The following is a 104,983-nucleotide window of genomic DNA, read 5'->3' on the forward strand; positions in this document are numbered from 1 at the left end:
TGATAAATGGTGAGATTAGAAAGGAGAATACTATCCAATTGTGTTGCTTACCTCACACACAAAGGGAAATAGAGTCAAGACACATGCATTTTCATACAACTTGGTTTCACATTTCCACTTCTCCATATGTTTAGATGTACGCAATATTATCGATTAACATCTTTTTTATGTGAAATTATTAACAATCGTTATCAAAGCTGTTAGCATCATACAAGTTTGAAAACTTTAAAAACACAATAATAACATATGACAACAATGGAAATAGGGTTATGGGAATCAAAATCTGAACGATCCATATCAATATCAGTCAATATTGATACCGATATCAAATTAGTGATACAATATTAAAAAACAAAAAAACAAAAAAATGATTAAAATAACATCAATATCGGTTTTTGTAAAAATAAAAAAATATTTGATAAAATTGAAAACTGATACTAAATATTATTTTCTATATCGATTTCAAAACTGACCAATACCCGATCTGATATCATGAACTAAGGCACCGTTTGATAACGTTTCTGCTGTTTATGTGGCTAGAAACAGTAGAAATGGATTTTCATGTTTCCAGAAACAAAAACGGATATTTTGGTATTTATTTTTAGAAATGAATAAAATAAAACAACTTTATCAAATACTTTTTAGGTTGTTTCTCCGTTTTTAGGAATAGAAAAACCCAGAAATAATAGAAATAAGACATTGTCAAACGGTGCCTAAATCCACGAAGGAAAAGGAACCAAGACTCAAGTGAGTCGTCCAGTGATCCCTCAAGCTAACCTAGGCCCATCTACTTCTGACTTTTCTTTGAAAATGGACCAAACCAATAAGCCACAAGGACAACGGATAGTTGTTGGATCTAGATCTCTCACCTACCAATAATTCAAATGGCAGAAGAAATGTACATAGGTGGTGAGAAATATCACAGGTTGCTTGGCAAACATTATCACATAAACATCCTTAAATATTTTATTTTCTCATCAAAAATAAATAAATAAATAAAAATAATAATCACAAAACTTGGCATCCATATGAACAATAGGATTACACATCATCAATGGTACCATACCAGTGTTTATCCTTAAAATGTCTAGGTAAAACATGAGCTAGAGCTACTAGTGCCCTATCCATGGACTGGGCTCCTTTGTGGTGCAATAGAGGTGCATGACAACATATATTCAACTGTTTGAAGCAGTTCAATGTGTGCGTCCGTGTGTTGGGATTCATGTTCAGGTGTTCTATGTCGTCGGATGTCTACTGCCACCCCTATTGCGCCATAGAAGAGCTGAATCCCTTGTTTGCTTTCCTTATATGTGCATCTTTAAAAGAGTTATATATATTAACACCAATAATTAATTTAAAAAGAAAAAAGAAAAAGGATTCATGGCCATCCTTACTTAGATCCTTAGGTAAACCATCCTAAACTTCTTGTGCAGTCAGTCTTACTTCTGCCTAGGTTTACCCTTGCACTTCATGTAATCCTTGTAATATTCCTCAGACCTCCCTACAAATTCATGAAGCTAAAAGGAACTTAGAAACAAAGAATAAAACTGAAGCCCAGCCAACTTTCCCAGTCCTTTGATCATAAGTGTCATCACAAATTATAATCAAACGATCCACAGGCGATGGTCATTGGTAAAACCTAAACATAGACACATCGAATAAAGACTCAGGTATTATTAAACAATAGAGAAGGAGAACAAGTATTGGTGTAGGAAAGAATGTTAAGAATTTAGAAATATAAAACACTATCTGTAGAGTCTTGATTCGATTGGGATTGAGTTGGTGAAATACACACAAATTTCTGATATACCATAAAAAAATAAAATAAAATAAAAAAAGAAAGTAATGGTGGAAATTGAGAAAAAATTACGAATTTGATACTTGTAAAAGCAAGGAGAATCAACTAAGTCATTACAATTATTTTTTTATGAGTTCCGTGGGCCCATACTGACCCCACAACCGCATAGACCGGGTAATACCGGGTCATTGAAAGCAGTGAAGAGTACTAAACACCTCGTGTGAGTGGCCCAAGGTATGCCTAGTGGGAGTCGAACTTCTACTCCCTTGGGTTAAATCATTACACAATTGAAGCCAAGATTAGTTGCGTAGATGCTCAACCCCTCTTTAACCCTAGATATATCCTTTTTTTTTTAATCAGTTTTTATTACGATTTTACCCTTGGACCATACATGTGCGTATATGTACCGAGATAGGAAAGGTCAGGATTAGAGCTTGGTGAAGGCCAATACCATTCCGATTCAACAGATACTGACCAATTCAATCGGAGTTTTAAAACTATGCTCACAATTAAGCTAGCATAACATGTTAATCAGTTAATCCCTTCTTCTTTCATATCTATCCCTTTTCCTTATCCTTAATACAAATACCCTTATGTAAAATCTTCCACAAAATTTAAAACAACTTAAATTTCAGATGAATAGATATAGCTCGAACATGTTTCCATAACTTACTCGTTTAAACAGAAACAATCAAATTATCATTGGTTTTCAAAATATACTGATATTTTTGTAGAAACAGTCAAAGGGTGGTTAGAAATTATCATTTCAGTGTAGAGAAGAAAAAGGAAAGGGACATAGAGATGGATTTTTCTATAGGTGGTGGGATTATGATAAATTACTAATACCGACAGTCCAAACGCGTGGGGTTATGAAAGTGATGAAGAAAATTCTGCGCTTTTCTCTCTCCCCCCAAAGTCTAAATTGTTAATTAAAAGATAAAATGGTAAAAGGTTTCCATCACAGGTATTGAAGCTTCTCCACCGGTGAAGTACTTATATGATTGTTTAAAAAAAAATAATAATAACAATAATAATAAAAAAAACCTATGTGATTGTATTTTGGATTATTAATTTATCATTACACTCCTATTACTCACCTATTGATGAAGTTGAAACTACATCTCCCTAATATAATCCTTCGTCCCATCCCCAGTCTAGTCCTTTCCCCATATCCTGAATGCCAATTGATAGATTTCTAAGGGGGCGTTTGGTTGGATAAATCAAATGGTGTATGTATCGGATATGAATGTCAATCTTTTAATAGACATTCTTCTGAATTATGTTTCTTTCTAAAAAATCGTTTGGTTGCCTTGAGACTAGTACATGTTTCTCGCAGGTTGAGATATTGGCTTCCGTAGAGAACTTCTTTTCGCTTTCTCTTTTTATACTAGGTGGTAAAAAGGTTGCTCAAATCTGAGTTTAAGTGTTGAGGTAAACTCAGATTTGGAACACATCCTTTGTAATATGGTCATTCATGGGAAGTAGGGTGCTCACTTATGAGGGTCATCCTAATGGAATCAAACAACTCCAAAAATTAAGAATTATCATTCTAAAGAATGTTATCCCAAAGATTTACCTAACCAAACACCCCCTAAAGCTTCCCTCATCTGGTCATGACTCCTCCTTCTCCCTTCAAGCTATAATGGCCTCTCTTACGCTTCCTTTTGGGGGGGGGGGATTGTTGAGGTAAACTCAGATTTGGAACACATCCTCTTACAGGGGCGCCCACGAACAAAGACACAATCCAATCTGATTTACACCCAATAGATTTTTTTTTTTTTTTTTTTTTTTTTTTCTTGTTAATGGGAGTGGGCAGTAGACTATCTACCTGCTCAATGGGACTTTAACCACATTTACAAGTGGGGGAAGTTGGGGCGAGACTGTAGGGGAGAGGAAGGGGTGCAATCATAACCACCTTGGCACAAGAGAGGCTATGAATTCAAACCCAGGACATCCTCAAACCCTATACTCTACTGGTGTCAGGCACCAACAAATAGAGCAAGCAATTGTCCGTCAAGGATAGGATTGAGATCATCAATCATGGCCAACTTCACCGACTATCTACCTGCTCAATGGGACTTTAACCACATTGAAAGAAGAGCATACCTCAAATTATAAGTGGAAATGGGATTTTTTTTTTTTTTTTTTTGGGGTGAGTGTGGCCCCTGTGCCAGATACATTGGGGGAGGGTCAAATGACCGTCTCACCCCCAATGAAATGAAAAATAAAACCTCTATTAATGCTTTTTCATGAGTTTTCATTAACCCTAGTGCATGCATAGGACCTGTATTCCCCCAATAATTATCTGGATTTTTTTTTTGTTTGAAAACCCGGATTAAGTATTCTAAGGTCCAAACATATGGTGGCTGAAACCCTGATAGTGAGGAATTATTTCCTTAAGAAATACGAAATACCAAGGGGCCCACATTAACCCACTTTGAAAAGGCCTCCCTTCATGTTCCATGACCCTAGTTATTAAACTCTCCGAATTAAATGCGAATAATTCAGTCAACATAATTTTATCGAATTTTACGAATAATTCGGTTCGAATCCGAATCAAATAAAACATTCTTGAATTTTATAGATTTTTTTAAAATTCACGAATAATTAGGCCGAACCGAATTTTATGCGAATTACACCCAAATTTTATCCCATGTAAAAAAAAAATTTATCTTGAATAAGTCAATAAGCCTTTAGGAAATAATGTGATTATTATGCATTTATTATCCTAATGTTACTTTTCTTCTTTATTTTAATAAAAACCGAAAAAGCTTATCTCTCCTGAAGTAATCTCTTACACTTCTACCAATAATAATAATAATAATAATAATAATAATAATAATAACAATAAAATCTTTCACCCCATTTTGGTTTGACTAAGTCTTACCGTCATTACGAGCTTTAGTCTTTAAGGTGAACATGCATGGTGGGTGATGTGAGTTTAACTAAATTTGTGCTCAGTCCCCCCTCTCAGTCTCTCTTTCTCTGATTCAATTATTTGAGTAATAGGAAATGAGCTTAGAAGAAAAAAAGACTAAATATAATATTTTATCTTTAACATTTAAAATTTTAATTTTTATATCATTTGTACGTTACATGCATATGATAATTGATAGATAATATGAAACAAGTATTGTAAATATTAAAAGAAAAATAAAATCTGAATTTTTTGTCCCTTTTTTTAGTCTTTAAGGTGAACATGCATGGTGAGTGATGTGAGTTTAACTAAATTTGAATTTTATTATCTATGTTTTTTTTACCGATATTTTGACCAAAATTATTGAATTGATGAAACGAATTAATCCAAATAATTCTCGAATCCGAATTTAGTAACTATGTCCATGACAAAGGGCAACGGTAGTTGCAACTTGCAACTGCCCAACCGACAATTGCATCGTTTTCTCCTTCTTGTAAGTTGAAAATTAGAAAGAGCTATTGCCTCTCCGCTTAGCTTTGCATAGCCTTAACGATGCTCTCAACCTCACCTGGTTGGCAGTTTGCACTTGGCTGGCAATCTCCATCTTTTGACTTTTGAGTCACGCCATGGGTGACATGAGATGGTTTTAAGTTTTGAAAACTGTTTTGAACCATGAAATGAGCCTTGCAGTAAATTTTATTTTTTTTCATTACCATAATAGGGTAAATAGGACCCATGAGGGGCGACAATGAGACCATTGAACTGTTCTTGTTACTAATTAGTAACATACTATTCTATCAAGAAAGGTGGCAGTTTGCACTTGGCTGGCAATCTCCATCTTTCCTATACTTATGCTAAAGTCTAATGACCTAGTTACTTGCCACTAAGATTGAAACTTATCGCCCACATTTTATAATAAATGAAAATTTCATTTTGATATTCCTTATATATTCTGTCTCGATTTTTTTTGGTAGTACTTATACTCTATCTGGTTGTAACTTATAAGTAAAAGGAAGTGATATCTTCTTAAGAAGAAAAAAAGTGAAATCAATTTTGAAAAAAAAAAAAGTTTTTTTTGATCATGATTAACTAATTTTTAAAATTTTCATCGTATTTTATAATTATATTTTCGTATGTAAAATTCTTTTTTTTTTTTCAAATCAAAGGAATTTGATTGAAAAATAAAATAAAATTCAATAAATAAATTTGTAATATTTTGGAGTTAGATACACCATCATGTAAGGTGATGATTACAATATTTATTTATTTATTTTAGGGTTGATGTCTTGTATCTTGTATCTTGTGGGCTACCTCTAAAGGGCTATTAAGAGTTTGTAGTGCTTGAGGCTCAGAGAAGTCGGCTTATCTACGTGTTTGTTTTTGTTTCTTTGGCCACAATGAGTTAGGGGGTCTATGCAGGTGTTTAGGGGTGATAAACCCCCGAGGAAAAAAATTTAGGATTTAGATGGGGGTAATTCAAAAATTTGTATCTCATTGTTTTCCTATAAATTGTTAGGATAAGGATTATTAGTGTTATTGGAAATTCTTTGTAAACATGGAGAGGCATAAGAAAGAGAGCTTGTAACCCTTTCTCTATTTCTAGCGAAATTTATCCTATCTCTCTATGTACGGAGGAACTTTGTAGAACCATGTATATGCTTGTGTTCTATGATTGTTTCTTTTTTCTATTCATTTGTGTTTTTTGCATCGTGAATAGGGTTTTAATTCTACACCTCTCAACCAGACACTCCTTGTCATAGCACCCATCCTCCGAAAAAAAAAAGAGAAGACACTCCTTATGTTTGTGTTTTAAGGTTTCAAAACATCAAGTTCTCAGAACCCATTAGCTTCCAGGAGCTTAAAACTTTTCTTTTGTCCTTATGTTTGCTCTTCTGAGTTTCTTGGCAAGTGACAAGTGTGACATTTTTGTTTAGTACCACATTGAAAACTTGTTAAAGTTTCTTGGGTTTTATGTATAGGAATTGGTTTTTATGGGACAAAGGTTCCTTGGAGACAAGAGACTTCTCATGTGTGGAGCATGTCTGGGTGTTTTTTCAATTATGCGTGAGCTGAGCGAGGCCGAGACCCAAGTACCGGTATGGGTGTGAACTCCCTGTAATCACACTTGAGAGTGCAACATTTGTGATTAGAGGGTGATCTTATCTTGGAAGTGTCAGAGTGGGATAACCCGGTGTGCACAAATAGGGTCTCTTAAATATCTAAAGAAAATTATCTAATATGACTTCACTATGTGTACCTGACTTGCTAAATTAACAAGAAGAACTGCATCGGTTTATTGAATTTCTATATAAAAAATAACTATTACATATGTGTGTCGGATTACTTTACATCAACAAGAAGGATTGTTCAAGGTTAATATTTACATAAGAATTGTACATCTTTATAGATATTTATCGTTAGAAAAAAAAATTAGATCTTTACAGATAAGTCTAGCACTGCCCCTTTTAAACATCATTTTACCATAAAAGCATCATCATATACGTAAATTTTCCAAAATAGACTACAACTATCACTTAAACATTTTATCAAATATCTTTTCTACAATGATTTACAATAATGAAAATTTGACCAAAGTGATATCATATTGCCTCCAGAGATGCAATGACATCAATCTCCACTTGATGCGGACCACAACCACGTTGTCTCGGTGTTCCAATGGTTCAAACCCAGTTGACAATTGAGTTTCTTTAAGCAACTCACAAGAACCAAATTCTAGGTTCTTCTTGTTCTTGTTCTCTTTCTCCTCTCTTCTCTTCTCAACCACCTGACACTATTCAACTCATTGGCTTTACCTCAGTGTGAACTTCAATGATGCTCTTGGGAAAGCTAGGTCTTTCTTGAATCTTCTACACAAACCCTTGAATAATCTTGCATGGTTTAACAATCCGGTTAAAACCAAAATATACTTTGACAGATTGAACTTTCCTCATTGCGGGGCCCATAACTTCTTATATATAATTTCAATTGAGCTGATTTTTATTTCATTTGAGAAAAGACCAAAAAATATATTCTTGAAAAGTGGTCAAAACTTGCCTCAAATTCAAATGAATCATATCCATCACGAGAAATTCAGTTTATCCATTCGGTTAGTTCTATTTCAGCGTGATCATATAAAAATGGCCATATATTCTTCTTCTGAACTCTGATTCACCCGATTCAAATTGGCAATCTACAAACTTTCAAAATAACCAAATTTCCCTTGAACCTTCTTCTGATTGTATCTTCTTTGTTTTGGCGTTGAATTGAGGTGAATCCAAGTGTGTTGAAAAGAATTATTTATGCTTGCAAAGAACCATGCAGAAGTCAACTTCCAAAAAAATTATATTTAATACTGAAAGTGCCCCTAAGTGGAATTAAGCTAAAATTATTAGTTTTGGGCATGGAAATCTGCACCATCTACCATTGTTGAACCAAATCACTCAAACACCATCGCACAATACTGCCATTTCATTAGAGAGACTATAAGCTGCCATGTCGTCACATATAGAAATTATTAAAATACCCTTTTTCATGTCACTTATCAATGAAAGCACCAAAAACCCCTTCACATTAATATACTTAAGAACATAGTAGTCTCATGTGAAATAATAAAAATAACCCTATAGGTGTACTGACAGTTCTTGATATTGTATAATGACCAAACTGCCCCTATTGTCACTGTGGAGTCTTGTGCACTTTTTCGAGCATTGTAGGACGACAAACACACATCACCATCATGACTCTGGAAGCTGTCCCTATAGACTAATACTTTGCCATCTCTCATACTTTGATGCTCTACCATCTCTGGTACTCTCAGTTGATATTCTATCATCTATGATATTCTGAGCCACTATCACATCACTTTGCCAACTGTACTGTTTTGTTGACTTAGATTGTACTGTGTTGACAACAATGACAACACCACATACACTGTGTGTACAACACAATCATGTTTGTTTATCCACCCTCATATTTTTTTAGCCATTCATACTTCTCCATGAATCCTATTATATCCCTAGTTTTTCCAATTTGTATTTTTCGACTTTGGCAAATTCTATTTAAGGTACAACTTAACATATGGTGGGGAACCTTACGTTCTACTTGGCCAAAGGATTCATACTTATATGGTCAACACATGGCAAATATTTGGGTCATCATTAGAAGTTTAATCAAGAGATTTCTATCAATAGATGTTCATAATCTCTCCCCCCCCCCTCCCCTTGTGTGCAAAGTCCCAAAATAGCCCTTGAATGTCCATAGAGTCCCATCGAAAGCAATATAAGTGGTGTAAGTGGTGGATCTCTCTTCACCAGGGATGAAGAAAAACTCGATCCTAACAATTATTTACAAGGGTACCTACTATTTTGTTCTCTACCGAAATAATTTTTTTCTTTTTGTTTGAATTTATATATCTATATGTGTGTGTACAAACTAAGATACAAACCCCTTTTTTTTGGGGTGGGGTGGGTGGGGGGGGTTAAAAACCAAGATACAAAGCTTACCCATATAAAGAATGGTAATGTGCATATGCTCAAGCGAGTCATATGCCACTCATACCTAATGGATCATCTTTCCATAATTAATAGGTGTTTAACAACTATCCAACATATAGATACCTTTTTTACAATATTTCTTAGAGTCCTAATTTTGTTTATATTTATATGATAGTATTAGTTTCTTCATGGGAGGTCTCTAGCTTGAGATGCACCAGGGTTCCTCCTCATAAAAGAAGTTCATAATTTTTAGGTCATGTTTACTTGTTACAACAAGCATTAAAGTTTGGGACAATCATTTCCAAGCTTCAACCACACGTTACTAAAATGCCAAAGAAACATGACAATCATCAAAGTAAGCCCCATATATCAATGGCTACATAATACCTTGTCATTGGTCTAAGTAAGCAAACACACACACACACACACACACACACACACACACACATCAATACCTTTTATTTTGTGCAATTTCATATCCTTTACTTTAAGTTTATGGTTTCGTTCTTTTTTTGTTTATCTTTTCTGCATATTTAGGACTGAGTAAGGTATTGCACCCATCTCAGTGTTAGTCTCCTTGCTGGATCGAAGTAAGGTATTGCACCTATCTCGTTCTGATTGCTATACAGAACCAGGAGATCCCAATTTCCCTGGATTTTAGCATATCTCGATCCTGTAATCTGGTATCAAAGCCACGGTGGTGGTGGATTCAGTTTATTTCTTTGCAGATTTCTTTTCTTTTGAGTAATCATTTTATTTCTTAAGTTTTTCGACGCGGTATATGTCTTTGGACTCTTGGGAGGAGTGGCAAAGGAGTGTAAGACCACGATTGTGCCCAAGTTATGTTGGAAATACCATCCTAAAACTTAGATCTAGGTGGTTATCCCAAGACTAAGACTTCTTAAATTATGAATCGTTTACCCCGCTCCATGTCGATGAAATCGGTAGGTGAGGCGAGCACAAGTTCTAACGTGCTCGATTATGATGAACAAACAACAAGAATTAACCGAAGACTTCAAAGCTGGGATATGCCCAAAATTTCAAGAAATGATCTCTATGATCGAGACTGGTTCGGACTCGAAATAGTCAAGACCGTAGAACAAACTATTAATTTTACCCCTCAAACACAAGAAATTCAACTTTTTGATCCAATCACTTTACAAGAATTATACAAAGACCGCAAATATAATTATGTCCATATTGGATTAGTCCAAGTAGCCATCAAACCCCTTCACCGAGAAGGACTCAACACTTCCATGTTGTTAGCTCTTCGGGACCAAAGATTCTTTAAGTTCAATGATTCCCTTTTGGGAGCCATTGAAACTAGCCTTTGTTATGGACCTGTCCATTTCAATGTCTACCCAAATATGTCCATAGCCCTTGAAGACCCAAATATCTTACATTCCCTCAAATTAAATCTCAAAACCCACAGTTACAAATTGATGCATGGAACCATTCCCATTTCCATCATCCATCGAATAAAATACAAAGCTATGAAATCTGTCCAACCCCGTGCCAAATGAACATCTTCAAAAGGCCAAACCCTTTACCTTGAAACTGATTGTATTCAGGGTCAAATTGTTTACCCAAAACTTTGCCATTGGGAAGATATTTCTTTCCCTGAGGAATGGCAACTGCAAACTACTGCAATTCCCCCCCAAGTTTCTAACACCAGTATCCGTTCTATCTCCCAAGATTCAGACGGATTGGTTTCCATTCGGTTTAACCGACAAGCTCCCCCTCCTGTTTACCAAAGTTCAAGAAGGTCATGCTCTGAGGCATCAACTTCTTCTGATCTAAACCAATGAGTTTCTCAAACTAGGACTACTCCACCTATCCTTGTGGGAGTACAAACCAACCAAAATGTTGCCCAGGGAACTTATGAAACAACTTTCCCTGAATCTACCTCATCTGAGGTACCTGATCGACAATCCCCGACTCACTCTGAGGTTGCTGCTCCACCTCCGCGTGATTCTAGAAACCCAGGAGTACGTATGATTCAAACAACTACATATTATCAAATAGACAAACCCCTACTCCGAGCAGATTTTGAATCCCCAAAGAACAAAGAAAAACGAGAATGGTTCTTAAGAACTTTCAACTTTGAACAACAAGCCCAAATTAGAACAAATTGGTATAATTTTATGACAAATCTTAAAACAAAATTTTTCTTCTTTATATATTTTGATATTTATGCCCAGGATAATAATATTTATTATCCCTGGCATAATCAAGTATGTACTCAAACTACTTCACATAAATCTTGGACCCTTTATAATGGTCCAACTACAACTGCTATCCATCCTCCGGTGGAAAATATCAAACACAACTACAAAGATAATGAAATAATTGCTTCTCCGTTCAAAATTGCTGAACAAGAAGATCCAAACAGAAGACAAATTGAACAATTAAACTTTGCAAATTTAAGTCTTCAAACCATAGGTAATCAACTATCTAGAGTTGAGAACCTTGTCCAACCAAAACCGATAGCCTCATCATCCATGACTCCGGCTCCGGTTCCAACTTCCGTTTCTTTATTCAAACAATATAATATTCCTCAAAAACAACAACTCGCTCTTAACAAATCCTTTGTCTTAGATCAAATTAACCAACGTCTTACTATTCTTAATGTTGCTGAAGCACATTTAAGTGATCCACAAACACCTGTCCAAAATCAACCCTCAAATGAACCTTCGGCTAAATCAAACAATAGAGGTGTTCGCACCATCATAAGATGTTCTTCAGACACTTCCTCAAGTTCTGAAGACGAAGACTTCCCAAAAATTAATCAAATTGGTGAAAGTTCAAACCAACATCCGGTCTTCCCTGACCTTCAGATTGAAGCTAGAGGAATTGCTCCTCAGGCTTCCTACCAGAGTGGAATCATCTATAAATGGAACATAGATGGTTTGTCTGAACATAATCTCATAAACAAACTCCAAGAAATGACCATGGTTAGCAACGCACATCGTATTAAAAATACACCTGATAGTGCTGTGGCTACCTTGCTTGTTTCTGGCTTCACAGGCCAATTTAAAAGGTTGGTGGGATTATGTCCTGACTGATGTCCAAAAAATAGAAATATTAATGGCTGTTCAAATCACACCTGAAGGAGTTCCCCTCCTTGATGGTGAAGGTATTCCTATTGAGGATGCTGTTAATACTCTTATTTTCAGTATTGCAAATTACTTTTTAGGAAACCCTTCTCGTCTCAAAGACAGAACAGCTGAACAATTATCAAACCTTAGATGTAAAAAATTACATGATTTCAAATGGTACAAAGACACTTTCTTAAGCAAAGTCTTAACCAGACCTGATGCAAACCTTCCCTGTTGGAAAGAAAAATTCCTTACAGGATTGCTAACTTTGTTTTCTGAAAAAATCAAACAACGCCTTAGGAAAGAAAATGATGGGATCATTCCCTATGATCAAATGTCCTATGGCCAAATTATTAGTCTAATCCATGAAGAGGGCCTCGCCCTTTGCACAGATATTAGATTAAAGAAACAGATCCATAAAGAAAACAAATTTTACAAACGAGAATTAGGAGGATTCTGCGAACAGTTCGGGTTTCCACCTCTCAGACCTCCATCAAAGACACTAAACACAAGTCTTCCGCAAATACTATAAAAATTTCTAAAAATAAAAAAAATATGTGTCACACAGACCATTTACAACCCCTGAGTTTTACCATAAAACTCCTCCAAAGCCAAAGTATAACAAATACAGAAAACCTTTCAAGGCACCTAAAAATCTCAAGGATCTAAAACCTGACAAAACTTCTTAAGGATGTTTTCAATGTGGCAAGCCTGGCCATATCGTCAAATTTTGTAGAGTCTCAAATACAATTAATTCTTTACAAATTTCCGAGCAAGATAAAATTCAAATCCTTGCACTTTTCTAAGAAACTTCTTCATCCTCTTCTGAAGATGAAAATTATAAACTTAATCAAATTCAAGCCTCTGAACATAATTCTTCCAGCTCTTCCAATAATGAGAATTTTCAAGCTTGTAATTGTGATTCTTGTATTATTGGTCTTAGCTGTGAAGACTGTGTTCCCAAATCTGTCCGGATGCTCCGCGCATCACCAAACTCAAATATTTTTGATTATATAGATAGCTTAGCAGACCCAGAACAAAAGAAGACCTACCTTGAGCACCTTAGAAACAATGTTTCTACTCAAAATTCTCCTCAACCTTACAATCTCTACCAAATTATGCAAAAATTCGATTAAATATCAAAACCTATTATTCCTGACCATTCCAGCCGAATCAAATCTCTTGAAACTACCACAACATCTTTGCAGTATGAGATAAAACAAATCAAACAACAAATAACCCTCTTAAATCGACAACAAAACCAACAAGCTTCAACTTCTGAACCATTAATAAATCCATTTGCAAATCAAGAACTTCCTGAACAAAACCCCACAATCCCTGATTTTGTGGCTACCATAACTTGTTAGAATTGGTATGTTCGCATAACCTTAGTTGTTAATGCCTCATTCAAATTCTCTGCCATAGCCTTAGTTGACTCTGATGCAAATGCCAACTGTATCAACGAAGGTGCTATTCCAACCCAGTTCTATGAAAGAACTACCCAGCATCTTAATACGGCTAATGGATCTGGGTTGAATGTCCAATATAAGCTTTCAAATACACATGTCTGTAACCAAGGCCTTTGCCTTCCCCAAACTTTCATCCTTGCAAAGGACCTTGACCAAACCATAATCCTTGGTCAACCATTCTTAGAAAAAATCAAACCATTCAAAATAACCCAAGATGGGATTTCCACAAAATTCCAAGGACAAAAGATTGTCTTCCCATTCTTACAAGCTTAAAATTCTGATAACCAAAGTGTTAATAAAATTAAGCAATTAAATTTTCTCAAAACAGAACTTCTCCATGAAAGGATCTCTGATCACCTTAAAAATCCCAAAACCATTCATCAAATTAATCAAATTAAAACAAAATTTGAATCCAATCTTTGTTCTGATGTTCCTGATGCTTTTTGGCACCGTAAGCAGCACATGGTCTCCCTACCTTATGCTACTGGGTTCTCAGATCTTCAAATCCCCACCAAAGCACGTCCAGCCCAAATGAACCAATCTCTCCTTGAAACTTGCAAAGAAGAAATTAATGACCTACTAGCTAAAAACCTCATTCGGCCTAATACTTCTCTTTGGAGTTGTATTGCTTTCTATGTCAACAAAGCTGCTGAAATAGAACGAGATACTCCCCGATTAGTCGTTAAGTACAAACCCCTAAATGATGACCTCCAATGGGTCAGATATCCAATCCCAAATCAAAAAGATCTTTTACAAAGAATTTACCAGGCAAAAATCTTTTCCAAATTTGATATGAAATCTGATTTTTGGCAAATCCAGATCCAAGAAAAGGATCGCTATAAAACTGCCTTCACAACCCCCTTCGGCCTATATGAGTGGAACGTTATGCCATTCGGCCTCAAAAATGCCCCCAGTGAATTTCAGAAAATTATGAATGACATCTTCAATTCTTATGGACAATTTACCATTGTTTATATTGATGATGTCCTGGTTTTCTCAAATTCTATTGAACAACACTTCAAACACTTAAGAATATTTTATCAGATTATAAAATCAAATGGTCTTGTTTTATCCAAAAGAAAGATGGAACTCTTCCTCACCAAAGTCAGGTTCCTTGGTCACTTGATCAAGAAGGGTACTCTTACCCCTATTGATCGTGCCATTACTTTTGGTGAGAAATTTTCTGACCAAATCCTTGATAAAACCCAATTACAAAGATTCTTAGAAAGCCTAAATTACGTTCGTGATTTTCTTCCCCAAACCAGTAAGATTGTCGAACCTTTATACCTTCGGCTTAAAAAGAAACCAACTCCCTGGTCTCAGGCCCAAACTACGGCCTTCCAAACAATAAAAAAAACTTGTTAAAGAAATCCCCTATTTATTTATTCCTAACCCTGAGGCGTTCAAAATAGTCGAAACCGACGCCTCTAATATTGGATATGGAGGAATTTTTAAACAAAGACTTCCTGACAATAACAAAGAACAATTAGTTCAATTTACCTCTGATATCTGGAATTCTGCTCAGAAGAATTATAGTACCATCAAAAAAGAAATCTTATCAATTGTTCTTTGCATACAAAAATTTCAAAATACATTATTAAATAAACCATTTTTAGTTCGTGTTGATTGTAGCGCAGCTAAATATGTTTTACAAAATGATATTTCAAACCTTGCATCAAAACAAATTTTTGCCCGTTGGCAAGCTTTATTATCAATTTTTGAATTTCAAATAGAATATATTAAAGGAGAATCTAATTCTGTCCCTGACTTTCTTACCCGTGAATTCCTACAGGGCCAGACTCTTCAAATCAACCTCATCAGGATGGCTCCCCCTAAGGAGTCCACCTCCTCAAAATACATTATTAAATAAACCAAATCCAACTATGGTGCCTCGGCAGCCTCTGCACCATCTCACCAAATAGTCACCCGTAGCCAAACCCAGATGGCTACTACAAAAACACCCTATTCCCATGCTGTGGTAGCCATCCCAGCCGCGGGACCCATCCAAACCACAAATAAGGCTAGTTCTAGCCTCCAAACTACACAAGCCAAACATCTCCAAACTGCCCAAGGTTCCAAACTCAAAAGTCAATATCATGAAAAACCATGCAAAGAAGATCTCTTCACTATTGAAGAATCCCTATTCAAATATGCTGACTCACCCATCATGTTGGCCCAACAAATTTTCTACAAAGGGTGGCATCACTTTTCCAATGCTTCTGCAAAAAATCAAGAGTTCTACGAATATATCCTCGTAGAAACTGACTCTGTCAGATTCAAACTTAACTATGACAAAAATGATCCAACTTTGGTTACACATACAACTGTAACCATATGCAAAGTCCTTTCTCTTCAAGACTGGGGCAGTCATCCCCTTAATCAAAGAAATTTTTCAAATACCTTTTCTCCACAAAATTTCACATACCTTGATTACCAAGATGCTTGGTATAAGGCTTTCTGTTTCCAAAACAGGATCAACCGTCACTCTTGATTTTTCTGTTTTGAGTACAGATTCAACAACCAAACACCCCTCTGGTTTCTCAAATGGTGGGATCAATATGGTCCTATGGTAGAAATCCTACCACCTCAAATCCAAGAATCTTTTCAAATATTCTGCCAAAATACAACACCCCAACCTCACCAACCTGATCTTCTCCGGTTCTTTCTCCACTGCCATTTAGCATGGATATTGTTCTGGGAATATCAAATTTATGATTACCAGGTAAATGACTGGATTGCTTCAATCCTCTACCGGTCTTTCAATGTCAAATGGTGGGACAAACTGTGACGTCTCCAAATGTGAACGGACGTCGTTAATCAAAAGCCTCACAGGTCTTCAACCTGTTCCAACAATCCAAACCACCTCAAAGTCAAGCATCAAAAGTGAGAAGGAAGCACTTCGTGGTCATCTAGCCGAACTCGGATCCGACTCAGATAATGAAGACAATGAAGGCTCCAGTGATGGTGCCTATAGGCTCAAATCCATCAAAGGATCTATTCCTGCCCATGAACTCTGCTATGGGCAAGATCCATATGAGGATGAGCCTGACTTTGAGCCTTCCAGCTCCAAGGCATCCTCTTCCAACAAATTCAAAGAAGTTACCTCCCGTCGATCCCGTCGGGTTGCAAAATCAAAGTTTTCATCGACCAAACCCTAAGTTTGGTCCATAACGTTTGCTAGGACGGTCATAAACTAGTCGACAGGTGTAGTCGTAAAATCACACCTAGTCAAATAACCTCGGACGACCTATTAAGGAAAGGAGGTACTGTTACTATCCCAGGTTAAAGGATAGTCCGGCCAATATCCGGCTCAAACAAATAGGATACAAACCTCTTGATCGAGCCAATACGGAGAACAGTGTCCTTGACACGTGGAATGCCGTGGTAAGATCATTGAAGATTCCAAATCTACTGTCAACAACAACTTATCAAAGATTTCAAATCATTTGTTGACAGCAACTCCAACTTTCGGTGCCAACAGTTCCACAATTGTCGGCAGCAACTGTTCACTCCAGATACAAATTCAAGTGCACAATTCCAAATAGTGACAAATGAAATGACAATTAGTACCTAATTTGGTACAGTACCAAATGAAACCCAAATGTAATTCAAACTCACATGTAATTCAAATAAGCCTCCTTGTATTATAAAAGGAGCATCTCCCCTTCTCCCAAACCACTTGAAAATTGGACAACTCCTCAAATTTGTAAACTTAGAACTTAGAGAGAGAAGCTTCGAAGCAAGCTGTGCCCTCACAAGTTCTTCCAAGATCTCTCCGAGCACCTCACCGATCTTCAACACCAGCTCCGATCATCTCAAGTTTGATCGTTCTCCAAAGGTTAGCTACCCACAGCTTAAAGCCAACCCAACCTTCTTCTTCTCAAATCCTCCAACCCAAGCCTACCCAAACCAATCTCCAAATATTGTAAACATTATTTTCAAATATATTTATGTTTGATTGCATTATTAGTTTTCTTTTTGCACTTGCATCAGCATGTAGCAGCTTCTGATTCTATCCTTGGAACAAAGCCTACAGTCGTGCCTCTTGATTCCAAGAAATAGATCCAATTAAGCAGCTTTTATTTTGTGCAATTTCATATCCTTTACTTTAAGTTTATGGTTTCGTTCTTTCTTTGTTTACCTTTTCTGCATATTTAGGACTGAGTAAGGTATTGCACCCATCTCAATGTTAGTCTCCTTGCTGGATCGGAGTAAGGTATTGCACCTATCTCGTTCTGATAGCTATACAGAACCAGGAGATCCCAATTTCCCTGGATTTTAGCATATCTTGATCCTGTAATCTCTATATATATATATATATATATGTATGGAGTTGTTGGATGTTGCTTAGTGTTGCTATAACTTAACAACCAAAAATCCCTACATCGAACTTCAGCCTTTTCAACTTGGCCACAAAATTATTGCCTCTGGCGCCCCGCACTATATATATATATATATATATATGCAAATCACTTCAATCACTGAGCATGAGCTGCTAAGCAAAGGGATTAGCGAATAAGCTACATCTTGCATATTTAACTCAAAAGAGGTAACATGTGTTTGTCCTTTGAACCATTTTGTATCACTTTCATAGTAATTGAAAAGTGTGCTGAAGGATATTGAGGCCCTGATTCTATGGGGGTGTTTCTCTTACCTTGCAAGGAGAGTGTGTTGATCTCAGCAAGATCTATGAGTGAAGGTGTTTGTCCTTTGAAGAAATTGTGATAGTGAAATTCTAAACCGACAAGCGCTTTAAAAAATGGATGTTGGACAATATTGAGATTGTGTCGAACCAATTGAAATATAAGTTTGGACCTTCTCCTTTTTCTATTCCCTTCAATCTTTTTACTTTGTATTGATTGCTAATATTTAATTGAAGTTTTTCGGTTTAAACGGTTTTAAACAGTTTTCTTATTTTTTCTGATTTTTTATACAAACAACTTCTTTATCTTTAAATTTTTTAGTGAATGGATGTAAATTGTAGCATTGAATTGAATTGTTTATCTATGAGTGAAGGTGTTTTTTTTTAGTAGTTATTTATATAAACTTAGTTTTTTTTATTGAAATGTATGTAAACTTAACATTGAATGATTTAAATAGTTTACAACGGTCTAAACTTTAAAACCAAAGTCGAATCACAGTTTCAATTTTAAAACCGAAACCGAACAATTTAACAAACAGTTTCACGGTTTCGGTGTAAATGGTTCGATTCAATTTCAAAACCGGTTGGGCTAAATGTGTTGAGCTTGTAAACAAGTTGGGCCAGTAGGGCAGTTATCGGGCTTACCTCTTGCATTGTGTACTACCTGTTCATAAATGGGTAAAGCCTGAGCTTGGCATGTTTAATAATTGGTGCATCTTTAAATGGTTGGGCCCAGTCGATCGAATCGATGTGGGCATGAGATTGACACCCCTAGATATCACAGTTCTAAATACAATTATATCTAGCAATGACAAATTTAGTATTGGGCTAAATGTGAAATCTTATTTGCATCAGCATTTTGAATTGAAAGATTTAAGTGCTCTCATATACTTTTTTGGGATAAAAGTTCTTTCAAGTAGGAAGGGAATTAGACTCTCAAAGAAAGCATGTCTTGAATCTTTTATTTAAGAATTGTATGTTCATAACCAAGCATGGGAATACGCCGATTGACTCGCACTAGAAATTTTTGGTAGATGACAGTGTGGAACTTGTAGATAAGCATCAGTATATGAGACTTGTGGCTAAAATCATTCATCTCACGATTACCCAAGTTGACTTATCTTTCGTTTTTAGCATCATAAGTCAATTTATAGAACTACCTAAAAGGGTTCACTGGAAGGTTGGGGCTGTCGAATTTTGAGGTACTTAAGGTGCTCTAGGGAAGGGTCTTAATTAGACTTCATAATTTGAATCTTTTATTTGGACACTCTGATATTGATTGGGTTGATGTTGCAGGTGATAGAAGATATACCATAGGTTATTTTATATATATATTGATAGAATGGAATATATATTCAAAAAAAAAAAAAAAAAAATAGCATGACTAGCTAAGGCCAAAGCCGTAACAAAGAAAACCAAGAGGGTGGGAGATGAAACAACCATAAAAGAAGATACAATAAAAACCAAGTAGGACAAATATAATCAAACAAAAGGAGGCGGCACCTAATAAAGAGGGGGAACAACAATGAAAAAAGTATGCTGCCGATTTTCCTGGAGTTAACAGTTCAATCAATGAGGAGGTTGAGATGAGAGGGGTATAAGGGACTCTTTCTAAAGGGAGGGAGAAAGGGAAATACAGATCTGGTATATCGGCAGTATACCCAACTTTTTCTTATACTTTTACTTAGGGAAAACATCATCTGTGGAGAGGATCTGTCGGAGATCGACTGAGAGGCTTTAAGCTGCTGACACATGGCAGTAGGTGATCCAACGGCGAGCAATGCTTTGTGGATTTGGGTCTCATGTCGAAGGGATTTCGGGTCAAAACCGAATGCTCCATAGTCGACAAACCAGTCGTCCTCTTCATCACAACAGATAATCGGATCAAGAGCTTTTTTTCTTCGAGGTTTTTTTGGCTTCATGATGAACAGCAGAGAGAAACGGTGATTCTGAATTGAAAAAACCTGTCTTTGTTCTTCTGGTTTCTGTAGAATTAACAGAGAAAAACCGTTTTTGCTGGTTTCTTAAGAATTATTCATTATTTTCACCTTTTGGGATCTAGATGAGGGAAAATGCTTCATTCCTTACTTGATTTGAGCAACAGAAGTTATAGACTTTGTACTCGAATATAGAGAAGAGCTCCGAAATTTGGGTTTTTTCCTGCAATTCATGATGAACAGCAGAGAGAAACGGTGATTCTCGGTGTTTAAAAGCATGGGTGTTTCAGAAATCAGAGGGGTTGCTTTTGTTTTCTTCCTTGTATCATCAATCTTGTTGGGGTTTTCATTGGCAGACCCCAGGACGAGTATCGCTGGTGTCTGCTGTAACACGACTTATGCCGAATCTGAAGAGAGAGAGAAGGAAGAAAGAGAGAAGAAGAGAGAAGAAGGGAAGATCGTAGTGGTGCCTGGATCTGAAGAGAGAGGAGGAATAAAAAGAGGGAGATTGCTGCGGAGAGGGTTTCGCAGAACAGAGACGAAGGAGAGGAGAGGGTTTGAAAGGGAACATTCGGCTTTGACCCGACATCCTTTCAACATAAGACCCAAATCCACAAAACATTACTGGCCGTGGATCGCCTACTGCCACATGTCAGCAGCCTAAGCCCTTTATGTGGGTCTCCGCGACAGATCGTCTCCACAGACGATGTTTTCCCATTTGTTTGTGGTAACCTCATTATGTGCAGAAGTAGAAAAGCAAATTACTGTAGCAGTATCTAATGTTGAGGTTGAGTATAGGACTATGGTTCGTATTGTGACTAAGTTAATGTGGTTGAGATTATTTCTTCAGGAGCCTGGGTTTCTGGTTACAAAACATTACTGGCCGTGGATCGCCTACTGCCACATGTCAGCAGCCTAAGCCCTTTATGTGGTGGTGGATAATGAGAATACACGAGGAAGCATCAATATGAACATCATTATATTACTAGAAATCTGAATTTTCAGAAGAGAACCAAGCATATGGAGGTCAACTGTTACTTTGTGGGGGATGCAGTAATGAGGAAACAAACTTCTACTATTGGTTTCCTTAGCAAATCAGCTCAGTGATCTGTTTACTAAACCGTTGTTTTGTCCAATTGTTCTTGCACGTTGTTTCACGATGGTCATGAAAGGAGTGTTAAGATTTTAGTTATGTATTATCTGGTGATATTTAGGCTATGTTTGGTAGCTATGAAAAAGAAAAAAACTTATGTAATGAGATCTTACAGTTTTTTTTTTGCCCTTTTTGCTAAACATAATGGGATCTAACAAACTAGCATCTTGTTGATCCTCTGATCCCTCTTTTTACATCTGAACCGTACAACCCATCATTCATTTTCATCAATTGCTGCTACACCTTCTCTATCCCTTTCTATGACCCGCACCATTGCGAACAACTTGTGCCACTTCCTCTTCCCTCTGTCCCCATTGTACCTTCCTTCCCCCTCCTCACTCTCTTCCTGCATATCCACTTCGCCCCTCCACTTATGCATACCCAATCCTAGCCCAGAACTATAGCTAAATAACAAGTTTTTGCCCTTTTTAAAATATTTCACCCCTCCCCCCAAATAGACTACGACTGCTAGGATTGTGAGAGGAGATTTCGGTTGCAGTAGGCTAAGCTGAATGGCGATCCCAAAGAGGTTGAGTTGAATGCGATCCTGAAGAGGCTGAGATGAATGGCGATCCTAACAATAGACTACGATTGTTACGAGTATGAGAGGAGATTTCGGTTGTAGAGACTCGGAAAGCTTTGAGAGGAGCTCGGATGCAATTCTTGTCACTCAATGGTGCTGTAGAGGTTGAGCTGAAGAAGGAGAGCAAGGTCTGAGAGAGATTCAGTTGGAACAAGCGTAAGATAAGAGAGTACAAAAGGATTTTGTACTTTTGATCGATTGAAGGGATGGGTGTATTTCATGAATTATCAACAAAAAAAAAAAAGAACAATCACTTAACAGCAATAGTTAACCCGTAGTCACGGTTGATAAAATCTTTTTGATTTTGGGGAAGGAGTGGAAATATTTTAAATGGACGTGGGGGAATTTTATATTTAGCTATAGTTTTAGGGGAGAGGTGATAATTCCTCCTTTTTTTTTTCTGAAAATTTACTAATTACCCACATTTGGTTTTTCGGTACCAACTATTCAGTTTACTGTTTTGGTTTACAAAACTACCCCAAAATAGTAATTTTACACTCTACCGATTATGTATTTTTGTACATTTTACCCCCAACCACCTTCCACGGTTTCCACCTCCTCCTCCTCCTCCTCTGATCACCCTTCTCTCCACCACCCCAACCCGACCGTCCTCCAATCCCCTTTCCTCCCTCGCCCCCGCCTCCTGTTTTGTCAGAAATTGGCGTTGTCTATCGCTAGCAAAACTAGCGGCTGTCCTATCTCTCTTCCCTCGCTTTTGTGAGGGAGTAGCCTTCGATCATAAACTTGTGGAACATTAGGGGGCGTTTGGTTCGAATTATCCATCGGATCAGATCCCATGGATTATGGATTCTGGATCTAACTCATATGAATGAGTTTCTTTGGAATCATTTCAACTCGGTAAAAAAACTGTTTGGTTACCTGATTCTACTGGCCAGATTCTAAGTGGAAAACTGTTTTGTCGGAAATTGGCGTTGTCTATCGCTAGCAAAACTGTTTGGTTACCCTGATTCTGGGCATTGATTCTGAGTGTAAAACGTTTGGTTCGAATTTATCTCAGATCCCATGTTCTGTTGAAAAAAAAAATTCCCACAAACAAAACCTAAAAATACAATTTGGATCTAACACATATGAATTTTTTTTCCTTTTCTTTTTCATTAACTCGTTAAAAAAAAAAAAGTGTAACCCTAAACCTTTAAGTCTAATACTGTAGTGCAGTAATTTATTTTTTTTATTTTTCATTTTTATTTTTATTTTTTTTTTGTAAATTGAAGAGGCCAAAAAGAAGAACATTACAAGACATGATTGTATTGTAGTTCATGTAATCGAAATAGGTATCGTGTACCATATAATTCAGATCTGAAAATTGCCCAAACCAGCGGATGATTTGGTTTATGGAGATAGATATGCTTCAAAGTGTTTATAAACAACAGTCTCCAAGTCTAAGAAGCCAGTAATATAGGTCCTTAGGACCAAATGAGAGAAGAAGCACGTAAATACTCGAATATAGTACTGAGTCCATCCAGGTACTAGTAAATGCTAATTAAGTCTTTCTATGAAAAAAAAAAAATAGATAATGAACTCAATATCATTACAATGGCTTCAGACTTTTCTTTCTAAAAAGTTCCAAAAAAGTTCATCATACATTTTTGTTTAAATCAAGCTTCTTGACTACGTCAAGAACATCTCTCAACATCCTCATATGACCCTCAGATTCTTTTATTGCACGTAAATCGAATATAGTCTGATGAAGGGGAAGGAGATGATGAAGTTGATGTTTTTGAGCATATGGACCTAGGTGGAGTCTGGTAAGTATCACAACTTGGGCTTGAACTTGATATCCATTCAAACATTCCACAACCTTTGTTTTCAACCTATAAAGCAAATATAATCATTTTATAAGAATACAAGAAAATAAACATTCAAATCTTAAACATCTGAAAAAAGTTTACAAAATTAAATTAAACAAAAAATTTAAAAAATTCATACCCCAGTTGATTGTGGACAGCACCAAAAATATCGACCATAATTTGCACTTGTTTTCGCAGTTCTGACCTTACACTGACTGTTCCCACAGTCACACATCTTAAGATGGTCAACCCATATGAAGAAGTGACAATTCATTGAACATTTAAAAAATTTCCTTCCAACATGTGACCCTGACTTAGAAGTGAAAACTGAGCAACCTTTCCCACAGTAATCACACTTTGCAATATCACAAGCGGATATATTCGATGTCATCTGTAAGTTTACAAACATTTTCAATAGTCTATATGCATAGAAAATACTATTAAGTACACCCCCCATCTGAGTGTGATGGACAAAAAATAGGAGACTTCAATGCCACATAAACCAAATAAATTGGCTTCCTATGTGCTCCCTATTTATACCATACCAAATAAACCAAAATATAAATGGACAAATAAGAATGATATTGTCCATATTTAAACCTTGAAATCATTCAGATAGAAACATATAAAGTACCATTGTCTTAACCTGTCTTAATACTACATTTAATCCATTGTCACAGACTTAACATAAACCAAAAAGTTACTTAAACCAAACAGATACATTTTCTTGCTCAATAAAACCATTGTCGGATATCCATCCAAACACTTACTTTTATCACCTCAATTCTTCTCAATCTCTGGCAAGTACATCTCAAGCAGATTTCGCCTATCTTCTACTTTTGTTCCCAAGAAGATAATGGCAGAATTCTGCTTGGCCTTGAAATATTCCTTGGCCTTAAACTTTTGTTGAAAATTGAGGTCTGGAATGGCATCAACATCATCTATAATGGCTCTCCCAAATTCAGACTGAGATTCACTCATTACCATCTTCTCGATTGAGTTAGCAATCTGTTTCAATGGACTTACCACCTTTTCAGCTACACCCTTCTTCCTCTTTTCTCTGCCACTATTGACGGGCCCACGAGGTCTTCCTCGCGAACGGCTGGTACTACCAATGGGAGTGGAAGGAACACTTTCTTCTTCTTCAATATGTTTATAGTCAACACCATCACTGTTCCCTATTCCCTCAACATGAGTACCTGTCACGTCCATCATAACTTCAGTGGCAGCTTCAGAGGGGACTGTTGAATCATTCCCAGTTGCCATCTCTTTCCTTAGCAAAGCTCCAACTTCAAGGTGAATTGGGAGCAAACTATGTTCCTTCCAATACTTTTGTTCTTTTTTCTAGCAATATAAAGGACAATGTCAATGTGCTTATGTTGTAAGTAAGAAAAAAAAAACACACAATTATATAGAAAGAACAATTTAAAGAATCCCATTATACCCTATAATCATTCCAGAAGTGTTGAGGAGCATCAAATCTCATATCAGATGCATTCCAACCCAATCCACTTTGCTTCTGTAGGTCACTCAATGCTCTAAGCCTTTGCTTCCAAATCCGGAAGTGGTTTCTCACTTGTTCATAGTCGTAACTAGTAAATAATTTCTCCTTCAGTTGGTTGGCAATTTCAATGAACTGCTCATTTTTCAGTCCATTATCTCCACCCTTACCACTCTTGTACTGCTTCAATACACACTCCAACATATAATGAGAAACGGCGCTAGGCCATGAAGCGATGTCCCGTGACCTACTATTAGAATCTCCTGTTGGTTCCATCACATCAAAACTAACAAAATACACCATATACAATGTGAGTATATTTCATTAATACCAAGCAATCATTAACACTTACTACTTGGGAAATTCATAAACCTAATAGTTGCTTAATAAAGATAATAGTCCACATACATGCATCCCACAGCACAAATTTGACACCAAGCAAGAAGCCCAATTACTAATTGAGAGATCCATAAACCTTGTACTGCAATTTAGTTAATAGTCCAGCAACATGCATCCCACAACACCAAAATTTAAACCAAGTAATAATAACAATTACTAATTGGGAAATCCATAAACCTTATATTGCAATTTATATAATAGTCCACATACATGCATCCCACAACAAAAAAAATTTAAATCAAGCAATAATAACAATTACTAAATACTGGAATCCATATACCTAATATTGCAATTTAGATAATAGTCCACATACTACAATAAAATCTGCTTCCAAGTATGTTTATACAGTCATCCCAAACCATGCAAAAAAAAAAATTTAAATTTGTCCACATCAAAATTTACATTCCAAATTGCAATATTATCAATAACAAATATTCTAGTTCTTCAATACTCAATCTGAGTTGGACAAATCGGCTGCAACCCAATCAGCCCACATATGGTCAGCAATTTGTTCTCGAAATAGATCCCAATCACCATTCTCCAGCACATGATCCTCGCCATCAGAACTATCATCTTCAACATCATCGTTTACTTGGTGAGAGGTGGATTGGGTACTAGTACTAGCTTCTTCAACCTCTTCATCCTCTTCATCAAGCCATCGTTCTTCTTCTTCAACATTATTCTATGTAAGAATGTGGTTATGCAACAACACACATGCCAACACAATTCTGGCTTGTGTTTTGAAAGGATATTCTGGCTGGTTTTTCAGGATCTTGAATCTTGACTTCAGGAGGTCAAATAGATCCAATCACATTTCTTAATTGTGAATGTCTCAGGTTAAACAATTCCTTTTTATCAGTTGGTGACTGATCAATATTTCTCCACTCCTTCAGATGATATCGAACGTTTCGATATGGACGTAAGAACCCCTGTTGGTTAGCATACCCAGCATCAACGAGATAATATTTACCTCGTGGCAGCACCAATTTTCCGTCGCCGTCTCTATGTAATGCATTGTCTAAGATTCGAGCATCTGATGCTGATCCTTCCCAACCAGAAAGAATGTAAGTATATTTCATGTCAAAGTCACAGTCAGCAAGAATATTCTGGGAAATATCACCCTTCCTATCACGGAACCTCGGATGGTCGCTTAAATGCACCCACGCAGGGATATGAGACCCATCGATATGGCTCCGATGCAATTCCTTTTTATAGTTGGTGTAAAATTTCTCCACTCCTTCATTATTTGTTATCCGATGATGCACTGCGACACGAGGTTTCAATAGTACCTCGTGGTACAATTTAATGATTGCTCCCAATACAATGTTAAAGTACCTACTGACAGTCTCACCAGAATGTCCAAACTTGTGTGCAATGACGCGATTTTTAACATTGTGTCCTACTGTATGTAGAAACATAACTAGTTGTTCATTCACTTGCACAGATCTGCTATCCCTCAGTAGACCCTTCTCCCTAATCAAATGACTTAAACTAAAAAAAGCCCTCTTGCTTAACCTTATTTGTTCTCGACATGTTTTATCAGTGTGACCGATAATTCTCTCTGTTTCAGTAATACCACGTAGGGGTTCACAACGGTATGGCTCTTTCTTCAGATATTTTTATACCTACTGACAGATCTGCTAGAATGTCAAACTTGTGTGCAATGACGCGATTTTTAACATTGTGTCCTACTGTATGCCTTCATCAAACTCCATTGTAAAAGTAAATCTACATTCAAATTGAAAAAATAATAAATTGGTGCTATACAAATTTGGAAATGGTACTCATATTGTCTTCTACTCACCTATCTTGGAATCACTATACAAATTTGGAAATAAAGTGTTTCAAATGCAATATATGTTCGATGTATAACAACAGCAGTTGCAAAGATTCACACATGACAGAGGATAGGGGACTCTTCATAAATCGTAACAGACATATATACTGATCGACTGCTATAACAACAGCAGTCGCTGCAAAGAAAAAACAAATTGTTACTGAGTACCCACGGGAAGATTGTGAGATTCAACCTTTTTTTGGTGCTATACAAATTTGGAAATGGTATTCATCTTGTCTTCTACTCACCATATCAAAATTCATATTCAATTTAGAAATAAACAAATAGAATCATAGTAATAGGAGCAGAAATTTTAATGGGATTCATATTACTTATAAGAAATTGACTGAACTCATTTCTAAGTTTTTTTTTCAAACCAGTTCTGATATCTTAAATAATTTTATGTGTTGATTTTTTTTCATATCAGTTTTGATATCCTAAATAGTTTTCTGGGTTGATTTTCTACTTTTAACATTCCATTATGAGTTAATCTCCTGTCCAGTTTGGGGTTCCAGAATTTCTCACTTGATCATGAGGTAATAGCTGTTTCCAGCTTATTTAAATGGTTATTTATTTCATATTACTTATAAGAAATTGACTTTATTTTACACCTCATTTCTAAGTTAGTAAAGTTGGAATCTGCAGGTCCTATAAGTATGATAATTAGAATTTTTCTCCTCTCTATCTGGTTCCTGACACCCACCATATGTTTGTGGAAAACTTGAATGGAAAATAAGTTTCATTCACTTCTTGTTTGTTCATTTAAGCATTACATAATTAAGACTGACATTGACACAAATTAATAAATAAATTGCTGAAGAAATATTGATTCTTTCTTAAAGACGTGTTTTAGAATCTTTCTCTGCAGGTATAGATCTTGGTGATCTAACCCTGATGCCATTTGCCAGCATTGTTTTTCAAAGCAATTTGTAGTTTCTATTCATGCTTTATTAGTTCAAAAAGTTTGGAATATGCCTTAAGTCAGTGACATTAATGGTGATGGTAATCAATTCTGCATCTGGGAGAGAGGGAATGATAAGATAGTCATTACTTCTTGTTTGTTAGCATTTAAGCATTAATAATTAAGGCTGACATTGACACAAATTAATAAATAAATTGCTGAAGAAAGATCTTGGTGATCTAACCCTGATGCCATTTGCCAGCATTTCCATATTCTTCTTAAGAATTTTTTTAATCATCAGTGAGATGAGTTGATGAATTATTAACGAGAGATTAAGGAGATACTAAATGGAATTTCCTTAAGTCATGCTTGATTAGTTCAAAAAGTTTGGAATCAATTCTGCATCTGGGAGAGAGGGAATGATAAGATAGTCATTACTTCTTGAATTACCAGAATGTAAAGGCACATAGCTTTATATTCATATATCCCATAAACTCTATACATTTCCCCAAAAATCAAATATTTTTTTCATCGTTACAGTCTCATGCACTGATTTGGGAACACAATGCGACACAAGTGTCTGCAATTCTGGAAAGTTTTGTATAACAAAATACTCTGGTCAGCATTTCCATATTCTTCTTTTTCCCCTCTCTTTAAGTTGCTTATTTTGGAAAAATATCTGCATTCCACTGACAATAGCTGGTAATTTTGCAGATATGTGTCTGGATACAAAAATCGGTTTCAGGACTTGTTTTACTCATGTCTCTACTCCTTAAAAATCAAACCATTTCTATGTTTCCAATTACAATCACGCTGGGCATGCTGTCTCCCATAACCTAATGTCACCAAACAAGCCCTGCTGGAACTAACACTGAACATAACAAAGAAAGAGGAAGAACAAAAAAAGTAGTAACATAGAGGAAAAAAAGCATCCACTGGCACAGTATGGAAAACCATTACACAAAGGGGTATTTCCTCTCCTTTATGAGACTCTGAATCGATGGTTCCATTGAACCCCCCTTTTAAATAAATATATGATCCTTCAAATATGCTTCTCCAGAGACAGAAATGAAGAGCAGGAAACATATCACATAATCATATACTGTTTCACCATAGAAGAAGAAGAAGAAGAAGAAGAAGAAAACACTGAAACCGAATTTCCATTACAGTAAGAAACATATCACATAATCATATACTGTTTCACCATAGAAGAAGAAGAAGAAGAAGAAGAAGAAGAAGAAAACACTGAAACCGAATTTCCATTACAGTAAGAAACATATCACATAATCATATACTGTTTCACCATAGAAGAAGAAGAAGAAGAAAAGAAGAAGAAAAAACTGAAACCGAATTTCCATTACAGTAAGAAACATAGAAGAAGAAAAAAATCACATAAGCATCGAAATCTAACCTCAAATCAAGCTTCGATTCTAGTTCTTCAAACCTTGGATCATATACTGTTTCACCATAGAAGAAGAAGAAGAGAAGAAGAAGAAGAAGAAAACACTGAAACCGAACTTCAATAATCCTAATAAAACACAAATGTAGCCCAAGAATAGAAGAAGAAGAAGAAGAAGAGGGGAATCTCACCTTCAATCAACTCGGTTTTAGGTGTTCTTCTCAGATGCGAGCATCTGTCATGGACAGAGGGTAAATGTGAGAAACCCTAAACACAAAAAAAGAAGAAGAAAAAGAGATATGAAGTTTACAACCTGAAAAATAAGAAGAAGAACAAGTAGAAGAAAACAAGATGAAGACAACGAAACGAAGAGAAAGGAAGAAAGAAGAATGAAGACAAGAATAAAAGAAGAATACAAGAAGACGAATACAAGAATACAAAAGAATACAAAGAAGAATACAAAGAAGAATCGCAGAATCGCAGATTACCTGTTGCTTCACCCGTCGCTGAACCTTGGTCGGACTTCACCGTCAGAATCGCTGGAAACCGTGGAAATGAACTCCAGTTGAATCCATGGCTTTTATACGAACCCAATAAACCGTGACTCGAATCCGGATTAACCTATTGTGGTTAATCCGGATGAATCATGGATTTTAGTTGAAATCCCTGATTCTACTGGCCACCATGACTCCGAATCGATTTTTCACAAAAATGAATCAAACGGTTTAAATTTAATGGGAAACTGATTCCCTGGGATCTGGTCCGATGGATAAATCTGAACCTCGTCGGACTTCAGTTTCAGAACATGATCTCCGATACTGATGCGTACCTTCCTTAAATTTCCTCTGTATTACTTCATTGTCCGTCTCCCACTTGTTCTTTGGCCTACTGCAACTCAGACCGAAGCGAAGAATACTTTTATACGAACCCAATTGGGGAGATTTCTGTCATCTCATAGTTTTTCATTTTTGTCTTTCTGTGTCAATTTTGTCCATTAATATACGATTGGTTTGTCGAATTGGCCGCTACCCTACATGATTTTGCCTGAAATCCTGATCATCGGTTTGTCGATGATGGTGAACAACATTGAAGAAACCCTAATGTAAATGCTAGCTTTAATTACGATGAGGGTGGTTGGGGTTGCTGTACTGAAGACCAATTAGAAGAACTACTGTTGAAGAACCTTGAATTCTTGTATAATGAGGCGATTGCGAAACTAGTTGCACTTGGATATGATGAAGATGTTGCCTTGAAAGCAATTCTCTGTAATGGGCATTGCTATGGTAGCATGGATGTTCTAACCAACATCCTTCACAACTCCCTTGCTTATCTGAATAGCACATGTAGTAGTAACAATGGGGATTCTGAGGAATCCGAGTCGGTTTTCCTGGATTTGAGACAAATTGAAGAGGATTTTCTGGCGGGTATGGTCTGCCTGCTTCAACAGGTTCGACGCCATTTGACTAAAGGGGATGCTATGTGGTGTCTACTCATGAGTGATCTCCATGTTGGGCGAGCTAGCACCATGGAGATTCCAGTCCTGCCTCTCCATCCAATGCTGGTAGTAGTCCTACTATTGATAATGATAAAACTATAAATAGCCACACCATTGACATTGCCCCTGGGCGCTGTAAATTTCATGGAGGTTGAGGGTTTGGAGGTAGAGGACCTTGTGATGTTCCTGTTTATGGGGGTTTCTCTTCATGTTTTGGAACTACATTGACAAAAGAAATTGTGTGTCCGAAGATGTTTAATCTATCACCTTCAATGAAGTTTCTGTTGAAAAGGAATGTTGCATAAAGAAAGGAGAGGTGCTCACGATCGCATGCCAATGAGTTTAGAAGAAGAAGGGAAAATGAGGGTAATATTGTCCTCTCACAATAGCCGAGGGTGTTTTGGGTATTTTATAAAAAAAAAAAAAAAAACTAATAGAGGTTCTATCACTTAACACGGTCGGCTAATGGCAGAAACTGATTTGAAATTTTTTGAATTTTTAGGGGTTGTTTTTTGTGTTTATATAAATCCAGGGGGTGGCAATGTAATTCTCTTTTTATTTTAATCTCTCTCCTACTGAAAATTTCCCATCCAACAGGGAAGATTGCACTATCACCCAACAGCCAACAACCATCTTTCTCATCTTTCATTTCCAATATAAATGACCATATTTTACACAAGATTCCAATATCTAAAAACAGTCCCCTTACAATGATCCGCCACTGTACTCATTCCAGCCGTTTTGAGTACTCACTTTCATACTTATGAGTTCTGTTACATATTGAGTCCACTATAAGATCTTTCTGCAAGATGCTGAGGAATGTAAATACCACATCATGCAAATATTTATGCTTCTGCCAATAAACATATTTTCTTCTTTGGAGTTTGATTCGCCACCTTAACCTGGCCTTCCCAACTACCTTCCCCCACCACCACCACCACCACCACCACAATCCCCCACAACTCCTAAAAGGACAAAAAGAACTCCATTTTGTAGTTTCCCAATACTATGGAGCACCTGTGGTTCAAGTTCTCCAACCAAGAAGCAGCAACAATTTGGCATCTGTAAGTTATATGTTCCTCCTAAAAAATTTCATACCAAAGTTTCGGCAGCATTGTTCCCATTTGTATATAACTGAGGACAAACCCATCCCATGGAGAATCCATCACGTCTAAATGATTAAAAGCGCATTTGTTGAGGCTTCACCTGCCTTGCCCATTAACCCCATTGGTATAAGAGATTTCCTCTATAAAGTCCTCTACATCTGATAACCAAAAGAATATTTTGAAAAAAAAAAAAAAAGTGTACAAAATTCTTATCAAACTGAATTTTACTTCTCAAAATTCTAACAAAATGGTACTAAAGGCTGCAACAGCACAAACATGGGCAGAGGTGGCAACCCACCATCCCATTGGCCTTTCAACTCTATTTAAAGTTGTCCAAGGCGTCACTACTACTAACTCTTTTCGGATCTTCAGATGGACGCTAAAGTGCAACAATGCCTTTTCCAAGAGAACCATGGTAAGGAATTGTCGCATTGCCTCTTGTCTGGCTTTTCCATGTAATGCTTTTGAGTGTGATAAGCCAATTGCAACAAATGCTTCCCAACTCCAGCCTTCATGCCAAATGCAAACATAATTGCATGGGGATTAAGCTTCCTAATTAAGCTTCCTATTGCAGCAAGAATTAGAATTTCTTGCAGCTGATCGCAAACATGAGAATAGACTTGTGGAACTGTCAAGGAAATTATCTTTTTTTTTTTTTCAATTAAAGAATATTAACAAGTACACAGTAAGAGAAAGAAGAAAAGAATACAATAACCATCAGAGTCAGACTCTATGAGTGGTGGCACGCTACAGCCACACAAGAAGAGTCACCATCCACCACCCACATACCCAAACTTTGAAGAGCCTTTTGAAGATGACCCAGTTCCATCCCATAAGGCCAAAAGATAATCTTTTTCTCATCTCCTAGAGAAGTTTGACTGGTGTAATTGCTAAAAATATGTACTCCAAAATTTGATTCATTATTTTTTTTAATCCTGATACCATTTGCTTGCAGTGATTCTGATGCAAAATACACAAAGTGCCTTCGTTCTCTAGAAAGTGAACTATCTTCCATTGAATCCTTTGCTGCTGCTGCAGCTTTGTAAATAAAATCATCAATCCAAATATTTTTAGCTGTTGCTGAGCTCCTGACAAACAACAGTCCTGAATCCCTTGCAGAGAAGAAATCATACAAGGGCTCATTTGCAAAAGAAAATGCATCAGCACTGATAGGAATCATATTTCCAACAATGACCCAAGAACTATAATGAGAATCTAGGCACTTCTTAATCACATAAGCTATGCCCAAGATTTCCCAGATCAATTCTGCATTGGATCCCTGACTGCCCATCAATTTATAGCCACCAACACCATTGAGTAATTGCTGTATATTAACCACAGGATGTCCCCTCCTTGAAAGATCCAACAAGAACTCAGACTCAGGGCCCAACACGATATAGTTCGTGATATCCAGCCTTTCAAAATGGCACAGCATGTTCCTAGTGACGGTCTGAGATGCTCCAAATATGCTTAGGAGTATAATAGTATTCTCTTTCTGCACACTTTGAAGAACTGGATCAAGCTCATTGAAGCTCCTTACAACCCTCTCAGGAATCACTTCTCTGAAGCAGAAATCATACCATTTTAGATTACTCAAGGGCAGCATTTCTAAAAGGTCGAAATCAAGGGAACTTTCATCAAGTAAATAAGAATCTGGCCCAGCTGTTTTCCCATAGTTAACACCAGCATCTCTGTGGGAGACAGAGAGAGCTCTCTCACGTAGAAAGTTGGTGTAAATATTGAAGTAAGAACGAGAGTGAATAAATTTGATGAACCAAGGAGTCCATATTCTCTCTCCCATCTTTTTATACCATCCAGTTGTCACCTGCAAAAAAAAAATCCAGAATGAAAGGGGATCATCACAAACACAGCGAATATGAGTGTGTGCACATATATATGTCAACTACTTGCACATAAACATCATTACTATAAAATATAAATACTAAATACATCACACACTCACCAACCATGCACATAAAAGATTCTTGGGCTGAAATATTGTTTGCCACCTAAAATGGCAGAGAGTGGTGACAGGGAAAAATATGGTCCAGAATAATTTTTAAGCCACAAGTTGGAGACAGATAAGATAAATTACCATCCCTGGCAGAACTGGCTTGATGTTCTTGGCCTTGTGTTCATCATACCACAGACGGAACTCTTTCCAGGGTTTTGGAAAGAGAAGTTGACCCCAGGTGCCAACCAGCTGGTACAAAAAAAGTCGAGTTCCACTACCCAACTGCAATTTGTTCCCGTGTTTACCTGTTGTAAACAGTGACAGTTAAATGAAAAGATAATTGCACTTTAATAGCTTAACTTGGGCGAAAATAGACCAACAGATGGTAAAATATGAAACAGGTTCTACATTTTTTTTTTTTGGGGGGGGGGGGTGGGTTGGGAGGAGAAAAGCAGTACATACAGATAAGATAATAAACAATATGGAGATAAATTTGAGTCATGCCTGAAAGAACAAATCTGTCCAATACATCCAGCTAAAATATGAAGCAGAAATTTGTTCAAGGAAATGCACATAATGAAGTAAGACAGACTACAAAATTTATATGGCAGGTATCTCATGATTTACAAGGCACTTGCAACCAAAATGCCAATTCAACCAAGGTTTGAGAGACAAAAATTTCATATAATGAATATCGTTTGGTTGTCGTCAGCACAAATGCATCCCTAGAAATGTACGGTAACCAAAAAAATACCAGTAGAATTTCATGAAAATTTCACCAGACCACCAACAGATTAGCAGGTGCTACCATATGTGTAACTCTTAACAAAGTCAGTTTCCAACCATCTACTCATCCTTCGTCTCTAGGCCTAGGCGGTCACTACGACACCTGAATTCTGATAGTATGCATATATCGGCAAGAATGGAGCCAAGACTTCTGGCTCCCTTTTCTTTGCATATGCCCCCGGACGGGAAAAGTCCTGGGAATGACCCTGCACATAGGCTTTATACAGATAAAAATTGGTTTGGTTTCCACTCCTTAGTATCTCTGATATGATTACCACGAAAAGAATATACATATAATCTTTTACAAGGGTAGTTGAAAATCTCATACCCTCATGGTTTTCTCGACTGATTTCCCATATAATGTGCTGTTAAGTTTGTCTCGAATTCTTGACTCGTTTTGAAGATTGACCCGATCCGACATATTTTGGTGGCGACCCGAATAGGAAATTTTTCTGAGATCTGTGATGGAGGCAGAGATAGGCCCAAGCCCGGAGCCCATCACTGATCTTGTATGGGGGTGCGGGGGCGTATGGTTCGACCGGATCGACCGTGACCCGATGGGTCGAACCGCTATTTGGAGTATATATATATATAATGTACTGTTGCTTGTTGAGAGTCATTGTATTCTAGGGTTTTCACGAAGCTAGGGTTTTAGGGCAAGTTCTTCCTCGCCGCTGCTAGGGTGTAATCTTTCTTCTGCATAGTGAATCATCTTCTTCTTCGCCCGAGGACGTAGCACACCACTCTGGTGTGTGAACCTCGTTAAATCTCTGTGTCGTACGGATCTATTGTCTCTCTTTATTCATGTTTCTTGGTGTTTGATCTAACAAACGGTATCAGAGCTCTTGGTTACTTCGATCCATGGCTTCAACGAAATACGATATTGATAGGTTTGATGGCAACATCAGTTTCAGTTTATGGCAGGTTTGAATGATGGCTGTTCTCACGCAGCAGGGTTTGAAGAAAACCCTATTTGGGAAGGCGAAGAAACCTGCAACTATGTCCGATGATGATTGGAGCGATTTGGTGTAAACCCTTTCAGCTATTCTAGGGTGTAATCTTTCGAATGATGTTCTACAGGAAGTTCTCTCAGAGAAAACGGTCAGAGTCTTGGGTTAGTTACTTCGATCCATGGCTTCAACGAAATACGATATTGATAGGTTTGATGGCAACAACTGTATACCCTTCATATGGGCGAAGGTACTTCTATTAAATCCCATATATCTGAGTTCAATTCTATGTGATGATTGGAGCGATTTGGATGATAGATGTTAAAATAGACGATGATGATTGATTTGGCCCTATTATTGTTATGTTCTCTGCCTCCATCTTATAAGCACTTTAGGGATACCATGATTTATGGTAGAGAGACAATCTCTATTGAGGATGTCAAAACGAATCTGCAAAGCAAGCAGAGTTCGAATGATGAAGTTAGACCAACCTCTACCAATAAATCCCTCACCAATAGGTTTGAGATTGAAGCAACAACTGTATACCCTTCATATGGTGACAAAAAGAAGGCTAGATCAAAATCTATATACTGAATTTATTGTTACTGTTAAAAAAGGATTTGGCCCTATTAAATCTGAATGCTATAAGCTTTTAAAGCAAGCAGAAGGCAGGTGGTGGTGCTCAAAATCAACAGAAAAGAGATGATTCTGCAGAAGCCAGTATTGCTGAAGATGAGAGTGAGTCTGATATGCTTTTGGTGATTGATGATAAAGTTAGATCACAGGATGAATGGATTCTTGACTCTGGTTGTTCCTACCATATGTGTCCCAATCGTGAATGGTTCTCCACATACGAATCAGTTCGAGGTGGAGTTGTGTTGATGGGAATTTAACCTGCAATTACTGTAAGACTATTGGAATGGGAACGATCAATATCAAGATGTATGATGGCATTTCAAACCTTATCCAATGTCAGGCATGTCCCTGATTTGAAGAAAATCAACAGAAAAGAGATGATTCTGCAGAAGCCAGTATTGCTGAAGGTGGAGTCTGATGATAAAGTTAGATCACAGATGAATGGATTCTTGGTTGTTCCTACCATATGTGTTGCAGGGTACTACAGTCACTGGGTCTGTTGCAGCAGTTCTCCACATACGAATCAGATGTCACAAATTTATCCACATGGGAACGATCAATATCATGTATGATGGCATCATTAAATAAAAGGGGCTTGTTGTGAAGGTCAGCAAGAAGGAGTTCATCAGTTTAGGCACTCTTGATTCAAATGGGTGCAAGTATACAGCTGAAGGTAGAGTCATGAAGATCAGCAAGGGAACTTTGGACTACATTCATTCAGTATGGGGGCCCTCCAGGGTTGATTCAAATGGGTGCAAGATACTTGCTTACTTTGGCAGTTTGTATGTGTTGCAGGTACTACAGTCACTGGGTCTATTTCTTGAAGCACAAAAATGAAGTACTACAGTCACTTTCAAACAGTGGAGAATTTGTTGAGTGAAGCAGAGGGAAACAAATTAAAAGGTTGAGAACCATAATGGAGAGTTTTGTGAGGTTAGGCAATGAGTTCTTCAAAAAGGGGGCTGGTGCAAGACACCATACAGTTGTTAAAACACCCCAGGAGCAATGGAGTGGCGGAGCTACATTCATTCAGAACCTTGTTAGAAAAGGCAAGGTGTATGTTTCAAACAGGATGGCAAGAATTTGCTTGAGAAGCAGTTAACACAGCAACCTTGTTGGTGAATCGATCTCCTTGCACAGCTATTGAGTGCAAGACTCCAGAAGAAGTTTGGTCAGGTAAACCGAGACTACTCAAATTAAAAGTATTTGGATGTCCTGACTTTAATGAGTTCTGCAAAAATGAAGGGAAGTTGGAACCTAGGGCTAAGAAATGCATTTTTCTTGGGTATGGATCTGGAGTGAAAGGATACAGGTTGTGGTGTTCTGATCCAAAGTCTCCAAAATTTCTTATTAGCAGAATGTTACCTTGTTGGTGAATCGATCTCCTTGCACCTAGAAGAAGTTCCTATTGAGTGATGAAGACTCAAGAAAAGAGAGAAGGTGGAAGTTTGAAATTGGTAGTTGCAGACTACTCAAACAAATTTAAAAGTATTTGGATGTCCTGCTTATGCACATGTAAATGAAGGAGATGATGCTAGAGTGCAAGAAGAAGAGCGGTACAACATTGCCAAGGATAGACCAAGGAGGAATATTAGACAACCACAAAAGTATGGGATGCTGAATTTGTTGCTTATGCATTGCTATGTTGCAGATACAATTGAAAATAGTGAGCCTGCAACATATTCTGAAGCTGTTGCTATGTTGATTCCTAGGAAAGAAGTTCCTATTCATTGTGATGAAGAAAAATCAGATTACTTGTGATGAACAGGGAAGAAAATTGTTGCTCAAATCTTCAAGAAGAAGGAATCTGCCTAAGAAGAAGAGCGGTACAAGGCACGTTTAGTTGCAAAGGGCTACAGTCAGGTACAAGGAATTGATTTTAATGATGTTTTCTCACCTGTTGTTAAGCATAGTTCTATTCGTGTCCTACTGCTTTGTTGCTTATGCATTGTCTGTTGCAGATACATTGAAAATCAGACTTGGGAGCTTGTGAAGCCGAAGAACAGATTTATATGCATCAACCTGAAGGGTTTGTTGGTTGCAAGGGTCTTCAAGAAGGACCATGTATGTTTGTTGAAGAAGTCCCTATATGGTTTGAAACAGTCTCCTAGACAGTGGTACAAGGTTTGATTTTAATGGCTAGTTTTGGCTACTCAGGTACAATGATGACCTGTTGTGTTTTCTCACCTGTTGTTGCATAGTTCTATTCGTGTCCTACTTGCTTTATGTTGATGATATGTTGATTGCAGCAAAAGATAGGAATGAGGTCAATAGGTTGAAGGAACAATTAAGTTCTGAACTAGAAGAACAGATTTGGGGGTAGCAAGAAAGATCCTTGGTATGGAGATCAAGAGGGATAGAAAAGCAGGAAACAGTCTATCTCAGACAGTGGTATAAAGGTTTGATTCAGTTATGGCTAGTTTTGGCATGAAAGATGCCAAACCTGTAATACTCCTCTTGCATCTCATTTTAGACTTTCAACTGCTCTATCACCTAAGACAGATGAAGAGGTGGGGTACATGTCAGTTTTGGATACTCTAGTGCAAGGAAGATCCTTGGTATGGGTTTGCACTCGTCCTGACATTTCACAAGCTGTCAGTGTGGTGAGCATATATTTGTCATGTCCAGGTAAAGCTCATTGGGAAGCAGTGAAGTGGATACTTAGGTACTTGAAAGGGACCTCTGGTGTTTGTTTGGAGTTTGGGAGGAATGGTGATAATTTATCTGGTTATGTTGATTCAGATTATCAGGTGAATCGTTTTGGCAAGAAAGATGCCAAACTATGTATTTACTCTTGGAGGAAGTACGGTTAGTTGGAAAGTCACTGTTCCATACTCTAGTGCAGTTGCATTATCTACTCATGAAGCAGTGAGTGACTGAGGCAATTAAAGAAGCTATTTGGCTTAGATGGTTTGTTGGGAGAACTCAGCATGGATCATGGGGTGAGTTTGTCCATTGTGATAGCCAGAGTGCTATTCACTTGACTAAAGATCCAATGTATCATGAGAGGACAAAGCACATTGATGTTCGGTATCATTTCATAAAGAGATAATTGCTTAAGGTAATATTACAAGTTTGGGAGGACTGAAGATAATTTATCTGGTTATGTTGACTAAGCCTTTATGTGTTGGTAAGTTCGAGCATTGCTTGAACTTACTTGGTGTTGGTCATGTTTGAGTTCAGCCCTTTGGAGAGCTATTGGAGAAGATGAAGATATTAGCTATTTGTTGTTGGAGAGAATTCAAGCCAAGGTGGAGATTTGTTAAGTTTGTCTCAAGGTTATTCAAGTGTTGAAGATTGACCCGATCCGACATATTTTGGTGGCGACCCGAATGGGAAATTTTCTGAGATCTGTGATGGAAGCAGAGGGCTTGGGCTGATAGGCCCAAGCCCGGAGCCCATCACTGATCTCGTATGGGGGTGCGGGGGCGTACTTGGTTTGTCGTGTTTGAGTTCAGCCCGATGGGGGCTATTGGAGTATATATATAATGTTATCTGTTGCTTGTTGAAAGTCATTGTATTCCAGGGTTTTCACGAAGCTAGGGTTTCAGGGCGAGTTCTTCCTCGCCGCTGCTAGGGTGTAATCTTTCTTCTGCATAGTGAATCATCTTCTTCTTCGCCCGAGGACGTAGCACACCACCCTGGTGTGTGAACCTCGTTAAATCTCTATGTCGTACGGATCTGTTGTCTCTCTTTATTCGTGTTTCTTGGTGTTTGATCTAACAAACTTATATAGCAGAATCTAACCAACAGATGGACCTGAAAATCAGGTCGAGTTCTTCTTTCTGGAGAGGGAACCTCTGCTGAAAACTTCCCTCTGTGGGTAGATCTGATTTTACGGGGAAATCCTAGTGACAATAGGACAAGGATATATCAGTCAAATCACAAATCTGCATGTGAATCATCAGTGAATCATCTTCTTCGAGGACGTAGCACACCACCCTGGTGTGTGAACCTCATTAAATCAACAGAATATGGAAATCGAATTCAGCAATTAAAGAACAAAAGCAATCCTACTTAAAGTAGGGCTCCACTAACCAGCCAACATTTTTTAATTCTGACAACAGAATAAGAGCACTGAAAGAATCGATTGGTTTATTCTGTGAACAGATTGCAAATCAGCTATGAATTTCACCTTCAAATCAGCAAATCCTATTAGGGATAGGACCTAAGAATTGCAGACAGCAGTAATGGCAGAACTGCAGTGAAATCTCAACAGAAAACGATACCTCTAATGAAAGAATGGATAAGAGAGTGAGAGAATGGCACCCGGGCTTCCCACTGCAAGGTGCTTGGTTGAATCAAACGCCAGCCGAACCTTGATCAGACACAAGTAGACCTCTATACATGGAAGAGATCAGCAGCGGCTTTTAAAAATCAAATCATGTGCCGAAAATAGCCCCACACTTTCCTTTTTTTGATAACCATAAAGTAGAGTTAGAGTTGTGCTGGAAAACCCCCTAGCCGAGACCAATTACAGGTTCCTTTTAAAGTCTGACAGATTCTTCTTAAAACAATAAAGAAATATGTAACAACCACCGGGTCAGCTGGGTCTTAAAACAAGGAATGCGCCACACTAGGCTTGGCCCGTCATGCGGTAGGTCTAAAGTTGAATCAGTTCTACATCAGTTCTCCCCGGCTTGGAAACATTCATTTCGGATGTGAGGGTGAATGACATAGTGTTCATATAAACCCGGATCGAGGTGTTTGAAATCATAATCATGGATCCAAGTGCAGTCATTTTGTGGATGGCCTTTCCATTTGACGAGGAAAGCGTGTTTACCGGTTCCAGAACAAGTTGTCTTGCTAGTGTCATCTAGGACCTCTTCTGTCTCATCTATATGTGGGACACCTTCATCTGAGTGATGTCCTACATATAGATGTAGATCAATCACATTGAAAATATTGCTTATGGTCATATTATTAGTCAATTTGAGCACAGCATTTGGTTCCACTCATTTCAGCACTTTGTAGGGGCCTATCTTCCTCAGGTGGAGTTCAGTATTAGCGCCAAGTTGAAATCCCACGGGATCAACATGAACCATCACTATATCCCCAGTTTGAACTTTGAACTCCACATATCGTCGATGATGATTAGTTGTAGCCTTATACACATCAATGCTCAAAGCTATCCATTGTTGAACATCTGCATGCACCTTGGTAATATGGCATAAGAACTTATCAGCTTCAAGGCTGATTCGAGCTTGGGGTGGAAGTGGAATAAGATCAATAGGTCGTCGAGGCTGAATTCCAAGAAGTATTTCAAATGGAGTACGTTTCATTATCTGTTCATTGAGCTATTGTATACAATTTCAGCAATGTCGAGGATGGCTGGCCATGTCTTCTCATAATCTCGAACAAGACACATTAACGAGTTTCCCAAACTTCTGTTTACTACTTCTGTCTGTCCATCTGTTTGTAGGTGAAATGCGGTTGAAAATTACAATTTGGTAATAGTTTTCCACTACAATGTCTTCCAAAAGTAGCTCATAAACTTGACGTCACGATAAGAGACAATGGTTTTTGGTAGCCCATGTATTCACACTACTTCTTTGAAGAATATTTGGCAATGTGATAAAACTTCAAAATTCTTGTGACAAGGCAGAAAATGGTATTATGACATAAGGGTGTTGTACTAAGTTTACAGAACTGCGATTTCCGCCTAATTTGTGACTTAACTGGGTTGTCATGGAAAACTTTGGAAACCCAAGGATCATTCTAGCCTTCAGGTAAGTTAATTTGAAACCGACAACCATCTATACTCTTGGGAACAAATTTCTGTCGATTGAGAACAATGAAAATCAGTCCTTATCAATGTGGTGTTTTCTAAGCTGGCATAAATTTTGAACAAATATGTTTCTTGAATCATTAAATTATATGTTGTGAAAAGCATGAGCTGTGTTCTCTCCTAGTATGCCTGCTTTAAAATGATGAAGGGATTTCTTATTAATGATTTAGTTATGTATTTGCTGCTACTTAACCCACTATTGCTCACAGCCAAGAGTCAAGATTTTGAAGTGGTCATGAATCAGTGCTGGGTTCTATTTGACGTATCTGAGTTGATTGTGGTCCATTAATTGTTGCAGTTATGAGGACAAATGTGCTTTTAGTGAGAGAGACCTATTCTCCTGAATGCAAAAAGGTTGTGCTTCTTGGTGTCGATAGGAATCAAGAATGCTACTAATTCTCCTTCTATTTTGACTGCTTTCAGCCTGTGCCTCACTGGAGGAAAGGAAGTTCACAATGCGATAGTGAGCAGCATACAGGATTTAGCAAAAGTTTTCTCAGGCTACCAAGATGAAGTATTGGTATATATACATTAAGACAAGACTACCTTTTAGAACTTAATGAACATGTTTTGATACTGTTATCACGATTCTGATGATTGTTTCTTCTGATGCACTTGCCTGAAAAAAGTTCACTTTAAATAGGGGTATATGTATAAAGAATGTATTATATGACTTTTAGGCCTTAATTTCCTACTTTGTTTTTGTTATGCCGTCTTGTTGGAATATTCGCTAGTTTTTGGGCTTCTCTCTCCTTTAAAAAGGAGAGAGAGCAACACCCTCTCACATTGTTTTGTTGCTCAATTGCTAGTCAGCATCTAAACATTCCTCGGTAGCCATAGGATTTCAATTTTTAGTCTTTGACTTAACAAGCACCCCTACAATCCCACCTTAGTGCAGAACTTGGGATAACGATTTAATTTCTTTGAGTTTAGGGTTTGTTTTTTTCTGTTGGGGGGGGGGGGGAAGGGTTGTAAACTTGGTTTGCAAATATAGATTTGGCAAAGGAGAAAGGTGGGCATGAACAGAAACATGCATTAGTGGGGGTTGAAGCTGTCGGTAAAATATTTGACTACATTTGGTTTGTTGAGGAAGTTCTCAACCTTGGTTGTCAAGGTGGAAAAATCTGAATAAGAGGATCTTAGCTTGCTCCCCTGGTTTCTTTAGCTATGCTTTGCAGGTTTTGCCTGTGTCAAATTGTGTTTGCGTGGAATTCTTGTATTCACAAAATGCCTAGGGGTCCATCCTTTTTCTGAATGATTTTTAGCTTTATTTTATTTTACTTCATTGGTATTTTTAGTCATTGTTGGCTTGTAAGTTGTAAACAAGCTTGTATCTAATGCTTTGTTTAAGCACTCAAAAGGCTGAAATTCAGTTTCTTGTGCAATGTTTGGAGGGATGAAAACTGTATTTTTGCTGATAGTTATGCACTTCTGTCAGGTAAAACGTGAAGAATTGCTCCAATTTGCACAAGCTGCAATTTCAGGGTTGAAAATTAATGCTGATCTTGCAAGGTAGTGAATTGGACAGATTTCTTTCCATTGTTGTATGCAATCAGCTGCATAATGCTTGTTCTATTCCTTTATATTTGCTTTCTGTAATCTGTATGCTATTGGAAGTATCATGTGGTATGGCAAAAATGGAGCAGTATTGGAATTTATTATTTCTTTGTACATTGTGTTTCTTTTTGAATTATTGATTATTGATTCTTAATAATTGTGAAATTTGGTTATCCTTATTTTGCGTCTTTTTAGGATTAAATTATTACTGTATACTAAATTATCATGCTCGCATAAAGCTGCCAGCTGCTCCTTCACCAGGTGATGTTCAAAATTGAGACTAGATAAGAACTATGCATTGTGAAGGTGAAACTCTTCTTGCTGCTTCCTTTGAAGCATCAGGTCATTCATAATTGGCTCTTCCAAGTTCCAACATCCCTTATTTAGTACCCAAAACTTTCACGTTTGCAGTAGCAAAACAATATCTTCATGCGGCTGATATTCATGAAGTGCTCGTCTTAAGAAAGCATTTCATGTACTGCCTCCCACCCTTTAGCAGTATTTAAAAACTAAAAATCGGCACGAGGTTCCACGCCGTTCCACAATCATGTCATGAAATAGGTCCATATCTTTCAACCATTCATAATATTTTTTGTCCCGGGGGGGGGGATCAGAACTTTAAAAAATCCAGCTCTCTTTTTTTTCCCCTACCAAAAAAATAAAAAATCGTGTCTATGGAGACTCATGCTTACACCCACAATCACTTATCCCATAGGAAACTTGTGCATATCTTACCTCGATCTTCTTTCATAATGGTATGGAACAATACTCTTATGGAGTAGATACACAAATCACTTTAAATACAAGAAGCCGAGTAGGCGGATTGGTCCGAGTGGAGAGGAAGAAAAAAGGATTGAACTGAAAATATTTTCCTGCAATATATATGCATAATGTATGCAATAGGATCTCATTCTTTATTCGGCCCAATCTTTTCAATTAAATTAAGGGAACAAAGAGTAATTATTGGATTACGAAGTATCCATTGCTGGGAATTCGATGTCTCACACTGAAACTAGCACCTTAATCTTGACCATCCTTCGAGAACTTCTTTTTTTTTTTTTTAACCCTGTGAACAACTATAGATGCAGCTCATATGCTTTCTTTTGTTATTCGATTATAACTCAGGAATCAAGGGAAGAAATAAAAGCAGATGGATGTGGAGTTAGATTACAGGTTCAGACATGGTTTCTACAATCTTAAGCATACCATGAACATAAAAGGATAGAGAACAAAACAGATTTGTAGATAAGAAGAGAAAATGGTTAGAAAGGGTAAGATCTAGCAGATGCACTACTGTTATACTAATAAATGTGTGTACAAATTTCCTTTCAGATGCCTTTTTAAAAGAAAAATTAATTGCAGAAATTAGTATGGCTTCTCTCTTGCTCATATTTCCTGTGTTTGTTTGCCTCTTTGTTATTGTGATCCAGTTTTTGGTCGCAGGATAAATGCTGAAACTTCAAGTCTGCAGCAAAAAGTTGACAGAATGAGAGAATCCCAGGTGTCCTCAACTGAAGGTCATTCAGAGACATCTGAGAAAACAACTATTGCAACGTTTAAGGTGAGCTGATTTTAGTGTTACTGTTTCTTGTAGTTGTAAGATTCCATAGTGCCTGAACAAGTATATGGCACTGGTTGGGAGATGCTGTCTTCTACGTTATCACACTTATATGTGGTCAATGCTTCTTCATCATGTACTTGACCTTTCTGATAAATAATATATATGTTATCTGTTGCATAACTGTCATGTTTCAATAGTGAGTGAATTCTATCAAGCATGATAATTTGGATTTTATGAAATGAAATAAAAAAAAAAAAAAATGGGCAAGGGTTGCATGTGAGTAAGTGACATCAAGCATTGATAGACCATCACTTGCCAATTAATTATCTAACAGTAGCCTTTGAATTAACATGGAAGACTTTCATTTTAGGTTCTGTGTGCTTTTAACTTTGCAAGGCATGTTTCCATGTTTTCTAATGTCTCTCCCATTCCCCAAGTTTACTGTGGATTTTGCTTGAATTCACAGGCTCTAAAAGAAGCACTTGCAGAAGTTCGACTTTGTTCTAGATTTGAAGCACTATTGCTACAGAAAAAATCACTGAACAATGGGGACTCGCCTGAGATTCATGCTCAGAAGGCATGCTTTTTGCTTTTTACCATATATATGTTTTTCTTTTCCCAATTGTTCATGTGACTCTTCATGTTGTTGGTCTCCTGTTGACAATCTTCTTATTTTTGGTGTTAACGTTTGGAATTGTGCTCAGGTCATTGATGTGATATGCCCTTGTCAAAACGTACAACATATGTTTGGTTTCAATCTGGTGTAAACGATTAGATGATCTAGTGGTCTTCTAGTACAAGTGCCAATATATTTTGTAATTTGAGTGCAATGGAGAGCAAGGTTCTAAATCTGAAATTTAGACCAAAATTTCCGAAACCTAATTGAAACCAGGTATTTTTTTGGGGCAAATTCTAGAAAATTTGGGTAAAAATTTCTGATATTTTCCGAAATTAGGATTGAAATTTCCAAAACTTGGAAATCTCAGGGTGGGTTGAAATCATCGAAATTTAGAACTATGATGGAGAGTGATTATTGATCTTTTGGTGTGATTGACCTCCTATTCATGCTTTCAGTGTGCCTTTTTTTTGGGGCCATTAATTAGCTATGGCAAATCCCTGTAGTTCCTATTCCTGTGAATCTTAAATGAGAATTGAAATCAGATCTTGGTTTTCGGCTGAAATTCAAAAGTTTCCTGCAATTAAGTTCTTGCATGGTACCTAATTTAGTACATTGTGCATAGCTACCATTATCAGCACAAGGAAAAGTGGTAAACTGGAACTTGTATATATATATATATATATATAGATATATATGAGGAAATTACACTCCCCTCTCCTGAACTATGGCTTAATATCAAGTTCCCCCCACGTGTTTTCATACGTATCAATACCCTCCCCTTTAGTTTGAAGATGCTTTCAATGATCCCATAAGTGGATGACGGTGTTAAATTGGCTTGTAAAAAGACAAGTTTACCCTTTGGCATCTTATATATATATTTTTAATTCAGAAACCGGCACTGGAAACCAACAAAAAGTCTAGAAACCGACCAAGCAAAACCCAAAGAGTGTGAACGTGAAAACGAAGGGTTAGGTCCTTCTACCAACTCGCCAATCCGGAACATGATCTGCCATGTGAGGAGGTGCGGTAACAGAGACGAAGGTAGAGGTAGCTGTGCATGCTTCGAGAGGAACGATCTTACGTTTAGCCTGAAAGGTCTGTCCGGGTGGAAAGTTCATGAAGTCATTAAGATCTGCGGTGACTTCTCCTCATTCTCTTCAAGGGCCTGCCGTTCTTAACCATGACGATGATGATTATCGTAACGACAATGAAGAATCTGTGTTGTTTTAGTGTCAGATATGAGATATGGTTTTTTTGCCGCTCTCAAGCAGGCTTCCTCTCCTTCGCATCATCGCCAGAGAATTTGGTAGTGCACCTGAAGATAACGATGTGAGGCCCATTTCTCAGAGCCATGGGAGGAGGTGGAAGAGAGGCTGAGATTTTATTCCTTTGATTAAGAAGACAACCGACGGACATACCCCCATCCCCATGGACGATGTGAGATCAGTGGTGAGAGAAATCGGACTTGAAAAAATCCCATGTAAATGATCTTCCAAGGGTCTTAGCCCCTATATCATATCTCGCTTTGTGATCAAGTCTTCTTCTCCCATCTGATAATCTATCTCTGATGCTATGCCACTATTGATCGCGGTGAGATGCGCAGTGAAGGTTTTGTAAGGCGGTTTCTTTCTGCAAACCACTTATTCCTCATCTAAAATTAGATGGGATTACTTAAAATTAAAGGAACAAAGAAAGAAAAATTCAATTATTACCTATTTACATCTGCAACGGATTTTTGGTTCCGGTTATGGTTGAGATCACCATTAGTATTGCAAAGCTGAATGGAGCGGAATATTTTTCAAACCCTAGCAGGTCCCAAAAAAAAAAAATAAAAAAATAAAAAAAAAGTAATTCGAGCTTTTCAAAAATCAAATCTTTGCTTTCGAAACATTCAAATAATTCAAATAAGAGATTCTTCCTTTAACGCCCATAACTCGAACAAGATCTCCAAGACTCGATCCAAAAGAAGGGAGCCCTAACGGGTTTGTTAGGGCGGCGGAGCAGATCGACAGCCAAGAATAGCTCTCCCGACGGCGGAACAAAGAAAGAAAAATTCAATTATTACCTATTGCATCTGCAACGGATTTCAGCAATCGATGGTGGAGCGCAGTGATGCTCAGAGATCTTTTAGGGTTTAGGGCTTAATTCATTTGGGAAGGGTAATTTCGGCATAAAATTACTTGTTTGAATGATGATGTCATCACTTAACAGGGCTATCTAACGGAAGGGGTACGATTGAAAGCATCTTCAAACTAGAGGGGAGGGTGTTGGTATATATGGAAGTACGTGGGGGGAACTTGATATTAAGCCATAGTTCAGGGGAGGGGAGTGTAATTTCCTCTCTCTATATATATATTATAAAAATAGAACCATCTATGACCCTTGCCTAAAATCATGGTCATTGCTACATTACTCTGATCTCGTTGCACTATAAAATGTTTTGCGACTGACAATTGGCAATGAAAACAATTACTTCCAAGTGTGTTACAGTTTTCTCTATTTTGTCAATGTAATACATGGTTCTCTTTAGGTAACACCAGGCTTTTAGTTTTGAGGCTTTGTTGTAATGTGTCTGGTATTCTCATACCCAGTTCTGGGAGATGTAACTACTGGAACCTTGCCAGTCATGGCTGAACCTTCTATCTCTGTGAATACATGTCATTTGAAACTCCATTTCTAAATCCAGCAAGCACCAAGGACCTGATTAAACCGATGTGTGGACTTCCCAACATCTCAACAAAGAGTTTTGTTAATTTTGTTTACTTATTTGATTTCATAAATAATATGCAGGTTGATAAGTTGAAAATATTGGCAGAATCTCTTGCTACATCCATCTCAAAGGATGAAAAGCGCATTACAGATCACAGGTCTGGAATAGTATTTGACAATTTCTTGTATGTGTGTCTTCTCTATTCCATTGAATCATGATCTTGTATTAGCCAAAGAGACATGCTGTATTTATTTAGCAAAACATATTAAGTAGGATGCGTCCATATTCCTGATTTATACAAGATTTCCTTTATCATTTGAGTTGTAACTGAAATTTGTTTTCTTTTGCTTTTTCCTATGGTTGCCACATGTCCACATTATAAATTATGTTCTTGATGTCCTAATAGCTATGGTTTGGATTTCTCCTCACGCAATTGATGCCTTCCTGTGGCTTGCATATTAATCACTGAGAGCATTAAAATGATTCGATTGGCCTCATTTCTAGGTTAATCATGCTTAGCTTTGTTGGCATAATTTTGTGAATATAGATAAAGCTTATAGCATGTCTTCTGCATTACTTTGTCCCCTATTTTTATTGTCTTTATCTACAATTTATGTAAGAGACGCAATTTCTAGAGCGTCATTGAGACTTTTAGCTATAGATGAGAAATTAGTATGTATATATCCCCCCCCCCCAAATTTTTTGGGTGGGGGGAATTACCTAGATCCACGAGATTAAAAAGGTAATTACAAGATAAGTAAGTTAAAAACTCGTTTTACATCTACAAGTAAAGATTTTGAAAAGATTTACTTAATCCCCAAAATAAGTCCCACCCAAGTAGAATATAATTTAAATTCCTAAATACCCCCCTTGACACCACATCTATCTATAAGGCTAAAGTTAAGGGCTCATGATGGTTAACCGGTCCTATCCTTTTCCCCTGTATCGTTGCACAACTACCGTGGTTGACACAATACCTTTGGTTGGAGTTGCTTCTTGTACCAAATCTCATCATTCTTCCTATTGGTAACCTAACGTAAGCAGTAGTTCACTGGAAAAAAAAAAAAAACCCTAATGTAAGTAGTATTCTAGTTATTTTTAAATTCTTAATTTCCGATAGAAAAGAAAATTAGAGCAACTGACTGAATTGGCCAAAGAAACCAAGGGCTACTGTAACCAAATAAGTAGTATTCTAGTCTTTATTATTGTTTTTTTTTTAAACTATGTAAAGTTGGTAGGTGGGAGGGCCCATTAGAGGAATAGCTAATCCACTCATCCAAACCCAAGTGGACCAAAAAGAGGTAAACAAGAATTAAACACTCCCTTGTTTTCGTCATCTCCATTTGACAAGTTATTGGATTGAAAATTAAGATTTAAAAAATGACTAGAATACTACTTATGTTAGGTTTCCAATAGGAAAATGATAAAAGAGATTTGGTACAAGAAGCAATTCTCCAGCCAAAGGTATTGTGTCAACCACGGGAGTTGTGCAACAGTATAAGGGAAAAAGGATACGACCGGTCAACCTTCATGAGCTTTTAACTTTAGCCTTACAGATATAAATGATGTCAAGGGGGTATTTTAAGAAGTTTAATTTTATATTTTTCTTATATTACTTTTTTTTTAATCTCGTGGATCTAGGTAATTCCCTCCTTTTTTTGGGTGAAGAAAGAAGTATGTATACAGGTTAAGTTATATTCAATTTTGAAATAACCATGTATAACATGTGTAGAGAGTCATCCAAGTCTAACCTAACCTGACCCCATGTTTGAGTTGTGCCAATGCTAGTTGAGTGAGTTATATTCAATTTTGGAATTTCTATCATAGCTGTCAAGGTGTCCAAGACGAGCACCATAATTAATATGCACCCCTCCATGTGTTGATTGTAGTTCCTAATATGTTTTCTTAATCTTTATCTTCTTTGTTCCTTTTCTTTTCCGCATTTTTAGTTCCCCCCCCCCCTTCCCCTTATCTTGATTTGTGTGTTTTGTTGCCTAGGTGGCACCTTGATATTAAGAAAACATATTAGGAACTACAATCAACACATGGAGGGGTGCATATTAAATATGGTGCTCGTCTTGGACACCTTGGCTTTACCTAAGTTCATGGAATCACCATAGCGGCATAGCTCACCTTGGTGCTAGGATGACAATAGTTTCTATGCACGCACTAGTCTCAATCTGTTGTGGTCAGATGTGTACGCAAGGTTGTTTGCTTTGTCCTTTATTTCTTTTGGGAAACATGGAATAAAGGGACTACATGCTTCTATATTTTTAATAACCTGTTATTAGGGGTGCCAATTCCAGGCCCGCACCAGCAGGCTTGACAAAGCCCGACCGCGAAAAACATGAAACTACCCGGCCTGTTTGTTGAACATGTCTGGCTCAAACCTGGACCGAATACTATTTGGTCATTCTTGGTGTGGAAGTCCTACCCGACAGTTGCCTGACTGAGACCAACTGATTAATAGCCTGCTTATAGATGGTTTAGAGCATGTTTGCTCATCCTGACATATTTAAAGCCCGTTTGGGTACCCGACCGACCATTTGTAAAGGGACCATCCTAGCCTATGAGGACCGAATACTTAAACGTGTCAGTCACAGTGTGAGGTCTTAAAGTGGGGAAGCCCGATTATGCCCGACCAAAACCGGTGCAGCAACTAATTGACACCCCTACTGGTTACTCTTACTCTTTTTGAAAATGTGAAAGAAAACAAAGATGATGGGCTTGTGCCCCTCCCTTTTGTCATTATATAATATTTTATATAGTTTTTTGTTTTTTTAGAGGGCAGGCCTTAGTGCAATGGTAAGGTTGCCCATTACGACCTAGTGGTCAAGGGTTCGAGTCGGGAAACAGCCTCTCCGCTAAGCGGGGGTAAGGCTGTGTACATTATAACCCTCTCCAAACCCTGCAGTGGCAGGAGCCTCATGCACTATACTAGGTACACCCTTTCTTTATATAGTTAGTCTTTCAACATAAATGCCTTGGAGTTTATTTTATTTCTGTAGCTCTATCATCTATGTGCAATAACTCTTAATTGCTCCAAGAGTTTGGCGGTTCCCACATTTGGTAGTCCAAAGTTAAAACCTCCCTCGGTCTCTCCATGCCCCTACTCCAACTACTACTATAGTTACTAAGACCAACCTGCCTTGTTGCAGCCATGTATTCTTGAACTTTCTAATAATCTTTTTGTGTATATATTTGGTCAGTTGCAGTTTTGAAAAATTCCTCCCTACAGTCAAGATATTTGTATATTGCCTCTCTTTGAAAACGATGAGTGGTCTTTCATCATCTGGACATGACTTTTTTTTTTCTCTAAATGTTTCTTATGCTTTTGCTCCATATTCTAAACAGGCGCCAGAAAGATGAGGCTCTTGACTTTCGCGTGTCAAAAGCCAATGAAGTTGGTGAAATTGAGAAGGTATAGTACTTCCATTTTTTTTATTCTTTGCTCAATTGTTCTTGTTGTATAACTGTTGCAGGACTACTTGAAAGCAGAGAATTAAGGGTCTGTTGAGGTTCACTTTTAAAAGTGATTTTGAGAAACAGAAGTCTGCTGATTCTTTATAGTACTACTTGAAACCAGAGAATTAGGGTTCTGTTGAGCTTTGTTTTTAGAAAGCACTTCTGAGAAACCGAAGTCAGATAAGGTGTTCTTTAAAAAGCTCAAATAAATCAATTGTTCTTGTTATGTAACTGTTGCAGGACTACTTGAAAGCAGAGAACTAAGGGTCTGTTGAGGTTCACTTTTAGAAAGTGATTTTCGGAGGCAGAATTCTGCTAAGGGATTCTTTATAGGACTACTTGAAACCAGAGAATTAGGGTTCTGTTGAGCTTTGCTTTTAGAAAGCGCTTCTGAGAAACCGAAGGCAGATGAGGTGTTTTTAAAAAAGCCCAAATAAATCAAGGGTGTCTCTCTATGCCACCACGTTTGATGGCTACTGCAGAAAATGGTGTGTCCATGTTGTAAAAAAATCCCCATCGACCAGAATGACAAGTTTCAGCCCCAAACAAGCAAGTGCCTCAAAAATGAGTTCAAAGTTACAAATTACAACTGTGCCATTAGATTTCCTGAAGTTAAATGCCATTTTTGTGTTTACTTTGACAATTAGTTTTTAATTTCTTCACACGCTTATTTCAGGCATAGAACTAGGCATTGGTTTCGAACTTGGTTTCGATCCTGCTTGGTTTCAACCAGGATCGAAACCAAAATATTTCGACCGAAACAAAGTTTTGGTTGAAACCTATATTTTTTCCAATAAGTTTTGATAATGGGTTTCAACGGCCAGATGACCAAATTAGGTCATGAAACTTCTAGGACACCCTATTTTAGGCCTTCTAAAGTTTAAACATAGTGGAACCTTTGGATTTAAAAAAAAAACAATCACCCCCAAAATGGTAGGTTGGTAGTGTACGCTGTTTACATTCTCTAAAAGTCTAATATGACCTATTCCGCACAATGTCAATTCAAGTAAAACTTGTATCATAAATATGCATTAGAATGAATAAACATTAAATTTAAACCATTTCATAAATCATGTAATGTAAGACTAGAATCACATGTGATCCTAATCCCAGGCAGGATCTCAAAATCTGGCTGAATAGGGAGAAATTCGAGAGAACTTTCAAACTGTGGCTCAGATGGAGCTGAAACTTGGGAGTAGATGAAGGTCCTATATAGGTAAACAAACCCTCAAAAGATGAGACAATTCCGATGATTGAATTGAGAGATTTGTTGCTGACATGAATTAGGAAACTTTATGGAGTTCTACTTTTGCTTTCAACTGGTCTTTTGATGGAACTTCTGAACTTCAACAAGATTATTTGATCACTCAAACACTCTTTATCACAGCAAGCAAATCAAAGAAAAAAAGAAAAGAAAGAGAATTTGATGGAGGGTTGAGAAGGGGGAAGAAGTAGTGAATGGGCATCTCACCCTCTCGGGTTGCTCTTTCAGCCATGAGTAAACACTCAAATTCATAAACTTCAATTTTTATTTTTTATTTATTTATTTTTATTATGATCAATGGGTTTTAAAAAACCTTACAAAACTTGGACACCAAAAAATGAAACTAATGGACTCAAAAAAGATTTTCTAATTTGTGGCTAACTTGCTAACCGAGCTTAACAAAAGTAGAAACTGACAACTACTTTCAAAAAGGAAACTAGCCTAAGTTACAAAATAGAAACTTCTTGAACTAATAAAATAGGAAACTAACTAGCTCACTAAGAAAAATAGAAACTAACTAAAGTAAACTAAATAGGAAATAAAAAAAAGAAGATTTTGACACAAAGAACTGTTCACGTGAACGGTGTTTTGTGAAAAATGTTTTCTGACGTGTTAGTGTGTTACAGTGTTTTGATGGCTCTTGTTTTTATCTTTTCTTCAAGCTTTGATGTACATCATCATGTGTCTTAAATGATTTGTTACAAAGAGATATATCAACAATACAAGCCATGAGTCACCCGTATGCCCATCCTATGGTCCTAGTACCAAAATGAGTTCCGGGTAGGATCAAAACCACTAGAATGTTGCTGTTGCCATCAGATCAATTTATTCTTTTTTGTTTTTTCAAAAATTAGTTTTTGGGAAAAGTGATATACCTCCAACCTTGAATCTTGCACAAATTGTCCTACAACACAACAAATCGCCACTTCCTATTACGTTCCTCTACTGCTAAGTACTTGTTCCAACCTTGTACAATAGTGGCTCGTCCGAGAAAGCACAAAAATTGGGGGTTCTCAACCTTAACGGCTGAAACTAGACAAAATGAACAAAACGGTTGAAATTTTGGATCATTTCGATTGAAGTATGGAATTTATAGTAAAGGCTTTGAGTAGTTTCAACCGAAATCGGAAAAGCGAAACAGAAGACCGTAATTTCTGCAAAATTCTGAAATTTCAATCGAAACATTGCAATTCTTTAGTATCGCAATCTATTTGGTTTTGACATCCTGCGAAACCAAATATCTCAGTTGGTTTTGCGAAATCTCTTCGAAACCTTGTACCATGATTTTAGGCTGAAATTTGGCCAATGGGATAGGCCTGGGTTCCTCTATCAAATGGATCCACCCACGGCTATCCATATATTTAACATGGCAAGTGTTGGCCAGTCTAAACAATGCAGGAAAGAACTTAAGGATCTCTAACTGCATGGAAAACCAAGAATAAACCAGAAAGATTGAAGAAAGCAGAGCTTAGCTGTTACTGCTATTTCATGAAACTATAAAGGGGAAAAAACCAGGTGAGTCTGATACTTCATTGTAACTGCAAAAAACCTACTAAATAAAGATATATTCTACCTTCTAAAAGTCATATATCCTACTAATCAGGGGTATTTATGTCACTTGACAATAAAGAAACAACTAAAAGCAGAGGCTACTTTTTGAGGTATTTATGTCACTTGACAATAAAGCAACAATTAAAACCGAAACAACACCTAACAGTCCCTAGACTTTCGCCTAACATAAAAAATATCCATCAAATCTTATATGGTATGGGTTGATTCCACTATTAATAAACAATGCTAACTACAGGCTCTGGAACTAGGAGAGAAGTGGATTTCAAACTGGAGCTGGCGGCGGATGCTCTGTTTTGGGAATTCCACAACCAGATCTGCGATGCAATCCTTGCTATCTTTAACCTATTGGGTTAAATCTAGAAGCCCTTGCAACTTACGACCAGATCTATGCAGACGCTTCTGTTACTGCATACAACCTGATCAACTGACCCCACTTTCTGGATCTGAGGCTTCCATCCCAATTTGATGGAATTTGGGAGAATGAGACTTGTGTCATTTGGTCTCTCTTCATTTATAATAATAGGGTTATGAGTACAAAGACAAATATGCCCCTATGGACAATTCTACCCTTATACTCCATATTAAAACACTCCCCCTCAAGTTGGTGCTGTGATTGGATATAAGAAAATGGATAAGTTTATTGTTAAGACCTTTAGTAAAGACATTAGTCAATTGGTATGTAGACTTCACAAATGGAACATAGATAATACCTAATTCAACCTTCTCCTTAATAAAGTGACGATCAATTTCAACCAAGATTCAAGATCTCGGCGAGTTAATGTATTTTTTTTTTACTAGTTTGACTGTCTCGGTGGTCAAACAGCCATATTATGACCTGAAACTTGTTGGTAGCTGTTCTAAGGTTAATAAACATGCTTAGAACTTAAAATTGTAAAAATATTAAAACATGATAGTGTTTTAAAATTGCACCCTTGTTTGGTAGCAACCGCTGAACTGGTCTAGAGAATTTACCTGCTTCATTAGTAGAACAAGATTAATTAATTAACCAATAAGAAGACTTTAGAGTTTAGAGTACTAGAGTAATATCCACATTAGTTACAAAACACTAATAATAAATTCATAATGACTATCTAGTATTTACTTCCAAAGATTTTCTGACATTTTCGTATTTTTTCCAAAAATTCCCTTTCTGCTAAAAATCCAACTTTTTGAGAAAAGATTTCATTTGCCAGTAAAATATCTTCTCCACTTTCACAAGCAAGAGAAAATATTCACCATTTTCAAAAATATCACATCACACTTTATGTCATGTCATTGGTCTTTACCCACTGGGTAAAAATTAGGTGTCATCACTTCATTGATTAAAATTCTCCCGACAGTCAGGTTTTCTACTAAAAATTCTCCCGATAGTCGGGTTTTCGTTAAAAATCTCACTTTTTGAGAAAAGGTTCTATTTTTCAGAAAAGATCTTGTCCATTTTCACAAGCAAGAAACTATCTTCACCATTTTTAAAAATATCACATCACACTTTATGCCATGTCACTAGTCTTTACCCACTATGTAAAAATTAGGTGTCGTCACCTTATTGATTTAAAAAACCTATAAATACCCCCCTTTCACTCGTAAAAAGACACTAAAGACTCTCTTAAGAGCAACCCCTTTCTTATAGGAACTCTGCCCTCTCTCCTCCTCCCCTCCCCCTTTGAGCTTCTTCGGGCCTTCAAAGCGATCTTTGTAAAGATCCGAAGTTCTGCTTGGATCTTCTAAGTGGTCTTCGGGGTTTTGAAGGACTTCAATTTGAGTTTTAGTTCGATCCATTTTTTTTTGTCAAAAATTGAAAGTTTTTAGCTCCCCCCCCTTTGAGTGCTTTTGGTTTTTTGACAAAAAGGGAAAGTTTCAAGTCGAAGCCCTGTTCGAGCGCCACCTCAGCCTAGCCTTCTATCCATCCCCAGAGGAAGCTCTGCCCAAGTGCCCCTGGAATCTTTTTCAAAAGTAGCAGTCCCAGTAGAAGCTCTGCCCGAGTGCCCCTGGAATCTTCCAAAAGTAGTCGGTTCAAGTGGAAGCTCTGCCCGAGTGCCTCTGGAATATTTTCCAAAAATAGCCAGCGACAAAAACGCTCAACTGTGGCACAATTAGTTCAAATTCTTTCAGAAGCGAATGCTTTGGAATATTCCATTCTTGTAGCAGCCACCGCTTCAGATTCTGCTCCTCGGCAATTTTCAGCCCCATATTCAGGGTGTGCCATGGGGGAATATTTCCGCGATAATGGAATGCACGCATTAATAATCTATAATGATCTTAGTAAACAAGCGGTGGCATATCGACAAATGTCATTATTGTTACGCCGACCACCTGGCCAAGAGGCTTTCCCAGGGGATGTTTTCTATTTACATTCCCGTCTCTCAGAAAGAGCCGCTAAATGATCGGACTAGACAAGTGCAGGTAGCTCGACCGCGTTACCCGTCATTGAAACACAAGTTGGAGACGTATCCCTAGCGGAAGCTCTACCCGAGTGCCCCTGGAATCTTTCGAAAAGTAGTTCATCCCTAGCGGAAGCTTTGCTAGAATCAATTGCCAACAAATAAGCCAATCCTAAGTCGGACCTCTGTCTGCAGATAACCACAGTCAATATCTCTTGAAATCGGAAGTTGGAGTTCAAGACTATCTTCCCCAGAGCCAGGAGAATATACGAGAAAAGTTAGCATTAACGGGGGCCCACCCCTCTTTGACCCAAAACAGGGGTCAAATTCAGGTATAATCTCTCTCCTCATTTAAACATAATGTAGATATCTAATTAACCTTGCTTTAGTGTACATAAACAGTTGTTTTTATTTAATGTACATATGTTTGATAATATAGCCATGCATGCAGAATAGGAATAAATTGTGAAAAATGTTCGTTCTTAAGCATCTAGTAGGAAAACTAGTTGAACTGGGTAGAGTGGGTGCCTAACACCTTCCCAATTCTATAACCTGACTCTTACCCTAAATCTCTGGACCAGACCAATTTCGGGGCCCTTTTCTCAGGAATTGGGCCCACCCCCCAGGTCCTAAGCCCATAACCCTAGGTGGCAATTCCACACCCTTTTTGTATGATCCCAATCTCCTGTATTGGACCATCATCAAACCCCATCTTTATGACGAACCTGGTACACCTACGAAATAGGCCTCCACATATTTTCGAGCGGTGATACAGTCGTGTGGGGCCGGTTGGGTTGGTCTTACAGATGGTGAGAAGAACAAGATCCGGGAGAACTGGCTGGTCCTTTTCCTGGTCTGGGATAAACAACCACGGGATGCTGTGCCTGGGACGGGTGTGGTTCGATGGGTTTAGGAACGATCCTGAGCAATGGACGAATGACAACAACAAGGAACGGTTCATTATATTGTGGCGTTGGAGGTATAGGTTCTTCGGTGGTCCACGAGATAACTCTACGGACAAGTCATACTACTGTCCTCATGTTTACCAGCCTTTGTCCTTGAAGGTTAAGCTTGATCATGAGTACAAGGATAACAATACCGACACCATTGATGCGATTCAGAGAGGGGGATTGTATTTGTATAGGGCTTCGTTTCTTAATGGGGATGGTTGTTTGATTAGAGGTCGATGTAAATTAAATTATTATTGTAAATAATAATTTGTCAAATAAAAAACTCTTTTATTAATCAAAATCTTGGAAACGTACATGATATTGGTCTACATTGTGATTAAAAAAAAATACTTAGGTCTTGAAAGTGCCATTGGGATTACATTGTGTCTCAGAGACTGGACTGAAATCTGACTAGAGTTCCTGCACCATATCTTCATCTTCTGCAGTATAAATCTGGTAAGTTGTTTCGGATCTCTAAGACCATTCGGTATTGATATCATCTAGAGAGTCGCAGAAACGAAGAAAGCTCTCAGTTTTAAGGCTCTCCTCAGGTTGTAGTTGGCTCTGATGTGGATCTTGAACCTCGATACGTATTGTCCCGGTGGGAAGATTTCGTATCCAGTTACGTGGAGGTATTCCTTGTCGCCAAAAATGTGATGCCAGACCGCGGTACGACTGAGCCAATGGGACTTGGTGTTGTAACTGACAGCCATTGGTATGAAATAAGTGACACTGGCATTTGAACTTAATGAGTTTCCGTCGTTGGGATTTGGGTCGCCGCTTTACCTGACGATGTTGGACTTTGATGCTTGGTGGCATAGAGTGAGTTGTTAGGGGTGATGAACTCCGCATTGTGTATCGTCAATTCACGAAGTTCCTCATTTTCCGGTTTGTTGAGAAATTCCTTATATAATGCTCCTTGATTACATAAGACAATTGTTAGGATTCCACCTTTGATGTGACATGGCTTGGCATATTTACAATTTGAATTCCAATCTCGTTGCGCGCCGATGAACTCTTTCCAATGCTTTAAGTACTGTGGATTGACGTTATCAATGACGTTAAAGTGACAATCATCATTGTGGTTCTTTAAATCAACGTGGCCAGCATAATAGTTGTGGGGACCCAGGCTTATTGCCCAGCAAGTTTTACCAGATCTAGATGGTCCTTCTAGAATCAGACTGATGGGTCTGTGTGGTCTATGGGCTTCATCTCTGATGTTATCTGGAGCCATCCACGACTAAACCAGATTGTAGTAAATGAACAGGGAAATAATGTAATGCTAGAAATGATGTAAGCAGTCAAAGATTACATCTCAAAATACTCTGACTTCATAGATCACAGTCAGTTCAAATGTTCTAAGACGTCTGTTTCAAAGAAAGACATTGTTGTCGCTGCGCTAGCCACCGGTTCAGTAAATGATGCATTAAGGGTTATTAGAGAAGGGGATCATTTTTCTTTTATTCTTAATAACGATCGGTTTTCTGCAAATCTCCGTAATATTTTCAAGCAACCAGAACAACAGTACCAAAATCCTTTTCCGCCATCAAATAATGTTCTGGCAGACCTGTGACATTGGGCTTCGGATAACATCAAAGATGAAGCCCATAGACCACACAGACCCATCAGCCTCATTGTAGAAGGACCATCTAGATCTTGTAAAACTTGCTAGGCAAGAAGCCTGGGTCCCCACAACTCTTATGTTGATGACCACGTTGATTTAAAGAACCACAATGATGATTGTCACTTTAACGTCATTAATGACGTCAATCCACAGTACTTAAAGCATTGGAAAGAGTTCATCAACGCGCAACGAGATTATAATTCAAATTGTAAATGCGCCAAGCCACATCACATCAAAGGTGGAATCCCAACAATCGTCTTATGTAATCCAAGTCAAGGAACATCATATAAGGAATTTCTCAACAAACTGGAAAATGAGGCACTTCATGAATGGACGATACACAATGCGGAGTTCATCACCCTCAACAGCTCACTCTATGCCATCGAGCATCAAAGTCCAACATAGTCAGGCAAAGTGGCGTCCCAAATCCCAATGACAGAAACTCATTAAGTTCGAATGCCAGTGTCACTTATTTCATACCAATGGATGTCAGTTACAACACCAAGTTCCATTGGCTCAGTTGTACCGCGGTCTGGCGTCACATTTTTGGCGACAAGGAATACTTCCACGTAACTGGATATGAGATTTTCCCATTGGGACAATACGGACCGAGGTTCAGGATCCACATCAGAGCCAGCTACAACTTGAGAGCCTTAAAACTGAGAGCTTTCTTCATTTCTATGATTCTCTAGATGATATCAATATCGAATGGTCTCAGAGATCCGAAATAACTTACCAGGTTTATACTGCAGAAGATGAAGATATGGTGCGGGAACTCTGGTCTGATTTCAGTCCAGTCTCTAAGACACAATGTAATCCCAATGGTACTTTCAAGACCTAAGTTTTTTTTTTTTTTTTTTTTATCACAATGTAGACCAATATCATGTACGTTTCCAAGATCTTGATTAATAAAGGAGTTCTTTATTTGAAAAATTATTATTTACAATAATAATTTAATTTACATCGATCTCTAATCAAACAACCATCTCCATTAAGAAACGAAGCCCTATATAAATACAATCCCCCTCTCTGAATCGCACACCCCGGGTTCTAGGCCCATAACCCTAGGTGGCAATTCCACACCCTTTCTGTATGATCCCAATCCCCCCGTATTGGACCATCATCAAACCCCGTCTTTATGATGAACCTGGTACACCTATGAAATAGGCCTCCACTTATTTTTCGAGTTGTGATACGGCGGTGCGGGGCCCGCAGAAGCACACGCGAAAGCACTTTCCACCTTATTCACCAAAGGATATCAAGAGAGGAGAGAAGGCCCGAATCCCGGAGACCTTCTCCTGATGGGGATATCTCCAATCCGAGGCCCGCTACCCTCACAGTGGCGACCCCACTGGGGAATTGTCAAGCTTCCGATACTAGATGTTATCTTTAAATGCAAGAAAATTTTCCACCACATCTGTTTGAAAACATGTTTGGCTACCCCCATGTTTGTAAATTGTATTGACTAACTGCATCATGCATCGTGCTCGAAGTAAAATCATTTGGCGAGGGTACTCCCTGTCATGCCCACACCCTCGAGGTGGTCAGTGTATGACATACTAAGTACTCTGAGAGCAAATGATAGCCGGTTCCTATACAAGAGTGGAACGTATCGTCAAACGGCGAGGATGTTGTAATTGTGCCAGCACCTTCGGGGAGGTCCGTGCACTTTATAACTTTCTGAGATTGAATGCGCCATCAAACGACGAGGATGTCCGTAATTGTGCCAGCACACTCAGGGAGGTCTGTGCACTTTATGGTATTCTGAGATCGAATGATGGTTTCCCTACGCTACACTTCACACGTTCACTAATGCTTCCACCAACCCCGTAGTGGTCCTTACCGTCCCCTCGTGTGAAGTTATGTAGAATGGGGTAGGGAGTTACACCCTTCGCCAAGTACCCTTGAGATATGTTAAAGGATCAGTACCTAGCGTATATTGATCTTGTCAAGGTAGCCTTGTCGGTCCTCTTGCATCCACTGCATACTCAGCATCATGTAGAAAATAGATGGAGAAGCTAGGAGCACCACAAGCTAACTGTAGAACTTGTTTGTAGTCTTGGAAAGGAATTTTCCTACATTATATTCCCGTCATATAGAATTACTTTCCTAAGTGGGTTTCGGATAAAAGGTGTCCCTCCTCCTTGAGAAAAACGTCCAGACATGTGACTTAGGGGCAATCCCGTCAAAGTCACATAAAGTCCCTAGAAGTCCCGAGGAAATCGGGAGGAAGGACACCTAAGTGGGAAAAAGAGCAAGGAAAGCATGACTTTATTGTATGGAATGTTTATAGGAATGTTCTCAACAAGCCATTTGTATGAAATTCTCACCAATGATATCAAGTGGACTAGGGGCACGTTCCCCTATCCACTTTCTATCATATAGTGAACTGACTCTGGATGAATTATTGATTGATTAAAATGGATGAATGATTGAACATGGGATGGGGTATCAGAGATCTAAAATAAACCGCCCATCTCAAGTACTCACCGTAGTCCATTCGGACATGCTAGGGCAGTAAGTTGACTCGTTTAAGTCCAGTGTCACCTACGTTGTCTCTTCGATACTGCTTATCGCCAAGTGATTGCACCTTGGAAGATATGGATCCTACAGACAGTGAAACTCTAGTTCAGGCATGGGTACACCTCGTTGAGGCATTGCAAGATGAAATGAAAGAAGTAAGGACCGGGTTAGCATAAGTACTCCACATACTTCAGAACTCTCCCAGAGTTGATCCCACTCCGACTACAGGAGAGCAAGAGTAGAATGGACCATGGGACATCGGGGAGCTTCCCCCACTCGTCAGAATGGTCAGAGAGGAGTCTACTCTTAGTCCCCCTCCAAGGGTGGTGATCGAGGACGAAGAAGAAGAATTTGCAGCACTTTCAGAATAGAACCTCCTGAGATGGAGAGAGAAAGAAAGCTCCGTGAATAGCTGAAGAAATTGGAAGATTTGATTCGAGTTGGGAAGAGCCAAGAGAGTCAGATGGCAGATTCTGATGATATGAGCTTCTTCTTTGGAGCAAGAATCCCTGAAAAGTTCAAGTGGTAAACTGACAGGTTTGATGGATCATGCGATCCTAAAGCACACTTGAAAGTCTTCCTCAGCATTGCCAAGTCATGGCAACTAGTAGACAATCAGATGGGTTAAGCATTTATGTTGACATTGTCAGGAACAACTTTGAGATGGCTCACGCAGTTGGAGCCAACGCAGACAGAATTGGACAACATTGGTAAAAGCATCCACCAAATAGTATTCGTATAACACTGAGGTAGATGTGAAGAGTCGAGAGCTAGAAACCTTGAGGCAACAGCTTAGGGAAGGGTTCACCACCTTCTTGATGAGGTTCAGGGACAAGGCCGTCAAGATGGCAGAGCGACCTTTTGAAGTAGAGCAAGTAGAAATGCTAATCGAGAGTATATCTAAGCCCTATTATGATGTCCTCTACTACCAACACTTGCAAACATTTGAAGCGTTGATAGCTATGGGGACACGCATTGAGAATCGGATTCTGAGGGAAGCACAGTACCTAGGAACGTCTCAAGATGCCACGAAGAGCTCCAAGGTTGGACGGGGAAAGGGTCCTGAAACCAATGTTGTCAGTTCAACCCAACAGTCAGTGGCGGCCATATCTTCATCACAACCCTTTGTGATACAAGCGGATGCTCTGGCTCAGAGGCGCCCCTTCGTCAAAGAAGGTAGTTTTCAGACTTGGGGATGCCAATCACAACAGTATATGAGAAACTGAAGAAGCAAGGGTAATTGGGAATAGTGGCTCCAAGAGTGATGTCCAATCCTCTCCCAAACTGGTATCGAGACCATGAGTATTGTGCTTATCATACCCAGAAGGGGGGCACTCCACTAAAAAATGTATAGGGTTACAACATGCAGTTCAAGATCTGGTGGATAACGAGACGATTGAAGTCAAAGTCAAGCAATCTCCTAATGTTACTACCAGCCCACTTCCAGATCATGGTACAGTTGGTAATCTGGAATCTGGATGATGAGTAGGAAAAAAGTGACCCCACTCAGTTCATTCAGCCTTAGAAGCAGAAGGGTAGTCTGACCGCTCCTGACTATCTGAAGATCTTGGCACAAAGAACAAAGGCCATGAAACTTCCATGTAGAAGAATCATCAGAGTCATCAGAAGAAGCAGAAGGGCATATGTCCACCTTCCCTCCTTCATCCAACCAACCATTTCCTCCCTATTGTCCGGGATCAAACCTTCCATCATCATCCAATCAACCTTTACCTCTATCCAACTACCCCCAATATCCACTATACAATCCTCTACCTCTACAATATTATCACCCTCTACATCACCAACAACCTTTACCTTATCCTCAAAGAGAGGAAACCCCATCTCCCTCTTATCATACACTCACTCCATCTTACCATTCACCATCTCCATCAGGATACCCTACCTCTAACGTTATGTCCCCGTCATACCACGCCGCTTCATATGCCTCATCAACTTCCTATGAATCCCATTCCCAAGGTTCAATTCATAACGCAGAGGAAGGATGGTTTGGTGTGTACGACTGGAGGAATATGCAAGAATTGCCTGATTCTCCGAAAATGATTTCATCATCAGGATCGGTGAATGCTCTTGAGGAAGACCAAGAGGTAGATCCCACACCTTTGATTCAACCAATGGCCTCACCAGAGCATAAGTCAGAAATAGTTGAGGAAGTTTCAGATGATCTCCTAAGGACAGTGATAGCACTATCAGTAGGGAAGCAGATTAAAAAAGATGCCTCCCTAATCCACATAGGGAGTGACACAGAAGAAGATGAATTAGATGAAGAACCCAATGAGGAGGAAGTCACTGAGGAAGAAGACACTGACAATGATGACAATGATGATGACAGTGATAGTGCTCATCCGGACTAGGATGACTTCCTTGGGCAATGGGAGCAGGATGTAGATGATGAATTTGTGTACTATTCCCTTGGGGATCTAGGAAGTTACTCAATGTTTGCCATCGGTCGCGATGACCTGGTACTAGATCCAACAAGTGGTATTCAGCCTTCTCTCTACATAGAAGGTAGGGTTTAAAGCATCGGTCCGATATGTATCGGCCCTTACTAATACGATATATGAAATTTTTAAAACCCTTTTGTATCGATACGTATCTTACGATACACCACCGATACGTACTGATACTCTATAAAAAATTCAAAGTCCAAGTGAAAAGTACGTATCGGTGTGTATCGGTATGTATCGATCGATACACATCGATTCGGTCATAAAATGGCCAAGATGGGTAAATTTTCAGAAAAACACAATTTTTTGAGGTGTTTTTGTTCTAAAGGTGCTGCCAACCATTTTTCTCTCTAACTAAAGTGGAAATCAAGGTTGTGAACAAGGATTTTATATTTATAGAACAACTACAAACCTTCCAAGGATTAAAGTATCGGTATCGGTCACCGTATCGGTCGACCAAAGACGAAGGAAGGGCAACAGAGGTTTACATGGAAGAGCAGACCCCTCTATATGAGATGGAAGAAAAGGTGTGAGATTTATTCAAACACACTAGAAATGCAAAGAAGGGTGGATGAAATCAGCCAGATGCTAGGCGTAGTGACTGTCAGCGAACAGTACTACAAGGAGCAGCTAAATGACCTGGAAGACATGGGGCCACAGGATACATTAGTAGAGGCATTGGATGCTGCATTCCAAATGCTGTCCAATGCGGTTAAGAAGATGAGAGCTAGGGCTCTCGATATTTGTGGAGGACCCCGACTCCCTACCCCAAGTCGAGAGGGGGAGTCCAATGAAGATGATTCGATGGTAGGGATAATTACCATTATGGATAGTGATGATGAAGATCAGTATCCCACCTAGATCATTATAAAGAAGCCTGTCATAGTGATGGAAACCAGGAGCGGTAAAGACTATAAAGGCAAGGCGCTAGTAGTAAAGCAGCCCAAGAATTATGAGGCAGGTTCTAGCAGCTGAAAAAGGAACCAGAAAATCTAGTGTTAGCTCAATTGAAGAAGGCTCAAGCCAACATTTCCATCTGGGGATTGTTGATGGCTTCTCCCTCTCATCGTGAGGCAGTATTGAAATCCCTCACTCATGTACAAGTACCGATCGAGATTGACCCGGTGTAGCTTTCCCACATAGTAGGGGCAACATACGCAGTACAATCTCTGGTATTCTCAGACGCTGACATTTCCAAAGGGGGGCTGTATAACAAGGCATTGTATATCACGGTGGATTGCCTCGACAAAATTGTTCCTTAGGTCCTCATCGACAACGGGTCGGCCTTGAACATCTTGCCTTTAAGATCAGCCAGCAGCATTGGCGTCAACATGAGTGATATAAAAGCAACAGGCCAAACCATAAGGGCCTATGATAACACCAAGATGGAAATTCTGGGAATACTCACCTTGGCTGTGATGATCGGCCCGGTGAAATTTAATGTCAACTTCCAAGTCATTGATATACCGGCTTCCTTCCACATGCTATTGGGGAGGCCGTGGTTACATCATGCTAAGGCTGTGTCATCTAGCCCCCACCAGTAAGTCAAGTTCATACATGAAGGAAAAGTGATTATCGTCTCAGGGGACCCGGAAGTAGTTAATACTGTGGCCAGTATAGAGAAAGGGGAAGAGAAGAAAGAAGAGGTCTGCCTCGGCGGATTTAAGATAGAAAAGGCACTTGTACCATGATTGCAAAAGGGGCGGTCGAAGCAAACACCCCGGTTGACTATGAGGCAACATTGAGCCCTCCTGTGGGCCAAATGATGAAGAACATGAAGTACTTCCCTGGTATGGGATTGGGAAAGTACGCACAAGGTGTATCCAAGTTACCAACCCCAGTTTTCAACAAGGGTAAGAATGGACTGGGGTATATTCCTCCAAGAAAGGGTAAGAACAAAATATTGTAGATGATCGGAAAAATATCTGCCACCTACTACCCTACTTTTAATGGGTATTTTGTGAAGGAAGGAGAGGATTTCCTGTTCTATGGGAATGTTGAGCCATGGTTCGATGAAACTGCCGCCAAAATGCAACCGGGGTTTGAAGTGTTCTTCCAAGATGAGTTCGACAACTCATGAGGTGGAATAGCTACAAGTCAAGGGAAATGATCAAGAAAGCTGCATTACTAGGATAATTGAAGTTGCGATGATTGAAAAAAGATCTTCCAGTAGCAATCCCACAGCTTTGATCCGATCAAAGGAGCCGCCAAGCCCTCAGATTCTTTTGACGGAGTGGGAGAAGAAGATAAGACTCACCTGGAGCCTGCCTCTTCCCACTGATCTGAAAGTACACATCTGTACTCTCTTGTAAGAACCTCGAGCTCAAGAGCTCGAGCTATAGTCAGTACTAAGAATAATGAACCAGATGTATGCCCTATCCCAATGAATTGACTATAAGGTCTATGATACTCCGACCAGGTGCTCTCTCTAGTAAATGATGGGGCACGCCATTGCCCACTCCGCTCAAACTCATTCCTCCAATAGAAGTAGATAGACTATCGACGTTCATACAATTTAGCTACGTAACTCCACCGAATTGGCGACGAGGTCCTCTAGTGTAGCTTGTACTCCCTACACCTGATTGATGTGCATTGTGATCAGTATCTTTTGTGGCATACTCAAATTGACTCTCCCCAGTGAATCGCACTGGCTCCTGCTCCGGCTCTGGCTTGGCCTGTTCATACTGCTCTTGAACTCCTTCAAATCTATCACCACTCATCACTACCTAGTGCTCGATGTTGTGTTTGTGTTTGTGTTTGTGTCTGTGTCTGAGTGTGGGTACAACCACCCGAGGAAGTGGACCAATCATCATCTTCATCTGAATCATCCCTACCAGCTCGAATAGTCGGGGGGGTCTGTGAATGTATCCTTTCCTCTGTAGCCATATAATCATCAACATCGACCGCCATCTCTCGCACTACATATGGTTTCAGCCTACCTCTCGGCTGATCCATTAACGGCTGGCCTCTATCCCTCACCTAGTCTATTAGAGGATCCTCTTCATCTAAGTCAATTTGAAAAACATCAGCTAGCTCGATTTGGCCCCAATCATTCTCCATACCCATGCGTATGTCCTCAGTCTCATATTATAGTGCACATACACCAAGTCAGAGAGACGTTGTGAACCCAATCGATTCCGCTTTTTCGAGTGTATGAGTGAAAATGTACTCCAATTTCTCTCACAACCAAATGCAGAACATGTCTGAGAGAGTACTTCGATGGAAATCTTCCTCAATTCTGGTGCTGAACCCCCATACAACACCCACTATTCAATTGTATTACATGTTACAACAAGTGTGAAAGATTATTTTTGTTTCAAAACACTTGACACTTGTATAAGTAACATACTAAAATTTGGATTTCATACTAGCATCAGTACTTGTATGACCTGTGAATGCGGCAGGGGCTCCAAAGTTGCCCAATGCGTCTCTAAATTCTTTCTTCTATAACCAATTTACAAATAGGACCCTAGTTAATAACCATTGTACTGAAATTTAGATTCTTATACTACTACAAAACTCACCTCAGTATTGGCTTTGGCCTGTAGACCAGGGTTTGGTTGCAACTTGGCAACCACCTGCTTCATTGCTTCCAGAAGCTCCGGATTCAATGCAAGTCTATGGCTATACTGATACCTGGGGTTTAAATAATATGTTGAAATTTGACAGAACATATTATTGTCAATGTTAACATTAATGCTTTTTTATATCACATAAAAGAATGTCTTCAGCTTTGCTTACCAGCCTTATACAATAAATGCTTGAGCTGGCGCTCCCAACGTTCTTCTATTATGTCTATAAATTTCTTACTTCCACATGGGTTGGCAGCATAGACATGTTCTTTCATCATTATCAGTGCAACATACAGGCTTAGCAAGGTGGGTTTGAAAGCAGAATCCACCATCTTCAACATGCCAACAATTGGTGACAAGATTTTCGCCACTTTACCTAGTTGTGTCCAAAACTCCTCTGATGAAATGGTTGACTGTGCCTCCCTAATACCGAAGGATCCTGCTTCCCTTCACCAAACCACTCATCAGATGCGAACATCGATCGAAGACCAACTTTCTTGGACTCAAAACTCTGGAGTGAAACATAGTTGGTAGCAAATCTTGTGAGACCGGGCTTATTTGCCTTACCCTATCAACCACCTGCTTCACAATTTTCAGTTTCCTCATCCTTTAACATTAGATCAATGCAGTGTGCTGCACATGGAGTCCAAAAGAGTTGGAATCTATTGTTATCCATCATTTTCTGTCCGGCCTTCTTGTAGTTACTTCCATTGTCCGTCACAATTTGAACAACGTTCTGTATCCCAACTTCTTCCACGACCTCCTTCAAAAGCTTATAGATGTATTTTGCACCCTTTCTTTCTATGGATGCATCAACAGATTTCAAAAAAAATGTTCTACCATGACAGTAAACCATAAAGTTGATGATAGACTTTCTTGTGGGCCCTGTCCAACCATCACACATTATGGTGACCCATAGAACCTTTAATTCATCTATATAAGCTTTCAACTCTCTTCTCTTGCGGCAAATAAACATTTATCACCTCATTTGCAGTGGGGCCCTTTAACCTAGGTCCGACCTCAGCAACAACATCAAGCATTGGCTGATAATAGGGACTTGTGGCGTTTGTTGGGATGCTATGAAATAACATCTACTTAGACACAAGCTCCCCAACATAAGCTTTCATGTTAGTCCACATCCCCTTTATCTTACGCTGCTTACTACCCTTTTTCCTGTACTCATAGGGATCTTGTTGTAGAATGTGGTTTACACGAGGTGGTACCACTGGAGGTGGAGGCTGTGAAGATCCACTACCTCCTGCTCTAGATGGATCAGCTCCCTTCTCTAGCCTGTCTACGTCTTTCCTCCTTAGCCTTACTCAGTTTGTTTGTCATTAGGCACATAAATAGGTTCATCACTGTCATGATCACTATCATCATCATACTGATGTGTGGAAGCATGTAGTGCCTCCTCAAATTCTATCCTCGCTTATCCTTCGCCGCTTTCCTCTTATTCCCTCCCTTCACGTCTTCAGCTATGGCCTTGGCAATATGATTAGGCACTTCCCTGCATTTAGCCATATCTGAGCAGTTCCCAACCAAATGTTGTTTTAAGTCTTGCGGCCCCACCACCCATACACATCTTGTGACAGTAGTTGCACTCTGTTTTCCTCTTATCGCCATCAATAGGCACTCCGTGTCTCCATGCAATCTCTCCACTATCACGACTACTATTACTTCTCCTACCTCCTCTCCCTCTCCTCCCGCCTTTCTCACTGCCTCCTCTGTTTGCCATTTTATGTCACCCTATTGGCCTCTAATTAGCCACATCATCACACATATTGCCTTCCAAATCACTCCTACAACAAGGTCTACACATTCCAAGCTTAGGAAAGGTAAGGTTCTTTCCCCAAGACCTTTATTTTTATTTTTTTGAAATAGTACATAAATACATGTTGGATGGGGCTAGATTTTTTATATGTTAGACACTAGAGGCCGATCTATAACCCCACTGAGTCGATTTTTTTTTTTTGTACATAAATTTTATTTTTTTGGTTTAAAAATGCATTTTTCATTAATATAAATTTTTACTTTCTATGCTATACCTTTGATGGAAGTCAATCATATATATGTTACTCACCATTGGTTGTTCTACGCCTTTATCTGAGTGCAATTTTTTTTCAGCCGGTAATTATTTATTTTATTTTTTTAAAAATTAGAAAATAGATTAATAATTGAAAAATAATTTTAAAAAAGGAAAAATATTCTGTTTCGATTTTAAAAATAAAATAAAAATAAGGGATTAATATTTAAGTGTTTTGAAGCATACATGATGCTTGTTATGTTATACCATGTTTGATTTTGTTGTATTATGTCATTAAAATATTTTTTTGGTTTAAAAATATTTTTACCTAAGAAAAAATTAAAACAATATTATGTTCTAATATTTTTGCAAATTTATGTTTTAAGCGTGTTTATTAATCTTAAAATAAGCTATCCACCAAGTTTTAGGTTAAAATATGACCATTTGACCACTGAAACAGTCAACCAAGTTAAAGAAAAAAAACCAACTTGCCGAGTTGGTGATTTTGATCCCACCAAAACGAAAAAAGATTTCGAACCTTGATTATAACCATTAGTAAACCTCCAATCATCTGGAGAGCTAGCCTAGTTAGCATATGTAAAAGCTTCAATTTGAAGATGATCTCATGGAGCAAATAGGATCCGTTTCCATGGAGAGGACTTCAATTAGTGGAGAATACGATGGACTTCATCCGAATAAGAGGAATAGGGATCATGCATAAATTGACCCACCAGACTGACAACAAATGCAATGTTTGGGCTAGTGTGGGTGAGATAAATGAGACGGCCTAACAACCGCCCTTGTCGAATGGTTCACCAACTTTACTGGAGAGATGAGTATCCACCTCCACAGGAGTGTCACAGGGTTAACATCCTAGCATGCCAACCTCAGACAACAAGTCTAGAGTATACTTCTCTGACAAAGGAAAATGACCTTGGTAGAATGCGCCACTTCTATGCCAAGAAAATACCAAAGTTGTCCCAAGTCTTTCGTTTCAAATTCAGTACCCAAACACTTCTTGAGACGAGAGATCTCCTCGGCATCCTTCCCTATGACAACTATGTCATCTAGTGGTGGCAGCTTCGGCTTGAAGAGTCAGCACCCAGGGGAGGAGGTTGTGGGATCGAACCCTGTTGTAATGTTTGTGTGAGTGGTTGTGTGTGTGTGTGTAGGAGTAGGTAGCCATTGGCCCTACTAACGCCCAGTAGGCTGGCCGTTGGCCAGCGGCGCTTTGTAGGATAGTAGATTAAAAAAAAAATCTACATAGACAATGAGAAACACAATTTTGTCACCAAACTTCTTGATAAAGAAAGTGTTTTCTGCATTGCTCTTGGGTGTGTCCCACATATATCATCCATAGCCTTATGGAGGCTACCAAACCAGACACAGATACTTTGTTTAAGACCATATAAAGCTGTCTTGAGCTTACGGACGGACCTTCCCTTTTGTGTGAGCACTACCAAATCCGAGTGGGTTATCCATGTACACCTCTTCTTCTATCTCTCCATGAAGAAACACATTCTTCACATCCAGCTGTTCCAACTCCCGACCATGGTTTGCAGCATTGGATAGAATAACTCGAATAATGTTTATCTTTGCCACTGGGGCGAAGGTCTTATGTTTGAATAAAGCCTTTGGCAACAAGTCTGGCTTTGTATCGATCCACTGTACAATCAGTCTTCTATTTCACAACACAAACCCACTTGCACCCAACAATCTTCTTATGAGGAGGAAGAGTCACAAGATCCCGTGTACTATTCTTCTTAAGTGCTTGCATTTCTTTAACCACAGCTTAAGTGCCAAAGCTTCTGTCAATTATGAGGAAGAGACACAAAAGACAACCTAGACACAAAGGTACAATAGGAAGGAGATAGAAGGAGTAAGAAACAAATTTGGAAATGGGATGTATGAACAGTTATAGATAAATCAAGAGATGGATCATTTCCAGGAGCTGACGGAGGACTAGGATCAAGAGCATGTAACAGTTGACTAGTAGAGTTGGTGCAGTGGCAAATGTGGGTTGTTGTTGCTTGTGGTGCTTGTGGCGAGTATACACCTTCAAAGGCGACTTCTCCCCTAGGGCCACAATTTCCTGAGTAGTATCCACGACAGTGGGAGGAAGAACAGCATATAGCACATCTTCCACAGCTTCCAACTTATCAAACTGCTCCCCTTGAAGAGGGGACTTCCCATGATAAGCAGCAAACTCATGGAAAATCACATCCATGGTCACAAACTAGTGACGGGTCGATGGACGGTATCATTTGTACCCCTTCTGAGTGGTAGAGTACCCCCGGAAGATATACTTGATGCTTCAAGGATCAAATTTTCCATGCGGATGGTGATTGTGTGTATAACAAACACAACCAAATACCTTTGGAGGCACGAGAAAGTCAGAGTTGAAGAACAGCAAGAGCAAAGCGGAATTGTAATACTCGAGAGGGCTTCCGATCTACCCAATAAAAATTCGACTGCTGGAACTAACCCATTGATCTACCCAGATTGGATTCAGCTCTGACCTATCCCAGCCCCTTCTTGAGCCCCTTGTTCTTGAACCTTGATCTGATCAATCAACCCTTCTATAGTTTCTGATTTATCTCCTACATCATTTCCTCAAAAATGAGCTTTTGATGCAGAGTTATTATATAAAAAGCAGTGTGAACCCTTGCTAAATATGAACGGACAGACCACCGGCTGCAACCTGGTTGCCTGTGTTCTCTGAAAGATTACACTCTCCAGTTATCACCGAGCAGTTTCTTATGATTTGAGCTGTTTTATTATTGATAAGCTCAAATTGTCAATCGGGTGATGTTGATCGATAAGGACCCAACCGGTAGTGGTCTCACCCATTAGGATATGAGTTTAAAGAACTCTGAAATTTGGTTTCAGATATCAGGACTCAAATCCAATGTGGAATTGAAAAGACCGAAACCAGAATGAGGGTTATAACCGACCAATGATTGGTAGACAGGAAAATTGTTGACTGAAAATCAGAACAATACTATGTTGAGATCGTGTAACGAATGGAAGAAGATAAAAGAATCAGAGAATACATTCTAAACCCAGTTTCAAATTCAAAGTTTTGTATAATCTAAAATTCAAAACCTGAAATGCAGTGGACCATTCAATCAAATGAAGAAAATTACACTTGAAATAGTTGGTAAAAGAAAGTTAAAGAACTTAGCTTGGAATTTGACCATCAAACCGTCTAGACGAGAACCATGCCCTAGCCCTTGTACAAACCGTTATTTTATATGAAAATAAGTCTCTTTACTACTCTAGATGTGGTCCACAATTAGAGCTCATTTTAGCCCATGGCAAGAATTCCGGATATACAAAAGAGGATCTTATTTGATTTTTTGAAACATAAAACCCATCAAATTCATGGGGATGCTCCTGCACTACCTGGTCACCAAAATAGTTGAGGGCTTTGTTATTTTTCGTTAGCCCTTGTACTAACCATTATTTTATATGAAAATAAGTCTGATTTTTTGAAAGATGAAACACTGGAAAGTCATGGGGATACTCCTGCACCACCTGGTCATCAAAATAGTTGAGGGCTTGGTTATTATTCATTAGACATTATGTTCAACTACTTTTATTCATTCAGTCAAGTATTTATTTATAGATTGGATAGCGCTGATTTTTATGGGAGGTATTAATCAAATTAACTGCACTTAAATGGCTTAGTCACAAGTATGTGTAGAATGATGGAAATGTTTCTTCATGAAAGATGCATTTCTTATGGCTGATAGTAGATATAAATTCTCTCGAAAATTTATTAGCTGGAAGATGTTAGAATTATTACTTGAAATCTGGGAACCAATATAATCCCTCAAAATATTTAAAATGTACGAGATTTCTTGTTTATAGAATGTCGATTATAGGGGAGCTTGTGTTAAAAGGGTTATGTAAGAGTCTCAGTGTTTGAGAATCCGACATGTATCTATGTGGCAATCATTGGGTTTCTCAGTGTAAAAATCTAGGTAAGCCTTTACTTTTCGTGGCCCTTTTCCAGGAATTAGCTGCTGAGATTGCAAAACTTGAGAAGCAAAGAGATGACCTTGAAGCTGAATTGAAGAAGGTATATATTCTGGTACTTGTTTGCCTTTTAAGTAAAACTGTACAAGAAGTATTTTGGAGAATCTGGTTTCTATTATTCAGTGTTCCATAATTTTTAAACCATTTCTAGTTGCATTAGCTGTAATGGTGCTCTCATCTACTTTTGACTTTGACATCTGATCAGTCTCATCATAATATCAGATAGCTTCTTGTGATATCCCATTAGTGTTATATTAGTGTTACCATTCCTCCACCACTCATACTTGTGGCCCCAAGAGGGGATACAGATTTAGTACCATTGGACTGAGAGATTCTACCTATGCATGAGAAGGGGAGTGGGACTGGGAGAAGGATGAATCTGCCAGTTTGTTTTCTGTGGCACTTTTACCCCAATATTCTCTTTCATTTCCTCTTACTTTCATTTCTTATTTCTTCATTTCTTCTATTTCGTTTGGACCTCAGTTTTCCCTACTTTTTTTTTGCATGGATCCACGTAGCTGACCCCATTACGTTGGGATAAGGCTGAGTTTGTTGTTGTTTTATTCCATATATATCATTGCATCATTTAATATCCAAAACTGTTTTTATCAACTCTTATCCAGCACAAGTGGTTTCATTATTAGTTGGTTAACAAATTTATTGAGATCCATTGATTAAAAACTGCAATTTTACCAAAAAATATTAAAAACTGCTGCAGAATATCAAAATTGTTTGTAACACATAGCACAGAGAAGAATTCAAGGTTGAACCAGAAGAAAGAAGAAACTTGGGAGAGACTAAAACTTGAATCATTCATGCAAATATGCAAACATCCTGTTTGTCAACATTCTGAAACTTGGCCCCTTTCACCTGCCAGCTGGTTCTTGTAGACAGAGGTAAGGGATGCTGTGGTGGGGGTTTCTGGATTTAACACCGCAAAGGACTGCAATTATGGGTCTTGGCTCTCAAATTTAGCAAAATAATCTTCCCTTGCGTTCGTCAAAGCTCCCTCTCTATGTCTCTCTTGTTGATTTCATTAGCATGCATTATCTTTCATGGAAAGAAAATTCCCCTTCTCCATTCAGCTCTGTTTAGTTTCCAACACCTGCAATGTGAGCCGCCCAAAAAAGAGAGAAGAAAACCATGGTTTTGTGGCTCATGATCAGAGAGCGAGAGGAGTCATAGGTGGTTGGAGGAGGCAGATGAGTTATGGGAGAGGGATCAATACACTAGCTGGATATATAAGAATCTTACACACAAACTCATTTTTAGCCATACGATTGAGGGAAAAAGATCCTAACCTTCAATCCGTCCACTACTGCAGATTTTGATCCAAGAATTGGCTTAGAAATTGCTTTCACAATATTTAAATCTGGATGATCTTGCAACAAAGAAATGAAATAAGATATCTATGTAGAAGTTGCACATTTGGAGTAAAACAACAACATGATGGAGTATCTGAAGCCATTGCAACCATGCGGAGTGGTGGTGCGGGTGTTCCATCTGGCAGAGTTTTGTACTGAATAGTATTCTAGAGAAGGGTGGATGTCAAAGCAGTTGAAGATAAGTAGTTCTGATGGATGGGTTTATGAGATGTTTGTGCGTGAGCAAGTCAGACGTAGTCTTTCTGGGAGGGACAAAAGAATGGAGTCAAAAGTCAACACAAGTACTAATGTCACCAAGTGCTTTCTTGTATTGGACTGTTCTTCGATGCTTGCCTCTAGTTTTCTATTCCAATTGCCACTGTTGCCATTGGTGACAGATCAATAGCTTTTGTGGGGTTGGGTGACAAAAATGAGTTGACAACAAAATCAGCCGATGATTGGAACACTGGATTTTATTACTTCAGAGATCCGAAGTCATGCACATGACCTAGAGTCAACTTAAGTTTTTTCCTAGTGTCAACATAATTTTGTTTTGGCATATTTTTGTTGCTTCTTAGGGTTTTAGTAGAATGCTGGTAACGTGGAATGCCATTGCCACATGTCCTACATGGGCAGTCATTGCGTCACATGACCTATGCAGTCATAGTGCTAGCCTTTCTTCTTACAAAATTATTTCATTTTCTTTCACTGTATTCTTGAGTCCATGTGAAAGTCTGCTTCTGTATCTGTGAAACTATTGAATAATATTGATGACTGGGTGTACATCGTAGGTTAACAACTCTTTGGCTGCTGCACGTGCACGCCTTCACAACACTAGGGAAGAGAGAGATCAATTTGATGAAGCAAATAATCAAATTGTTGCACACTTGCAAACAAAGGTCGGGTATTTATTTATTTTATTTTTTATTTTTATTTCTGAGTGCCAAAGAATAGGTGTTCTGAAGACCATACATCATCATTCAGGAGCATGAAACCTAGTAGTGGTTCTAACATTTATTTAAACTGTAGGAAGGTGAGCTGTTGAGATCCATTGCTTCATGTAGATTAGAAGCAGACGTTGTAAATACATGGATCAATTTCCTGGAGGATACTTGGGTTCTCCAGTCATCATACACAGAGCAGAAAGAGAAGCAGGTCAAGTACGTGCATCCTTATTTTCCTCTAGGTCTCATCCTTTCTGCCTATGTAGTTCTCTTCTAGCATGTAAATCTATTATGCAATCTTTGTTGGATCATAAGACACTCAAGGGGATTAATTTCTCATATTCTTTGTTGCGCTCATATTTGATTTACTAATAATCTAATGAATCTCGCATAATTTATTAGAATACCCTTTGTGCTTACTAATAACGTTTCTTTTACATGTTCAAGTGACGAGCTGGAGAGATGTGGAGGTTATTTTATTAATTTGGTCACCCGTTATCTTTCTGTTTATAAGGTACTTCCAGCAAACATATATTTTTTGCATGTGATTTTATCCTCCCCACCTGCCATATATTTACTATGTATGTGTTTCTTCCTCTTTTCTACTGGCATATTGAATCGTATTTCTTGAACAGGATGAATTGGGCCCTTCTATCAGCCGCATCAAGAAATTTGTGGACAACTTGAAGAATTTGGCTGGGGGGTAATGTGGCTTATTGTATTGAAGCGGTCCTTAGTCAGTCTAAGATTCTAATTTCTTTTTTCATGATATATAGCAGGTCTGAGATGCTGTCTGGTTTAGATGGTGAGAATGCAAAAACCATAGACCCACGAAGGAATCTGGAAGAGGAATATCTGGACTGTGAAGCAAAGGTATAAATATACTTGTTTCCTTGAACTATTTGTTCTTCCCACCTGTTACAATTGTCCTTTTACCTGGATTTTGTTATATGAAAAGTAATCTGGCTTTGGGTAGAAGCTTTTAAGTTTGAACTCTTGTTCTGTCCATTCTATTATTAGTTACAGTCTTTCTCACTTTGTTTTGCTTAGTCTACTCTGCTTTTGATTAGGTGTCAGGTTGTAAGATGATTTAGATCCCATCGGTTGTTTGGAGACAAAATCTACGTGCTAAGTAATCTTTTATGTGGTTTTGGTTTATTTTCCTCAGATTGTAACTACCTTCAGTGTAGTGGATAAAATGAAAGAGAAGTTTTATGCTTTACACGGAAAAAATTCCTGGTACAATCTTTTTACTTTCCCAAGTTGCCAGCTTCCTCTATGTTCTGACTCTTGATCTCCAAATTGTGCACATTTGATTCATTGAATTATCCCTGTTTCTTTGTGTTCTCATTCATGTGACTGCAGGAAAGATGATCGAAGAGTCAAAGAGCTGCTTGGTTCCATTGAAGAACTGAGAGAGGAGTTTGACTCCATTGAGCGACCAACCTTGGAGATCGAGACTCCATCCCCTAGGGAAGAGGCACCATCTGGTGAGAGGTTAGAGGAGGCTCCATCTCCTTCTTCCCCTGCACAGACCATTCATACAATTCCTTCCCCTACAGGGACTGTTGATACATTGCCATCTAAGAACGATGAGCCTCCAAAATCAACTATAGTCAAAGCAGAGCAATCGTTGGACCCTGAAGCTGAACTGGCAAAGCTGGAGTCAGATATTGGGAATGTCAGCAGAGATTATACAGAGGAGATTGGTGGCTGGGAATTTGATGAGCTGGAAAAAGAATTGAGATCGGACGACTTGGGAGCAAGCAAATAAGACTAGTTTTTCTGTTGAAATGAGCACTCATGGTATTCAATGCATCTTTTGTATATTGTATGTAGCTATTAATCATGTAGGCAACAATTAACCATCTAGCAACCCCAGAAAAGTTGCCTTTGGACTGGTTATATTTGTAATGATGACCCACATCAGCTGAGATCTGTTTAATCAGGTGTAAATAATTTAACTTGTAATCATGTAATATTTGTAAGTTATTTAGGAAAAAAAAAAAATGTAATGTTAAATTGTTTGCATTGGAGTGGGCAATGATTTGACATCTTTTCCATTCTGTCTCTCGGGGTAGAGAGCCTCTAGGACTAGGTGTTGTTTGGCCTTCTTGTGGTTCAAAAAATTGTGCTCAGTGATCGGTTTGAGATAAATCTAGATTGATATTAGATTGGGGCCAAAAGGCGCTTGATAGTGACGACTCTCTACCAAAGGTTACACATGATCAGCCAAACCATTTAGGCTACGAAGCGTCGGGTGATTGGATTAATCCAGTGTGTTGACATCCTGCTTGGTTCCATTGAAGAACTTCCTAATTGAGACTGATCCTGATTCCATGGAGAATCAATTCATTTGTACTGAATAGAATCTAAAGGCGCTAAAATCCTGAATTAGGTTGGGTTTTATGCATAGGCCATCAGCTGGGATTCATTTTCCATTCTGTCTCTCGGGGTAGAGAGCCTGAATTCATGGGGGATATGGTTCAAAAATGTGGTAAAGGAAGTCCACTTACTTTGATTAAAGATTCACTCCCTCTTTTTGACAATCAGTTTGAGATAAATACATTCAAACAAATGAGTTCATGTGTTACACAGGTGAAGAAAATGAGCAACAAATCGAAGCATCTGAAAAGGTTTTTGGTCCTAATTGAGACTGATCCTGATTCCATGGAGATCCTGAATTAGGTTGGGTTTTATTTTCCCCTTGGGAGAAGACTGAATTGTTGTTCTAGGAATGACACAATTTATGTTCTGGGTGCTTGGTGTCACTATCAAGAACTGGGAATGAACAGACTATAAAGCATGGCAGATATAATTTTATATGAAAGATCTTGTTTTCTATCTGGATACTCTCCTAGTTTTGGGAGTTTGAAGAGGGTATGTGCTGGTTTGCTCCAAAGTGGGGAGGACCACATAATGCTGAGGAGGGACCCCTGACGCTACCTCCTTACAGAGGTATGGGGGAAGCTTAATGAAGAGGCGGGGTAAAAAGTGGTTTTTATGTTGATGGGTGGAAAGGTTTGCAGGTTCGGAAGTTTGGGATTATCTCTCCATTAGGCTTTTGAAAGGCACCATCATAGTGGTCGGACCCCACAGGCTACAAGGTTCAGTGGGTTGAAATCCTAGCCCATTTTCAAAATAAAAAAATTCCTAACCCATTTTGCCTTAAAAGGCACCTCCCTTAATGGCCTCCACTGGCTTGCTTGGAACTGTTATGCAGCAATACCAGAACCTGAAGGTCTCTACTTAGTGGTCCTTTCAATGGGTTTATTTATGACCTTCTGATTTCTGGTTTCTGGCAATCAATGGTTCAGGTATATGGCTGCATTAATGGCTTTTTACTAGGGTATGGTATGCATTCTCAAAATAGATAATGTGTCTAGAATGCATTCTGAACGAAAAAGTAGAAAAAATTGATGAAAGATTTCGGTTTCATCAACAACCTATTCCTAGAATGCATACTAAACACAGCTTAGTTTTCTTGATTTGGTTCGGAATAAACCGTTACTCGCACGATCGCATCCAACAAGGCTGGCAACTGGCAAGCCCAACTGTGGAAAGTCTCTCTCTCCCTCTAGGAATAGAAACAGTGGTGATTGGTGAAGTTAAAAAAGAAGACAAAACAAGCCTTCAGCTTGGCATGCAACCCTTCCTTCAATGTTCAAACCCCACCAGAAATGTCGGATTACATGTTTTTCTCAGTCAATAATTGTGAGAGTGATAACTCAAATAGAAAAGGACAATTATAGATCCCATCAATTAAAGATGCTCAAGAAACCCAGAAGTCTTTAAATGTCTCTTCCCCATTTGATTCGTCAGATTAGAAGTCACTAATAGAATAGTTCTAAAAGAAAAACATGAAAAACCAAACCCAGGAATCCAGTAAAAGTATAAAGCAAGTTTTGAAGTGACTGCTTGGCTCTTCTAAACTTATATGTAATTCAATACAGACCAAAAAAAAAGGGTTAATTCAATACAGAGACCAATTAAGGAAAGATCAGTGAGTTCAGTGTTAATGCCCAAGGTGCCCACTATCTCTCTCTTCTCTCTCACTCTCATAATATGATAATTATTTTGGAAGTATTGGTATATGGGTTTAGAATTCAAATTTGAATTTTCTTGCATTGCTTAATGGGTGTTGCAGAAGATCCAGAAATATATATTTTATTTTTGTTCTAGGTAAATGGATTAGATGAATATTTAAAAAAGGATAATGTAAGAGAAAAGAAGAAGACACTTGACAGGAGTGGGGAGCTCTATCCTTTTAGGATTCCCACATAGATACACTGATCCTTCTCCACGTTTTTCTTAAATTCTGTCCTGAGTTCTGCTGCTGCACCCATCATTAACCTTTTTCCTTAGTTTTTTCTAGTTTTCTGAGTTCCCCTCATAGTCATGTCTTACACTATTTAGCCGACCAACTCACCCAGTTTTACTGTTAAAAAATCGACCAATCATCAAGGCTGAAAATATAAAGTACTCCAAGAACGGCCTTATTGATTGTTTCCAGGTAAAATATCAAGTCAAAAGAAAATTTTTAGAGGTAAAATCAGGAAAAAAAAAAAAAAAAAAAAACCCGACAAATTTGGCCGTCTAATGCTAATTTTATGTTCTTATAAAGGTTTTTTAAATCTAAATCATTCCCACTTAAAATTGAGAGAGTGCTCAATAATATCTACAGTACCGATATATATGTATGGACCATACATGAGATGTACATCAATATAAAGGGGGATAATTGATTGAATTAGACTATAAAATTTGACACGTATCTAATCTATACAGTGTTCTCTCCTCTGCAGGTAATCGTCTCATCCTATCACACATCGTCCACGGGTGTGGAGAAATGGGATGGGACAGTTATCTGAGAACACACCCATGAATGATGTGAGATGGAATGGAGCGCCCGCAAAAGAGAGGATCCGGATTCAATATAAATTTACTACATAATTTACAGTGGGAACTATAGAAGTCCCATGCAAAATAAGTTGGTTGGATCTCTGGAATGTTTAATCTGTTATTCTATAAGCCCCGAGATCAGGTATTCTAATCTGGCCATGGCCAGATTTTTGTATGAGACGTACAGTCCAACATCAACATCGAGTCCCTAGGAATCGTCCTCGTGATTGTCTTTATTTCTGTGTTGATCATGACTCTAAATTCAAACCTTCCACAAAACCTCCCCTTTTAAAATTTTTCTAATTTGGCAACATCCACACTTTAATTGATGCTCTGCTCTTCCTCTCCCTACGCACATAGAGGTAGTTGCTGATAGCTCAGCTCTCCAGAAGCATCTCCACACACAGACCCATACCCACACCCAGAGAGAGACAGAGAGAGACAGAGAGAGAAAATCATAAAAGATGGCCATTAGCTTCTCTTCATATGAACATGCAGAAGAAGAAGAAGAAGAAGAAGACGACTACATAGACATAGAAGTGAGTTCCTCCACTGCATTCTTGTGCTACAACATCAGCTCTCCTCCTCAGCACACAGAGTTTGAGTTCCATATGTCATTAGCTTCTCTTGACAAGGAACGCTCAACCTCTCCAGCTGATGAACTCTTCTATAAAGGGAAGCTTCTACCCCTTCATCTCCCTCCCCGTCTTCAAATGGTGGAAAAACTCCTCGACCACAAGCATCAGAACTCCGCTGCTTCTTCTACTGATGACAGAACAAGAACAGAGCCCACCTCCAAAGAGAACTATTCCTATTCCACTCCCTTCACCACCACTTGCAGTACCCCCTTTGAGTCCTGCAGCGTTTCTCCCTCCCAGTCTTGCCTGGTCAGTGGAGAACTCAACCCCGAGGAGTACCTTTTGGAGTGCCCCAAAAAGAAGCCTTGGTCCAAGAAGCTCAAATTGATCAGGCATTCTTCACTGGGTCTCAAGTTGAAAGCTTCCCGGGCTTATCTAAAGTCTCTGTTCAGCAAATCTGGTCGTGCCGATGAAACCTCTGCAGAGGGTGCCGATGAAACCTCTGCAGAGGCTGCCAGGAATGGGGACGAAGCGACCATCTCCAAAGCCAAGGAGTGTTTGAACAGGTACATGAAGGTGACAAGGAAGAACCCGTTTGGCCAAATTCACAGAGAGAGGCACCAAGTGGAGGATTCACTCATGGCGGGGAAAGAGAAGTTGATGGATGAGGTTGGTGGTGCTGATGGCCATAGGAGGTCGTTCTCGGGGGTCATCAAACGTCACCCAGTAATCAAGTCCTCAACCTCATCTTCATCGTCATTTTCGTGTAATCCAAATGGGTATTATGAGTTTCAGTTCCTTAAGAGAAGCAGCAGTGCGAATTCAGAGATTGAGAAGTCAATTCAGGGAGCAATTGCTCACTGTAAACAGTCTCAGCAGTTTAGTTCGAGAAAGACGGTGAAGGAAGATGGGTTTTGTTTATTCTCTGCTTCAAGGATTGCAGTTCGTGAGAATCAAGAGAGGCCAGGACACTGTAGGGGATGATGATGTTGATGATTTCAAATTAAAATGAACCCCATTAGTAATTTAGAATGGGAGAAGAAGAAAGGCCCCTCCTTTAAAAGCCTTGATTGCTTTCAGATTTCTTTTGCTTTGCTTTTATTTCCTCCTATTGATCCTATGGAATAAATCTATCAAAAATCTCTCCTCAGGTCTGCAAATTCTATTGCAGATGACAGTTGACCTTAGGGATGGGGTAAGTGGGCAATTTCTGTATATGAACCTGTTATCCTTTGTAATTCACTTCTGGGGTTCTGGCCTTTGGCCTTTGCCTCAGCTGTTGATGTTCTAAGTATATTCTACTCTGATCTCTCATCTTTTGATAACATCATGGGTTATGTATGAAAAAAGAACATGGAAGAAAAACAAATTTTCACAGCCTAGTCACCCTCTTAATTATGCCAACCTTTTCAGAGAATTTACCTGTCCTAGCTAGTGTGATGGGTATCTTGAAAAGTGAATTGAGGGGAAACTTTTCTAGTCTTTCTGACTTACTCCCATGTATCCTGTCTCTTCTGAAATATATTCCATAACATTAATTCTTTTGGCTCTCTCTGTCCATTATTTCTAAGAAAGGTCATATTCTCCTCTCATAATGTGATGACAAGTAACAATCTTTTGGGTTTTCTCCTTTTCTTTTCGCTGATACACAAGTAGTAGAGCAATGACTCTCCCTGTCTGTGCATTTGTCTGTGAGAGAGAGATAGAGAGAGGTTGTGGGGATTAAACTTGTGCAATGATAAACCCATTAGGTTTTGTTTATCAGACATTTTAATGACTGTGATTAGAAAAGCTACTTCTCTCCATCTGACTCTTAAGAGCATCCAAAAGACATACATTAACAGTGTTGGATTCTTTCTAGTTTTCAGAAAAGAACCACACATAAAAGACAGTATCATTCCTTTGTTGATTATAAAAGAGTACAGATAGAAGAAAAAGGAAATCTTCAAGTGCTAGAGTGATGACAACCAGCCTTTCACGTACCACTCTCTTTTTCTTTATTTTGAATCTTGATTTTGGTGGTGGGGTACAAAGCCACCAATTAAATCAACATGTCAGCCAGTTTTTTGACAGGATTAGAGCTGAAGAGAGCAGCTAACTCATCCATTAAACTTTTGTTGAGCACTTTGGAGTGTTGTAGGGAACATCTGGTTACAACAAGATTGTAAGCTTCTTTTTGTATCTTTTCATATAATATTTTTTTTTCAACGATAATAATTTTTATTATTTCACATAAAAAACTGCATTAAATTTTACATTAAATAACTTTCAATTTTTTGAAAATCATTTTTTATCCTACGTTTAATAACTTTTAGAAATTAAAGAAAAGGGCAATTAAAAGAGGGGGAAAAGAGTGGGTGCCCTGTGTTTTGTCTCTCTCACCCCTTGGAGAGGACCATCTTGCCCCTCCCATGAGTCCCATTCTATTTGATTCACTATGGGATGGATGCAATTCCTTATAACAAAGCATGGCTAGAGGAGGGGGGGGGGGGAATAGATAAATAAATAAAAGATAATATCCCTTGCTAATAAGGATTGAAATTTTAATTAGTCACAAAAAGGATAAGCTACCAAAAAAAAAACTGTAATGGCAAAGTTGGTAGGAAAACAATAAGAAGAGGAGGTCAAGGGTATGGATTTATTGGAGATGAAAGAGAGTGAAACTTTTGGTTTGGCAACAAACTACCTCACTTGATTGTAGAGTGCCCCCATGCCAATCCAGGGATTTGGAATATCATGGACCTCATTTGTTTATTTTCCATTAAATCTCATAACTGAGTTCTTCCCTTAGTTGGTGTACTGTCGTGTAGCCTATAACTTGACTATGTTTCAAGGAATTAGGTGTGCGGTTTGTCTACTTGACGCCAACAAGTTCTAAACCTAAATTTCTAATGGGTTTACTTTGAAAGTATTCCGGTGGAATATTTAAATTTTATGGAAAAAAGGGTTGAAAGTGGAAGAAAATGAGAATTTATATATAAGTCTCATTAAACCAGTGTTTGGTTGTCAATAGAGCTCTTAAAAGTGGTGGGGTGGGGAGTAAAGGTGAGTGCAGACTGCAGAGGATGAAAGTGGAAGAAAATGAGATTTTTTCAATGGACATCTAGTTGTGCCAAGAAAAAGAAAGAGAGAAAATAAAAGTGGATAAGACCCACAAACCCCCTAGGCAACTAGGCAATGTCATAAAGGTGAAAGATTGAGGTGTGAATTAGTTCTCTAAACAACCAAATGTTTACCAAACCAAGAAAACTAAGTATATCATACTTTTCCTAAAATTCTCTCTTTTCTTTAACTTTCCTTCCTACCTTCTTTTGACAACAGAGATCCTATAAAGGAAAAGGTTTTCTCCACATAACATCTTTTTACTACTGGCTATTGCCACCAAATGCAAACCAGGGTTATTTGAAGTGCCAGCTAAAGCAATTGGCAATTGGTAATGACCTAAATCGGAATTTTTTATTATCTCAATTGGATGGAATGCACAAGCAGCACAAACCCTAATTTGGTATAAATCTCAATTACCACTTCTTACGCATTTTTAATATATTAAAACACAAATGATGATTTAATCTCATTTTGCAAAGCAAGGTCCCGTTTGACAATATTTCTGTTCTGTAAGAATAGTTTTGAATGAAAAGAGTGATTCTGAGGAAGTAGAAATGACCTGAGAGGCATTTTTCACACAATTTTAAAAGGTGTTATAAAATATTATGACTTTTATTTCAACTCGTGGCTGTAGTTTAGTGGTAAGAATTCTACGTTGTGGCCGTAGAGACCTGGGCTCGAATCCCAGCAGCCACATTTCTTAAAATTTTTATATTTAAATTGTTTTTTTATATTAGGGGTTCCCTTCAGCTGGGGGCCTAAGAACCTTTGGAGGGGAATTATTAATAACAAGTACAGGAGAATATGCCACAGTTTGGGGTTGTCATTGAAAGGAATAGTTTACCTTGGCCCTTGGGAGACCATAAATAGTACGCAACTCCATTGACAATAGTAAGTTTCCTTTAAGAAGTCAAGAGAGTATCTTGTCATTCCTTCCCTTGCCAATCTGACCGTTGCTTGTGCAACTTCCATGGTCATAACGAGTTCCTTGGGGGAAGGCTTTTTCGGTAAACGAATCCTACTTAATCTATCCTTTACTAAACTGTGTTTTTGAATGTTTTAGTGGTCCACTTGTGTTAAGCAGCAAGGATATAGATGTGAGGGAAGTGAATTCTTTTTTTTTTTTTTGGTAAAAGGGAAGTGAATTCATGAATTCATGATGATCTACTTTTTGGTTAACTCTTGCCACAAAGAAAAGAAAGTGAAAAAGAAAATGAACTGCTTGGTTGAAAATTGAAACTGATTATTTCTTAATTTCCATTTTTTTTTTTTTTTTTTGGGTATAAACTTCCATCTGTCCAAACGCATGAATGATGGCTGCATGCTTTCTCCTTTATGACAAACCCAGAAATCCTTTCACCAACTAGTTCTTCAAAGAAAGTTCATTAACTATTGAAGATATGCTATTTTGTATTGGCTTCTGACAAATCCTGTAAAATATTTTACATGGAAACAAACTGAGCCTCAAGTCGCAGGAGGAAAAAAAACAGATACCCCAATTAGCAAGAAAAGAAAACAAGCAGAAGGTTCTTCACTGCATGTATAGGAAGTCATTCCAATGTGGCCACCTAATTATGCCAATTGCAAAAGTGATGTGTCAATTTTGACTATTGGATAAATATAGTATATAATTGATTGCATACATATGGGTGGTGGGTCAGACACAAGCTTCATCTACGTGCCTGAAGTGACTGCATACTTGCAGATATGGACATTTTTTAGGCCTCCATGTTTCCGGAGGTTCATACACATTATAACCTCCTAGCATCAACCCAGAAGAAAAAGCAAAAACAAAGAACCAAAAGATGAGAGATCAAATCAAAATCTCTTCAGAAATTTTCTATATATCTAATGTTTTGCTGTGTACAAGATTTGCTCATGGACTTGTTAAAAACAGGTGACCGGCCTTTTTGACATTTTGTTAGGTCAAGACCGAGTGGTGCCCAGTACCAAGCTTTTCAATTCCGGCATTAAGCTCACCAGAAACTCCTTTTTAGTCATAATTCTATCAGCGGTACAGTCCTGTTCCTGCAAAACATCAAACAACAGAGGTAAATCACAAGTACTGAAAGATCAGAGGGAATGAATCAAGGTATAACCATGCATGCATTGGTGATTGCCTCTATGTTAGCAATCCAAGTCAAATTTAACTTTTTAAGGAAAATTTTTATTGTAATACGTGCACAAGCAACTTAAACGAGGTATGAAATCAAAAGTAATATCATATAATCAGAAAGGGTAGTTTGCAGATTCTGAATTCCATGGGTAAACATTTAGCCTTTTCTTTCTCCCCCATTTTACTGCCTCTTTACACTCTACAGTTGGAATGATGACCCTAGACCAACATATACTTCATAGAGTTATTGCTTTCATCTTTGTATTAAATAAGAAAGTTCTCATGTAGGACTGGAGAAAATACTACTTGTTGGTCAAATCACTGTATTACAAAGTAGGGAAAAAGAAGCCTAAAAGGTAGTGTGGCCCATGGTTCTAAAACTTGGATCGGTTGGTCAGTATCGCCTAGATCGGAATGGTATTGGCCTTGACCAATCCCCAATTGATGAAACCGAACCATGCCCTCTAATTGGTGCATTCCTCCTGCCGCCAGGTCAGAGATCATTAGCCAAAGTAATAAGAGCACCCCACCAGATATACTATGCAAAAATAAGAAACAGACATGTTCACAAGTGGTTCTTAACAATTTAGAATGAGTGGTCTCTCATCTAACCACAAGGAAAGAGAGAGCATTTAACTACAAAAAAAAGAAGAAGAAGAAGAAGAAGAAGAAGAAGAAGAAGAAGAGAGAGAACGAGGAGAGGTACAAACACTCACATCATCAGTTGCAGCTGCTTGAAGGGCTAAGAGAGTCACTGTTGCACTGTGGTAATCCATTAATATCTTATGCGCTGAATCTTCCAATTTATCCTGGAAATTGTACACAGATTCTGTGTTTCAAGACAAAAACAAGATACAAAAACACCAGAAACAAAGATGGAAAAAAGAATATATCATTGAAATAAACTTATTCACTCAACGTCAGTTAATTTTTATTTTTTCTGTGGTGGGTGGTAATTAATTCTCAAACAGGAGTCTTAACAGAGGTTTTAAGGGGATTTGAGTAATTCTTATGAATCATATCAAGCAATTGTAAAGAGCATGTAAAATTAGACGACCAGCATAAGTAATTAATTTTTACACAATCCTTATTTTAGGTTTTAACAGCTCAGCTGCAATTAGTCAAATTCTGGTAGTGGGGTCTTAATTGGGTTTATTTTGGAGGCCCTTGTAGCTTGACTACCGGCATAGGACTTTTGCAGCTTTGTCTGAATCATAGCTTTGATCAAGTAGAAGTTATTAGTTTGAGAGGTCTCTGTAAGGACTACATTTCTAACACATTTTGGCATCAATTGATGCCTTGATGGCTTATTTGCAATTCAACAGCTTCTCCTTCTGTGTAGCTTTGGGGCATAGTTGTCAAGACGTCACATTACAAAGCATCTATCTTATACAAAAAAGAGAGAGAGAGAGAGAGAGAGAGAGAGAGAGTACATTCCATACCTTCAACCGAGAAACAGCAGCAGAAATGGCCCTTCCCGGGGCTTGAAGAGCTTTATTGTGCATCTTGAAGAAACAAAAAAAGGAAATGTAGAAAAGAAAAGGGATTAATTCATTTGGGGCAGAATAAATTGATAAAAACCAAGATATAAATTTGAACTAACTAACCTGCAAATAGAGTAGAGAAACAACTTTGGGCAGAACAGCAACTGGATCAGTTTCAGAAGAAACATGTGACGTCAAGTCCTGAAAATAAGAACCAAATGAAAATGATGCATTTGTGCAAGAAGAGCAACAGATCATGGAACCAGTATCACAACCTATCATTAATTATGACAAATATAACGAAAGAATGCATTTCTCACCCACTCTGAATGTAATATCAAGTTTTATTCATAAAAGAAGAAATTAGAAGAGGGAGGTGACACATCAAACCAGCTGATTCCGGGCCAGAAATTTAACAAAAATGGACATTCAAATAGAAGAATAGCAGCAACTACATGTTTTCTGAATATTAAAAAGGGAAGAAAAAAAAAAAGAATTGGCAGATATAACTCATATTCCCTCTTGTGCATTATCAACACAGGCACACTAGCATATGAGCAACGTTTATCATCATAATCATCTTCATAGTAGTTAGTACAGGTAGATAGAAGAAGATTAGAATAGTTATAAGGAAAAATATGTGCGAGGAAACAAAAGAGTCTTCTCATCTTTCAATACGTAGAAATTTGCCAGAATTACCCAAAGCAGTATCACCTTACGATAGGAATGCAACAGTGTTCTTTCCAATTTCTTATCAAGCTTCTTTAAGAGTATGCCACTACACCACAAAAAACAAATGAAATGCAGAATATTAAGTGCAAAAGCAACGGCGGATTCTCTATTTAGTCAGACATAAACAAAAGGAACATTAGTACATACCTTTCCTCTGCTAATGCTCTTAATGCAGTCATGAATGTTTCGACCCGCTGCCACGTATTCAGTAAGTCATTGAAATTATTAAGAAAAAAAGAATCTCCATAAGATTCATGTGTTACTTGGAAGCAGCACAGCAAATGAATTATTGCAAGGTGCTTTATAGGAAACTGAATCTCAGCGCCTTTCTTGACGGAAGTAAAAGTAACTGTCTTTATAGATAATGGTATAATACAACAAGAAGAAAAAAGTTTATTAGGCCATTTAACAGCAACAACCAGTAAATGTTATGTCATAGAGCTGCCATAGGCTGCGTGCATTAATGGGTTACTTCATGGCGCCATCTGTGAACCACATATACAAACACATATATGACCACCCACAGTAACGTCCCTGGAATTATATCTAAGACATACTATAGGATGAACATTTCCCTTAGCATATCATCTTTGACACAGAGCACTAAGTGCCAGTTCTTCCAATTCAGGTTGATTATGTTTTATTGGGACCCAAGCAAAAGATTACCTCTCTGATGAGTACCCTATACATGCTACGACAAGTATTTCGGGTTTGAACTTTGATAGTTCTTCTAGGCAGTTAGCTTCCCAGAACTCTGTTGTTTATGATTACATTATGTGAGTTGGATTGGATTTCCAACCATCATAAAACCCTTGATAAAAATGTAGATGTCTTTTTGTTCTTAAAATATGCAAATTCATCAAATTCTCTGTTATTTCAACATTAATGATTAGTTTTCTTTTATATTCAATACCTGTAGAGTCATACTGCCTATGGTATTTAACCCAAAACCATCCCAAGCATATTCCAAGCTGAAAATTCAAGAGAGATTGTGCAACTGTCTAGCTACCTCCTCTATTCTAACTCTTTTAATTCTTTTTCTTTGTTTGCTTATTCTTGAAGCCCCAAACACTATTTTCATTTCTTCTCCAAAAACCATCCTTTCTCTTAAAATTTCATTTCTTGATAAGCAACCCTTGACCCTTTCTGGCCATCCTATTCTAATAGTACAGTCCTAGATCTACAACACCCTATGCTCTCCACATCCCTTTTCTTCCTCAGCCTCCTAATGGAATATTGATTCTGCTGTCGATGTCATTTGTCAGCCCATCCAGTTCCAGTCTTGCCTCTTGATATGAAATTTTTATCAATCACCTCTACATAGATTCACCTTTTTATCATAAAAATGATGCGTTGAACCACAATAGGCAGGAGTGTTATGAATAGTGGTGAATAAAATTAACAATAGACCAGCAGTACCACCAATGTTCTAAATGATGACAATGCTAGTAATTTCACCTATCAGAGTTGTGGGAATATCACTGGAATTTTTGAAATAATGGTAAATATGGGGAAGTGAGAACTTTTGAGATAATGGATTATAAAAGAAAAGGGGGGGGGGGGGGGAAGCAATGCTCATATAGGATAACACGAAGCTAAGATATGGATGGATGATTACGTGCTAAAATCCCAAAAGGTATATTATTTTGCTCAAAGCTATCATGGAAGACAAGAGATGAGTAAGGTCCAGACAGGCTTGAATTAGTTTTATTTTGCTCAAAGCTATCACAGTTGCTTCCCCACATACTTCTAAATTTTTAGTCTAGATTATCATGTTACGAAACCTTGCCTTGCAGTTGCTCAAAACTCATACAGATCATCTGACGTTACGCAAACACCTGCCATACCAAAAGCATCTTATGGCAATGGATGCAGACCTAGTTGTACATCTATATATCCATAATACAATATATAGTTTGTCTTTTAACTTATTTCGTACTTCTAAATTCTAAACCGGTAAAATTGTTCAATCAATGTGGTAGTTTCATAAACTTAATAATGTAACAATAAAAAGTCTACCGAGCATGTAAGATTTGCGTCACTAAAACTTAAATCAATCTCTTTTGAACATATTTTCTAAATTTTCGTTAATAAATTTGTACTAAAATTCAAATAAATTGACATATAGAGGAATGTAATAGTTTACCCATCAAATATATCTTGTATATTTCTGTTCATGGAAACCTTTTACTAAATATTCTTTAGTACTTTAAAATAAATAATATAAACTGAGGGGTTCTTGTACATCAGTCAGTCAGTGACTCACATTACACATTTTTGGCAACACTCTACCTCTTTTTATCTTCTACCTCTTTATTCCTTTGCCATATCTCAAAACTAGCTTTCTTAGTCTTAATGGTTGTCTAGACCTCATCATCTCACTACCAAGTCTCCCTAAGAGCATGACATATAACCTTTGCTTCCCCTAGAACTTCTTTATCAACCTTCTTGATACATGCTGCCATCTTGTTCCACATCGTATTGGTGACTCCCTCAAATTCCTACTTTCTGTGTTTGACCACATATTCAGTAAATGTATCTAGGGAAACTCCTTTAATCTCCACCATCTTATCCTAGGGCAAATGAGTTCCCGTACCCTACGTTTCTATGTACTGAGGCACATATCCAGGACCACTAGTCTATGTTGAGTGGTTAGGCTCTCCTTAGATATAACCTTACAGTCCTTACACAACAATCTGTCAGCCCTTCAAATTCGGAAGAAATCTACTCGGCTGGTACGGTGCGCTCTTTTGTAGGATATTTTGTTCATGAATATTGATGGGGTTTTGTGATTTTTAAGGAGTATAGGTAACTTTTTGTAAGAGGATCCAATATAGACCACAGTTTGTACAGCACCTGAGTGTACAGGTCGCTTTTTTTGGCAGATATCAGTTCGATTATACTCACCCGATAAAAAAAAGAACAAAAGAGTACCATAAAAGTTTTTATTTTGCCAAAATTTCTGGAAGTTATGCCGAGATTTCAAGCATCTTTCGAACCACCATTACCATATGTACTTGCTTCGAAGCATGATTCCCAAGGAACATAGGATCTATAATAAGGCCAAACACAGAGTCTATGCCTCCCTCTTGAGCCACACATCTCTGCGCTCTATTGTAGGATATTTTGTTCATGAATAGAAATTTAATGAAATGAAAATGCAACACAAATATAACATAACAATGATTAAAGTACTAGAAATTAGAGACCAGAAAAGGCTCCTTTCTCAAAGAATAAAAAAAGGAGTACCCAGTGCACAAGGCTTCCCACCACTACGGGGTTTGGAGAGAGTCATAAGGCATGCAACCTTACCCCTACTTCATGGAGAGGTTGTTCCCTGACTCAAACCCGCGACCACTAGGTCGCAATGGTGTAACCTTTCTTCAAAGAAAAAGGGGTATAAAACAATGATTTAGGACTTACCAAAAAAAAATAATGATTTAGGTAGAGTTCCTACACGGCCTATGTTAGACCCTTTCCTGACCAAATCACCCAAGTCTTCTGTTAAATTTCAGATCAAAATAACCGCTTCAAAAGTCATTATAATTATTTTGAAAATTATTTATAAAATTAAAATTTTGATTTTGTATAACAGAACACCCTCACACATGGTTTTTTCATCATTAGAAAGAAAAAAGAAAGGAGCCTCAAACATGGTAGTTCATATGATGGGGATGTACCACCAATTCGATGTGGCAGTGGTTTAGCTAGGGAGGTATCCATCTATACAACAAACAGACTTGTGCAACTTGCAAAGGAGTAAGAACCCTTTGACCACAATGATTTAGATATTTTTTTTATTATTATTATTATTTTTTTTTTTAGAACCACCATATTCTCAATCATCTAGAGGATAAAATTTGTTTTGACACCATCAAATTAATCCCTTAAGAAGAGAAGAGTTGTTTGTTATCCTGTAAATACTTGCCTTTCCTTCCAAAGCGTCAACAACTGCAAGAGCTCTAACTGAAAGAGATCCACCCAAACTCTTTGCCTATCAAAGAAAATAATTAATTGAAAATTTGACATCCATGAATAGCACTCCTTTTACAGAAATCCTGAAACTAATTAAACTGAAAGAAGCATTACGTCTAGAAAACTAGAGCTAAAAACCATCTTTTATATGCGAGTGAAAATTACATACAAGAGACACTCTATCGCCAGAACTTAGTAATTTGGAGTCTGGATTTTGAGATTCATCCACTTCAATTCCATTCTTCAGTTTAGTATGCATTTCCTACATGAGACAGTTATATATAAGACCCCTGGGTCATCTTAAACAAAAAATTATGTCTCAAATGTAGCCATTAAAAAATTGGGCAAAAAAGGGGAATCCGGTCCATGGAAAAGAATTGTTACCAAGTTAAGTATAAGCATGTCTACCATAGAACTAGCAGTTGTTCTTAGCAGATGCCTGTGTAAAATAACCTGTGAATAAGACAGTAACCATTTTAATCAGTTGCATCTTTACCATCAATTAATTAGAACATGTTTTATAACTATTTAACTTACTGAGGTTGATTGATCATCTTCAAACAGATCTAACGCTTTCTCATGGAGCTGCAAATTTAAGAAAGCCTGAAAAGAGAAGGAATAGAAACACTGAGGATGCATTCCAGCAGATAGAGAACAATTTGCAAGCAGAATAGCATAGTACAAAAGTAAAGTAGCAAAAACTAGAAAGTTTTACTGTACTTATATGCTGAAGAGAATACTCCTAACAGGAGAAAGAAAACAATTACAGCAGGAAAGACTGGAGAAAAATCAAAGAACCAAGAGGAGGCTAACCTCATCTAGTTTCTTCTGTAAATTATCGAGCAAGCGCTTCATTTTCTCTGCATTTTCCATAAACAACGTTTTTTTCCTCTCTTTCCATGAACTGAGCAGCATAGGTCTCAAAGTGCTCACCAAGGGTGTAAGGAACGCGCATGAATCATCCAGCACTATCAAACCAACAAATATGTCTGTCAAAGCTATTCCTTTTTTTTTTTTTTTTTTCGGTCATAGAAATAAAAGCTTCATTTTGTCATTGCTCATAAAGAAATTAGAGAGAGAGAGAGAGGATGCCAAGCATATATATAAACCAACACCCACATCCATTAAACAACACACCTCTTTGTTCTTCAAATTCTGGGACCAGCATCAAGATCTTTTGCATTATCCACTCTTCAGAAGGAACATTATAATTGTCTTCTTGCATTCTATCCAAATCCTTTCTGGCACCTGAATTTCCTTCTGATACTTGTGAGGAACCTGAATCCTTGCTTTTCCGCTGGTTTTTCTTGGATTTCGTAGGAAGGTTTTCCTGGTTATCAAGATCACTTTCAGCAGCTCCTGTCTTTGTGTTTCCTGTTGCTTTTCCTTTCTTCTTCTTTGATCCTTTCTCCACTGCGTGTTTACTCTCATTACCTGTCTCATTCAACTCACCTCTTCGAGTGCTATCAATTCCAACTTTAGCTTCACCAACTAAAAGTAAATCACCACATAGCCCTTGAACAGCAAGGCTTGAATGGAAAAGGGATTCCATCTCTTTTTCCAGTTGATCAAATACATTCTGTCCATTGAAGCATAAAAAAATTGCAAAGCATCAGAATCTGAAATGATGCTAATGATGATGATGACAATTATGATGGGTGCAACCTGATCCACACCCAGAAGCTACAAAGACAAAGTCATACTTGTGAAATTTAAACTCAATACCAGTTATAGATCAAACATTAAAATTTCTTTAAAAAGCAACATGCACACACACATCCACTGCTCTGCATGCATGCACAGACCTCACCATGAAGGTGAATTTGCTTCTCTTTCACCAGACATCATATCCAAGAATCCAACTACTTTAATCAAAATACTAACAAGTAATGGATAAGTTCTCCCCAAAGGAATATTTTTGGCTAGAAGAGCACATTATTTTTAAGAAGTCAAATAAATGTATGTCATTCGCAAACTATAGACAGGTAATACTGCGACAGGCAATTATATAACCTGCGCTCTTCCTGCAGGCAACCACTTACATGCAACAATGAACATTTCCTCTTCAAGCCACTCAATATAATGCATTTCCAATCCGCACTCAAGCTCTCACACTTTCAATGTCACATATTCTTTTTTTTTTCCTTTTGTAAGGAAAAAATAATTTATACATGAAGTGTCCAGATTTGTGGAGACATGTCTTGGTGAGTGATACAAATGGGTACAGCCAAAAAAAAATTTTGAAAAATAAGCATGTCCTAGTCCTAATATTAGAAGAACTATATAGACATGTACAAATAGATTAGGTAGCTAAACAACTTTTTTTCAACATGGTATTCCATTCTGTAATATTAAAGTTTGGGAACTATCACACAATATACAAACCTGAAGGATAATTAAACAAATTGTTTGAACAAAATTGCCTAGTGATGGATTAGTGAAGTGCGAAGGCATTTACAAGGTAAATTTCAAAATGGAAGCATTATTAACATTATGCCACCAAACATAAAGTGTATCCCACCACATCATAGAGCATACAGTAATTCACTGCTATACAAAATCATAAGAAGTTGATTTTAAAAACTAGGATAAGAAATGGAGTCTTGCACTTAGAAGCCAAGGTATAGCGAGGGACTTCTCTGACAAAATAAAAACCAGAAAAGCAATGAAAATTGGAATTTTTGGAAGAGAAACTACAGGCAGAGAACCTTTTTCTACGGCTCCTGCCAATACAAACAGGGCGTTCATGACATTTCCCAGATTTCTCACATTCATATTTTATAGCAATGGATAAATATCAGTACCCTAAGAACTTCATCGCTGAAATACTTTTATCATTTTCTTATTCTTGTACACTCCCACCCCCCCCCCCCAAAAAAAAAAGGTTTTACTTCCAAAATCGGGTAAGAAATAAAAGTGTGACTTCTAAAGAAACACAGCAATAAGCAATTGCATATGGGTAGCAGGTTCCACAGCCATACCTTGATAAATGCATTGCTAAACACACACGACTCTCCCAAGATGACTGCTTTGGATGACTGAAAAGAAACACATAAGGGTCAGTAAATGAACTACAGAAGTACATAATAACAGCTTAACAGAATGTTACCTTCAGGGCCCTTTGAACAGATGGACAATGCGACAGAAGCTTAAAAGCATCTTGGGATCCAAAAGATGCAGGCAAAACTGAAAGAGAATCGATCCTGTAATTGTCCAGATATTGTATCAGGAACAATATAAGTTCCGATACTCCGATAGAAAAATAATACTGAAAAGAACTAGAATAAAGAAAAAGCTGACTACACATCACTAGCAACTGGAAGAGATCTTCTCACATGTGATAGTTTAGAAAGAACTTTCTGACCCCCCCCTCCCTAGAAACATAGTTGTCATGGTGTCTAGGCGATCCTAGGTGATGGATGAAGGAAAAAATTAAGACGACACCAACAAAGTGTCAAGGCGTCAGAGCATCACCTAGAAGACCAAGGCACCCTTCCAACAAAGGGCTAAAATTATAGTAACTAAAATGGTTTCACAGGAAGTTTACAATGCTTCTCACACTTCTTGCATCTGCAACCAATATGTTGAAAATTATAGTAACTTGTCCATGGTCTGAGAAATGTTCGGTAGAGTGAAATATTTCAAAAATTAGTGTCAGCTCCAGAAACTGGAACCAAGTTATGTTAAAGAAGGTTGTTCCTCCAATTGAACGATTACTTCCTTATCTTCTAGTATGTGAATAACATATTTAGTTCATTGCAGGAGTGAAGTATTTGTCAAATAAATGATAATGATCAGGAAAGGAATAAAAGTAATATTGTCAGAAAAAAAGGAGCACGGTATGTCCTGATCCTTACCAGCTAGCATGTTCAACGGCATCCTCAGTAGCAGCATCCAACATTTCAATCATTGAGGGGTGAACAAAAACAGTATCTAGCAGAATGCCTTCAGGATATCTGGACTAAATTGGAGTTACAGACATATTTGATTACAGAAGAATCAAGAAATCAGCTGGGTTTCACTTTTTGAAATTTCAAGTATTGATTAATTACTGCAAAAACAAAATAATGTGCACTTAAATACCTGCAAGTACTGTTTAGGCTGTGGTACTGCAAGTTTTTGAAGAACTTCGTAGCTAATAAAAGAGTTCTGTTAACACATAAGAAAATATAGAATCAAGAACTTTCACAATTTCGCAAAAGAAGATGTTCTAAGAGTATTGTCAGATGCAGTAATTATAAGAAAAAAATAATAATTTTTCTTAAGTCAGCGCACAGCCAAACTTTTAACCAAAACAGCATTATCCCAAAGTTATAGAAAAGAAAATGGAAGAACATATTCCTCACAGACACAAACGTCTCAACCCACATAAGGAACCAGTATATGACATGGAAACCCCACAAAACGGAGTATGTGATGTGTAACTTTAGCCATACTATGATGGATAACGATGTGATGACTATTGAGGGGAGAGAGATACCACAAAATGACTATTTTAGATACTTGGTATCAATTATAAATAAAGAAAACAATATAAAGGATGATGTGTCACATAGAATTAAAGTGTGATGGATAAGTAGAGAGGTGAGTCCGGAGATTTGTGTAACTGATGTATTCCCGTAAAGCTCAAAGGAAAATTCTATAGGATAGTCGTACACCCAATAATGATGTATGGGGCAGAATGTTGGGCAACTAAGAAAAGGCATATAAATAAGATATGTGTAGCAGAGGTGAGGGTGTCAAGATGTGTGTGGGAAAAAATTAGGAAGGATAGGGTAAGGAATGAACGTATTAGAGAGGATCTGGCAGTTGCCCCAATCCATGATAATCTTTGCGAAAGTCGTTTGAGGTGGTATGGCCATGTTCAACGAATGCATATGTATGCACTAGTAAGAAGCAGTGATTTGATCCAAATTGATATAAGAAAGCTAGAGGCAGACCAAAAATGATCATTGGAGAAGTAGTGTGGAAATACAAGCACATATTAGGCCTTGTCCCAAATATGACTGCAACAAAGCGGATTAATGGATAAGGATCTATGTTGCGTACCCCATCTAAATGGGTTCCACTTTGTCACTGTTTTTGAGGTTTGTTCTTTTACTTTTACTTTCTTTGTGCTTGATTGGGTCCATGTATCCGACCCCATTAAGTTGTAATATGGTTTAGTGGTTGTTGCTGTTGTTGTATTATATTGATAAATTGAAATTTAAATTACATGAAAGATATATTGAATTGTTGCAAATAAAACTAATTGATAACATGAAGTTCCTATTCAAATGTAGCAGCCCAAAGTATATGAGAGAAAATGGACACAAACCTGTGAGAAGAAAGAATCTACACTTTCCTTTTGAGCATGAGCGAACACCTATTTTCATTCAATTACACAAATAATGACAGTTAGAGAACAAACCCAGAGTGAGCAAAAGAAGGCAAACAAACTAAACAAAAACACAGGCAGTATCAGGTTTCTTACAGCAGGTGTCCAATGAACACCAGCACGAAGTGATCCAAGGATCTCTCCACCCTTCACCAGACCACTGAATAGAGACTGGAAAAATGGACCCTCAACAGTCACGCCACTAGTTCCATTCATTTCTAGCAGCAGTTGCTGCAATGAGCTCCAAACCGTCGATAAATTTGTTGGAACTGTGATACCCCTGGTGGCTCCACGAACCATCGCATTAACCCGCGTAACATATACGGGCGTATACAATTGCCCACCTTCCATTCTCCCTTTCACCTGGATGTAGTGAAAAATGAAAGTCACAGAAAATCCGGTATACAGTTCTGTAGGCACAAGCATCACATAATCACAGCAAATAACAACAGAAAAGGTACAATGGTCCCGAGGCGTGGTTCCAACACAGTCGCCAACAACTCCGAGCCGACATGCAACTGTGCAGCGAGCTCTGCCAAAGCAATCTGACTACACTCCTGAAGGCGCTCGTTAATTTCTTCCGCTACAGAATCCCAATAAGACTGGGCTATGATCTCGCCTTGTATAAGCATAAGCCCTAGTTCATCTGCCACTATCAGTCGTGCTTGCTTCTCAACGTAATACAAATCCACCCCAATGGTGTCAGCAAGATCAATCAGAGAAACACGCCCGGATTTCTTAATCTCCGCCAACATTTCAAGCCTCAATTCATCCTATCGAACCGGAGAATCACATTAATATCGCTCGAATCGTTAATAAAGTTAAAGTACCCAACAAAAAAAAAAAAAAAAAGAATTCGAATACAGCGAATTCATAACATCCCGACTGAATCAGCGAAAATGAAACAGAGGACAGAAAACCCTAGATTTTGGGGAGGGGGAGGAACGAAGAGAAAGTACAGGCGTGATGTATTCTTTGCCGGAGACAGTGTGGAGAAGTTCGAAATCAATAATTTGAAGCTCTTGGAGCTTTCGAACCAATTCGACTACATTTCTTTCGGACAATCGAATGCTCGACTTCGCTTGTTGAGCGAATTCGAATTGTTTCTGCAATTCCAGCAATTCGTCGTCCATCTTTTCTGATCGTTCAGGTTCGAGTTTTCGGAGCGAAGAAGAAGAGGACTAAGAAAGTGGGAGAGAGACTATGATATATTCCTCTCTTTGCTCTCGGTCTTCCTTGTTTCACAAGATAGAAACCAGAGTCTACCAAAAACAAAAAAAAAAAAAACAAAACAAAAGAAACCAGAGCTGATTTATCGTTTTGCTCATTCATTTAGGCCCGTTTGATAACGTTTCTGTTTTCAGAAACAGTAGAAATATAAATTTTCGTTTCTAGAAACAAAAACGGAATTGAAGGTGTTTGATAAGTCATATTTTTAGAAATCGATAGTAACCAGTGAAAGAATGGCCACAAGTCGTTTCCATAAACTGCGAAACAAGTTGAACTTGTTTCTCCTGGGTCGTTTCTTGAACCATAAATAAGTAAAAATTTATATTTCTATTTCTGAAAATAAGTTAAACGAAACAGTTTTATCAAATGCTTTTTACTCCGTTTCTACTGTTTCTGGAAACAGAAACTGCAGAAACATGTTTCTTGAAACGTTATCAAACGGGCCCCTACTTATCTACGATTTGTTATACATGATTTCCGTCTTTGTGATGGACATCCCTGATTTATCATCTGTCAACACTAACGAACGAGCGGTCTCAAAGCCGTTAACGGCTGTCTCTTCCAGGGTTTTAAAAATAGGAATCGGTCCTGACAATTTAGATTCAAATCGACTTGGAATCGGTTCCAATAACCTTAGAATTCTATGGGGACAATCAGGAGAAAAAAACACCTTAGAATAGGCCCTTTAATATGAAAACCCATTGATTCAGGGGAATGATGACGTGGATATTCTGAGCTTAATCGATCCCTTTTAATTTAAAATCACAGTTGAACAGTCCTCATTGGCCAGACATGGATCTATTTATATTCAGTCAGTCCATAAACGTGCTCATGCTAGTCAGCCTAATTGGGCTAACCGGACTATAAATGGGCTGATCAAGTTATAAAGGGATTAATCGGGCTAAATATGGTTGGTTACCGATTTGGTCGACCACATGTCAGTCTACAATCAAGAACCAAGTTAAGACTTGGCCGCATTACTAACTGTTCAAGTCCGATTGGGTTAATTGGTGCGATCCATTCCTTGACACCCCTACCTGCATGGCAGTAAAGTCTCCTTATGAGGGGAGTGAAAAATTCACTCTGTACATATTTTCCCCGCCATTTGTGCGTGTTCTATTTCCGCTTCTGTGCATGCCTTATCTTTGCCATTTGTGCGTGTTTCCCCCCAACCCCTTTTTTCTCCTCCTGTTGAGGGTTTCATCATGCCCCTTGGAATTCTAGCCAGTGACGGTGACGACAGCGACGAAGATGAAGATAGAGAAGGAGACGGAGACGAAAACAACCACATGTCAGTCTACAATCAAGAACCAAGTTGAGACTTGGCCGCATTACTAACTGTTCAAGTCCGATTGGGTTATCTTCTGCCCAACTTCATTTCCAATGTTCGAATCTGCAGATCTACAGAAGAATCTACCATGCTTTTCAACATGAAGAAGGGAGCGCAGTGGCCGACTTCGACAAACCCAGTTCTTTCCGCAGCCACCGTGGTTGCAATTTTTTGGTCTTCATCCAATGACGTTGTTGCTATCGGCGACGAAGAAGACGTTGCAAATCGCTTGCCTCTCACGATCCGTGAGCCGAATCATACGAACAATGGTTCGGCCTTGATCCTTCTTATTGTTGCCCCAACAGACTCCCTGACATACCCTCCTCCACCTCCTCCACCTCCTCCACCTCCTCCAATGATGTCTCAGTTACCTTCTTCACCATTCCCACCCCTACCCTTGCAACCACCGCTTCCATCAGCAACTTCCCCATCTCTGCCACCATTTTCCCCATTTTAGCCACCACCATCTTTTTCACCATCTCCTTTGTAGTAGAATCCATCGGTGATGAGAGGTGTTGTGAGTGATTTTGTGGCAGTTAGTGACCTTCTACAAGTATCAGAAGTGGTTGCCCAAGGATTTTCGATAACTGACTTTCCTCGTAGGAGAAATATTTGATGTTTGCACTTTTCGATCTAAACTTGGTCCACCCATCACCGATGGATGCTCGGTTACCAATGGCATTAAATCCATCAGAAGAGGCAGTCGGTCTTTCATTGGGTCGTATGCACACTGTGATACTCTGTGTCTGGCATGCGTTGGGCCACATGCATACTATGGTACTTCGTGTCTGACATGTGTTACTCTTAAGCCCATTACGATTCTATCTCTCTCTATCGTGAAAGAGAAATTTGCACTTGTTAGTGAAAGTTGTGTTTACAACTGTATGTCTAGGGAAATTATTGGTTTTGCCCATCCCCTATCTTGGAAGGTCCTGTTAATGACATGTACAATGGGTTTGTCATATTCCACTCCTTGGTTTCTTGTCCTATGCAAAATTTTTTTTTTTTTGGTAATGAGAAAAAGGTGCTCCATGATAGTGATCATAGCCCCCAGGACAAGCCCCCCGTAGGGCAAACAGTGCTTCCGCAGGACCAATGGGCGATAGTGGGTATGCCAAGACTCGAACCCACAACCAACTGACTCAAGCGGTGATGGGTTGAGGGCATTTTCACCACTAGGCTACCAACCCCATTGGTAATGAAACATTGTGTAACTCATGTCTTCTATCTAAATGAATTGATGTTTATCAAAAAAAAAAGTAAAGTCTCCTTATGTTTCTGTTAAATCTTTTGGCCTCGACCATTCCCTAGTCTGACATACTATTGTTTAAGACATCTCAAACAACTTGGTCATATTCTATTTTTTGGCTTTCAGTATATTGTACCCAAGCTTTTATGTATTTCATGCTTCTATCTGTTTCATATTTCTTTGCTTTATCTGAATGAATTTCTAACTACCAAAAAATATCTCCATATGTTGATAGCGAAGGCTTGGGATCAAGTCTACCCTCAAATAGGATTGGGCTAAAGGGGCTTATGAGACGGCGTTTTCCTTCTAATACAACCCTCCCCCCTTCAAAAATAATTCTATGACGGTTTACCAATTTTATTTTATTTTTTCAATGCATAAGCTAAGTATCTTAAAATATGCTGTGCAAAGTGAAAAAGTGATGTAGTAATTATAACATTTTAACCAAAAAAAAAAGACCATTGGATATTTAGAAAATGATATATATTTTACAAGTCATAATGTCAACTTCAAATTCTATCACATACATTTTCATGTATTAGCATCTTCCATTGTATTGTTCAACGTCCGTATATTAACATGCATCTTTTAACACAACACCCCCCCTCCCAAAAAAAAAAAAAAAGCTTCTTGTAGCCTTGGAGTTTGCAAGGTTTTATTTTGCCACTCGATTACTCCGTCTGAGTTTAATCTCAACATATAAACAAGGAACATTGGGGTCTGACTATCCATAAAATTTCAACTTTATCTAACATGACCAGTGGCAATCGATGTCTACCAACCTAGTTGGATATACCAGAGAACCTTTTATATTTTCTCACTGGACATTGTTACATATATGAAGTTATAATGTAATTGACATGTCAATGCTAAATTTTGAAATAACTTTGAAACATTTTTTTTTTTCTAATAGAACAAATTCGTGAAATAAAATTTTCCCTATTTTTAAGGTGCATATTTAAGATCCTCTCTTTCTCTCATCTATGGTGGCCTATGTGCAGTACACCAAAAATTCCTGATTATCCCTGATAAGTAGTGCACCAATGGCAATTTGAGTACTCAAATGAATATTTTGGATTCTATGTCCATGTTTGAAAGAACCACTGTGCTCACCTTTTAGGCTTTAAAGAGTCTTACATGAGTTACAGAAAAATTAATAATGTGATCAAAGACTCACTCTTTTACAAGGAAAAATGCCTCTCAGGAGGTTGTTTGCTATCAAAAGAGAGGATTTGAAACTGATATATTGATGGAACAAAATTTCTACTTCTTTAACGGCGTTTTAGTTTGCAGCAATTGAAAGCTGACCATGAGACAGCTTTTGCTTCAATGAGGCGGGAAATGAGAAACTCTACTTACAAGTTCACATTGGCTGCGTGTGATTGTAAGGAAAATGGGAAGGGAAAAGAAGTGAAGTGAAGTGAAGTGATTTTTTTTCCTTTTTGAGTCGTTTGGTTGCAACAGAAGTGAAGTGAAATTAATTTACCATAGTTTTTTAGTTGAATGTAAAATCACTCTTTTACAAGGAAAAATGCCTCTCAGGAGGTTGTTTGCTATCAAAAGAGAGGATGTTGAAACTGATACATTGATGGAACAAAATTTCTACTTCTTTAACGGCGT

At 38.2% G+C, this 104,983-nt stretch overlaps 5 protein-coding genes and 1 non-coding gene across 6 annotated transcripts; 3 read left to right on the forward strand and 3 right to left on the reverse strand.

The window, feature by feature from the left end:
• Positions 1-24,653: 24,653 nt before the first annotated feature.
• LOC122077912 lies at positions 24,654-27,216 on the reverse strand. The gene is made up of 3 exons (XM_042643804.1): positions 26,744-27,216; positions 25,343-25,685; positions 24,654-25,242 (listed from the first exon to the last, which is right to left on the reverse strand). Exons 1-3 carry the CDS (start codon positions 27,214-27,216, stop codon positions 24,679-24,681), a joined length of 1,380 nt encoding a protein of 459 aa, XP_042499738.1. The 3' UTR covers positions 24,654-24,678.
• A 5,949-nt stretch (positions 27,217-33,165) lies between these two features.
• Positions 33,166-34,813, reverse strand: LOC122078863. The gene is made up of 2 exons (XM_042645043.1): positions 34,632-34,813; positions 33,166-34,361 (listed from the first exon to the last, which is right to left on the reverse strand). Exons 1-2 carry the CDS (start codon positions 34,632-34,634, stop codon positions 33,267-33,269), a joined length of 1,098 nt encoding a protein of 365 aa, XP_042500977.1. The 5' UTR covers positions 34,635-34,813; the 3' UTR covers positions 33,166-33,266.
• A 7,737-nt stretch (positions 34,814-42,550) lies between these two features.
• On the forward strand, positions 42,551-79,316 carry LOC122077913. The gene is made up of 15 exons (XM_042643805.1): positions 42,551-42,591; positions 42,981-43,170; positions 44,089-44,162; positions 45,651-45,768; positions 46,235-46,345; positions 49,178-49,254; positions 52,452-52,518; positions 74,955-75,020; positions 77,133-77,240; positions 77,371-77,501; positions 77,733-77,799; positions 77,921-77,988; positions 78,062-78,158; positions 78,454-78,524; positions 78,651-79,316. The coding sequence occupies exons 1-15, from the start codon at positions 42,551-42,553 to the stop codon at positions 79,057-79,059; spliced, it is 1,695 nt and encodes a 564-aa protein (XP_042499739.1). The 3' UTR covers positions 79,060-79,316.
• A 3,004-nt stretch (positions 79,317-82,320) lies between these two features.
• LOC122078726 (probable membrane-associated kinase regulator 4) lies at positions 82,321-84,313 on the forward strand. Its single transcript, XM_042644825.1, has one exon. It carries the CDS (start codon positions 82,652-82,654, stop codon positions 83,747-83,749), a length of 1,098 nt encoding a protein of 365 aa, XP_042500759.1. The 5' UTR covers positions 82,321-82,651; the 3' UTR covers positions 83,750-84,313.
• A 2,181-nt stretch (positions 84,314-86,494) lies between these two features.
• TRNAH-GUG lies at positions 86,495-86,566 on the forward strand. The gene has a single exon. It is a non-coding gene; the product is annotated as a tRNA-His (tRNA).
• An 879-nt stretch (positions 86,567-87,445) lies between these two features.
• On the reverse strand, positions 87,446-100,839 carry LOC122079271 (E3 UFM1-protein ligase 1 homolog). The gene is made up of 20 exons (XM_042645606.1): positions 100,514-100,839; positions 100,016-100,327; positions 99,651-99,917; positions 99,495-99,542; positions 98,261-98,326; positions 98,035-98,138; positions 97,287-97,380; positions 97,159-97,215; positions 95,315-95,756; positions 94,991-95,145; positions 94,715-94,780; positions 94,562-94,630; positions 94,347-94,439; positions 94,131-94,196; positions 90,350-90,396; positions 90,185-90,248; positions 89,594-89,671; positions 89,429-89,491; positions 88,703-88,795; positions 87,446-87,898 (listed from the first exon to the last, which is right to left on the reverse strand). The coding sequence occupies exons 1-20, from the start codon at positions 100,685-100,687 to the stop codon at positions 87,797-87,799; spliced, it is 2,460 nt and encodes an 819-aa protein (XP_042501540.1). The 5' UTR covers positions 100,688-100,839; the 3' UTR covers positions 87,446-87,796.
• Between the last annotated feature and the right edge of the window lie 4,144 nt (positions 100,840-104,983).

The sequence above is a fragment of the Macadamia integrifolia genome, chromosome 5, assembly GCF_013358625.1.
Source record: "Macadamia integrifolia cultivar HAES 741 chromosome 5, SCU_Mint_v3, whole genome shotgun sequence".
NCBI lineage: Eukaryota > Viridiplantae > Streptophyta > Magnoliopsida > Proteales > Proteaceae > Macadamia > Macadamia integrifolia.

Bases quoted from the DNA above. Each gene is read 5' to 3' on its own strand.
- LOC122077912 (XM_042643804.1), bottom strand. From the start codon at position 27,216: ATGTTTCTACATACAGTAGGACACAATGTTAAAAATCGCGTCATTGCA. The intron at 25,686-26,743 runs GTATGCTAACCA...GTATTTTGTTAG, and splicing joins TATTATCTCGTTGATGCTGG to TTTTGATGTGATGGAACCAA. The intron at 25,243-25,342 runs GTATAATGGGAT...TTATATTGCTAG, and splicing joins ACTTCTGGAATGATTATAGG to AAAAAAGAACAAAAGTATTG.
- LOC122079271 (XM_042645606.1), bottom strand. From the start codon at position 100,687: ATGGACGACGAATTGCTGGAATTGCAGAAACAATTCGAATTCGCTCAA. The intron at 94,781-94,990 runs GTTAGCCTCCTC...TTCTCTTTTCAG, and splicing joins TACAGAAGAAACTAGATGAG to GCTTTCTTAAATTTGCAGCT. The intron at 94,197-94,346 runs GTATGTAATTTT...TTTCTTTGATAG, and splicing joins CTGGCGATAGAGTGTCTCTT to GCAAAGAGTTTGGGTGGATC.
- LOC122077913 (XM_042643805.1), top strand. From the start codon at position 42,551: ATGGAAAACTTTGGAAACCCAAGGATCATTCTAGCCTTCAG. The intron at 43,171-44,088 runs GTATATATACAT...CACTTCTGTCAG, and splicing joins GCTACCAAGATGAAGTATTG to GTAAAACGTGAAGAATTGCT. The intron at 77,502-77,732 runs GTACGTGCATCC...TACATGTTCAAG, and splicing joins CAGAAAGAGAAGCAGGTCAA to TGACGAGCTGGAGAGATGTG.
- LOC122078726 (XM_042644825.1), top strand. From the start codon at position 82,652: ATGGCCATTAGCTTCTCTTCATATGAACATGCAGAAGAAGAAGAAGAA.